At 50.5% G+C, this 129,437-nt stretch overlaps 42 protein-coding genes and 2 non-coding genes across 44 annotated transcripts; 20 read left to right on the forward strand and 24 right to left on the reverse strand.

The window, feature by feature from the left end:
- The first annotated feature begins 2,340 nt into the window (after window positions 1–2,340).
- Window positions 2,341–3,415, forward strand: BDZ83DRAFT_630128 (uncharacterized protein). The gene is made up of 2 exons (XM_060508801.1): window positions 2,341–2,417; window positions 2,480–3,415. Exon 2 carries the CDS (start codon window positions 2,500–2,502, stop codon window positions 3,223–3,225), a length of 726 nt encoding a protein of 241 aa, XP_060362104.1. The 5' UTR covers window positions 2,341–2,417; window positions 2,480–2,499; the 3' UTR covers window positions 3,226–3,415.
- Window positions 3,416–3,564: 149 nt separating this feature from the next.
- Window positions 3,565–4,722, forward strand: BDZ83DRAFT_630130 (uncharacterized protein). The gene is made up of 2 exons (XM_060508802.1): window positions 3,565–4,118; window positions 4,199–4,722. Exons 1-2 carry the CDS (start codon window positions 3,634–3,636, stop codon window positions 4,656–4,658), a joined length of 945 nt encoding a protein of 314 aa, XP_060362105.1. The 5' UTR covers window positions 3,565–3,633; the 3' UTR covers window positions 4,659–4,722.
- Window position 4,723: 1 nt separating this feature from the next.
- Window positions 4,724–5,638, reverse strand: BDZ83DRAFT_732862 (uncharacterized protein). Its single transcript, XM_060512903.1, has 3 exons — window positions 5,289–5,638; window positions 5,059–5,230; window positions 4,724–5,015 (listed from the first exon to the last, which is right to left on the reverse strand). Exons 1-3 carry the CDS (start codon window positions 5,560–5,562, stop codon window positions 4,841–4,843), a joined length of 621 nt encoding a protein of 206 aa, XP_060362106.1. The 5' UTR covers window positions 5,563–5,638; the 3' UTR covers window positions 4,724–4,840.
- On the reverse strand, window positions 4,988–5,075 carry BDZ83DRAFT_t208. Its single transcript has one exon. It is a non-coding gene; the product is annotated as a tRNA-Cys (tRNA).
- BDZ83DRAFT_t206 lies at window positions 5,460–5,547 on the forward strand. The gene has a single exon. It is a non-coding gene; the product is annotated as a tRNA-Lys (tRNA).
- A 308-nt stretch (window positions 5,639–5,946) lies between the features above and the next one.
- Window positions 5,947–8,453, reverse strand: BDZ83DRAFT_732863 (uncharacterized protein). The gene is made up of 3 exons (XM_060512904.1): window positions 7,910–8,453; window positions 7,248–7,852; window positions 5,947–6,962 (listed from the first exon to the last, which is right to left on the reverse strand). Exons 1-3 carry the CDS (start codon window positions 8,268–8,270, stop codon window positions 6,252–6,254), a joined length of 1,677 nt encoding a protein of 558 aa, XP_060362107.1. The 5' UTR covers window positions 8,271–8,453; the 3' UTR covers window positions 5,947–6,251.
- A 273-nt stretch (window positions 8,454–8,726) lies between these two features.
- BDZ83DRAFT_630135 (MATE efflux family protein) lies at window positions 8,727–10,663 on the reverse strand. The gene has a single exon (XM_060508803.1). It carries the CDS (start codon window positions 10,281–10,283, stop codon window positions 8,838–8,840), a length of 1,446 nt encoding a protein of 481 aa, XP_060362108.1. The 5' UTR covers window positions 10,284–10,663; the 3' UTR covers window positions 8,727–8,837.
- Window positions 10,664–11,615: 952 nt separating this feature from the next.
- Window positions 11,616–12,495, reverse strand: BDZ83DRAFT_754656 (uncharacterized protein; the record flags this gene model as incomplete). Its single annotated transcript, XM_060514504.1, has 3 exons — window positions 11,616–11,718; window positions 11,778–12,148; window positions 12,205–12,495. The coding sequence occupies 3 exons, from the start codon at window positions 12,493–12,495 to the stop codon at window positions 11,616–11,618; spliced, it is 765 nt and encodes a 254-aa protein (XP_060362109.1).
- A 1,640-nt stretch (window positions 12,496–14,135) lies between these two features.
- Window positions 14,136–16,028, forward strand: BDZ83DRAFT_676699 (amino acid permease). The gene is made up of 3 exons (XM_060511161.1): window positions 14,136–14,478; window positions 14,537–15,108; window positions 15,167–16,028. The coding sequence occupies exons 1-3, from the start codon at window positions 14,294–14,296 to the stop codon at window positions 15,955–15,957; spliced, it is 1,548 nt and encodes a 515-aa protein (XP_060362110.1). The 5' UTR covers window positions 14,136–14,293; the 3' UTR covers window positions 15,958–16,028.
- Window positions 16,029–16,037: 9 nt separating this feature from the next.
- BDZ83DRAFT_742914 (alcohol dehydrogenase) lies at window positions 16,038–17,689 on the reverse strand (the record flags this gene model as incomplete). Its single annotated transcript, XM_060513124.1, has 4 exons — window positions 16,038–16,991; window positions 17,057–17,215; window positions 17,282–17,481; window positions 17,676–17,689. The coding sequence occupies 4 exons, from the start codon at window positions 17,687–17,689 to the stop codon at window positions 16,228–16,230; spliced, it is 1,137 nt and encodes a 378-aa protein (XP_060362111.1). The 3' UTR covers window positions 16,038–16,227.
- Window positions 17,690–18,989: 1,300 nt separating this feature from the next.
- BDZ83DRAFT_630143 (uncharacterized protein) lies at window positions 18,990–21,051 on the reverse strand. Its single transcript, XM_060508804.1, has 7 exons — window positions 20,859–21,051; window positions 20,720–20,791; window positions 20,566–20,627; window positions 20,328–20,512; window positions 19,670–20,268; window positions 19,399–19,597; window positions 18,990–19,338 (listed from the first exon to the last, which is right to left on the reverse strand). Exons 1-7 carry the CDS (start codon window positions 20,943–20,945, stop codon window positions 19,148–19,150), a joined length of 1,395 nt encoding a protein of 464 aa, XP_060362112.1. The 5' UTR covers window positions 20,946–21,051; the 3' UTR covers window positions 18,990–19,147.
- Window positions 21,052–22,748: 1,697 nt separating this feature from the next.
- BDZ83DRAFT_721650 (Lactonase, 7-bladed beta-propeller-domain-containing protein) lies at window positions 22,749–24,055 on the forward strand (the record flags this gene model as incomplete). Its single annotated transcript, XM_060512402.1, has 4 exons — window positions 22,749–22,943; window positions 23,006–23,114; window positions 23,171–23,614; window positions 23,667–24,055. The coding sequence occupies 4 exons, from the start codon at window positions 22,749–22,751 to the stop codon at window positions 24,053–24,055; spliced, it is 1,137 nt and encodes a 378-aa protein (XP_060362113.1).
- On the reverse strand, window positions 24,002–26,526 carry BDZ83DRAFT_732870 (uncharacterized protein; the record flags this gene model as incomplete). Its single annotated transcript, XM_060512905.1, has 3 exons — window positions 24,002–25,413; window positions 26,100–26,352; window positions 26,453–26,526. 3 exons carry the CDS (start codon window positions 26,524–26,526, stop codon window positions 24,292–24,294), a joined length of 1,449 nt encoding a protein of 482 aa, XP_060362114.1. The 3' UTR covers window positions 24,002–24,291.
- A 1,947-nt stretch (window positions 26,527–28,473) lies between these two features.
- Window positions 28,474–30,337, forward strand: BDZ83DRAFT_742917 (cytochrome P450; the record flags this gene model as incomplete). The annotated part of the gene is made up of 2 exons (XM_060513125.1): window positions 28,474–29,523; window positions 29,585–30,337. 2 exons carry the CDS (start codon window positions 28,474–28,476, stop codon window positions 30,335–30,337), a joined length of 1,803 nt encoding a protein of 600 aa, XP_060362115.1.
- Window positions 30,338–40,345: 10,008 nt separating this feature from the next.
- BDZ83DRAFT_654217 (ankyrin repeat-containing domain protein) lies at window positions 40,346–42,330 on the forward strand (the record flags this gene model as incomplete). Its single annotated transcript, XM_060510701.1, has 4 exons — window positions 40,346–40,396; window positions 40,577–40,698; window positions 40,933–42,251; window positions 42,290–42,330. 4 exons carry the CDS (start codon window positions 40,346–40,348, stop codon window positions 42,328–42,330), a joined length of 1,533 nt encoding a protein of 510 aa, XP_060362116.1.
- A 335-nt stretch (window positions 42,331–42,665) lies between these two features.
- On the reverse strand, window positions 42,666–44,718 carry BDZ83DRAFT_583805 (general substrate transporter; the record flags this gene model as incomplete). Its single annotated transcript, XM_060505699.1, has 8 exons — window positions 42,666–42,814; window positions 42,886–43,270; window positions 43,326–43,494; window positions 43,558–43,827; window positions 43,896–44,036; window positions 44,089–44,212; window positions 44,268–44,447; window positions 44,508–44,718. The coding sequence occupies 8 exons, from the start codon at window positions 44,716–44,718 to the stop codon at window positions 42,666–42,668; spliced, it is 1,629 nt and encodes a 542-aa protein (XP_060362117.1).
- Window positions 44,719–48,705: 3,987 nt separating this feature from the next.
- Window positions 48,706–50,404, reverse strand: BDZ83DRAFT_583872 (aminotransferase class I and II; the record flags this gene model as incomplete). Its single annotated transcript, XM_060505705.1, has 3 exons — window positions 48,706–49,776; window positions 50,036–50,095; window positions 50,174–50,404. 3 exons carry the CDS (start codon window positions 50,402–50,404, stop codon window positions 48,706–48,708), a joined length of 1,362 nt encoding a protein of 453 aa, XP_060362118.1.
- Window positions 50,405–52,905: 2,501 nt separating this feature from the next.
- Window positions 52,906–54,144, reverse strand: BDZ83DRAFT_721655 (snare-complex protein syntaxin-18; the record flags this gene model as incomplete). The annotated part of the gene is made up of 3 exons (XM_060512403.1): window positions 52,906–53,146; window positions 53,233–53,957; window positions 54,028–54,144. The coding sequence occupies 3 exons, from the start codon at window positions 54,142–54,144 to the stop codon at window positions 52,906–52,908; spliced, it is 1,083 nt and encodes a 360-aa protein (XP_060362119.1).
- A 1,311-nt stretch (window positions 54,145–55,455) lies between these two features.
- Window positions 55,456–56,853, forward strand: BDZ83DRAFT_583849 (major facilitator superfamily transporter; the record flags this gene model as incomplete). The annotated part of the gene is made up of 1 exon (XM_060505702.1): window positions 55,456–56,853. One exon carries the CDS (start codon window positions 55,456–55,458, stop codon window positions 56,851–56,853), a length of 1,398 nt encoding a protein of 465 aa, XP_060362120.1.
- A 1,228-nt stretch (window positions 56,854–58,081) lies between these two features.
- Window positions 58,082–58,612, forward strand: BDZ83DRAFT_754668 (uncharacterized protein; the record flags this gene model as incomplete). Its single annotated transcript, XM_060514505.1, has 2 exons — window positions 58,082–58,093; window positions 58,145–58,612. The coding sequence occupies 2 exons, from the start codon at window positions 58,082–58,084 to the stop codon at window positions 58,610–58,612; spliced, it is 480 nt and encodes a 159-aa protein (XP_060362121.1).
- Window positions 58,613–58,679: 67 nt separating this feature from the next.
- Window positions 58,680–59,345, reverse strand: BDZ83DRAFT_583804 (uncharacterized protein; the record flags this gene model as incomplete). The annotated part of the gene is made up of 3 exons (XM_060505698.1): window positions 58,680–58,752; window positions 58,806–59,161; window positions 59,217–59,345. The coding sequence occupies 3 exons, from the start codon at window positions 59,343–59,345 to the stop codon at window positions 58,680–58,682; spliced, it is 558 nt and encodes a 185-aa protein (XP_060362122.1).
- Window positions 59,346–60,554: 1,209 nt separating this feature from the next.
- BDZ83DRAFT_583865 (adaptin N terminal region-domain-containing protein) lies at window positions 60,555–62,862 on the forward strand (the record flags this gene model as incomplete). Its single annotated transcript, XM_060505704.1, has 4 exons — window positions 60,555–60,796; window positions 60,852–60,927; window positions 60,980–61,344; window positions 61,395–62,862. 4 exons carry the CDS (start codon window positions 60,555–60,557, stop codon window positions 62,860–62,862), a joined length of 2,151 nt encoding a protein of 716 aa, XP_060362123.1.
- Window positions 62,863–67,471: 4,609 nt separating this feature from the next.
- BDZ83DRAFT_583784 (ubiquitin-related domain-containing protein) lies at window positions 67,472–68,319 on the forward strand (the record flags this gene model as incomplete). Its single annotated transcript, XM_060505696.1, has 2 exons — window positions 67,472–68,111; window positions 68,165–68,319. The coding sequence occupies 2 exons, from the start codon at window positions 67,472–67,474 to the stop codon at window positions 68,317–68,319; spliced, it is 795 nt and encodes a 264-aa protein (XP_060362124.1).
- A 413-nt stretch (window positions 68,320–68,732) lies between these two features.
- Window positions 68,733–69,742, reverse strand: BDZ83DRAFT_630171 (proteasome maturation factor UMP1). The gene is made up of 2 exons (XM_060508805.1): window positions 69,553–69,742; window positions 68,733–69,466 (listed from the first exon to the last, which is right to left on the reverse strand). The coding sequence occupies exons 1-2, from the start codon at window positions 69,556–69,558 to the stop codon at window positions 69,029–69,031; spliced, it is 444 nt and encodes a 147-aa protein (XP_060362125.1). The 5' UTR covers window positions 69,559–69,742; the 3' UTR covers window positions 68,733–69,028.
- Window positions 69,743–69,853: 111 nt separating this feature from the next.
- Window positions 69,854–72,480, forward strand: BDZ83DRAFT_630173 (ABC transporter). The gene has a single exon (XM_060508806.1). It carries the CDS (start codon window positions 70,143–70,145, stop codon window positions 72,138–72,140), a length of 1,998 nt encoding a protein of 665 aa, XP_060362126.1. The 5' UTR covers window positions 69,854–70,142; the 3' UTR covers window positions 72,141–72,480.
- A 771-nt stretch (window positions 72,481–73,251) lies between these two features.
- On the forward strand, window positions 73,252–77,204 carry BDZ83DRAFT_438145 (chitin synthase). The gene is made up of 3 exons (XM_060503087.1): window positions 73,252–73,540; window positions 74,138–75,876; window positions 75,927–77,204. The coding sequence occupies exons 1-3, from the start codon at window positions 73,392–73,394 to the stop codon at window positions 77,132–77,134; spliced, it is 3,096 nt and encodes a 1,031-aa protein (XP_060362127.1). The 5' UTR covers window positions 73,252–73,391; the 3' UTR covers window positions 77,135–77,204.
- Window positions 77,205–78,897: 1,693 nt separating this feature from the next.
- Window positions 78,898–81,461, forward strand: BDZ83DRAFT_704785 (uncharacterized protein). Its single transcript, XM_060511496.1, has 5 exons — window positions 78,898–79,171; window positions 79,225–79,359; window positions 79,417–79,568; window positions 79,641–79,943; window positions 79,997–81,461. The coding sequence occupies exons 1-5, from the start codon at window positions 79,108–79,110 to the stop codon at window positions 81,284–81,286; spliced, it is 1,944 nt and encodes a 647-aa protein (XP_060362128.1). The 5' UTR covers window positions 78,898–79,107; the 3' UTR covers window positions 81,287–81,461.
- Window positions 81,462–83,460: 1,999 nt separating this feature from the next.
- On the forward strand, window positions 83,461–85,227 carry BDZ83DRAFT_654231 (Tannase/feruloyl esterase; the record flags this gene model as incomplete). The annotated part of the gene is made up of 1 exon (XM_060510702.1): window positions 83,461–85,227. One exon carries the CDS (start codon window positions 83,461–83,463, stop codon window positions 85,225–85,227), a length of 1,767 nt encoding a protein of 588 aa, XP_060362129.1.
- Window positions 85,228–85,463: 236 nt separating this feature from the next.
- Window positions 85,464–87,227, reverse strand: BDZ83DRAFT_754677 (major facilitator superfamily transporter; the record flags this gene model as incomplete). Its single annotated transcript, XM_060514506.1, has 5 exons — window positions 85,464–86,413; window positions 86,483–86,608; window positions 86,662–86,834; window positions 86,885–87,032; window positions 87,092–87,227. 5 exons carry the CDS (start codon window positions 87,225–87,227, stop codon window positions 85,464–85,466), a joined length of 1,533 nt encoding a protein of 510 aa, XP_060362130.1.
- Window positions 87,228–87,529: 302 nt separating this feature from the next.
- Window positions 87,530–89,144, reverse strand: BDZ83DRAFT_794622 (asparaginase). Its single transcript, XM_060515820.1, has one exon. The coding sequence runs from the start codon at window positions 88,979–88,981 to the stop codon at window positions 87,887–87,889; it is 1,095 nt and encodes a 364-aa protein (XP_060362131.1). The 5' UTR covers window positions 88,982–89,144; the 3' UTR covers window positions 87,530–87,886.
- Window positions 89,145–89,170: 26 nt separating this feature from the next.
- Window positions 89,171–91,120, reverse strand: BDZ83DRAFT_630181 (aminotransferase class-III). The gene is made up of 3 exons (XM_060508807.1): window positions 91,030–91,120; window positions 90,445–90,967; window positions 89,171–90,385 (listed from the first exon to the last, which is right to left on the reverse strand). Exons 2-3 carry the CDS (start codon window positions 90,928–90,930, stop codon window positions 89,594–89,596), a joined length of 1,278 nt encoding a protein of 425 aa, XP_060362132.1. The 5' UTR covers window positions 90,931–90,967; window positions 91,030–91,120; the 3' UTR covers window positions 89,171–89,593.
- Window positions 91,121–91,604: 484 nt separating this feature from the next.
- Window positions 91,605–93,428, reverse strand: BDZ83DRAFT_784591 (major facilitator superfamily transporter; the record flags this gene model as incomplete). Its single annotated transcript, XM_060515610.1, has 4 exons — window positions 91,605–92,418; window positions 92,489–92,935; window positions 93,037–93,105; window positions 93,209–93,428. 4 exons carry the CDS (start codon window positions 93,426–93,428, stop codon window positions 91,835–91,837), a joined length of 1,320 nt encoding a protein of 439 aa, XP_060362133.1. The 3' UTR covers window positions 91,605–91,834.
- A 4,529-nt stretch (window positions 93,429–97,957) lies between these two features.
- Window positions 97,958–98,748, reverse strand: BDZ83DRAFT_583842 (uncharacterized protein; the record flags this gene model as incomplete). Its single annotated transcript, XM_060505701.1, has 2 exons — window positions 97,958–98,452; window positions 98,509–98,748. The coding sequence occupies 2 exons, from the start codon at window positions 98,746–98,748 to the stop codon at window positions 97,958–97,960; spliced, it is 735 nt and encodes a 244-aa protein (XP_060362134.1).
- A 1,994-nt stretch (window positions 98,749–100,742) lies between these two features.
- On the forward strand, window positions 100,743–102,112 carry BDZ83DRAFT_784599 (uncharacterized protein; the record flags this gene model as incomplete). Its single annotated transcript, XM_060515611.1, has 3 exons — window positions 100,743–100,762; window positions 101,250–101,706; window positions 101,747–102,112. 3 exons carry the CDS (start codon window positions 100,743–100,745, stop codon window positions 101,828–101,830), a joined length of 561 nt encoding a protein of 186 aa, XP_060362135.1. The 3' UTR covers window positions 101,831–102,112.
- A 4,032-nt stretch (window positions 102,113–106,144) lies between these two features.
- On the forward strand, window positions 106,145–108,304 carry BDZ83DRAFT_630193 (heme peroxidase). The gene has a single exon (XM_060508808.1). It carries the CDS (start codon window positions 106,179–106,181, stop codon window positions 108,165–108,167), a length of 1,989 nt encoding a protein of 662 aa, XP_060362136.1. The 5' UTR covers window positions 106,145–106,178; the 3' UTR covers window positions 108,168–108,304.
- Window positions 108,305–109,220: 916 nt separating this feature from the next.
- Window positions 109,221–109,727, forward strand: BDZ83DRAFT_438268 (uncharacterized protein). The gene has a single exon (XM_060503089.1). It carries the CDS (start codon window positions 109,308–109,310, stop codon window positions 109,626–109,628), a length of 321 nt encoding a protein of 106 aa, XP_060362137.1. The 5' UTR covers window positions 109,221–109,307; the 3' UTR covers window positions 109,629–109,727.
- A 2,905-nt stretch (window positions 109,728–112,632) lies between these two features.
- Window positions 112,633–113,894, reverse strand: BDZ83DRAFT_732893 (uncharacterized protein). Its single transcript, XM_060512906.1, has 3 exons — window positions 113,791–113,894; window positions 113,442–113,502; window positions 112,633–113,135 (listed from the first exon to the last, which is right to left on the reverse strand). Exons 1-3 carry the CDS (start codon window positions 113,843–113,845, stop codon window positions 112,697–112,699), a joined length of 555 nt encoding a protein of 184 aa, XP_060362138.1. The 5' UTR covers window positions 113,846–113,894; the 3' UTR covers window positions 112,633–112,696.
- A 296-nt stretch (window positions 113,895–114,190) lies between these two features.
- BDZ83DRAFT_704808 (tat pathway signal sequence) lies at window positions 114,191–115,943 on the forward strand. The gene is made up of 2 exons (XM_060511497.1): window positions 114,191–115,116; window positions 115,182–115,943. Exons 1-2 carry the CDS (start codon window positions 114,547–114,549, stop codon window positions 115,767–115,769), a joined length of 1,158 nt encoding a protein of 385 aa, XP_060362139.1. The 5' UTR covers window positions 114,191–114,546; the 3' UTR covers window positions 115,770–115,943.
- A 103-nt stretch (window positions 115,944–116,046) lies between these two features.
- Window positions 116,047–117,485, reverse strand: BDZ83DRAFT_438326 (acetyltransferase). Its single transcript, XM_060503090.1, has 3 exons — window positions 116,353–117,485; window positions 116,186–116,304; window positions 116,047–116,112 (listed from the first exon to the last, which is right to left on the reverse strand). Exon 1 carries the CDS (start codon window positions 117,049–117,051, stop codon window positions 116,488–116,490), a length of 564 nt encoding a protein of 187 aa, XP_060362140.1. The 5' UTR covers window positions 117,052–117,485; the 3' UTR covers window positions 116,047–116,112; window positions 116,186–116,304; window positions 116,353–116,487.
- Window positions 117,486–117,920: 435 nt separating this feature from the next.
- Window positions 117,921–118,996, reverse strand: BDZ83DRAFT_583881 (Alpha/Beta hydrolase protein; the record flags this gene model as incomplete). The annotated part of the gene is made up of 2 exons (XM_060505708.1): window positions 117,921–118,468; window positions 118,531–118,996. 2 exons carry the CDS (start codon window positions 118,994–118,996, stop codon window positions 117,921–117,923), a joined length of 1,014 nt encoding a protein of 337 aa, XP_060362141.1.
- A 1,724-nt stretch (window positions 118,997–120,720) lies between these two features.
- BDZ83DRAFT_630202 (aminopeptidase Y) lies at window positions 120,721–122,600 on the forward strand. Its single transcript, XM_060508809.1, has 5 exons — window positions 120,721–120,911; window positions 120,973–121,642; window positions 121,696–121,747; window positions 121,809–122,287; window positions 122,352–122,600. The coding sequence occupies exons 1-5, from the start codon at window positions 120,775–120,777 to the stop codon at window positions 122,502–122,504; spliced, it is 1,491 nt and encodes a 496-aa protein (XP_060362142.1). The 5' UTR covers window positions 120,721–120,774; the 3' UTR covers window positions 122,505–122,600.
- A 322-nt stretch (window positions 122,601–122,922) lies between these two features.
- On the reverse strand, window positions 122,923–124,887 carry BDZ83DRAFT_438364 (uncharacterized protein). Its single transcript, XM_060503091.1, has 3 exons — window positions 124,885–124,887; window positions 124,126–124,736; window positions 122,923–124,065 (listed from the first exon to the last, which is right to left on the reverse strand). The coding sequence occupies exons 2-3, from the start codon at window positions 124,519–124,521 to the stop codon at window positions 123,235–123,237; spliced, it is 1,227 nt and encodes a 408-aa protein (XP_060362143.1). The 5' UTR covers window positions 124,522–124,736; window positions 124,885–124,887; the 3' UTR covers window positions 122,923–123,234.
- A 218-nt stretch (window positions 124,888–125,105) lies between these two features.
- Window positions 125,106–126,351, reverse strand: BDZ83DRAFT_754689 (uncharacterized protein; the record flags this gene model as incomplete). The annotated part of the gene is made up of 3 exons (XM_060514507.1): window positions 125,106–126,012; window positions 126,065–126,110; window positions 126,165–126,351. The coding sequence occupies 3 exons, from the start codon at window positions 126,349–126,351 to the stop codon at window positions 125,106–125,108; spliced, it is 1,140 nt and encodes a 379-aa protein (XP_060362144.1).
- Window positions 126,352–126,805: 454 nt separating this feature from the next.
- BDZ83DRAFT_583898 (DEAD/DEAH box helicase) lies at window positions 126,806–129,094 on the reverse strand (the record flags this gene model as incomplete). The annotated part of the gene is made up of 1 exon (XM_060505711.1): window positions 126,806–129,094. One exon carries the CDS (start codon window positions 129,092–129,094, stop codon window positions 126,806–126,808), a length of 2,289 nt encoding a protein of 762 aa, XP_060362145.1.
- Window positions 129,095–129,437: the final 343 nt, after the last annotated feature.

The following is a 129,437-nucleotide window of genomic DNA, read 5'->3' on the forward strand; positions in this document are numbered from 1 at the left end:
GGATCACAAGTTGCTGTCTTCGATGTTGCCTGTTCCTTCCTCAGACCTGACTACAGAGAGAAGGAAAGAACCTTGAGCCATGGGAAAGACCACAACATCAGAAAGGTACGCCTTCCGGAGAAAGAAGTCTCCTTAATTGATGACTCCTCGCCGTTACATATTGAAAGTCAAATCGTCAATAAAGTGCACCTACCCAAGCCACGCGAGAGTATAAAGTTCACGCCGCTCTCATCCGCCAACGTGTTCTACGAATATTTGAGTCAAGGCACAAATTCGGACTGCAACGAATTCAGAGAGAGGACAGTGAAAAATGAATAGATGAAGACTATACAGGTCACTGCTACATGCCTAATACATAAGTTTTGGTGATTGGTGGTTGGTAGACGCTCCCATTGTCAAAAAGTTAGAATGTCTAGAACCATGAAGCATCTAGTATCATCGAGCTAGTATCTTTTCTAGGGGTTTTGATCAGAATGTGTCACTCACAGATGTAAAGTCTTTATGCGTAAATCTACTAGTTTGAGAGAGGCGGTTCTTCATGGATCATCCCGAATATCCCCAATAGAAATACAATGACTTGGCGTCCTACTAAGGTTGCAGAGTGTGCTTGCCCTTTGAAGGGGTTTATTCTGCTTGACACTCATGAGGCAAATGACTTTGGCTTTCGATTAAGCCCCGCCATTTAGACATTGGACCATTGAAGACTAAGCTTCATCTATTTTATCGTGGCAAGTGAACGACAGAAAAGGATGCCGGCTTACACACGAGTGGCCTCTTCCTGAGAACCACTAGCACTAGAATCTCCGCGTGCTTCTCTTCAAGGCATATGTGGAAGACCAGAAGGGAGACCACTGATAATAGCAGTAGCAGTTGCAGTTGCCACTGCTTTAGTAGTGAAAATCGAAAACTGATAAAAGAAGCACTGAGTCTGACCTGCAAACTAGGCACTGTGTCACCCACTTATTACTTCACTACAGCTTGCATACCATCGACTTACTCAAAGAGAGGCCTACAAGTTATAATCACCTTCTACTAATACCAATACTCCATCGGATCTCGCCGCTGTGGTTACACGAGTCAGCCCTATGGAGCTCGTAATGACTCGCAGCCCACCAACCCTTGCGGGTAGTTGGACGTACCAAGACCGAGTTCCCGAGCGGGCGAGGACTTGGAATCGGAATGCCACGATGGAAACTGGGTCCAGCTCCTTAAAAGACCACTTCAGGAACGGATCTAAGCGGATAAGCGTAAATATTAGGTGAGAAATGGGACGAGGTGGCCATAATTGCATGTGGTGGGCAGCACATTTCTGGAAATGCGGCCGGAGGCCCGTGTGACGATTGAATATTGACATTTCGATAAGGGGCTGCTCCTGGGTATCACGACAACATGCACTCGTTGGGGGACGAGCAACAAATCTGCACTCTCGCCCTACATTTGAACGCCAGTCTTAGCTTACCTTGTCACGATAAACTGTGTAGATAAGAATTGGACATTTAGAAATGGTCGCAGTTTTCAGCGAGCAATTGTGATTATGAACTCTATGTCGTTTGAGTATCCATCGTACTGCAGTAGTGCTGTGCAAAAGAAACAACGAAGAAGCTCTTAGCAAACCTGCTCACCACCTGCTTCTTTTCATGACTCGAGATGCCTGATCTGGAGGGTGCTGATTTGAACAACTGAAACGCGCATGCCCTCGATATTCTTGGCCAACCTGTCAAGGGGAACTTTTGAATTGAGCCTCCTGCCATTTGGATCGTGAATAGTGGTTTAACTGGGGAAGACCTCCCAAATTCGTACGTCAATGCAACTCCAGACTTCCTTTATGGGATGCTCTCAAACTATGCCCCTGGTTCCAACGTGGAGAAGGTCCTTTCATTCCTGGTATCCTAAGCCGATGGGATTTGACATGTCAGAAACGTGGCATGCATGTGCCGTAAAATCCTTATACCTCAAGGTGCGCAATTCCAATGCTGTGACCGGTTGGGCAACCGGGGCACCTTTTTGGGTAGGTTCAAAGTTGGTAACGAGAAATTCAGGAGCACTTTGGTCTGGCATACTTTAATTGCTTCCAATCATCTTACCAGGAGGCGCTTGTGGACGAAAGGTTTATGGGGGTTGTGGACATATGCCTATCAGGCCATCACACTGCATTTCCTTTTTCAAGTAGGATATCTGGAGCATGAGACATTGAGTTCAATAACTTGGCAAGCTTTGTGGAGGCAGGCCGCAGGCTTGGGATCATCGTGAGATGGATGGAGCCACTGGACGAAATGGATGTGAGTCCAAGTATAATATGGGCTTGGAGACCATCTCTTGATATAGATTCGAATGCAGGCTACCCGCAGCCATCTTTGAGAGCCACCGCTAGAGTCGTGTGATAAGAATATCCTCTGATCTCTTTACTGCATTTTCTTGTAGGCCCCAAGTACAATAATCTTGGTTTACTAAATTCTCAATGCTAACACCATGCCCTTAGACCCCGGTGCAAGAACCAAGATGAAGACGATCAGCACATTCCTCCTCGCCGCTCTGGCCAGCCAGGCCTCAGCGGCGGTCCAGATGGAAGTGCGATTCAGCGATAGGATGATCGACGTCGGCAACCTCGACCTCTTCGCCGTAACATGGCAAACAATATACGGAGAGACCGGCAACACCAGGGCCATCATGACAGACCGCTCCGCCGGCGCCCAGACTAACGAGTGCACGCACGCCGACGACTACGACCCGGACGTGACGGTACGGGTCAAGATGAACGGCGCCTGGGGCAAGACGCCTGGCCTCGAGGGCAACGAGATGCGCGACGGCCTCGTCCAGTCCATGTGGGAGGTCTTGAGCAGGGTGTCCGACCCGTACGGGTACGAGGTCTTCAACGGTTGCCGGGGACTGACGTGGATGGAGGGCGTCGGTTACACACCCGACGCGGCGTGTGGCCCCCAGAGCTCGAGGAATTGTCAGTACGCGTGCCGCAGGGAGAACTCGCCCGGATTGGCGCAGTGTATGAACCATACTTGGGGCCACAAGGTGCCGTCGTCGCTACGGGTGACGGCGTACATTGACGGTCAGCTGCAGCCTGATGACTTGATTATTGAGTTTTCTGCTACTGCCAACTCGGAGAGCGGTGGATGCGGATGGGTTGGGAGCATTGCTGGTGCCCTTGCTGGGTTCATTCCCGTTGGAGGCAAGGTGTTTGCCAAGGGTATTGAGATTGGTTGCAGTGATTGAGGTTCACTTGCCAAGTGAGCGAGAGTACTCTGGTCTGAGTCGATGCTGCTGTCTAGGTCTAGATATCTGTCACACTTTTAAGCTTAAACCCGCTTCTTGTTGATCCTTCATGTGAACGTTGCTACGCATCACTGACCAAAGTCCCTTTGACGTGAAATGTATGTATTATTAGCCATATTGCAGTTGCACCGAAAGATTCCAGCAATTAAAGCTGTTAGTTTTCTCAAGGATCTCATAGGCTGGGGTAACGATGCGAGATGATTGGGCTGCGCTATCAACCACCAGGTCAGACTCCTGTTCAGGCAACAGCATGGAAACCACAAGATCCCGCGATTTCCTCAACTTTTACACCATAACAGTCCCAGTTCAAGATTTCGGTCACACATCCAATTCCTACCTACCTTCACCATGCCGACACCTACTCTTTCCGGGACAACGCTCGTCAATCTAGGACCCTTAACAACAATATGGACGGCCCCAGCATCATGCGCAACCTCAGTCCCAACCCCAGCCCTAGCTCGCAGATTTGACCCCGGCGTGGCATACTGGCAAGAAACCTGCCAAGTCGACCGCGACCCCTTCGACGACTGCATGCCCTCCGGCAGTGCGATGAACTTGGAATACCACTCACGCCGAACCTCTACCCAGCGATTCCTCCTCCATTTCTCCCCGGGCAGCCAGTGCCCTTCCGGATGGGTGACCGCAGGCTACGGCGTCCGCAACGAGATGTCGTCGCACTCGTTGAGCGGCGTCTTTGCGGACCCGACGTTGACAATCGACGCCGGGACGACGACGTCTGTTGCGTCGGAGATTAAGCCCACGTTTGAGTTGGCGGCGAATTTGTTCATGTCTGCGATGGAGCCTTCGGAGACTGTGATCGCATGTTGTCCGAGGTAAGTTCGGCATCTTTTCTTGAATTTGGCTCTCTTCTCGAAAGCTAGGACAGATCTGATGACGTATTCTTTCTTCTTAGTGGTTATACTGCGGGATTCTATGGGAACTGCTACTCTTCGACCGCCAGAGAGGCTTACACGGCCATAACAGGTTGTAAGTTGTACAACGTAAACGATGTGGAAGTAGTAGACCGCACGTATACTTTCCACGGGAGAGTCGTTACAGGCAGCTCCATATCGATCAAAGGCTCAGTCGTTTCGTTGCAGCCGAGGACAGTAACGATTGAGGCGAAGGAGAGCACGAGTTACGTTGGCGCGTTGATCACGCCTGGAATTACGCTTGTGAATAAGGGGTCGTCTGGGGATGTAGTTCAGACCTCGGCTGCTGCTTCTGGAGGGGGCTCGTCGCCGGTCCCGACTGAGATGCCCAGCTCTGCAGTTCCCTCCAGGGCCGCTGGCTCGTCTGTGGTTAACGGTGTTGTGATAGCTGTTTGGGGAGTTGCGATGATGGCGGGTGTCGCTCTCATAGTGCCTCTTTAATATTAACAAGTCCTCCAGTTCCATAACTCCGTCTCTCTCTCTCACTCTCATATGATAATGCATATACATAACTATAGCACATTTTATCATTGCTTGTGGTAGTCTGCTTCTACTTCATTCATACCCGCTCTAGTTATGGTCAAGAGGTCTCACCGAGTCATTTACATAATTGGTGGACCCTCCTAGCTCAACTCCAAGTGGACAACAACCCCAAAATGCATGCGAAGCGAGTCCCATTTGCGGAGACGCACACACAAAAACATGGCAAACTCTCCGCTTCCTGTCTTCTGCCCACCGTCAATCTGCAGCAAATAACAAAAGGCAATGTAAGGACCGACCGCGATTCGAACGCGGGGCCTAGAGATAGTTACAGCTGAGAAACTGCAATCTCTCGCTCTACCACTGAGCTATCGATCCAAGTGGTTGTTGCTGATGTCCTGGCTTCGCACCCAAGCTCATGGATGCTAGTGTTCTGCAAGCTCCTGCAAGGGAGGATTTCCAGCCCACCAACAAACGAGCTAACAGCTTGCCACTTTCACCTTGTTCCGAGCAACGAGATTGGTTGACAAAGACTATGCTGACGTCTCATAGAGTCATTGACAATAACAACAATAGCAACGAATTACTCACGCCCAAACTCTGGTGTCACTTGAAGAGATGAGTCAACAGCAGAACGAACAAAGACACCGGCTTCTCGGCCGACGGACTTGACCGGGACGGACCCATTGGAGGGCTCCACCAGTCTACAGCAAACAATACCTAAGCCCCAATGTGAGCGGGAATCGTCATCCAACAGCGGTTGCTTTCGTAGCTCAATTTGGTCAGAGCGTCCGACTTTTACGAGTAAAAGATCATCGGAAGGCTGTGGGTTCGAGTCCCACCGACCGCGTCTCTTCTTTTGCATTTTGAGATGCTTCACCTCTCGCTTGCAGTGTCCTCTTTTTTTGGTGTTGTGAGTGTCCAGCAGTTGGCAGTAGGTACTGTCCACTACGAACATATGTATGAAGAGGGCTTGTTCAGGCGCTTAATGTGTATCGAATTGTGACTCTGCGCTTAGTGTCAAGTGCTCAAAGGCATAACGGAAACGCCAATCATCAATACTTGAGACGAGTTGAAAGAACCCTGACGCCTATTGATGTTTGCATTGTTGCATGCTTTTTATCACTTCAGAGAGCCGGACATGTCAGTTCATGGCCGGCCTGTGCCCCACTTCCGACGACTTTGGACTACCAGCATATCTAGCATCTTAAGAAGTCGTCCTACGTTCCATGAAAGAAACAATCATCGAGTTTATCTTGTCGTCCTTAAGAAGATTGGGATTGATCTATACCAAAATTGGCCTAACAAAATGTCCTCCACCAGCTGAAAAGCCATCCATTCTGCGTCAGACTAGGATCAAGTCACGCGGCACGAGTCTCGCAAACATGCCGCGACTTTCCGGCACTGCAAACGTCCCAATCCGCTCAAATGCACCCTCATTCCGCGGCGATTCTTGCAGGACCAAGCCTACTTGCATGTGGTTTACACTATGTGCACAGGTACACGACTGCTCGTTTGATCCCTCCAGGTCATGTCCGACTGGCGTCATGATGCCTAGCAGCAAAATATAGCATTTGAACCCGTCACTGGCTTGGAACGAACCGCGAAATCTCGCGCAATCCGGCAGAAACCGAAAATCATGTGAGAATTGCGATCCGTAGGATCACCATTGTAACAGCTGAACAGATGTGGGATTAGGGGCCTTCTGCCCATCGGTGGCACGGCAGTGATCGGCCGAATCGCCGCTTTGGCTTTTATGCGGTAGTTGGTGGCTAGCAGACTATCGTCGGATCCGGGCAACTCGTCGTAGAACATTTCCACTGAGCCGAATGACGTACTGCGACAGAACGAGTCGAATGTGTAGCTTGGCGATAGGCGTGAGGCTCCTCCAAATATGGTTCCCTTGCTCAGAACCATGGATGCCCAGGACCATGATGGTATGCGACTGGTGTGATGTCGATATGCGTCTGGAATAGATGGGGAATCTTGGTCAAGCTGGTTTGGTTGCTCACTCCCAGGCGGAAGCGTGGTCCATAGAAGGCCAAGCGCCAGCTCTTCAGGTGTGTCTACTGCGATGCCGGCGAAGTGAGATTTTCCAGTGAGACGAAGAATGTGTCGAAAGAGGCCGGCGACAACTGCCAGCCTCTCTTCGGGGTCGGCCGGCGTTAGGGCCTTGTAAAGTTTGAGCACATAGTCGGGAGGTCCGACGACGCCTCCCGACCCGACGGCCCCGTGCGAGATCCATGTGGGTTTCCTCAGGATGTTCTGTACAAACTTTTGTCCAAAGTACATTGGCTTATCGCACTCGCATCTGGGCCGTTCAAGGCAGTCCCACACTAGCTCTGACTTGTGCAGATAAAGCACCCTGCGAGACAGCAAAAGGCGCTGAAAAGCAGGGGCATGCTGGAAGAGTCCATGGTGTTCTTCAAACGCATTTGATTCTTATTCATCATCCATGGGCCGCAACAGGGCCTTGTTGGCGAATGCCGCGTGATACCAATGCATACTCTGCCGAGCATAAATGTAGTGTGTGCGGCCAAATTTACTGACTTGGATGGCAAAGGATTTACGCGCATTTTCGACGCCGGCTATGCTGTTCTGGCGCTCGGGGCCGAAATTGCTCAGCCTGAGATCCTTAACGCTTGTCAAGGCGATAGTGAGGTATGACCGTCCAAAGACGATATCCTCTCGAGCTAAGTGCCAGTTTACGTCTTCTTCGATGTCTTGAATGACGCAGAAATCTTGGATCCAAGCGTACTGGATACCCAATTCGCTAGCGACCGTGATGGTCTCTTGCAGGGCCACAGGTAGTTGCCACCACTGCAGACACTTTTGGCGCTGGTCGAAGTTTTCCGAGGTTGTCAACGATGAAGGAGCCGGTAACGGACCGGTGTAGCCGTGGACGACGGTGATGTAGGGCCCGGAGACTGAGCAAGAGTTGACCAGTTTGATACCGTTCCGCGGGCTTTTTCCAAGATCCAGGAATCGCCGAGGAGCAAGACCGGGCTCAGACGGGTACATCCCCGTGCTACATGCCTTGTGTGTTGCATTGCACTCATCGACCCATCCGCGGATCGTCTTCTGCCGATGCTTAGAGTGTAGTTTGAGAGGAATCTCATTACAGACTCCGATAGACTTCCACGGCAGCGGCCTGCCTGCGAATGTGTCAATATCCATCCCGAAAGCCCCCTCAAGGTTCATCACTTTCTCACCTGGTTTCGTGAACAAGTCGACTAGGCCCTTCACAACAACAACATTGTTCGCGGAGTCCCGATATTTGACAGATGATTGGATAGAGATAGTCTCAAACAGGTAAATGACGGCGTATGAATCATCAAGCATCAGCCTCTTCTTGGGAACGTTGACATTATTGGCCCAAAAGATGGCAACTTTGATGGCGTAACATATTTGGCATCCCTTCTTACTGGCCTTACTAATGCTCCTGAGATCGCAGGAAAATTCTCTGGAGTCGACCGATTCAGGCATATGCGCCTTGTCGAGATCGCAGCAGACCGTACAAGGCGGCCGCTCCTGGGCAGCATCGGGATGGGCTTGGACCCCGGTGCCGGGCATCGTGTATTCTCAACGTCGACGGACCGCCATTTAGTGGCGATGCAAGATTGGCTAGGCAGCCTTGAACGGCGGCAGTGGCCAAATGACTTTGATACTGGTTAGAAGTCCTGGGTTACTTTGCTGTTGGCATGGAGCAAGCCGGCAGATTGCTGTTTGAGGTTGTGCTTTCAGGATGGAGATGGTTGCAGACGTGAAGGTGCAAATCGTCCATTCGACATGGCGATGGTTGGGTGTGAAGACTGTGCACCGCACTGTTCTAATGGAGTTTTGCTGACATAAGGCAAAGCCCCACTGAAAAGGGGCTGAGGTGGTCCCCGCTAAGTGGTCTCTCCTTCACGCGACTCCGTCTCAACACCACCATATGTCAAATGCTGTCATGCTGCATACGTCACCTAAATAGTGTTCTTTAGCGGCACATTCAAGAGGGAACTAGGGATAACGGTGCGGCCAAGATGAAGTTTCCTTGCCGTTGGAGGGACCGAAGTATCGTGAGAATAATGAAATCTAATTAGCTTGTCTATGGTATTTGTATGCTAGTCCGCTTTTTGTTGGATTGGAATGAATGCATTACATGCCTTCTCTATCTCTCACACTTTCGACACAGTCTTGCCACCGGATCACCTTCATGTAAATGCACTCGATAATGGCGATGACTACCATGCCGCCACCGAGGCCTATCCAGGCACCATCCAGCTCTAGGCCTGGTGATCCCAGCTCGAGCCAGACCGCGAGCGGTACTGCAGCCAGGTAGTTCACGGCAAACACGACAAAAGCCGCAACCGCCTGCCGGCCGAGACCCCGCAGCACACCGTTGCATCCGCTGATGATGGAGTCGATGAGCTGGAATGCCGCGACCGCAAGCATGGAGTCGGACGTGAGCCTTTGGACCTCGGCGTCCTCAGAGAATACAAGGGCGAGCTGGTGGCGGAAAAGGAAGATTAGAATGGCGTCTAGGATACCGACGACGGTAAAGACGATGGCGTATACGGTTGTGGCTCGCCGAGCGGTCGCTACGAGCCCGCCGCCGATCAAGTGACCGATGCGGGTGCTGATGGCAACCGAGATTGAGAAGGGGATGTGCCACATGACGACGGAGATGGTCGTCAAGATAGTTTGTGCGGCAAGATGCTCGGTGCTCAGGTAGGATGTGCTGAGCGTCAAGATCTCAAAGGCAGCCCACTCGCCCAGGTTGACGGCCGATCCGGCAACGGAGAGTCGCACCGGCACGCTCCACTCAGTGAAGGCCTTGCGAGAGAATCCACCCCAGCACTGGTGCGACCACTGGCCCCAAACGACGATGTAGATGAGCAGGAGGACGGGACGCAGGTCGTTGGCCAGAGCCTGGCCCAGGGCGGCGCCTTCCAGACCCATGTTCAACTTGAAAGCGAACAGCCAGCTGAGAAGTGCGTTGATAGGGGCGCAGATAATCAGGACGACCATGGCGCTCTTGAAGTCGCCCTGAGCCTGGAGGAATCTCTTGAGGGCTTCAAAGGCGGCGTAGCCGGGCATGCCGATCAAACTGACACGTAGAAACGTGCCGGCCTTGACGGCCAAGTGGTGCTGCTTGACGAACAGAGAGAGAATCGATGGCGAGAAGACCCAGAAGAGCCCAATTGGGATGGTGGCGAGGGCCATGAGAATGAGCATGCGTTGAACATGGAGGCCGACGGCGGTAAGGCGACCAGAGCCGTGAGCCTGGGCGCAGAGGGTGTCCAGAGCGGTAGCCATGCCCTCGTAGATAGCCAGGCCGATGATGTTCATGGTCGTCAGACCAATGCTAGCGGCGGCGAGGTCATCGGCGCTGAGGTGGCCTGCCACGAACGTCGTGATGACGGTGAATGAGTACTGTAGCAGATAGGTGGCGATGAGCGGTAATGAGTACCGACAGAGGAGCCATGCTTCCGACAGCCAACCACCGCTACCCGCCGGTTCAATGTCCGGCTTGTGATGCGGCTGATCCGACAGCAGCGGCGTGGTCTCGCCGGTGCGGTCGTCTCGGTCGCGGGGGTCCATGGCGGGGGCGACGGCTCTACTTTCGGTCGCAGAACGAGGGTGTGAGATGACACGGGAAGGGTAGGGCGGAGAAAAGGTGAGGTGGCAGGTGTTGGATTTTTAATTAGGTCCTTAAAGGTAGTAGCCAGGGGCCCAGCTGAGGACTTTAGGTTCCCGTAAGGTTTGCTTTGATTAGCCCAAAGCTGAGGTGCATCAGAGGGAGTCTGTGTGTTCTTCTGGGATGGTTGTCTGCCTTTGTCTTCTCCTTTTCCTTTGCTTTCTTCGTCTGGATTGGGTGGTGTCAAACGCGTCTTGGGATCGGGCCGTTCTGCACCGCGAGAGCGAGGGATAATAAGGGATGGAATTGGGAAGGACAAGGTCAGGAACACAGCCCTGCCAGCTTACACAACTGTCCGTGCGACTGCAACAAGAAGAGAAAGTTTTCACGCCGGCAATGCATTCCGACTCCCGTCGACTCCGGATACTGTACGTACTCTGAGCGGATCAATTGGTGGGTCCATCTCCACTACTCCGGATCCCCGAACCCGCAGCACTCTGCAGGATCGCGCCACCTCGGGTTACCAGTGTGAGATCTCATTCGCTCACTCGCTCTCATCAAAGTTCCCATGCTCGTGTACACAAATGAAATAGAATGACTTTTTGCAGAGTCCTTAGCGGCTTGCAGGTCAAGTTTGACTCATCTAATTGGATTCGTACAGGCAGGACCGGAGAGTTGTGAGAAAGTTGTGCTGCCAAGCTCACTCATAGCTGGTTGTATATCAACATCATATAAGATGAGTCACGACTTCCTTTTGTCTCCGAAAACCGTCCGAAAACACAGAGCTGCGTTACGAGACCAAGAACATCCTTCCAGGGCTCAATTGACATATCAGTACGTACGCAAAGAAGTGAAACAATCTAAATTTACAATCGCAAGTCAGCCTCAGCAGACTTTATAGACCCCTCTTGTGAGCTCGATCTCCGTCTCTCATCAGAAGACGCCCCAAACTCTCCATCTTCAGTCAATTTCCTCATACTTTCACTGCGACCGAAATCTACTTTCTCTGTATAACCGTGGATCCTGCAACCGATCGACCAGTCGGGTGCTCTCGCCAAACCAGCCCTCGCGATCCTCGAATCTCCTGCGCCGCTCGCCAGATGAGACCCCGGTCTCGTGGTGGACCCGCTGCCGATCGGCAAACTCGTTGGTCGAAGCATGCTGCCGTCTTTGCCTGATGAAGTCAAATGGTAAGGTGCTTGAATGGCGGCCACGGAGGTAGACCCGAGGAGGCTGTCAATTACTCCCTTCAGACTTGGGATGCATGCTGTGAGGATTGACATGCCTAGTGAGACTTATAACCAGATAAAGTGATGGACCGCATTCCATGTTGCGTTATTGTAGTCCGTCACCAAGTTCTGTGTGTAAATTAATCTCGGAATCGTGATTATGGGAACGCTGTGCAGAAGAAATGTCAGTAAATCCATCGCTGAGCTAGAGAGCTCGAGGCAACTTACATGATGCGAGTGGTGAATAGAGCAATTACCATCATCTTTCTCTTCAACGTAGTCTGCACTTTCCACATCATGGCGACGGGTAGCAGACATAGACAAACATCCGTAAAAATGTCCATCACGCCGTTGTAGAGGAAAATTCCCTCTCGGACTGGGCACTTCTCATCAGCAATGGCAAGCCACGGCTGCGGTAGGGAGCATTGAAAGGCCGTAGTGAATATTCCGGAGATGCCCCAAGCCACGATGGTACCGAAGAGGACCTTGTTTGCAAGATTCAGTCGTCCGTGATTATTGATGGAGTGAATGAGGAGGCATAGCGAAAATTTTGTGCTAGCGGCAATCGCAATCGCAAGTATGGAGGAAGCGTAGAACAGCTATTATATTTGGTCGATATCGTCTCTACTTCTGCTGTTGCTATATGACTGCATACCTTGTGAAATGCCTCGAGATCATAAGGCTCTACTACATCTTGATGATGGCCTAGTCCGTGGTTGCAAGCAATAATGATGCAGACTGTCTGTGAGAGAAGTAATCCGGTCGCGACTAATAGTATTACATCGTGACTCTTCAAAGAAGTGATGTTGAGACGAATGATAAGCTTCAGAGATATTCCGACGATGGCGTAAATGAGGAAGATCAGCGAGGCAACAACGACCAGCGCAGCTTGATCGTCTTCCGTCAACGCATAAAATGGAGGATCTGGTTGAATGTCGACTAACATATTCGACTGGCCCAATGACCGGATCTTTGCTAGAAGAATTCAATTGAGCCTCCTACTCGCGGCTTTACTGTTTTCTTGATGGGTTTGCAGAGTGTTTGAACTTTGTAATCAATGAGCTACGAGGGGAGGACAGGCCCATGGCCATTGTTCGGGCAGTTCTTCATCGATCCAACGACCCGGGGTTCTTACCAGAATCCGGAGTAGCTTGCGAAGATCTACATAACAGCTCTATGCCGTGTGTCGAGCAAACCAACCAACACAGGGGCTAATGTAGGGTTGCTTGGACCGGACATTCTAGTATGCAAACTCTGTCAGGTCTTCAGTGAGTCAAACATATATGTGCACTTGCTAGATACAGGTAATACATGTGCCGGGAGGTCCCACACGACGGGGCCTTCTCTCTTATGTGAAAGAAGGGTGACAAACTTCCTACCATATCTTTGACATGATTCCATAGGTCGAATCAATCCGTCGTCTTCTCAAGGAAGGCTGTCTGTGTGCGCGTGGTGGAACTTCGACTGTGGTTCTGTTACTCGTTGCAAGGATGGAAGCGAAGTTTGCCTGTGGGCCAACATCTGATGTGACGAGAAGTTTCGTGGTACATATGATGTGGAGTCAAAAGAGTAAATGAGATGTCGGGGAATTAGATTGAACTAATCTCGAGTCTGGTTTATAAGACTAACCTGGCAGGTCTTTCTGGAACTGTTGGAGACATCGCACTTCATGTGTTCGTACCAAGACTCTAGTGCGTACTGTTTGAAGTGGTAAGGTGCATAGTAAGCTATCGCTTGTGACCTGGCAAAGTTTGCTCTCTTACTTGGTTTCGCCCAATTAGCGTTCACTGCTTTCATTGGTTCGGACACATGCCACTCAGAAGACAGCAGTCTCTAGACCCGAGCTATATACAAGCATCTAGACCATCGTTGTGAGATCGATCAATACGTCGGGTTACATTCTCTGCAGGCGAGCTCAGACAACCGGACCGAGTTCACTTGGGGTCGGAGTTGGAATACCTGCAGGTACCTTCGATATCGATTCCCTCACTCTGAGTCGTGCTGGGAGATCGCACGGAGAAGTGACGAAGACATGGGAGCAAAGCAGCGTAACCCTGGTACTCCGGTATTCTTCAGCCCACGACTAATGAAGTGATGACCACAACGGAATCTGACCAGCAAAGACCATATGTGATCGATCCACCTGCAAAGTTTGGAGGGTCCGGTGATGCCAAGCAGCTCCGGGAACGATACGGGTAGAGTCCGTGTGGTTGAACCCCTCCCGGCATGCAGGAACCCCGGCACGAACCCACCACGGAAGCCACCTGTTGGTCGGTAATAGTTCCCATCAAGGAAGCGGTGTTTGCTTCAACATGCATATTCAGCGGAGCCTAGTCCTAAATTTTGATTGAATCCTCGTTGGTTTGGACTTCCGACCGCCAGCCGTAACTGCATCGAAGGAGATAACCCGGATACTTCCTTCACCAATCATTCCCTAGGCTCAGAGTCGCCCATCTATCTGCAAGCTTACTGCGGCTACTGGGGTCATTGTCTCACAATTTCCCTTGTCTGTGGTTACACCTGCTGATATTTATGTGCATATGGTGCAGCATTTGGCCAAGGCTGTGGATGTGCTGCCCGGCTCTTCTGATCTTCTCCAACTCGACTCCTTGAAGAGACTCTTACCTGTGCCGAGGATCGAAAGCATATCGTTCATCCTCATTTTTCCATCGAGAAAACTCAGACCGCCTCCTTGTTGTTGACTTCCCTTCTAATCCTTCCTCAATCGGTCTCTCGATCATCTCATGATGGCTCTCGCAGAAGCAATCGAGCTGCAACCCAGCGTCAAAGACGCCAGCCAGATTGACGCAAACGAGTCAAAACATGGATCCGAAGTCTACAACCAAACGCGGACACGGAGAGTGTTCTCCTTCTCCCAGCTCTTCGCCTTTTCGTTGACCTACATGGCCTTGTGGGAAGGCATGTGTACGTAAGTAAACTGCCGATTCACTCAAGAGGTTCTCGGCCTTGGTCTAACCGAATCCAAGAAACATGTACTTTGCACTCTACAACGGCGGACCTCAAACGTTCATCTTTAGCTTCGTCATAGTGTTTTGCGGAGCCATCGCACAAGCCGCTTCGTTAGGCGAGATGGCCTCGATCCAACCTGTCGCCGGTGCCCAGTACCACTGGACTTTCCACCTCGCCCCCGCACGTGTCAAGCGCTTCGCTACCTGGATCCAGGGATGGTCGACGTGGTTTGGTTATGTGTCGCTTCTTGCTGGCATTGCGAACGTCACCATCATTCTCCTGGAGTCTATGATTGAGCTGAATCACCCCAACTACGTGCCGGGAGGCTGGCACACCTCGGTGCTCGTCATCGCCATGTGCCTTATTCAGGGTTTGATGAACACGTACTGCTTCAGAGTTATTCCGTGGGTTGAGCTTGTTGCTGGGGTTCTTCACGTCTGCTTGTTTGTCGTCTTTGTCGTTGTCTTGACGGTAATGGGGACTCGACATTCGAGCAGCTTCTTCTTGGAGACCAACATTGCGTCTGGATGGACGGATACCTTCATTGCGTGGAACCTCGGCATGCTGACTTGTGTTTGGAGTTTCACCGGTATGAGCCAATGCTCCAAAGACTCTTTACCTCGATATTTCAACTAACAGTCTGCCAGGCTTCGATAGTGCCATCCACATGAGCGAAGAAACCCGAAAGGCCAAGTTTGCGGTCCCTCGTGCCATGTTCTGGTCCATCTTCATGAACGGATGCCTCGGCTTCGTCATGGTCTGCGTCATTCTTGTCTCAATGGGCTCAATCGACGACGCCCAAAACTCGGCTAGCCCAATTCTCACCATTCTTCTCAGCATCACTGGATCCAAGAGCGCCACAACGGCCATGATCACCGGTCTCTTCGTCGTATCCTTCAGCGTCAACTTGGCCAACATCGCCTCCGTATCCCGTCTTACTTGGGCATGGTCCAGAGACGGAGGCATGCCTGCTTATCTGGCATACGTCCACCCAAAGCACCGTGTACCGATCCGCGCTATTGTCGTCACGGTGTTCATTGTCTGTGCTCTCTGCCTTCTCAACATTGGAAGTTCGAGTTACGTTGCTTTCGGCGCTATCACCTCACTCTCATCCATGGCTCTCTACCTCAGCTATGCGATCGCAATCAGCAGCATGCTGTACGCTCGTTTCACTTCCAAAGGAGGCGTTGAACTAGGAGAGTGGAACCGTGGTCGCTTCGGTCTTTACATCAACTCATTTGCCTTGGTCTACACCCTTTATGTCATTGTCTTCCTACCTTTCCCTTCAACGATTCCCGTAACTGCGGAGAACATGAATTATTGCGGACCAGTCATGGTCTTCGCCTTGCTAGTTGCAGTAGGTCTATGGTTCATCAACGGGAAGAGGTGGACTGGGCCAAATCTTACGATTTTAGATCTGGTTATGGATAAGTCTTGATATGAACAGGCAGTCAGCCCCAAGTTATTCAAACTACGTAATGTGTACAAGGAATTGAAGTTTAATGAGAGTAATCTCTAGTCAGATACACGATGCTATTGAAATGTGTGCTTCCGCAAAGCCCGTTGCCTCCCAACAAATAAACTCTTTGAGTCTACATGTTGGATAGATGGATATGACCCATGATTCCAAGTACAAGGGGAGTGATGGGAAGTTCTGCAGATGTACTCGGCCCATCTATACAGGCCCGTCGGTCATCGAGTCCATTACTCAAGGGAACTTAATGAACACCTTGAGCTCCTGTTGGTTTCTCAACTGCTCATAGTGCGCAGGGACTTCCTCAATGTCGATAGACGCGCTAGCCACGAAGCCTGGTTTCGCAATACCTCTGGAGATCAAGTTGACGAGCTCCCCAGCAACAGTCTCGGGATCTGCGATACCGCCTTCGTATCTAATACCCTTCGAAAAGAACTGTGTGAGGGGAAATGAGACTTCCGGCGTAATTCTCTCCGCATTCGGAGCTAGACCAGTGTTCGGTTGGGCCAGGTAGATCCCAATCTGGCCAATTCCGCCACCTGCTGCAACAAGTTCGACCATCTGGTTCAGCACGATGTTGTGCTGCATTGTACCGTTGGCAGTAATGGCTTCCATGCCGACAGCGTCGATGGCCCGGATGACACCACCAGGCTCGTATGCGAGAATTTGCTGTACGGGATCGCTGTCCATGAAGTTGATTGGCACGGCTCCGATGGATGCAGCCTTCTCAAGTCTCATGGGGACATGGTCTACGCTGTACACCCGAGATGCACCGCGAAGTATGGCGGAGTACGCAGCAAGCAGGCCTACAGGACCAGCACCAAAGACAGCAACAGTGTCACCGGGCTCAAAGCCAGACTTAGTGACAGCAATCCATCCGGTGGAGAAGACATCGGAGACGGTCAGATAATCTTGTTCGATGCTGGTGTTGGTGGTATCGGCGGTCAGGGGGACGGGGATAAGAGCCATGTCGGCGAACGGTACTCGGGCGTAGGGAGCTGGTCAAGCATCATTAGTAACTTAGAATTAAGGGCTTTTGAGGAGAAGCTGAGAAATTAAATACCTTGGAGACCTCCGTTAAGACCTCCAAAGGGTAGGCCCATTCGAGGTCCAGTCGCAACTCCCATATCAATGTGTCCAGTGGCGCCATTATCTGGAATGATGACGTATTGCCCTACTTCCAAAGAAGATACACCACTACCGATGGACTCAATGTATCCCACTATACAACCGTTAGCTTTCATGTGGTTTAGTAGGACATACTCTTGCCCGAGAAGTCGGTTCATACTAGCTTCGTGGCCTAGCGCCCATGGTGGCTCCCCTCCCACATAGCCATGATAACGGTGCAGGTCTGAACCACAAAGCGCCGAAGTTGTGATACGAACTACTGCATCAGTCGTATTGATGATGCGTGGCATCGGGAACTGATCAATATGAACTTGATACGGCCCCGTCATGACGGCAGCGCGCATGGTGCTGTTGAGAAAGCTAAGCGACATAGTGTTCAAGTTTAGACGTCTTCTCGAGGTGATTCAACTGTCAATGATGTTGGAATGATACTTTAAGCCCTCAAGCCAGGCAGCATTTGGTGTTAAATAGTGAAAGAGCCTCGGTCTGTTCGGCGCTTGTCCTCGGAGGCTCGGGAGTCAACTCAAATCTCATGATCTGCAGAACATAGCGACGTCGGCATTGGCATGACGCAGCAGTATTGGTTGTTCTTTGTGACGAATGACACACGTTCAAACTTGTGATTCTATCCTTTGTCAACTGATAGTGATGGTGCCATTGGGGTTGAGAACGGACCGAGGCCGTACCCACCGCCGGATTTAAGCATATATCAACCCAAGCTTAGTTCAACATGTCAGCGCGGTAGTTCGCTCGGTATCTCATTTGGCAATGGCCCACTTGCCCTAATACAAGGTGAATCGAAGATAGAAGGGCCTCCCATTGGACGACCGTATAGATCCCTGCAGCCGTCTTCCATAGCCGCTGTAGGTAAACAGGAATGATTATTGCCAGAACAACTCCTTCTGCAAGCTTGAAGGTATCGAGACTAAATTCCGCTCACCCCAAATCGGGTCGCCCGAATCTGAAGCAATGAATCAAGATATTGTTTGCCCGAAAGCTGCGCCGATTCCCGAAATCCGTTTCTTGCTCTTCACTGTTCATGCCAACCCTCGGAAGTCGACTCCGACAGGATCGGCAGCCGAGCTGGACTGGGCATTCCTAAGACTTTACCTTCTTGGCATTCATAGATAAGAAGGTTGTAAAGTATGAAATCAAAAGCTGGCAGGTTACACTGCGTAAGTGTCAGATCCCTTACCCAGACGAAAGTGAAGCGGTCGCTGCCATGTGTCAGATGTGGGAATCTCTTGTATCTCGAACAGCATACGCGGTTATGCAATCATCGTGGCTGTGCTGGACTGTTGTCTTCATTGCCAAGATGGAACAAGCCTACAAGCCCACCGACACTGGGCAGATTATTCAATACTCTTAGTTCATTCTCTGTATCCGAACCTCACACATTCCCATTTGTGCTGCATAAAACTCGGCGGCTGGCTCGATTCGATACGATGTATAGATTCTCAGGTAACGGGGAATCCCGATGAGATAAGGTGTTGTCGTTCTGTACTTGCATTGTCGTCGCCACTGCTGCGCGTCCCAATCATGCACCATCCCTCTTCTACTACGCTGATTCTCCATTGTAGTGGCATGTCCCAATGTGAACAAATGTTCAATGCCTACAGCCAAAAGAGGCAGCACGAGCTGACATGTACAGCGCAAGACCCCATCGCTTACTTGGAAACGTTCTGTCATTAGTTGCAGCTGTCATCGGCAAGAGCACAGCGTTTAGTCCAGCCGGTGTTCTCGGCTCTGACTAAAGTTCGGGCCCGAAGCTACCCGCCAGCCCCACTCCCGGCTCCGGGTCTCGATTGACGATGACCTTGGAGTTCACGTTCATAGTTGCAAAGAGAGGCGTAAAGTGAATCGCCTGTGGGCTTGAAGTCCAGAGTAATTGTAATTGAGAAAGAGTACAAATGCGACCGAAAAGATACGCAAATTCCCGAATATTTTTGAACTGAAGTATGTTTTTCGCGGCGTGCAAACAAAATGACGACATTTAGAAGCTAGTGAACACAACTGCCGAGTCTGTCTACTCTCTCTTGGATAGTTCGAATATGATTGCCTTCTCTGTGTCAGAGCCGCTGTTATTGGAAGATGACCTCGTCAAATGTTGCGATCTCCTTCGCTTATGATCCCAGAAGAGCCACCCAAGAAGGACAGCCGTGGTCAACGGGATCATAAACGCGAAATAAATCCAAATCTTGGACGAAATATGAGCTTCTATCATCAAATTGTCAGTGTCGAATACTATGATAGTATTCCAAAGGCGCTGACACGAACGAGTCTGGAAGTCAAAAAATGACATGCTGAAAATAGAGGCGATGAACGTGCCAGGCAGGAAAGCAGCACCGAGAAGAGAAAGAGCCTTCATTGCCTGACTGTCGCTCTTACTAGCATGAGCTATTCTCCTCTGATCTCCTGCTATCTTGAGGTTCAATTTCGCATCCTTCTGTGCGATTTCAGCCGTAATGAAAGAAACCTAGCGTACTTTGGTCAGCAAAAGTTCCGCGCCCCTTACGTGAGGGACTTAGTGAGTGGGTGTGTCTCTGACCATGCTTCTTTGGATATTCAAGCGTTCCACCGATATGGAGACGTATTTCTCCAAACCGACGAGCCGCACTCTGTGGCAATGAAAACGGTCCTTCAAAGTCGCATGAAGCCGTTTCAACGCTTTGGTCTTGTCAGTAGGATCGATATGTGCCCAGAAGCAATCTGTGGCAGCTTCCAAAGCATCAATGACCTTGGAGTAAAGCTTGGGTGGTCTATGAAGAATTCTTCTGTGGTGTTCTGTGAGATCACTCGCGACTGTGCGTAAATCGATGGTGCCGTCCTTTGAGTAGTAAAAGCCGGTTGTATCATCATTGACACTGATTGCTTTTTCTAGCTGCCGAATGCTAGTCCGGGCTTCTCGTTGCTTCACTTCGTCAGATGTCGCTACGAGGTCAGACATGATGATGCTGGGGATAAGAAGTGGATGGTTTATGTCAAGAACACAATCTCGCAAATTTGATAAGCACTCAACGATATCGGCGGTAGGTGTCCATTTCACGAAGCCTGTGGTCTCGCGTCGCTTGAAAGAATATGATAGAATCAATTCCCAGCCGCGGGTTCCGGTCTTCTTGCGGCTATCATGCTTTCCAAACACCATCTCTAAAGATGACGTGAGTCCAAAGCTTCGAGCCTGCGAGTGTAAGGTGGTGAAAGCTTACGAAGGTGGGGATCATCGTCTTCAAGAAGAACATATCTGTACCAGAAGAGAGGTCCAAGAAAGGTGGTCAATTCGACGGCGTGTAGCGGGAGCCGTAGGCATTTGAGCATTTGCTCATAATGTGCTGATGGCAGTGGAATCTTCAACGGCGTGAATGTTTCCAAATCCTTGGCATCCTTTTGAATGCTATATCGCGATGTCAGTCAATGTGGCATACGCCAATGAAAGTCTGTCCTGACATCAAACGAAGCTTGCTCGAAAGTTTGCCTTTTTCTTCTGCGACTGGTGGATAAAATTCGCCCTTGAAAAGTCTTTAGTGCTAAAGAGTTCTTTGCAGCGAAAGGGTCCCTGGTAAGGGGAATCAGAGACTCAGAGAGAGACACAAAGTCTTACCTGCTCGTGTAGAAAGTCGTTCAGGTTATCGAGAGTCAAATCTCCTTCTTTCAGCGTGTTGAAAGACAAATTCTGAGCCAAGCCAAATATATCAGAATATTGACGCAAAAAAAGCGCATCAGTGGGGGCTGGAACTTGCTGTGTAGTTGTAGAGCGCGAGATAAGTCGTTGCTTCAGTGACATGGCGACATTTCGCCAAGTGCTTTTTGAACATGCATTCTTCCATTGCTCCATCAAATCTTCAAGGCCTAGCAAGAAGCTCATCGCCATCAAAACGATTGGAGTGCCCAGATTTTGGACTTTAAGAAGAAGAAGAAAGTCATCGATCATGGCGAGCGGCGAGGCGCATCGGGCTCATTGCATTGCAGGGGTAACCAAAATCAGGCTGCCAAAAGTGCACTTTCACTCCGGATGGACCTTATCGCATACAATATTGCTGCTTGGTCCATGATTATGCAGCATGTTGCTAGCCGAAATATCGCAACGCGCATGCTCGTTTTATTGATTCGACGAATCGCTATGCACAGTTGAGAGTCGGTGTGCCTCCACCAACATAATGAGGCTGTCCGATCCTACAGGAATCATATCAAGCAAGGCTTTTGGTAGCGATCTTTACTATCCTGAGACTTGGGAAAATGCCAAATTTTGAGGGATCATATCGATTGTCACGTTCAATTCGTGGGGGTATTTCCACTTTTTGAGCGTTAATTCGAGGTAGCCTCGAATCAATGGGAACCGAGACCGATAGAGCCTGGTTCGTTCAAGGTGTCTTGAAAGGCATCGGCGTGGATGGTCGAGCTAGCTATAAACCGACATTTGGTCATAATTATCCAAGTCTTTCGGTTGGGAATTGCAGTCAAAGCGAAAAGAAATGTTAAAATCATGGTCGTTCGTTCACTTAAAGATTTCCTAGATTCCTCCTCTAGGCGCCCCAGGAACTAGTCAGTACCTCGCCTGTAGAGGACTGGATGAGCTGAATGAAGTGCGCCGACCTTCAATTCTTCCTGGAATGTTTGGAAAAGCAAACTTGAGTTGACAGGTGCTTGTTATTAACACGGTTTTGACATCTACTCTTACAGAAATGAGAGTCAAGAAACTGGAACAAAGGCTTGGTTGATACCGTGAATGTCTGTACGTTGCACTGAGACCTCATTTAAAAAGAAATGGCCTGTACAAAGAGGGTTTCTTATGGCAGGACGGCGAGGCGGGATAAAGGCCATTCCAATCCTCACATTGATTCGAATACATCTCGAGTGCGTAGTTAGCAGGTTCTCTGAAGAAAATCCAAAGTCGGCACTTCCGGCTTTCTGTAGGGGACAGCTCCGTGGATCCCGCCAGACAATTGTTACCAGAGCCGTGGCACGGGATGTGGGCAGTAAACGGGATGAACTCTAACAAATTAGGGAAAACATTGAGCCCGGACTCGTCCACCAGCGGCACTTAGATTGAAACAAGCATTGCCTAGCTGCGGGACGAATTTCTCCCCCATCAAGGATGGAGATCCCGACCCGACTTTTACTGAATACGGCTTGGCCGGATTTTCGGGATTACGCGTGCGCCTGTCAGAATATAGCCGTAGTTGCTCATAGGACGGTAGACCGGCCCCTTGAATTTCGTCAGCTCTGGTATTGAGCCACACTCTGAAATTATTCTTGGCATTTGCAGAGAACGCGAGGCCTTCTCTACCGCTACCAACGTCAACCCTTTGTCCATGACTCCATGCTTTTCCTCCACCGCCACTGGCCGCTGTTCTCCATACTCCATAGCGGTATTTGCTAACCCCTGGGCATACGTCCCCCTTGCCAAAAAGCTTGGTATACTTTATTGAGCCGCGCAACGGCCCCTTGATATGGGGCTTAGCATCTTCGTGATGTGGACAGTCTCCCGTCGGCGGGATAGAGGCCTTCGGGAGTCGACATCTTAGCTGTAAAGGCGTTCCTACAAATTGACATTTAAATGTGCCAAGTATCGGTCTCATCTGCGGATGCTTTTCCATGCCTGTTCATCCCATCTGCTAAAGCCCGACAACATGCGCTCGTTCCAACTACTTTCGTTGGCAGCAGTCGCTGCTCCGGCCCTGGCCGACAGTCATTACTTCTTCTCGGGCTTCTTTTCCGGCAGCACTATTGTCGGTGTCGAATTCGATGACCAAACACAGTCGCTCACTTTGAAGAACAACATTAGCACAGACGCGAGCTCGGGCTCTAAATGGATTCACATCGATGTAAGCATACCTGATTCCTGAAAGTGTGACTACCAGACCTTACACTGGCAATTTGACGATAGTCCCGCCTGAAGAACTTGTATGTCGGTACGACAGGCTACTTTCAGAGCTATGCCATCACAGACGACCTCAGCTTGACGTACAGCAGCAACGTCAGCTTGTCTTCAGACTGTGAGCACCCTGAAAGTAGAATGTCTCGAGATGAGCCTGTTGCTTACGATAAATAGGTAGCAACGCCAACTACATCACCTCTTCCTCCGCCTCCCCCCACACTGTTTTCGGAACTCCCTATGGAGGTGGCTGCTCAAGCCTGGCCATCACCGTCGATGACTCCGGTGTGCTCCAGGAGGCTACCGCGAACGTCACATACGACAGCGCCGGAGGTGTTCACGGAACATGGATGAGCCCCAACAACGACTTCATCTACTCCGCCGATGACATGGGCAACGCCGTCTGGGCTCACTCCTATGACAACAACACTGGAGAGGTTACAGAAGTCCAGTACCTTGCCGCAGCCGAGGGATCCAACCCCAGACACTTGACTGTGCACCCCAATGGCAACTGGGTCTATGTCGTCTATGAGGAGGCCAACTCCATCGCGTCTTACAAGCGCGACACGACTACCGGCAAGCTGACTTTTACCAACACCACCTACTCTCTCTTGCCCTCAGGTATGAATTCAAGTGAAGTTCTTTCTAGAACTAGCAACTGATTATTCGTCAGGTTACACCAACACATCGTCCTACTGGGCCGACGAAGTCATGTTCTCCATCCCCAGCATCAACGCCAGCGCTACTGCGCCCAAGTACCTCATTGCTGCCACCCGCTCCCGCACCGTCGGCGTCCCTGGTTACGTTTCCGCTTTCTCTCTCGACAGCACCACCGGCGCCATCACTGAGCAGCTGTTCCTCACTCCCACCACAAACAGCGGTGGCTCCGCCAACGCCGTCTCCCCCGCTAAGTTCAGCGAGGATTACTTTGCTATTACGGACAGCGGCTCGAACTTCCTGGAAGTATGGAAGATCGACGCTACTGGCTCATCCACGACTGCGGCAGCTGTTGCGCACCTCGCATTGGCATCAGGACCGGCTAATGTTGTTTGGTACAGCTAAGCTAGATGATGGTGTTGGTGACAAACATGTATTTCATGTTGCAGATTTTACTTCTGCATATGTAGCCGTGTGTATTTGAAATGAAAAACGGCAGGACTTAGAGTCTTGTAACCCGGATCAATCTACGCTATGAAAAGTCTTAAGTCTTCATGGAATTCTTCCAATTTGCTGTATCTATTGTCTGTTCTGAATTCCGCGCGATATGGGTATCGCCCTACCGTCAATTCCACCTTACACTACTTATGCCTCTCATGGCAGGCACTGAGAAGATCTCTGAACGCTCTGGTGTCGCCCTCCTTTGTTTCTTCAGAGCGGTTCACAGAACACTCGTAATCTCCAAACTCCATCTCACCAGTCTCACTATTTGAAGTCAACCATGGACTAGGACAGGTTCCTGCGTCGAAGTTGATGTACCGACTCGGATGCAGCACGGTATCGATCCTTGAAGGACGGAGAAAGTGAAGTCCGTAGAACTGCCCATCAAAGCGAAAGTCCATGAGGCAGGGAAGATTGTTTCGGATCTTGTCGAAAGTAGACTCCCACGTGCCATCGAACCTGTAGAGCTCAGCATTGTCATACGAGATGCCGTACGAGCCTTTTGGCAGGCGTTGCCAGTCTTCCGTGTGAATACGCCACTCCTTGGTTTCCTCAGTGTCAACCTGAATGTGAGAAATAATATGACAGCTGTCCAGACGCAAAGTTTCGAGCGATTTCTGTGAGAGAACCCAGTCAAAATGACGATTGTTGCTGATGACGAAGTTTCCCAGGTTCAGCGTCTTTAGGCGAGGGAACTCTAGGCCTGCCCCATCGAAGTATCCCGGCATGGTGCCCCAACACTCGTGGAAGTTCAAGGTCAGAGCGGTGAGATTAGCCGCGAAGTGAGGAAGAAATTGTCGCTGCAGATGGCTCTCGAACTCCAGGCGCTCTTCCATAAATGTGTCGCGGTCTGGGCCGTGTTCATTGTACTCCTCTGTAATCAACAGGTGGTAATGGTCGATGTCCTTGGCGACGTCTTTGAAAAGACCAGAGTTGACGAATTCTTGATGCGGCATGTTTTGGAGGTTTCGAATCGTCAAGGACCGAATTGTGCTGACTTCGGCATTAGACTGAACTGCACGTTCCCGAATGGCCTCGAAAACCGCCTTAAGTGTGTTTAGTCGGGTCTCGCTGGGCTCGACGTCGTCCCACGCGTCATGAAGATTGGACCACCGGCCTTTACATTTCTCGCTAAAGTGCAGCTCGATAGCTCTGATATTTGGCAACTGCTTGATTCGTTTAATGGCTGAAGTGAAGGCATGATACTCTCCATTCTTCCAGTCCTCCCAGTCCCCAAATTGCCTCGATTTCTTGGAGTAGCTCTGAAGGATGACGCGTTGAGCAGCATTTCAGGCGGCTTCGAGATCGAGAGTCTTGTTCCAGCCTTCAAACCCACTCTCGTCGCCGTTGACACTTCCAGTGTGTGCTAGCTCCAGAGTTTGATACAGGTGTTCAGTCGCAATAGAATTCCATCGTCGGCAAACGAGGCGGGCGGGGAGAAGGTGCTTGCGAAGTTCACGAGTCTTCACGGGATCCCTGTGGCCTTTCAGTCGAGATAGTTGCCCGATAATCATATTGAGGATCTCATTAGGTATGTTTTCGAGTTCCATAGGTGTTGCAAAAGTTGAGATTCGTCGAGGTCGGGAGAGTGTCTAGAGAATTGGTTCTTTGGATGGAACTAGGACTCCGTACGCTGGTTTTACCTCTAATTATCGCCTGGCTTGACAAGGGTGCAAAGAAGTAACGCGCTAGGCAGCGGTCCGGCAGCCTAGAGTTGTGGGCCGTACAGGACATGGAACAGCATAAGCACTGGCCGTCTCTTCCAACCTGAGCGGCGCAAAATCCAAGTCAGGTTCAGTAAGCCAGAGCTATGAAGTTCAGGCCTATGGATGAGTGCAGAGGAAATAAATAATAAACTGACGGGAACTTGGGAGAATCTTTGCCGTAGATAGCTTAATGTATATCAAATACAAGGGTGGAGAAACTGATGTTTGAAGTCATTTATTACGAACAGACCACGTCCCACAGAAGACAGGATCGTGACATCGTTGCCCCAAATACCAGATATCTCCTCTTCATCAGCTTTGAAAAGTACTCGCAAACCATTAGAGACAAAGAATGAACAGGTAGCTGCGACTTTTCGTCTGCAAAAGGTGCGCGAGACTGGATTTTCAGCTAAGAGCAAAATGCAGATCAAAAGTGAAAGCGCGCCATACGCATGTCCACGTTTCCGAAACCGAGAATCATACTCGGGGCCATGCCTATCCACACAAATTACTGACCATAAATGAGATGGCATCATGTTGGCCACTACACCATATCGGACTAAGTAATGCTCATAGCCGAACATACCTGTGCTACCTTAAGAGGATCATGCCCAATTGTGGATTGGAGGAGGGCACGGAGATGTTGGGCACTGAGCTGGTCGGCCTCATTGTATTGGATTCAGTTAAAAAGTTGCGGAGTATTGGAATGCGCTGGTTATTTTCTATCATCTAGGTAACAGTGAGGAGACCTCTAGAGTGTGCCTATGACTCTGAAGCATTTGACAAATGGGCGATGTTTGCGATATCTGCTTACACGATTGGCAATTATGCTCAACAGTTCGAGACTGTGACCTGCTAGATTGGACGCTTGCTCCAGAACTTAGTAGTCGGCGATAATAAGGAAGAAAGTTAACAAGATAAGTAAATTGGGAGCGTTTGAATTGGTAGCGGATCTATTGACTGGTTGACCAGGACTCTACGGTGATTCGGCTCCATGAGCTGCTTGACGGAGAACTCCAGACTCCCAGAATATCTAATCGAGTTGGCGTATTCCTCAAGATGACTGTTTTTTAATTATACGCATCCCGCAACTATGGATGTATGTCCCAAAATGCTTGATAACCCATGGACTTTTAATTTTGGGCGACATAACCGGCCGGATGATGACTTATCGGAGCCGATCTACTGATTCTTGAATGAAGTGACCCCGGAGTCACCTATTGGAGCAAGCTCTTAGAAGAAAGCTTATCAGAGACAAGCGGCCTTTTTGAACATGTTTCCGGCAGTCTCGGTGAATCCCTCGGCTCCTATAGTCACCGCCGCCACCGAAACTCTACTGAACAGAGTTTCTGCGAGTTCTCTAATTGGCAATTACCAATTTTGTCGAGTACACCTCACTCTATTGGTAAAAACATAGATCACTATTTCTGTCCGACTCCTTTCCGGCAAGTGTTGCGAGAGGGAGACATTGAGCTTCGTTTTCGCGGGAGGATGAACTTGCTAGAACTATCAGCGCTGCGATGCCCAATCGGACCCAGATATGCTTCACTTACTTCTGGAGTGCCGTTGCTTTTCAGTCATTCGACCTGATGATGATGCTCATCTGAATTCTTCAGTTCGCCAGTCTGCATCCCCGGAAGGCTCCTCTCAAGTGATTACACAAATTCTGCGTTGCCGATCCAGACTGTCACTATTTTAGAGGTTTCTAAACAAGACATGATGACTTATTCCATCCCGATTGACTCTTGTCACTCCCTCAGTCACTGACGTACATCCGTCAACCTACCTCCCCCTAATGGTACGCAGAACTCTAGAGTGGACGTGCACTTACAACCACATCAACCACTCACCGCATGCTTAGCAGTCTTGACATTTGAACAGCTCAAATCTTTTCAACAAAGATTCTTGGCATCATCTTACATACCCTCTCACAGCCGCCAATATATTCATTACATGACTTATTCTTCAGGCCAAAGTACATGTGGTCATCGGGACCGACCATAGCTACGGTAACCTTGTGCAGACAACCATGCATATAGTCGTCATTAGTCTCTATATGCGTCTTCCTGATGCTGCACACGTGTAACGGGGCCGATCTTGGCTGTAGTCTCGAGGTTCATAAAGCATGGCTGCTACAGGTTCGTCGATTGCCCTCAACTTCCAGTAATTGAGTGGTGGTGGTGGTGGTGGTGGTGGTCTGAGTGTCACCCCCACAGGACTAATTAACGGCTAAGACTGCTCGCAATGAGGTAGTTACCCTTTTAGGCATCCACGTCGTAGCACAATGGTGGTAGGCTTCCATGGCACGTCGGGAACCGCTTCTAGTTACCAACTTTCCATCACCACAGCGAATGCCGTTTGCGGTAGCTCCCAGGCCCGACAAATTGGGTTCCTTCGGGAGTTTGCACAAGGAGTTCGAGTCCTCAAATTGACCCGAATGACTACAGTCTGCCTTTTTGGGCAAAACCATCCGTGACAAACTGACTTTCGCGAAATTACGTATAAACTGTCGGTTTTTCCCACGCCGGTTTGGCAATATGGAGTTCGTGCAACCATTCTTCTGGAAGAACCATAGCCACAATGCCTCTCGTAACTTCGTCTAACACGGCTCATCTCATGAGGGAGACGATCTCTCCACGCAAAGCCTATGGTTTCCTACTGTTCACAGGCATACTTGCCGTTTACCTTTCGTACAGGCTGTATCGGAAAGCCCTGCCGAAGCCTATCCCTGGCATCCCGTATAATCCAAAAGCCCTCGGCCGCGTCCTCGGTGACCTGCCCGACCTGGCCAGCGAGGTTTTGAAGACGGGAGACCTGGCCACTTGGCTGCATCGCCAAGCAGACAGGCACGACTCTCCAGTATGCCAGATCTTCCTTCGTCCCATGTCGCCACCTGTGGTGATACTGAACGACTTTCGCGAGATGCAGGATCTCTGCATGCGGCGGAAGGAATTCGATCGCGGTCGGATCATCAAGAACATTTTCAAAGGTCCTACTCCGAACCACCAAATCACTCTGGAACTCGGGGACGAGTGGAAAGCGCACCGACGACTATTGCAGGACCTTATGTCGCCCCCCTTTTTACAAGACGTTGCGGCACCTGCTATCTACTCGAACGTGACGAATCTGATCGACCTTTGGCAACACAAGACGCGCATAGCTGACGGTAGACCGTTCGACGTGTCTAAAGATATCTTCTACGCAGCCTTGGATGCAGTTACAGCCTTTTCGTTCGGCGGCGACTTCCCACACAACGCTACAAAACCAGTAGCAGATCTTATTCGAGGCCTCAATAGTACCCAATTGAAGGAGCTGAGAACTTCCGGAACCATCGACGATCCGATTGAGTTCCCTTCAATAGAGTGCGATGAGGTCCTATCCACCATCCTTGATGTCACTATCGCCATTGAACGATTACATGGCTCGCCCTGGCCCGTCGTCAAGTGGAAGATTATAGAAAAGTTCCCACCGGTCAGCCGGACAATGAGGCTTAAGAACGAGTTCATTGTTGGAGAACTAAATAAGGCGACGTCCAGGCAACTGGAAAACAGCGACAATGACACATGGATGCGGTCGGCTGTGGACCTGATGGTGCAAAGAGAAAAGAAGATAGCTCAAGATGATAAAAGAGTACCAGACTTCCTCTCGCCTACAATGAAAGACGAGGTAAATATACAATCGTGCAGGGTCTCTAAACACAGCGCTAACCTTTAACCTTTATAACTAGTTATTCGGAATCCTTACTGGAGGCCACGATACAACCAGCACGACCGTGCTGTGGGGCCTCAAGTTGCTAGCAGACCACCAGACGATTCAGTCGAGACTTCGCACGTGTATGGAGTCAGGATACAGAGAAGCGTCAAGAGAAGCAAGGACACCTTCAGTAGAGGAAATTATGCAAGTCAAAGTTCCCTATCTTGACGCCACAATGGAAGAGATTCTTCGTTGTGCCGGTACTGCACCATTGGTAGAGCGAGAAGCTCTTTGCGAGACCGCCCTACTCGGGTACCCCATTCCAAAAGGTACTCAAATATTCTGTCTCACACAGGGAGCCAGTCTCCGGAAACCGGCATACGAAATTGACGAGACGAGGCGGAACGAAACGTGCCGAATTGCGGTGAAGAATAGAGGAAGAGTACCAGAATGGGATCCTGCGGATATTGCTGACTTCAAGCCTGAGCGGTGGCTCATTTCTGCAGGCTCATCAGAGAAGAAGCAGGTCAACGGCGCGTTGAAGGCCGCGGGCAGTAGCTCGGAGTTTGACTCTACAGCCGGGCCTCAGATTGCCTTTGGCCAGGGAAGACGGAGTTGTTTCGGGAGGAGGCTTGCATATGTGGAATTGCGAATACTCGTGAGTTTGATTGTGTGGAGTTTTGAGATACTTACGTGTCCGGAAGGACTTGCCGGGTACGAGGGTAAAGACGTTGTCACGCATAAGCCAGTTAAGAACTACGTGCGGTTACGGAATGTGGAAAGGTGAAGTGCAAAGTTATTGTTAAGAGTCTAGCCTACGTAAGTCCACGTTAAGGGGATTTTAGTATATAAAATCTAAACTAAGGAGTAGAGGTTTTTAAAATAGAGGTTCTATAAAGGTTCTATAAAAGAAAAGCGCTTAAATAGGACTTCTATAAAAATAATATAGTAAGCCGTAATAGTATTTAAGCTAAAGTTTAGATTTATTAATCGGGTTTAGTTTATAATATATACCCCCCTATTTCGCTTTTAAAATAAATCTATTACCGGTCCGTTTTTTAATTATAAATACCCCGGGCGGTTAACTATTTTATTTTAATTTATTAATTAGTTATTTATAATCCTTTTTATTAATTTTTATTAAACCCCCCCCTTTATAAAAAGCTTTTTCTTTTTAACCTTTATATAATAATTTATAAATACTTTAATTTATTTATTTCTATACTTCTATTACTTAAATTTTGTTAATCTATTATAAAAATTTAATTTTTAATAAACCCGCCGTCCCTACCGTTATTTTTTATATATATAATCTTTTCTTTATACTCGTATATTTATATATATTTAAAACCCCTTTTTTAACCTAGGAAATAATTAAATAAATATTCTATACGCCGCCGCTACTATATTTTTTATATATTATTACTCCGCGGCTTTTTAGCTTTTTATTTATTATTAACGTTTTAATAATTTATTTTTATTAATTAGCCCGCTACTACCGCCGCGCCCGCTAAGCCCGTTACCTTATTTAATAATAAAAGTAATATAAATAATAAAGAGTTAAAGTTTAGCTCTAATTCCGAGCTATTATCCGTTTACTTTTTTAAAAATAAATTAGATATTTAAATAATATATTAAACCTATATAGTATATCCGTTTTTTATTTACAAGGTCCGCTAACTTTATATCTAGCCAACGTTTAATAAAAAAAATAAAAAAATAAAAAAAAAGAATAAAAAAAAAGGAATATAAACCTAAAAAGGCTCCTATACTAGGCGCCCTATATAAAGTCCCTTACTTCCTTTATATATAAATATTAATTAAAAGTAGCGATACCCTAGCTAGTATTAGTTACTACGACTACCTCTATATACTAAACTACCGTTATTTATTTATTTATAAATTATTAATTCGTTATAAAGTTAAAAGTATTATTTACTACGCTACTTATATTAATAGTAAAGCTAACTACCGCTACGACTTTATATATTTACTATTATTATTCTTTATTTATTCCGTAATTATTAATTTATTATTCTTAGTTTAACGACGCTATTAAAGCTATTTAAATAGAGTTTTTTTAAATAGTTAAAGAGTATTACTAGCTATTGACCTTTATTATAAGTAATCCTATTTTTAAAGCCGTTATATATTCGTTTAATATCCGTTATTTATATATCGTTAACCGTTCTTTTTTTATTATTAATATAAAGACTTTATAAATACTTTTAGTTATTTATATATCGCCGCCGCTATTTAGATTAAAGCTAAAAATAAAAAGGCCCGCGCCCGCTATAATACTTATACTATAACCGCTTCCCCCGTTATTAAAATACTTACCCCCTATATAACTTTTATTAACGTAACTCCCGCTTATATAACCTTTACCGCCGCCCCTATTATTACCTTTATTATTAAAAGTATAGCCTTTTTTATTATAAAAAAGGCCCGCACTATTAATAAATATTATTAAGCCCTTATTTCCCTTTACCCTACTGTAAATACTTTTTTTATGCTTTTTTTTTTTATAACTAATCCGTTTTTAAGCTACGGTTCGTTATTAACCTCCTTTTACCTAGGCTAAAAAGAGTAGCTAGCCCTCGGTTTTTAAACTTTAAGCGGCCCCTTTTTACGTTTATAATATTATTATTAGCTTTATATTACGCCCTATAGGACTAAATAGTCTTTTAACCTATAGGCCTTAACTTAATTACTTTTTTATTTTTTATTTAATATCTATTTTCCTCCCGCTATTATAATTTATATAATTACTACGGGCTTTTAGTACTTTTTAACTCTATTTTAATAACTCGGGTTATTATTAAATTTTTTAACGGGTCTATAGCGTAGTTCGAACTTTTTTAAAACGTCCGTTAAATAGAATAAAAATGGGGTTTTTATATTAGCTTTTAATAGCCTTTTTATTTAACGAAGACTTCCCTTTACTATCCGTAGCCTATATATTTTTATTATATTATAAACACTTTTTTAATTAACTAATAGTCCCCGTCGTTTTTTTTAATTAAAAGGGGCCTTTTATCTATCCGCTATTAGCCCGGTAAAGGGTCGTTCGCTATACGTTATAATATATTAATATAAAAATAGGGGTAAATATTACTAAATACGTTAAGCTATATAACGGTAGGTTTCGTAACCTCGACTATTTTATATTTATAATATAGTTAGTTTAACTTTTCATTAAATTTAGAGGACCTATAATTATTTATATATAGCTATATTTTATTATTAATTTTAAAGCGCTTTATTAACGCTTTTTATTTATTAATTAAGCGCTCTATCTATTTTTATAAAGCGGCTATAGCGGCCTAAGCGAACTTCGTTATTTCTATAAGTTTTTATATTATAAAATCGGTTTTTATTTCCTGTTTATTTACCGCTTTTAATACGCTTTTTTAAATTTTTAAGGGCTCGACGTTATATTTATATTTTATAAAAAAAAGTAAAAGCTTTATTATTAAAGCTATTTAGTTATTAAAGCTTAGTTAAATAGTTAATAACTAGTCCTTTTAATTATTTTAGGTATATATAATTATATATTATAAAATTATTTTAATCTCTTAGTTAAATCGTTTAGTTAACCCGTCGGTTTATAAATAAAAAGCGGTACTTAGGCACTACTCTATCCTATTTTTATATAAAATCGGTACTAGAACTTATTAATTTAATTATTATTATAATTATTTATAATAACTAAAGTATTCTATAGAATTAAAAGTAGTAGTTAATAAAGCGGTCTATATAGGCCTTATTTTTATAAATACTATTAGTTTAAAAATAACGGACTTTATAAAGCGGTTAACTATTACTTATAAAAACTAGGCGCCGCTTTTTAATAATAGAGAGAAGTTAATAATAAAGTCTATTACTAAGTTATTTTTATTTATTCTAGTACTACGAGAAGCTATAAAAGGCTGCGTTTAGTTTACCGCTATATAGTACTCCCTTTATAAATATTATAGTTTTAAATAAACCTCTTTATTATACTAAACTAGCCTAGTTAATAGAACTATTTAAATAAAATAGCCGCGGTAGCGTTTTTATTAAAGTAGTTCGTTACTAAAGATCTATAATAGCGCTAAATTATTTTTGTTTAGAGTATATTATTATTATAATCCGGGTCTTTATATTTAAAGATTTATAGTCTCTCTCGCTAAATTAGTTTTAAAAGTATATTAATATTATATTCTATAATTTATAATTTAAAGCTTAATTTAAGAGGGAGCGCCTTAGCTCCACTCGATATTACTTTATATATTTTAAAGTATTATTTATTTTTTACTTTTATTTCGTTTTATTATTATTAAAGCTCTGCGTTATTTATAAAAATATCGGTCTCGGGTAACTCGGGTATTTTTATAGTTTCGGTTTAATAAACTATACCGGTTACTAACTAAATAAAATTAAAAATTATTTAAATAATCTTTTCCCTCTCTCTTTTATCGTCCTAGCTAGTTAAAGTATTTTATTTACGCTTAAAAAGCGTATTTAAGATAGTTAATAAACGGCCTAAATAATACTCGATTTTAAAATAGTATTATAAAAGTTATTCTATTTAATAGCTCTAACGCTTAGTTAACTTTTACTTTTATATAAAATACTTTAACCCTTTATAGTCCGTAATAACTTTAAATCCGTAAAAGCTTTATAACTTTATATCTTATACGCTTAAATAGGATATTATAACGAAAAGCTTTTTATTATAAATTAAATAATTATATTAAACGGGCGTAAGCTTTTATAAATAAAAAGCGACTAGTTAATATACGCCCAATAGATCCTTTTATATAAAGGAGCCTCTAAGCGTAAATCTAAAATAATCGGTCTTAACGACTATTATTAAATTAAAATTAAAACTTTAAAATAGGGGTACGAATATAAAACGCTCTTTAAGCGTTTTAAAAGCGGCGTTTTATTTAGCTATTTATTTAAATAGTACCCCTTTTTTAATTAGGGCGTTAAAAAGTTCGATAATAGCGGAGTAGTTATATATAAATACGTAATAATAGTTAATAAAACCGAGGAAGCTTCTAACCCCTTTTACTATTTTAAGCGCAAACTACTCGTAAATAATATATACTTTTTTTAAATTATATATAATCCTTTATCCTGCTTTAAAAATAAATCTAATATACTTTATAATTTAAATAGAGAACTCGTTTTTAACTAAGTTAAAATTAAAGCCCGCTATTATAAAAGTATATAATATCCGCTATACTTTTTTTTTATAATCCGCTTTTAATCCGTTTAAATATATTAATATATCGTCTATATATATAAAAGCGAAGTTATTAAAGAATTCTTTTAAAGTCTAGTTTATATACTTTTAAAATATAGTGGGCGCCCCGGTTAAGCTAAATAAATAAATTATTTATTTAAAAAAGCTATATTATATTTAAAAAGCGGTCTTTTTTTAATACCCTTCGGCTATTTTAATTTTATAAAAAGCCGCTACGACGTCTAGCTTTATAAACTATTTTATTAAACTAACTTTTTAAAAAGTTTTATTAATTAATAATAAAGGGTAGCGGTCTTTTTATATAATTACGTTTAACGCTTTATAATTATAATAAAAGCGTAGGCCGCCCCTTAGTTTTTTAATAAAAAGAACGGGGGCTTTAGTAAAGGAGCTATTAACTTAAATAAAGCCCTTATTAAATAAGTTTTTAAAAATATTATATAGTACTAATAGCTCTTTATAAAATATAAAATAGAGGGGGCCCTAGGGGAAGGGCGCTTTTTATTTATTAAACTATTACTCGAAGTTAATTATAAAGTCGATTTTTAGCCGAGCTAGTAAAAAGGGGTATATTTTAAATAGCTCGAAAAGGTCGCCGTATTCCTTTTTTATTTATTATAATAGCTAAGAAAAGTAGTTAGTTTTACTTTTTAGCTTTAGGGCTTTATTAATATTAGCAAGGCTAATTACCTAGATCCCCGCAACGTACTTATTTAGTTAGCGCTTTTTTTTTATAACGACTTTATAATATAAAGTAATAAAAGAGGGGGCTTTTAGGCTTTATACTTTATAGATCTTTTATATTATAGCGCCTTTTTTTTATTTATTAAAATACGCTTTTACTCCGCCCTTTTTATATTAAATCCGCCGTTTAGCTATATTATATATAATACAGTTCCGTTCTATCTAGGGTTTTTTAAAAAATATATCTATATCTAGGCCTTTAATAATATATATATATACCTTCTCTATATAGTTACTAATCTCGAGGTTAAAAGCGACGACCCCTTTAGTTATAATTTAAATAGATTTATTTATAAATTCGTAAAGTTTATATTTCGTTCTATTTATATATAAAAAGTAAAAACGGCGGGCTAATTAAAAGTTTATTATAGAATATATATTATATTTATAATCTATTAGCGTTAAAGTTTTATATATTTTATTAATCTTCGTAGTAAATAGCGCCGAAGGCCCGCTTATAGTCCGTTATTAATTAAATAACTCCTATTTTATCCGTTCTTTATTTATAAGCTCTAGTACCCGATTTTATACTAGAACTATTCTTTTTTTAAATAATATTCGTTATTATTTAAGTTTATTTTTTTATATAGTACTTTATAAGTACTATTTAAGCTACGTAGGCTTCCCGTTTTTATTTATAGTTCTTTATAATATATTTAACTTTATTATAATTAAAGTAGTACCGAGTTTTTAGTTTCGTTAATAGCTTCGCTTTTTATTTAGGCTTCGTAGCTTTTATAGCTTTAATTATAATTATATCTCCGTCGCTATTAACGCGTTTTTTTATTATATAATATCCTTTTTATATTAAAATTTAGGGGTTATATTAATTAAAGTTATAGCCCTCTATATTACTAGTTATTATTTAGATATTATAAAAGAAACCGGTATACGACGATTTATTTTAAAGCGTAGTAATTATATATTTTTTTAATTATAAAGTTAAAATATAAATAAAGTATTAAATCGTAACGTCCGCAGGCTATTTTTAACCTTTAACGTTAACTAAAGTTTTTTTAAATCAGAATAAAAATACTACGAACTTCTCGCCCTTTTTTATAATTATTATTAATAATTCGTTAAAGGCGTTCCTAGCTTAATAAAAGTCGTTATATATTTATAAAAAGTATATAAAGAGTTTATTAAACCTTCGTTTTTTATTTTTTTTTCTCTCGTAATAGAACTAATTTATTATTTTTTAAATTTAAGGGGCGAGGTATAAAAAAATAAAGTATTTCCGTTCTTTATTAATATAATAAAATAGCGTATCGATAACGAGCTTATTATATATTTAAGCTTTTTAAATATTATATTTATCTTTATTACCTAAGAACTTTACTAGGTTTAATAAGGGCTTTTTATAAAGGGCTCCGTTATTAAAAAGTACTTTTAAATTAATAAAGGTTTTATAAAAGTCGGGTTTTTTAATAAAAAGCGCAGGGGGTCCGCTTATTTATTAAAGCTATTTTTATAATAGCTATAAAATTTTATTAAACTTTTTATACTCGTATTTCTATTCTACTATATCTATTACTTTTTTTATTTTACTTTATTTTTAAGCTTTTATTAACTTTTATAAACCCTAAATAATCTATTTTTAAATCTATATTATAGCTCTTATTAATTAAGCGCTTAGTAATACGTTAATAATTATATTTACCTCTATTACGTAATATAATTAATAATAAAATAAATAAAAAGAGGAGCTTAGATATATTAAGAATTTAGCCTATATAAGTCTACGTTAAAGGGATTTTAATATATAAAATCTAAGTTAAGGAGTAGAGGTTTTTAGAGCGGAGGTTCTATAGAGGTTCTATAAAGGAAAAGCGCTTAAATAGGACCTCTATAGAAGCGGCGTAGTGAGCCGTAGTAATATCCGGGCTGAGGCTCGGATCTACTAATCGGGTCTAGCCCGTAATAGTTATGTCCTCATATAGGACAGATGAATGGTTGTTCAACCGGAAGTAAATGCCATGAAACGACTATCTGGCAGTAAACTAATAGAGAAGACTTTTTCTTACTCAAGGGCTCTATGTCGGGCATCCTCATCCTGGGCTTATCGTCCAGTCAGCTTAGCACGAGCACGACATAAGCCTAAAGTCTATGTATGATAGGAGTCGCAAGAAATCAGCCTCAAGCCTAACCGCCATTGCCACACGTTAGCAGGATAATTCAAGAGAGCAAAGACTTCGATATCCTTGCGGGAAGGTACGCGGGTAACCACAAAGTTCGGCTTCCTTAGACTTCTATCGTGATTTGTAACGGCATGAGCAAGCCAAGGCCACGCCACCTGCTAAACCACGGAGCTCCACTTATCCACAAGCTCGCTCTTGCAAGCGTATATCAATGCGAGCCTCGCCCCTATTTTCTTCTCCTAATAGACAGCAGATTTGTATTAAACATGTCGATACCAGCGTCAGAACCATTCGACAACTTCGATAGAAGTGATCCTTGGATGTCACCCCGCTCTATTCCCCGCAACTTGCTAAGCTATTCTGCCCAGTCACTGCTACCTGGATCCTATATCTCCGTCCTTTGACAAGAGAACCTTTCATACTAACAGTCCCAAACTAGCTACGTATACGCAACGCTGAGTATCGCATGGATGGACCTCCATGAAAGCTTGTGTGCCTCGGTGTGATCGTCTGCCTCTTTGAACCCGACTCTTGCATCATATAAGCATTGGCGTTTAAGTCGACAACATGTAATGTCAATATCCTCAGAAACTCCTCAGAATTATTATGAAAGATGAGTTCCCTTTGACCAGAGGGGTTCAAAATCGACAAGAAATCCGTGGTGTCTTGCCCTAGTATCTTGTGTATATTGCCGAACTCTGTTTCAAATAAGGCAGCTCATCGAGTTCCAATTTCTAGCTTTATACTTCTGCTTGTGACTTTACTTCGCTTGGAGAAGAGGACCTTGAATTTATGACGGTGGCATTTATTTTGTTGTCCTTGATAAGTCTATTGAACAGGATTTGTCATATCAACAACGATTACTCAAAGCACCTTTACTAGTTGAAAAGCCTAAAATATAATGACAAGGACAAAGCTTTGTGTAAATAGCTGGCTACCGCTACATGATCTGACTGTTCGGCTACCCAGAATTATTGGAGGAAGCCTTTGTAGCATCACGACTGCCAGCAGAGCGTTCACGTGAGATCCAAGCGGCTTGGTCACTGCTGGCCTGACCACCTAGCTCTTGGACGAGTCTCTGTATCGGAGCCATGCCTTCTCCAGCGGGGGTGATCTTATGTGCGAAATCGTCACCTAAGTTTACACCAAGTCGACGCAGCTCTCGAAGAATAATCGTATGCTCTTCCTGTGCCCTCTTGAGACTGTTTACGTCCTGCTTCTTTTTCTCGTTGTGGTGGCGAAGGGCATCCTCAGTCAGTTGAGGCTGATTGTTAGACTTCGTTTGATATGTTGAGGATCCGGTGAGATGCTGGTCGTAGCAGCCGAATAGTTTGTCTCGGGAAGTGTCCATGGAAGTACTGAGGGGGAAGAGAGCGTACGTTAGCTTTATTTGAAAAATAAATCATGCCGAAAAACTAGGACAAGTCGACAGAATGGGGCTCAAACTATGTCGGCGAAGATGATGAGACATCTACTAAACGCACCCATTGGCAGTTGGCTTGAGTGGATCTGCAGATGAAAAAGACGAAATTCTTGGATCCTAAACGGCGCAGAAGAAGCCTACGGTCTGAATTGCAAAAGGAAGGGACAAAAAGAGATGATCATGTAGGACATGGGTTGAGAGAGTGCGAAGGGGAGGAAGTAGCCTCCATCTTGGCTGGGAGGACCAAGGCATTTGATACTTGTGTCAAAGCATGGGAGGCAAGATTTGATGTATGGGCAGCGACTGGAAAACAATGAGCGTACGACATCTAAACGGTACGAAGTCTAATTGTGTGATGATATCCTCGATGGGATGGCCTGCAAAATTACCTTCAGCAGTGTGTGAATTGCGGACACATTCGTGCAGGCAATGCAAGTTCAGCATTGACTGCAATGGTTCATTTTGCAGCTCTGCGAAGAACAAAGTGTGTAAAATGCAGATCTGTTACACAAATGGAATTGGACCTCCGCTACTGATTTGAACGTGATAATACGCGGAAGGAAATGCAGTTTGCACGTGGCGTGAAAGCAGATCTGCAAAATGCAGTCATTTATACAGTCTCGGTAGGTGAGTTCCGCTCCGGGTTGCAAGAGAAGAGAAGTGACAAGCGCAGCTTTTTGCAGTCTAAAAAGTTGCAGATCTGTGACACATCTGCAAAATGTAGGTTTGAGTGCATTGGGAAAGCGACTATCGTGTTGAAGCAAACAAGGTCGCAAGGCAGGGAAGTTGCATATTGCATATTACAGCGCGCTAAAAGGAGACTTAATGTACAGGTCCAACCTGGGCATTCTCTGTTGGTTGTCTTATGGCCGGCGCTTGGCATGTCCGCATAACAGTCTCACTGGGTCCTTGTCTCTCCTCTCTCCATTGCGTACCTCATCTTCCACCTACATGTTACTCACCAATGCACGTCAGATCCCACCTGCTTGACACGACACGATCTATCTGGCTTTCGGGCCTGTTCGCTTCATTTTTCTTTCGGGGTCCCTATTCTCGTAGTGGCGCTTTTGGGAGCACTCTATCCCTCTGTCTAGGCCCTACCCTATCATTCATCTCACTGTAGTATATATCCATCACAAGCCCCTGCGTGGCCCGCGACGGAAGCGTTCTTTCCCAATTAAGGAACATCTTTCAACTGATCGGGGGCGCCTATCAACCACGGATTCGCACAGAATGACGAAAGATTGGAGTCCTCTTCGCGACGAAATCCAGCAGCTTTATCAGGTAGAAAATCGAAAGCTCATCGAGGTGATGCGCATTATCCAAGGACGGCATGGCTTCAAAGCTTCGTGAGTCGCTGGCACTTACCGTATTAGAGAATCGCCAATTCTGACCTATCGGTGCAGTGAAAGGTCGTACCGCGCGCAAATGCGGAAATGGGGCTACATGAAGTACAGCACCCAGGACTTTCCAAAACCGAATCGGATTTCGCATCCTTCAAGGAAGCGTCTGGGATCATCTTCAGCTACCAGAGGGGTGAGAACTACTTCTGCTTTGCCTCTCGCTGCCGATTCATTCAACCCAAGGTAGGCTTTTGCTTGCTACACGTCGTCCGTGAGTCTAAAAACTTAACTGTCACTCAGGCATCCCCCTGCTGGGATAGTTCCAGGCCTCTTACCGCACCTAGACGGCGCAAGCTCGTCATATTTAAATGGCGCTCAATCCATGAACACGGGGATTCATGTGTCTCAGTCTTTTCAACACACCGCTGGACCAGACGCGGCGTGGCCTGCCAATGCTGTTTTCCATCAGAGCACTAGTAATCGAAGAACAGATCTTCATCTTGCCGTATTAGGACAGGATGAGCAACAGGTACAGCGATTGCTCTTTGATGGAAATTCTGTCAAGGATGAAGATAACGTCGGCAACCAGCCTCTGCACTACGCGGTAGACGGAACATCAGAGAATATCGTCAGTCTCCTGATTAAGTATGGCGCAGATGTCAACGCAAAGGGCCAGCTAGGACGCTCTCCACTTCATCTCGCTGTCTCTAAAGAGGATTTCACTCGTCATCTTCTAACTGCTGGTGCAGACACTAACCTCCAAGACGAGAACGGAGACACCCCTGTCCATCTTGCTGTACTAGACTTTGTGCAAAAAACAAGAAGCTCCAATTTGGAATGGTTCCCGTCTGCACTCTACGCCATGATAGGCGCGAAATGCGACCTCAACTTGAGCAACTTGGCAGGAATGACTCCATTCCATGGCTTACTCGCTCGGGATCCACATGCCTCTCCGGGCAGTATCTCAGACTGTCAGATTCATTGTCTTCAAAACGGAGCTAGTCCAACTCAACCGTGTTCTGATGCGGATGCGAGAACTCCTCTGCAGATACTTCTTTCATATTTTTCACGGGATAGCCCGATTACACGATGGGATAAAGCAGCATGTAAAGTCATCAGGATTTTGATTGAGAAAGGAGCCGATCCACAAACCAAGCTTCCCTCCGGAATGACCTTAGTGTCAAGGTACTTTGAAGCATTCGGACTTGGATGGAGCCGATGGGGTTCGAAACCTAGTCATGAATTAGGCGAGACACTCTGCAAGTATGCTGATCTCATGCCACTGTCGGGCTCTGGTGGGAGGCTGAAAGCATCGCTATTGCATATACTGGCGCAAACTTGTGTCAGTAACACCGGGTATAGGGCCTTCGACATCATTGCCTTCTTCAAGGTTGTTTTGCAAAGAGGAGCAGATCCAAACCTACCGGACGAGGAAGGAAAGACGCCTTTGCATCAACTATACCAGACTAAGGGCAATGCTCCAGACATTGTCTTAAGAGCCACAGAACTCATGATAAAACATGGAGGAAACCCTTTCATAGCAGACTCTTCTGGCAAGAGCCCTTTGTTCGGAGCCTCGGAATTTCGACCTTCTCGACCAAGTGTCAACTACGTGTATCATCTTCTGAAGTCCACACTTGACTTCGATGAGATCTTATCCACTCCCAGGGAACGGCAATCGTCTAAGAGGGAATGCCCATGGGACGACTGGGATTCGGCAGCAAACGCAAATGACTGGGACCAAGCCATCAAATTCATCAAAGGCTCCCGACCTTCATGCTCCGATGTGGGAATGGGTAACTTGAAGAAAGGGGCATGTATGGCTCTTGCAGAGTGGCATCTGAAGACATTGGACACAGCACTTCTGAGTCCTGAGGAGACTCCGCAGCGGAGGAAGCGCATCGCCCAAATCCTCCATGATTGTCAGTCACTAGACGTCAAGATGGATATGCGGTATTACCACGAACTAGTGCAGCTCTCTCTCTCTAATACAATGCGATTCTGTGAATTTAAGATATCTTTGACCAAACACCGGAACGCTATGGAGACTTGCCCCAACTCCTGTGTAAATGCACTTTTCGATCTCAAGAAAACTCTTCCGAGATCTGATCAATCAGCTTGCGTGGTATGCTTGCTCTCATTGTGAAAAATCCATTCTAACATGCAACTAAACTGCGAATTACTGGAGGACCATAACAAGCATCCACTGATTAAACCTTCGATTTGGCGCCGACGTTCTCGACCACCTCAGTGTTGCCGCCTCCACTCTTAACCTCGCCAATAGTATCCATGTCATCGTGATGGATGACCTTTTCGACAGCACCAACAGCCTGGTCGGCAAGAGCCTTGTCTTCAAACACTGGTGGAGCATAATCATCAGCCATGTCCATAAACAGATGAGACAACAATAGGATTCATCAGAAAACTTACAGAAAGCCAACTCCTCAAGCGTACGTCCCGCAGTCTCAGGGAACATAAAGTACACAAACACAACCTCAAAGGCAAGCCAGACGCAGTAGCTGATGAGATATCTCCACGATGCCTCCTTAATGCCAATAGGGTTGACAAAGGTCGTGAAGAAGCCTGCCAACCTTCCAAAGAGCTGGAACAGCGAGATACCGCGCGAGCGTAGGGCGTAGGGCCACAGCTCGACGAGGTAGGTGTACGTCAGGGCGTTGTATCCGATGTTGTAGCAGGGCGAGTACATGAAGATGAAGAAGATTGTCGCGACGGAGGCGGACTGGTTTTTGTAATCGTTATCGAGGGCGTGAACGGCGCGTTCCATTGAAATTGTCCAGCTGATGTAGCAGAGGAGCTGAGAGGATCGTGAGCGGGTGAGAGCTTGGGATGAGGTGTTGGTAGAGACATACCAGTGAGATTGTGCAAGCTAGGTACATGACGCGACGGCGGAAGGTTCGCACGAGCATGGCTACGGTGAAGCCGCAGACGAGGGACCAGCCGGCGATGCCGAGGTTGATCTTTTGCTTGACGGTGGAGTCGGTCAAGCCGATCATCTGGAGCAGGTCACCCAAGTAGTATCTACATGCACCCATGTTAGCCACTATTTGGACGTTGAATCATAAACAGCATCAAGAGGCTTACGAGATTAGGGTGTTGCCAGACCACTGAGTGAAGAGGCCCAACATGGAAGAGATGAGAGCACGGCGGCGCATACCAGCCGTGTTAAGAAGGTCCATCCACGACTGCTTGGAAGCTTCCATCTCGAGGGTAATGACAGTCTTCATCTGTGCCATTTCGGCCTTAACAAACTCGGAGTCGCGGTCGCCTTCGGCGTGGTACTTGATGAGGATGTCGTGGGCTTCTTCGCTCCGGTCTCTGGTGATGAGCCATCGTGGACTCTCGGGCAGGAAACTGTAGGTATCTTATGTAAGGTTTGCTGAAGAATATGGAGTTTCGCGTCTGATCGGGAAGCCACTTACAAGACGAATGAGATTTGCAACAAAGAAGGGCAAATCTGGAGTAGGGAGGGGATTCTCCATGCCCAGTTGCTTGCTATGTTGTTCGTACCGAAACAGATACCGGCGGCCACGATTTGACCAACGAAGTACGCAACGTTGAAGCTGAAAATCCGTTACTCTACACACTCCGTCCCATAAAGACTCATATACTTACAGCGAGGTCAGAACAGGACGTTCCTTGGGATAACTCAATTCACCAATGAGAGACGAGCCGGAGACGATGCATGTCGGGATACCAAAACCGAGGATCATGCGGGCAACGATGTACATGCCAACTTCTCAAAGTTAGTTTTTATTCGAGACCAATGCGGGCGATGAGACGGCCAAACGTACCATGCTGAGAGAAACCCTGGATGAGAGCTCCGACAACCATGACCAAGCTGCCGCCAAAGATGGACCATCTTCGCCCAAACCTATCGTTCACGATGGGGATAAAGGGAAGTGACAGAATGGCGCCTAGGGAATACGCAGCGGCGATGATACCCTTCAAACTGCCCTGTGGATCTCCAAAGTCTATCGAATCTAGTCAACTTCAAGATCCCAAGCGTATTCACTTCACTGGACCAGACTCACAGTCTTTCCATGATGGCACAATCTGCAGCGCATTGATCATTTGCGAATCGAAACCAGACGTCAACTCGATGCCCATGCACGTCGGGAAGAGCATCAGGTAGAGGTATCGCAGGTTCGGCTTCTGGTACCACGGCACCTTGTCCTCCTCCGAGATGCGGGTCAGGATGGGGTCCGCTGCCCCGGTCTCCTGGGCACGCTTGATCTGGACCATTGTGAGGATTGAACTGCGGCTCGCGGAAGAAGACGATAGATCGGTGAAGAGAGTCTCAACGACGCGTCAAAAGGTCTAAACGGTGACAGTCGATGAGGATGGGATAAGGAATAAGTAGTTCTCTATCCCGTAGACGGAAGTATATGTTACCGAGTCCTTGTTCCTCGGCGTTCAAGGGTGTGTGTCTATTCGAGGAGCGCAACTCCAACGCTTCTCTAGTGTCTCCGTAGACTCTCTCGCCTCCAACTTCCGACGAGGTCCACCCGGGTATTTTATAGACATACGCACTGCCGTGAAGGAATTATCCCATGTTTGAATGCGTCCGAACCTATCAGCATACTGGCCAGATTCCGGCAGAGAGTGAGCCAGAGCCAGAGCAGGCTAAGGCGGGACAGCGGGAGAGGGAAGCGCGCCGGCCAGGATCCCAGGTGGCAGAAGGTCCGAATGAGATGACTGTTGCATCGGGGACACGCTCACAAAGAGCCGGGGGGCGTTGGCCATGGGAGAAGAGTTAGCTTCTCGCCAAGAAGTGCCCAGGAGGTCGGGGTTGGGGTTGAATTGAACTGCTGTTTGCATTTATCCATCCAGTGAGGAAACCACGTTCATCTTAAACAATGGAGCAACAACAATTATATGCGGGGAAAGCTTCCACTTCCCCCACATGGTCTTTGCTTTTCCCCATGGGCGTTGGTCAGATGGCTCGCTGCTTAATCTATGGGCATGGGCTGTTTGGGGGGAGATGGGAAGGATTGTGGGAGGTCAACTCCGCATCTCCGCTAGAACAACTTGGATGGTTTGGGGAAAGGCCAGGAGCCAAGGAGGCGGGTTATTGGTTAGTCTTCCGCCTTTTGCTTACGGAAAATGAACGAACGGGATCAGCATCAGCATCAGCATCAGGTTTGTTTCCTCGAGGTGCTTGGCTTGGCGGTGACTTGATCAGAGGATTGGGGGTGGAGGGGAGGTTGGCACCGTTACTGTATTCGGTCATTCGGGGTGGCCAGAAGCGAGATTTCGTATCCTGTGCCGAGGTCATGACGGAAGTCCGAGGAGTGGAGAGTCGAGGCACTTCAATCTCTTGGAATCTACGACGATAAGTCTACGGATGCTATGAACCATAAACGCCTTCCTAGAAGTAGGTGTCTTTAGAGTGAGAGGCTTCCGTCGAAGCATGGTGTCTCCAGTGCTTTCATTGCGCAGTTCAACCATCCCGATGGATATCAGATTACTCCAACCACGTTGCAGGTGCTCATGTGGACTGACGCCGACAGACTTTCCAGCGCAGTAACGCGGCACAGCTCGTCTATTCAAGGCAAGCTGCGTAGGATGCGGACGAAAAGAGCCTTACTTCATAAGAGGAAAAGACCTGTCGTGTCACCACATATTCTTGGGGTTTGAAGTCATGCTTACTTCTCCCGCCGGCCGGGCAAGCGTCTGTATGTTTATTTACTTGAATGCGATTGGCGAAGTTCTTAATCCCTGCAAACTCGAGATGTGCCCACCACATATTGTCCTCACTTGTCATTGCATCAGGTCCGACCCCATCCTTCATGTCATCCCAACGCTGCGGTTGACAACTAGGGAGACACGTAATACCTCCCACCCTACATATCACAATACTATTCTAATCCGCACCGAGTACCGACTGGCCTACTCGGACTCGTGGACGGTGCCCGTGCCGTGTATCAGCGGCGGATCGGAGCCCATCCCGGTTGAAGCCATTGGAACGCGAGGATGCATGATTCCATGGTCGACCTAGCCGGGTAATATCAAAAACTATCACTAGAGGATGCGCCAGGATGATACACACCCCTTCTCCAATTCTTCTGTCCCCTAGTTGCTACCCATGAGCCACGACGTTGATCTTGACCCGGAGGGAGGGCGAGGCTTTGCGGGGAACCGTCAACGACATCTCATTGGAGTAGGGCCAGATGCTGTCAACCACCCTGAGTGGGCTCGAGATTCCAGAATGTGACTTATGTTAACACATTTGTAGTGTACGCCCGACCACAGGAGAGCATGCTATTTTGTATCAAGTTTTTTTCATCCTTTGCATCCAGCAATGAGCCACTGGTAAGAGGAAGACATCAGGCAGACATCACGCGGACAAGAAGTCCTCCGTCCAACCCAAAAAGAGGATAAACAAAAGTCCTTGACATACTCCATCTTCTCCACAAAACAACACACAATACTCCTGGAATAAGATCTTAGGATCCTGACAGCAAGGCGGGAAAATCAAAGACCACACCCTACCCCTCCCCCCTCGATCCCTCTACCGGCATCGCGGGAGACCGGGGGGCACGAGGGAGGTGGGGTGCGACCGTCAACCGTCAAGTCCCGAGAGAAGGGCCGATTGCCACGAGGAATTGGGACTAGATAATCGGGACGTCGTCCCTGAACTTCTGTCCCTTGGAAGTTTCTATTCTTTTGATCTCTTGAGCTTCGGAAGGATCGCAGAGTGTCTCTTTATCTTTTCGCTGCTTGGCTTGATCTTAGGCTTGGCTATGTGAAAGCTCGAAGAAGGGAAAAGTGGAGGTGGATTCAGGAAAGGTCTAATCCGATTGTTCACGACATCCGAATACTCCCGACTCGAGCCCCCATCCGAACGATTTCGATATACGATGGTACATTGCAGGAGGAAGCATGGGCTGACTACTCAATCGCTTGGTACCGGTGGGTCTGGAATGATCCTGATTGCTGGGGAAAGCAAGCTGTTTGAAAGGTCATTCATACCTGATCGACATGCTATGGAGGGAGTCTTGCTTCCCAAGGGTCTATCATCACGACGATGACAACAATGATGCGAATAACGACAACAACGACCATGATCAAGGACCACAAAGTAATCTCTAGCAAACACCGTTCTTCACAATACGGAATCACAATGCCTCATCCTCAGGAGGGTACCAAAGCAACCTTGCACTTCATTATCATGGCCCTTTGAAGTACCCGTAAAGCAACACTCCGTGGACCTCATCTTCCCGACCCCAATAACTGCGACGAGAGCTTCCATCGAAACGTTCGGCTCCACAGCACCGCGGCGTCAAGTGCCTCTTGTTAACGCTGCCAAGCCCAAGCTACCTTACCGATAATTAATAGCGGTGTCCGGATAGTAAGTGCTGGTGCTGGTCCAGAGAATCTCGAGTACGAACGTCTATAAAGCAATACTCCACGGACCTAGTCTTCACAAACCACGATGGCTGCGACGAGAGCTTCGATTAATTGAGACGTTTGGTTCTACCGTAGCGTGGCGCCAGCTATCCCTTCTTCAATATATCAAATTCAAGACAGTGCTTGTCGATATCGACTTCCGAGTAGTGAGTGCTGGTAGGAGTCTCGGGTACCGGCGCAGGTCAAGACCAGGGTATAGCTAGTGCTGGCTTGCGTTCTCGTATTCGTGAGTGCTTACGACGAGGGGAGGGGAGAGGACAAAAGAGAAACAGAGGATAAAGTGAGATAAAGAGGGTAGAAAGGAGAGACGGAGATGATGGATAACATAGATAACATAGATAACAGAGATGATGGAGCATGAGTGACAGAAATAATAAGGTAGAACATAATTAACAAAAACGATAGAAATAAGAGATGGGGATAGTAGAAAACTAGGTCAAGATGGAGAAACCATGAACGTTCTAAGCAACTCATGGTCGATTGACTGGCACTGGCAATCAGCCCACGCTGGTAGCCCTCATAGTATTAATCAGTTGCCAATTATAGTGGCAGCTTCAAACGGTAGGTTATGTGGACATCAATATCAGTCTCGCAAAGTCACAGGTCACAAAGTTCATTGAGTGACCAGTAGGGTCTAGCAACATGCATCAAGAACAAGAGGTTATGGTCATTACTCCAGAGCTAGGAAATCTAAGGATTTTTTTCTTTCCCTCTTTGCACTTCCTGCCAGCTGTCTGGCCACACCGTTGCGGGGGGACATATCCGGTCCCCGTGTATACCCATTTACATTCATACAAAGCGTCATAAGAAATCCCAATCTCATTTCGTCTCACGAACAACCTTGTCAACCGCCTTGGCAAAGTACTCGACATTCCTCGTGTTGAGACCAGCCATACTGATGCGGCCGTTCTTGGTCATGTACACGTGGGCGTCCTCGCGCAGCTTCAGTACCTGCGTCTCTGAAAGGCCAGTGAAGCTGAACATGCCGATCTGGTCGGTGATGTGGTTCCAGGTGCCGGGGGTACCGAGCTCCTCGAGCTTGGCGCGCAGGACCTTGCGCATCTCGATGATGCGGCCGGACATTGTGCGCAGGTTGTCCTCCCACTCGGCGAAGAGCGCGGGGTCGTTGAGCACGGTGGCTGCGACGCGGGCGCCGTACAATGGGGGGTTTGAGATCTCGGAGCGCTGGAGGATGGCGAGCTGGGAGGCGATACGTTTTGTGGTCTCGGCGGCGTCGGAGGCCGGGGCGGTGACGAAGTGGAAGCATCCGGCGCGCTCGCCGTAAAGGCCAAAGTTCTTTGCGAAACTCTGGGCGATGAGGAGCTCGAAGCCCTGCTCGATGAAGTAGCGCACGGCCCAGGCATCCTGGGCAAGGTTGCCGGAGGCGAAGCCCTGGTATGCGCAGTCGAAGAAGGGGAAGTGGTTCTTCTGGCGCATCAGGGCGGCGATCTCCTTCCACTGCTCCTGAGTCGGGTCAACACCGGTGGGGTTGTGTGCGCAGGCGTGGAGAAGGACGATGGAGCGCTCGGGAGCGGAGGAGAGAGTAGACTTGAGGCCCTCAAAGTCGAGACCCTTTGTCTCCTTGGAGAAGTAGGGGTACTGGGCGATGGGCAGGCCGACATTGCCAAAGATCTGGTTGTGGTTGGCCCATGTCGGGTTGGAGATGTAGACTGTGCGGTTGCCCTTGTAGAACTTTGCGAGGAAGAGTGCGCCAAGATGGACGGCACCGGTGCCGGAAATTGTCTGGACGGAAGAGGTGCGCTTCTCACGGATGGCGGGCGAATCGGCGCCGAGCATCAGCTCGTTGGCCTTGCCGGTGAACTGGGGGATACCGGCGATGGGAGCATATTCGTGGTTGAGTTCGGGATCGTTGCGGAGGATCTCGTCGGCCTGTATAGTTGCATCATGGCGGGGTTAGCGGGGGTGGGTAACTTGTAAGGGGCAGGCCAAAAGTGGAGGAAGTGGGATGCGATGAGGGGAAAGCTCATCAAAATCAGGACGATGCTGCACATCAGCTGTTGTGCCGCCGATGCGTGACGCAGCCGGGCTTTGCGTTGCTGGAGCCGGAGGGGCCGCGAGCAGGGACCGTCTCCGGAGGGCATTCACACAACGAGGTGAAGGGGGAAAAAAGTAGAGAATGATGACGCACCTTCTTGACGACGGGGAGAACCCAAGGCTTCGCGTTGTCATCGCGGTAAGCTCCAATTCCCTGGTCTGGTTAGCAAAAGAGCTCAGAACACCATCAAGACAGCTAGCTGCTGTTTGATGAATCAAGGGTTCACCCCACCAAATCGACCTTGTCCTTGCTCTGGTCTGCCCTGTAGGCGGCCATCAAGCCAAAGAGGGGATCCTCAGGAGCTTGCGGCACCGTGCTGGCGGGGAAGTTTGTCGTGGAAACGGGCGCCATGATGTGTGATGCAATGTTGCGTATTCTCGAAAGAGTAGAGTTGTTCTGGGGAGAAGAGGAAGAAGAGGAAGAGGCCGAAGCTGATGAAGAAGAGGAGGATTCACCGGGCATTTTCAGCGTTGGAGCTTTGGTGAGAAGGGGGAACGAGTCAGAGGCGGGGGGGAAGGAAAGGGTCTGTCTGGGGGTGGTTATTATTATGGCATCAAATAGTGGTACGATTTAGACGGGCGAATGGGAAGCTTTGCGATTACAGGCGCCAACCGTTTGTCCAGGTGTCTGAGCCTCTGAGGCGACCCAAGTACCTGCCCAAAGGTGGGCAGTGGGAATTGGGAGCTTGATCACCGGTGTGCTCGGGGTGTTTTGGGACCTTCCATGAACCATGGGACCTTGGGGTGAGAGCTGCCCCTTCTGCCCGGGCTCCCGGAGGGGTCACCGTGTCACCCGACGCCTCGAGGTTGGACGGGGAAGGGGAAGGGGAAGGGGAAGGGGGAAGCGGACATGCGCCTCCATAGACGGGGGGAACTTCCAGCTAAGGCAAGAAACGTCTAGGACGTCAAGGAACAGGGCCAGCCGCAAGATGACATGTTGCTGAGGTGAGGGACAAACGGGCTGCAACTGCTTACCTGGGGGATGAAAGACGGGGGGCTTGGTTGGTGCGGGAGCTAAGCTATACCAGAAAGACCTGGACGTGTGAGCTAAGGTACTGTACTCCGTACGGCAACGCTTGGGTCTGGCCGAGTGTCTCGTCCTCACAGCGCGGCGCTCCGGGAGTTGCAGAAACGTACAAGAAGGTTGAATGGGGTTGCAGCGGACGGGCGGGCTGCAGAATACAGACACTAGGTAGGTATGTACAGATGCAGGGCGCAGGATACCTTACACTGTACGGCAGAGCAACGGCTTGGATACGGGGGGTTGGGTAGTGGAATCCTGGATGAAAGGCTGAGATAGTGATGTTTTGGCTCGGACGATCGGAGGGCGTGTTTTTGTGGTTCGGAAGTTCTGGCTGTCTGAGGCTTGAACAGGTGGCAGAGGAAACTCGAGAAAGGGCAATCGAGTTTGAATGGAACCTGGTGACGGAGAAAAAGTACCACTGTGACACGTCCAAGGTTGGGTTTTGGGGCAAAGTTGTATCAAATGGGATCCACCAGGTGCGGGCAGGATAGTCAGGTCGAGGTAGGTATTTCGTAACGCCTTGCTCGAATCGGGTGCGGATAGGCGGATTTGTCTGCGAAAATAGATTGATTCTGCGTGTTTGCTGGTCACCCGGGATGCTGAGGACAGGTTGTATCGTAGTAGGTTCAAGTTTACGGAGATGCAGAAAGATACCGAAAGTGAAGAAATCGGCGAAGTGTCGGGCAATGGTCGGGGATTTTCGTTTCGTTGTTTTCTAGGTTTGGCAGCAGCAGCAGTGGCAGTACCTTCCTTTCAGTGTCTTGTGCATCGGCGGGGGAAAAGGAGCGCGCCTTCTCTTTATCCTCTAGCTGTCGGCTCCCCGCTGCTTCCCCATTTGCCCCAACCTTTCCCAATTGCGCTTGTGAGGTCACCCGTGGAGGGCGGGCCGAGGTCTCGGGCTCAACCCCATGACTCTCCAAACCCTCCCATTTGCTGCCAGACTGTCATCACGACTCGACGTTTGCTTAGTCTCGTAGTGTAGAGATTGAAATTCATCCCGGTTTATCCTCTTGAATTCCTTCTGAACCCTGCATATCGGATGGAGTGCATTGCTGGGGCACCTCAGACTAAAGAGTCGAGATCATCCCATCTTGTCTGTATAATGGACTGCATCTTCCAGGTTGACAGACGCACAATCATATTCCTGTACCTGACACTATTTGTAGATTCACGCCTTGACTTGGGATCAATACACTACAAGGGTTCTAGGAACAACACGAATTTAGAGCTCGGCAACTCCAAGTATAACCGCAAAGATGAGACCACTCCTCGGTATTGCAACGCTTCCCCCCTCCAAAACACCGCAGGGACCGAGAACCGTTTCGCATGTTCAATGTCGTTAGCAGCGCCAATCAGAAGCTCGCCTGCCGCAAGCTTGCCCAGACACTCGCCGAAGCTCCCCCGGCATCCCAGCTCCATACAAACTGTCCCGGAGAGCACACCGCAACAACGCTTCTTCACTGTGATAAAGTGAATATGTAGCTTGCTTGCGTAAGGTGCTAGATAAAGTAGGTAAGGCAGATCAAAGTATCAAATGCTCCTCAAGACCAAGGCACCGGTCCTCTCATGTTCTGCTCCGCTGGATTTACATGGCTTGCAACTAAAAGGTCACCTGCACCTGGTCTAGGCGTTTTGACTGCTCAGCATGTGACGCTGCTATCTAGAAACTTTCACATGTCTGTCAGCCCAACCTCTAACCACAGCACAATCAGCCTGTGATTGATCCCAAGGAACTTTCGAAATGCTACCTGAATACGTCAAAAGTGCACAATCCCACAAGACTGAAGATTGAAGTTAGGATTTACTAGGCCACCACGATATGGGGAGGACGGCCTTAGGCACCTTGAGTTAGACAACGGCTCTGATGGATATCGCTACCAGCTATCCGTACTTGGCAAACTTTCAGCCAAGCTCCTATCCAGCCGATGACAGCCTCACAACTAGATAATCAAGTCCCAAAGAATCAAAAACGTGCACAACCCCGCCGACGCGAAAAAGGTATATCTCGCCGCGCTCGGTCGTTGCGTCGCCTTCTTCAGCTGCTTGTTACCACCGCCCACGTCCGCCGTGATGTTTTCCGAGTCCGCCACGAGCTGCTCAATATGCGCAGACTGCGTCGCCAAATTGCCCACCAGCAACGTCTGCAGCTCCGCAATCTCAAGCAGCGACTTCTCCGCCGTCCTATGCACCATAACGTTAGCTGTGCATGCTAAAGGGGGTCATAGACGATTTGTAGCAAGAAAATGCCCATCCATGCAAAAACGTACCTGACTTTGTCCAGCGTGCTGTTGTAATGCTGCAGCATATCCTGATTCCCCTTCTCAAACATCTGAATCTGCTCATCCGTGAGGCCCTCTCGCGGATCATACGAAGAAGAAGCACCCTCCTCCCCGGGCGGCAAACCAGCCTTGCCCGTCGTCCCCTTGCTAGCAGCAGCACTCTTCGCCATGGACTCGTAAAACCCGCCCAACTCAGGCATCGCGCCCCCACCGCCCGCCTTAGCCAAAACACTCCTATTCTTCTCCATCTCCCTCGTAAGCCTCACCTCCATCATATCCTGCTGCGTCCTCCCGCACCGCTGCAACCCCAGCCTCAGACTCTGAATCACCTCGTCGCGGTGCTGCTCAATCGTTCTCGCGCGGGCCTCGGCCGCGGCGTGCTCCGCCGTCTTGCCCTTGCTGCTGCTGCTGTCATTGTCGCTCGCGGCGGCCCAGGCGCCGAGGGCACCGAGCCTGCTGGCATACTTTTTGCGGATGACGGCCGTTTCGGTTTCGCGGCGGAGGAGCTCTGCTTCGTTGAGGGCTGTGATGCTCGCGTTGAGCTCGCGGAGCATTTGCTTTGCGTTTGCGTCGACTTCTTCGCGGTCGCGGTCTGTTAAGTGACGTTGTTGGGCGGCGGCGGCGTGGATGTGTGTTTTGCGCGGTTGCGCTGTTGAGAGGTAGGCTTGTCGGACATCTTTGAGTTCGTTGTGAAGGTTTGTGATGTGGGAGTTCTAGATAGAAAGGGTGTCAGAGGAGTATGGTCTTCAGTTGGGAAGAGTGGAAGGGTTGGGAGAGACTGACTATTCTGTAAGCCTCCTTGAGGAAGCCGTCAATCGCTTCGAGACTGAGCTTCTTCTCAGTGACGATGGGCGCATTGCGCTTTCGCAGGAGGTCGTTGAAAGCCGGTGTAATGTCCATTTTCGGGGGCGTATCGTACTTTGCCGCACGGCTGGGAGAGAGAGACGTTTCGATATGGAAGCAATCACCTGCAGTAGAGTAGCATAGTTCGTGGTATTCCGGGGATTCAATGTCGTTCAACCCTGCGGTCACATCCACGATGCCAGCTAGAGATCTGGAAAGCTGTTCTCCAATGACGTGTCTTCGGTGCTCAGGTCTCACCAGCCACATTTGTCCCCTCGAACTTGAGGCTGATGTGGCTGCTGCTCTTGCGTCTTAGCTAAGCAGGTCGATAGTGAAGGTTCGGGGCTGCATCGGCAGGTCGGCAACGGCGTCGGCGGGGCGCACGAGCCAGCTCCTCCACATCAACGAGGTCGAAGCTTGCACACGACGTCAATTGAGACGTCCATTAACCACTTCTTACATCCCCATTGAAAAAAGGACCACATTCAAGAACGGAATGCTAGAGAAGGGCTCAATACTTCGAGTGAAGCTGTCCGATCTCGGAGTGAACCCATTTCATGCTAGAGTCAAGCGACTCTAGCTAATGCCCACCATCACCCGACTTAAGGCGCAATAATGAATCAGTCTAGTGCCATTCGTCAAGGAACACCAACGGATCACGACTCCAGCTGCCCAAAACGGGCGGGCTTTTGTGGAGGTATGGGCCGGTTCGGGCGAATCATGAAAGCTGCATGTTAATCGCGGTCGGTCAGAGGCCGAGTGGTGGAGGCCGATCTGGTAGCGGAAATAACATCATTGTTGTAAGGCAGGGTATGCGGCAGGGCGGCAAGATGGTCCCGCTTACGGATATAGACTACCTGCAAAATCTACGGAGGCAAGCAAGATCATCCGTTCTTGTTATAATTTGTTGCTCATGTTGTCGGTTTTGTATTACTTCAGAATAGTCTTGGCCATATCTCTGAGGAGCGTTGCGGGACACTATCAAGCAAGGGTCTGAACATAATAACGTCTAGCTTCAATCTCAGTTCTTCTCCCGTCTTATCATCACTTTGTATCTTTGCTTCATAAGGAGATACTCTCTCGATAGATATGGGACACGATGAGTTGAACCACATACGCCAGATGGCCTTGGAAAGGAATCAAGCAGGCCTAGAAACATCACAAACATCTCCAAGTCCGTCCATCATCCAGGCCTCATCAACAAGCAACCCAGAATTCGCCAACGAAAAAGCTCAAAGTGAAGTCTCCTCGACCGAAGAACCCGACGGCTCAGCCCACGACCAAGACGACCCCGAAAATCTCACCCGCCAGCCCAGCGGCCCAGCCTACAGCGTCTTCTCCCCCTCTACAAAGCGATGGGTGGCCTTCATGGCCTCCGTCGCCTGCTTCGTCCCGCCCATGTCCGCAAACATATACTACCCGGTCCTGGCCCCCATCGCAGACGACCTCCACGTCTCCGTCGCCCTTGTCAACCTCACAGTCACCTCCTACATGGTCCTCCAGGCCATCTCCCCGACGCTCTTTGGCGATTTCGGCGACATGGCCGGCCGTCGCCCGGCCTTCCTCGTCGCCTTCAGCATTTACCTCGTCGCCTGCGTCGGACTCGCCCTGCAGCGCGACTACGCCGCCCTCCTCGTCCTCCGCATGTTGCAGAGCGGCGGGAGCAGCGGCGCCATTGCGCTGGGGTTCGCCATGGTGGCTGATATCTCGGTCAGCTCGGAACGGGGCAAGTATATGGGCATCGTCGGCGCGGGTATCAACGTCGGTCCCACCATCGGTCCCGTCTTGGGGGGCGTCTTGACGCAGTACTTTGGTTGGGCGTCCATCTTTTGGTTTTGCGTCGTTCTCATCAGCCTCTGGCTCATCCCGTACGCCCTCTTCGTCCCGGAGACCTGTCGAGGCGTCGTGGGCAACGGCTCTGTTCCGCCTCAGCCGTGGAATCGGCCCCTGATCGACCTCATCCGGCGCCACCGTAACCGCAGACACCAAAATCCCGGTGATCTTTCTCAGACCGAATCCATACCAGCACACCCTCACCGCAAGCTCCGCTTCCCAAACCCAATCCGCTCCGTCAAAATAATCTTTGAAAAAGAAATGGCCCTCGTTCTCGCCTACAACAGCCTCCTCTATGTAGCCTTCATTTGTGTAGCGGCCACCCTCGGCACCCTCTTCCGCGAAATCTACCACTTCAACGACCTCGAGCTCGGCCTCTGCTACCTCCCATACGGCGCGGGCTGCGTCGTCGCCAGCCTCGGCCAGGGCTACGTCCTCGACTGGAATTACCGCCGCATCGCCTCCCAGATCGGCTTCGCAATCGACCGCCGCCGCGGCGACGACCTCCTAAAATTCCCCATCGAAAAGGCCCGCCTGCAGCCCGTCTACCCGGCCGTCGCCGTCGGGCTGGCGGCGCTTACGGTGTACGGGTGGGTGCTGCACTTCGAGGTCGGCGGCGTCGCGGCGCCGTTGGTGCTGCAGGGCGTTATTGGGCTCACCATCACGGGGTCGTTTAGTGTCATGAATACGTTGATTGTGGATCTGTTCCCGGACGCGCCTGCGACGGCGACGGCGGCGAATAACCTTGTGCGGTGCGCCATGGGCGCCGTCGGGACGGCCGTGATTGAGTACATGATTCGTGGGATGGGGAGGGGGTGGTCGTTTACGTTCCTGGCTGCCTTGTGTGCCGTCTTGAGCCCGATGATGTTTTTGATAGCGAAGAAGGGTCCCGTGTGGAGGAATGCAAGGCGGATGAGGGAGGAGGCGTCATGATTCGGTTAAGAGTTGGATACGGCCTTTCGGTTATTGTAAGAGAGACTGGCTTTTTAGGCGTTGGGTAATGATATCAGAACATCCCAGTTCTAGTTCCAGGTACAGGAGCGGGTTGAGGTTCGTCTTTCTTGGAATTGTGGTATTCTATAATTATCACCAATATCCGGTGCCACATGACCCAGCCATGTCACAGAATGATCGACATTGTAGATGTTTCTAAAAAAACGATATCCAGAAAACAACTCAAAGGCTGGATCTGGTGGATCATCTACTATCGATAGAGGCTCACAAGCTTAGCCCGGGGTATTGTTTTCTTTGCGAACCACTCCCACGAGGATCAGGCAAACGCGGTCAAGACATGACAACAGTAAAATAGAGTCGACCTAGCTCAGGTAAGCGTAAGTTTGTTTTGTCTCATTGTCTCGTGCAGGCGCTCGTCCAATAGGATAGGGAAACACGGATAGCCTCTCGCGGGGGCCCCCTATGTCATCCCTGGAAAGCTGTCTCATGCGTTCTAGCCCTGTCTCAGTACCTTTTAGAGCCGCTAAGTGGCTCGCTGTTTTGCTTGACTCTCGACTTCGATGGGCTGCTTGGTCTTGGACGTTGGAATAGCTGCATTGCCGGACCGCATCCGGCATCGCTAACGGTCTGGTATGTCGTGGCTGTTGTGCAAGCAAGGCCATCGGGCCCAGCTTCGGGTTGAGTTAGGAGCAAACTCCGAGCTCAGAGTTCATGCTTATAGCATCCCTTTCGTTCCATAGCTTCGACTTCTTTGTAGGCATGGTCTCGGAAACCCCTCTTTTGAGGTAATTCCTGGCCATAACATCGTACAGAGTATCGTATGGAGTACCGAGTACACGTACTGCCGTGAGATGAGATAATTGCCATGAGTTACGCACCACGTAGATTATACGGAGATCTTGCTGTTCGGACTGGGCGCTTGAATACGATCACGAGCGCCAAGAAAGATGTACACTCTACGAGTGGAACTACCAGCTGATGCTTACTGACAGAGTTGTCTGTGTCTCTGGCCAACTTTGGAAGCTAGATAGGTCAGCGATTTGGCATCGGAATCCGTACTTCCTGGCCGTCCGTGTACGGGCATGAGACGCTTTCCGGTATGGTATAAAAATCATGGCTGCCGCTGATAGTCCCGAGACCAGAGTCAAGACCGCAGATCAAACATCCTAGTCTATACCAAGATCAACAAACGGACCATATCGCAGCAATGTACCAGCAAGTAAGTTAGAGCACTCAGTGGTGCCTCGGCCTGAAACTGACTTTTGCCTAGGCTAAGTCGAATAAGTCTACCTCTAAAGGAGGATCAGCGTCGATGAACCAGCAGACCCAGCTAGCCCGAGAGGTTCTCGACCCAGCCCACCACCAGGTCAAGAGGCATGGTCTCTCTAGGTCGGAGGCGAGCATCGTAGATGATCCACCTCAGTCGAATCATCTTTCCTCCAAAAAGAGCAAGAGCCGGAGAAACATGGTCGATGTGGATCGTCCGTGGCCTAGAGGGAAAGAAGCTCAGGAAGCGAGGCTGGGTACTTTCAGCATGCCTGTCGATGCATCTGTACATGACCCATCGCAGCGTTGGTACTACGACGATATGGCTGATCAGCCTTACAATGCAATAGGCGAAGTAGAAATGCCTGCCCGAAATTCTGATGAGATACCAACGAGCGGCGAAGACGATGGTGTCTGGCCGTATGAAGCCGTGACTAGCAGTGGCATGGTTTGGTATGGCAGTGTACAATGATGCATAAACGAGGGCGGGGACAGAGACTTGGTTTGCGGTATTGTGGTACTGGATATCATTTTGTCGTCTATAAAGCGGGGACCGAGGACTCCAAAGCCTCTCTTCGAGCTTCCCAAGCCAACCAATCTGATCTCGTTGTCCTACTCCCGCGTTAGCATTGCCATTGTGCCCAAACCCGTGAATGAATACATACGGCAGCAGTCCCATCGAGTTGACCTTCCAAACCGCCAGGGCCAAGGCCACGAATTGCATCGCGACGTATGCCAGCTTAACCTGCAACATCTTGCCCTTGTTTGTTTCTGATTCGAACCTCTCGAATGCCTGGTTGACCGCAGTGAGACCCATCAGAGGGTTTTTGAAAGCCATAAACACCATCATGATGCTAAAGATCTGTAGCGAGTTGCCGGACATGTACATCATGATCGCCGTCATTGGCAGGTTCTTAACGGGGGCGAGTGCCACCTCCCAGGCCTTCTTGACTTTCAGAGTGTCCATCTCCTCGGGCGTCTGTTGCTTGCGCGGCTGGATAGCCTTCTGGTCCTTCTGCTTCTACAAAAGCAAGTCAGCGGAAATGAACGCTTGCGCAGTGCGGCAACGAGCTTACCTTGGAGCTGGACGAGGATTGCGACGGGTAGCCTGGGGGATCGGAAATGCTGGGGACCTTGGACTTAGCAGCAGGGGGAGACTGTAGGTCTGTAACCCATCGCGGGACATCGCCATTGACCAAAGCCATGATCGGAGTATGTTTGTCGGGCTTCGTTAGTCGAGCGAGCGGTCGGAAGCTCAAAGGATCCGGATGCAGGTGTTGAAACGAAAGCTGGCAAGCAGTTCGCGCTGGTGGGTGATGACGGGCTGTCGTTGGAAAGCAGTTCTCCACAAAAAGGGTCGGCTAAACCCAGGCAACGCAGTCTGACGTGCACCCCACGCGGTTGACAGCGGCTGCGCTTGGGTATTCTTTATCGGCTGACCGATAAGGCCCAGTTTCGGACCTGTCGCACTCCACTGCGGAACGGCGGGAGCTTTGGGAATCCAACATTGAACTTCCCCTTAAACAACTGGAAATCGAAACCCCGGATTGCCCGCAAGAAACAAACGACGACCGACCGCACCCCGTACCGTCGCACCGAGCCAAGCGAACTCTCCCGAACCCACGCACGATAGACATCGGCCACTCCAGCTGCTGTAGAGACAAAAAGAAGGTTGTCCGGCATTTCAGCTCGTCGACACGTTGATCGAGCAGAAGCCTCTTCGATTGGCCGCAACCCCCCCCTGGCACCAACGACGCATGTGACATCCCTTCTGCCTCTGCACCCCTCCCACCATCCAAGACAAGTCAAGGAAGCACTGCGTCTTCCCGCCAACTTTTGCGACCCCGTTCCGATCGAGTGGCTTGGCCCTAGTACAGGGAAGCCAAAGTCGACATACATCGCGCAGCTGGGCGTGAGGGGTCCTAGGGTGTTATCGCCCACCACGACGCGATCGAGAATCGGCAGAGAGCTTGTCGGGACGCCCGTTCGAAGGGTTTCTGTCTGAGAATCGCACTACGCGCCACCACACCGACCGCTGTGTCTGATACCAGGAGAAAGCCGTCATCATGTCGAGTGCACAGGGTGGAGGAGACTCCAAGTTGTTTGCCAGGGTAAGAATTGGTTCTTGTCTCTTCTGATCTCATTGCACATACATACATGTCGTGCCTTTAGACAGCATCCTTCGCGAATTTTGTACCCAAATCCTCCGATATCTGTCTTAGACAAGCTGAGCTTGTTATCTGGGAGTTGTCCCTACGCACTGTCTGCCCCGCCGTCCCCAATACCACCAGCCTTGCTGTACCTTGCGGCCTCGAGCTCCAGCTTCCCCTCTCATCATAAGTTTTCGACGCAATTATCTTCACCTCACCTCGCATTTCCTACGTTGGATGCTGTCCTCCTATGTTTCGCCCGCCATGTTTATGGCCTACGTGCCCCCGCCGACTTATGTCAATAAACTAATAACCTCCAAGGGTAAAGTTGCAGAACTGCGGCTGGAACTCAACAGCGGCGGCAAGAAGGATAAGAACTATGCAAGCAAGAAGATTGCGCTGAAGAAGATTGTCGCCAACATGACCATGAGCAACAATGATATGGTCGCGCTATTCCCCGACATCATCGGCTGCATGCATATCCAGAGTCTCGAGATCAAGAAGATGTACTGCTTCCCGATAGCTCCCCACAGGACATTCAGGTGTTGACGATTCATCTAGGTGCTTCTTGTTCCTGGTCAACTACGCCAGGATGCGGCCAGAAATTGCCGTCCAGGCTATTCCCGTGCTGGAGCAGGTGAGCATGGCACCTTGATCTCTAAGACGTCAGTTGATTAACGCCGCCCCAGGATATGGAAGATCACAATCCGCTGGTCAGAGCTTTGGCCCTGCGAACGATGTCTTACATACACGTCCGGGAATTCGTCGAGGCGACTGTTCCTTTGGTCAAGCACATGTTGAAGGACGCGGATCCATACGTGAGGAAGACGGCCGCCTTCTGCGTCGCAAAGCTATATGACCACGATAGGCGCATGATCGAGGGGTCAGATCTAATCGACAGGCTCAACACGCTTCTCAGAGATGACAACCCTACCGTAGTGGCCAGTGCGCTAGCATCGTTGATGGACATTTGGGAGCGTAGTGACGCCATCAAGCTCACCATCGACTACAGCAATGCCTCCAAGATGGTGGCTATCCTTCCCGACTGCTCAGAGTGGGTACTAACTATCGCTTCGCAAAGGCCGTTGCTGACAATCATGGCAGATGGGGTCAAACATATATCCTCGAGGCACTCATGTCATATGTGCCCCAAGAGTCAGGGGAAGCCTTGCTTCTTGCAGAGCGCATATCGCCGCGCCTTTCACATTCAAACTCGGCCGTCGTACTAACCTGCATCCGCGTCGTTCTGTATCTCATGAACTACATCTCGGACCAGAGACAGATCGCAATCCTGTGCAAAAAGCTATCGCCTCCCCTGGTGACGCTCCTTGCCAAGGGCCCAGAAGTACAGTACCTCGCTCTGCGAAACGCTCTGTTGATCTTGCAGCGTCGACCTGAAGTCTTGCGCAACGACATTCGGGTCTTCTTCTGCAAGTACAACGACCCCATCTACGTAAAGGTCACGAAGCTGGAGCTCATCTTCATGCTCGCCAACGAAAACAACATCGATGAGGTCCTCACCGAACTTAGAGAGTACGCGACGGAAATCGACGTTCACTTCGTTCGCAAGGCAGTGCGAGCGATAGGCAAGCTGGCTATCAAGATCGAGCCGGCAGCGCGGCAATGTATCAACCTGCTCCTCGAACTGGTTGCGACCAAGATCACGTATATTGTACAGGAGGCCACGGTCGTTATTAGAAACATCTTCCGCAAGTATCCGAACCAGTACGAGTCCATCATCGGCACCCTCTGCGAGCACCTTGACTCTCTCGACGAACCGGAAGCAAAGGCTGCCATGGTCTGGGTCATTGGACAGTACGCGGATAGAATAGAGAACAGCGAGGCTCTCCTGGAAGACTTTTTGTACTCGTTCGCGGAGGAGCCGGTAGAAGTACAGCTGGCACTGCTCACGGCGACCGTCAAGCTCTTTATTCAGAGACCGACCAAGGGTCAAGAGCTGGTGCCTCGCGTCCTCAAGTGGGCGACGGAAGAGACGGACAACCCGGATCTTCGCGACAGAGCCTACATGTACTGGCGACTCCTATCGACAGACATGGTCGCAGCCAAGCAAATCGTCATGGGCGAGAAGCCGCCCATCACGGCCGAATCTGAGCGTCTCGACCCGGCCACCCTCGAAGAGATGTGCCTCAACGTCGGCACGCTCGCCACAGTGTACCTGAAGCCGGTGCAAACCGTCTTCCGCTCGGCGCGGCCCAAGAAGCTGACGGATTCCCCTGCGCTGCAGAAGCACCTCCTTCCGACGTCCATTGAGAACCAAAAGAGCCTGAGCATGCTCGGCATGGGCGGACAGGCGCAGGACTATAACATGCACGGCCAGCACATCGCCAACGACCCGGCGGCGGCCAACGGCGAAATGGCGCAGGCGGTCAACGACGCGGACGCGTACTTTAACAGTATCGGACCGCAGCAGATGGCGGCCATGAGGATCGACCAAGGAGACGTTTTTGGTGAGACTGGGGGTTACGAGACGGGGTATGTGGTGAATCAGCACGCGCCGCAGCAGGTGGTGCAGCCGGCGCAGGGGAGCAATGGTGATTTGTTGGTGCTGTGAGAAGACACATGCGACGACGAGCTCAGTGAGATGTGTGTTGGAGGAGGGGGAGGATTATTGTTTGACTGTAGGCTATGAAACGACAGGATATCCTCGGTATTTTGATAATGGTAGTGTGAGGCAAAAGTTGACAAGTAGCAAATTCGAGGAAATTATTAGCTATACTGATCTCCGTGCCCTCGAGGATGAAGGCCAACTTCCAGCATACCTGACTACCTGACCTACTTACCCAACTGAGGCTGTATTTAGTTGTATTGGATTTTATGCACTACGTGCGTAAAAAAGCTCCCCTTTTATGAGGGTATCTCTATGAAAGATTTTCGTTTAACAGTGTATACTAGCATGTTCGCGTCTTTCTGAGTTAATACAAGTAGGTTGACGTTCCCTCAACCTATAGAATGAGGACACAACATGGATTCCAAAAAAGCTGCGGAGAAAATAGATTCTTCTTTCGTCATCTCTCTTGTCTACTACCTTCTCCGATGCATGCGCGAGTAGATGCCAGAACCGACAGGCTTGAGATGTGATGAGATTTGGTCTTGAAAATCCATTGGAAAGTTCAGACAAAGACAAGACCAAGTCGTGCAATGCGGGCGCACGACAGATGTTTATTTAGCGGCGGGCCTCGACGGGAGGTCTAAGGGGTCCGGCCGGAACCTTGAGTTCTATGAGGAATGGGCAGGCCTAAGGGGCCGATGGGATAGGCTACTGAATCGTACTACAGAAACGTAGGCAAGTCGTAGTTCCTTTCGTAAATGTGAAAGGAGAGCAGTCACCAGGAGCCACGGAGTGTGGCGGAGCACACAAGTCCGGCTCCGGCTTTGGGTTGGTGCCGTGGTCTTGATTTCCGTCAGTATCTTAGGTAAGACAACGTCGGCACGGTCGGTAAATCGGTATCAGCTTCTGCTCTTGTTTGCGACGATATGGTCGACAACTCGGGTAGGTCAACTAAGACTTGGGCGCAATGCCGGTCCATTGGGGTTGTATCTTGGTGTCCAGCTTTTGCGCGGACCGGCGCAAGCAAGTGGGGTCTTCATTGTTTCTTCCGTCACCCCGCGATTTTGGATCCTGGTTCGAAGGTTGTGTCGCCCACCAATGATGGAGTTCAAATACTGCTTTTTCCTCGTTGTCTTGTTCGCATTCTTCTGTTTTCCGAGTCGTTGGGATAAAAGTCAGAATGAGAGACATCCACTTCAATAGTAACTCGTGTACTGAGGCATTGCACCGTTCCCGGTTCCCCCGATGAAGGATCTGGACAAATGGTGTTAAAAAGACGTCAACTGTGACCCAAAGGAGAAGGAGACTCGGACTAGTCTCGGTGGGCCATGGCTGGCCATCGTCGACAGTCCTCTATCCTCAAAGGGATTGGTTGGGAACCCCGGGCATCTTTTCCGCTGGAGCCGTGGATGGATCTGGGCGCCCGACGACAACACATACGATCTGGTCCGAAAAGCTTGGGGAGTCTGGATGCGGCAGTCCTATGAGTTAACGATTACTCTTCTACCCGCGTTGCTGCCATCAGATCTGCCCAGGGCCTGTGTCCCACTTAGTGAACATGTGAACCTGGCATAGGTGGTTCTCCTCGCCCTAGCAGATCTGTAACGAGGATCTCGCACTTCGTCTGGACGTTGCAGAGCACCAGCTTGGAAGACAACAGGCCAAAGCATGGAAAGCTCGTGCTCTGCGTCGCTAGCCTTCATATGCTTCTCCTGTAGACTCTTTGGGTTTTGAGCATGTACGTGCACTGCATTGGCTTCCTCCGTGCCTGCGTGTTGCATTGGTGTCAAATAAGGCCATGGGGCGACGGGCGAAATATGCCTGAGGAGAGTTTCGGGTTCCTGACAGTCTTATCCCATCTTCAGAAACATCAACATAACACCCTCACACACTAATCTGAAGGCCCTGGGAGGTTGAGAGTGCGAAAAACACAAAGCGGTGACGAAGCCAACCGTACATCTTGTAATGCTGCGAGGTCGTATCCAATCCAGCTGCTCTTTTTGTTGCCTGCCGTGCCCCCAGACGAATCTGTTTCCCACACGCGTATGGGGTGCCGCTGAAACATCGCACGTCTATCTTTTCATCTCGCGCTTGAGTTGAGAAAAATGAGGGGATTTCGGATGCCCAGAGATGGGGCGGCATGACGGGGGCCGCAGACTGGCCTGTCCCTGCGAAGAAGGGGAACTGAACCGGTGAGGGCACCATCGGTGGGTACGTATCGGAACCGACACAGCCTCGACCGACTGATGATGCGGCTGACTGCAGGCGAATTGAAAGAGTGTTGTGGGTGGTTGGTCTGAATTAGTGGCAATGACACTGACTGTTGGAAATTCGACAAGCAACGTCTGGGTGCGTTTCCTCGTTACGGCGCGTGTGCCATTTGATCCTTTCCATTCCCTCGCTCCCGCTCCCGTTTCCCCCGCGAGACGCCCAGATCTGGAGACGGAAGGAATGCGAACGGTGCGTGCGGTTGGGAATGTGTCACATTGCGAAATAATAGCGTCCTGTCTTCTGGAGCGGTGACGGCGGGGGAGGGCACCCGTGGACGCCGCGGTCGAGTTAGCGAGTGCGCTAGCCTTGACCGAGTCCAGCAGGCGTGAAAATACTCGAAATGGGATCTGTAGGTATGTATCGATATATTATCAATCGGTGCGCACTCGGATTTTGACTGCGAGGAGCATGCGATCAGATGGCGAATAATGGTGCAAGGGTAATAGATGATGGGGGGAGGAAGAATTAGGGAAACCTTGGAATTGAGGATCTTGAGGGATTCCAGGTTGGGAAAGAAGACGGGAAAGAAAGACCTAAAGAGAGTGGTTCTTTCCCCTGAGAGCTTCATGGGTGCTCCTTCTCTTGCAGTCTGCGGTGCGCCTTCCCGACAATCTCAGGTACTCGCATTGTTTTCCACTAGAAGAACGGTACTTCGCGAGAAGTATCATTGTCAAGGAATGGGAAAGAATTGATCAGTCAAACTTGCAACAAGAGGCAGAGAGCCGCGAGAGTACCTTAAGTGAGGAAGATCGAGGGAAACTACAGCAACCACGCCGTTTGCTCTGCGCTCATCAATCCACAAACTCTCCATTACCGGCGGTTGCAATTCCGGTCAACATCTCGAATGCGCGGTTGTTGTTGTTATTGCTTGCTGGCCAGTCTCGATTTGAAATAGGTATTTCGGACCGTTCCTACTCTCTGTCTTCTAAGCGGCTGACCCACGACCGAGAAGAAACATCAAACATCAAGGATTACGACCTGGACAGCAGCTGGAACTTGATGACCGAGAGGAGGAAAAAAGAGAGCAAGCTTGTGACACCCTCCACAACATCCTCGACCCTTGATCGGCTTCGCCCTTTGCTGCCGATATCCGCCGCCGCCGCGTCTATCGCCATCGCCGCCGCCTCCGCCGTAGCAGCTTTGTCAAGGAGGGCCTGATAGACGAAACAACCTGCACGACTCGACTAATACCGACCGCTCGGAAATTCGACGGGAGACGACGTGATTGCCGGGTACATTGTTACAGCATACCTGCCTACCTCGACTACCTTGCCGTAGGGTAGGTACTCACGTACTGTTCCTAGAGGCACATTCCTGCCCGGAAGAGCGTGAGCGTAACCATCGAGACAGGAGACGACCAAACGCCGCTTCGGCAGCGAAGCACCGCTCTCCCCTACCGACCTACCTTGTTCAGGTAACCATATCTTACGGGTACTCAGGGACGAATGCAATCATCTACAAGCAGCAAACTCACACGATCTTCCCTACCGACGATACAGAAGATTTGTTCGCATACGTACCTGGCAAATTCCGCGACTCTTTCGCCTCCAGCATAACTTGGAAGTTGGAACGGAATCATTGCCGAGCCATCCAGCCCAGCCTGTCCACTCAACCTACCTACCTTGCCTAGACTGGATTACTAGGTAGCGTGGTAGTATAGTCAGTCAGCCAATCCACTCACCCGGCCTCAGCAAAGCAGGTGTCCCCAGCCTGCCCAGCCGAGCCCAGCACTTGGAAACTGGAGACTGGAGACTGGAGTGCAGGTGGAAAAGAGAGACAACGCCCACGGCCCACGGCCCACGAGCCACGCCTTCCAAGTTCCGCCAAGCCATCTCCCCATTCGACATTCCCGTCAAGTCCTCTCTCCCACGTCTCCTTCTCCAACTCTCGGCCCCGGGTCTCCATTTTATCCTTCCTTTTTCCCACATCGCTGGTTGGGCTTGAACTTGGACTGGTCGAACGCCCACGCTTTGAATGCACTGATCACCCGCCTTTACCACCCGCTTCCGCGTTCCCGTCCAACATCCTGAACAACCCCCCCCAAATCCTGGCAACTGCCACAACACCGGCCTCGCTACCCACGCCAACTGGTACCATCCCGACTGGCGTCTCTGCGTCGCTGTGCCTCTGCGTCTGACCGTCTCACCCGAAGACTGCAATTCATCCTCCCCCGATTCTCTTCTGCGAAACACTGAGATCCCACTCGTCGAAATATCCTCAACTTTTTCGCAGACTGCCGCATGCATTGAGCCACTGTATCCGATTCGGTTCCAATCACAATCACCACGAGCCCGCGCTCCTCGAGGCTCGACGCTGCCGTTGCTCTTGCCTGTGATCCGCAATGGCCGATACCAAACCCGCCGACGCCAACACGACCGTCGGCCAACCACCCAAGGATTCCTCGGCGGCGCCAAAGGATACCATCCCAATGAAGACCCTCCCTCAATCCTCGTCGACGGAAGCCGACGCCGCCGCAGCAGACACAACGAGGCCGACGACTACTTCATCAAGCAAGACACCCGCCGCTGCGGCGTCAACACAGCCTGAAGCCAACACTTCGGTCGTGGGCGATGCCGACGATTCAATCGAGTCGTCAACCAAAGGAAAGGAGAAGGACTCGGTTTCGTCGCCAGCGACCAAGACTCAGAATGACTCCATGGCCATCGGTCCCTCTGTCGATGACGTCCAGCCCGTCACCAGCTCTCCAGCAGATGGCCCAGTCTGCAACATCACCCTGTTGCTCACCACTGGTGCAAGACACCCTTACAAATTGGACGAAAAGTACTTGACAAAGAGAAACGTCAATGTTCCTGGATTGACCGAGGCTGGGAAGAAGGACCCCTTCACTATCAGTGTTTATACCTTGAAGGAACTCATCCTCAGGGAGTGGCGTGAAGAGTGGGATGCCAAGCCTGCGAGCCCCAGCAGTATACGTTTGATTCATTTCGGAAAGCTGCTAGACGACAAGGACCAATTGAAACGTAGGTTTTCCCTGACATTTACGTTTTCCTTGATGAATCTAACCTTGTTCCAGAATATCACTTCAGTGCAGAGGCAGCCAACGTTGTACACATGACCGTCCGGCCAGCCGATATCGTTGAGGAAGAAGAACCTAAGGGAGGCAATAAGTCAACCTCTGGCGGCGGCCGCAACCGAGAAGGGGGCGGCGGATGCTGTGTCATCTTATGATCGAGCGGTCCCAAGATCTGGGCCTTTTTCTTCTGTGATCATCACTCCTTTCCTTTATCATCTCTTCCCCGCCGAATAAGAGCCATTCCTTTCTAGTGGGGAGAATGGCATGCATGAAAGAAGAGCAGGCGAGAAAAGACTCCATCGGGTCAATCTGGCTGGAGTGCTCTGCATGGTACGGTACACGACACAAAGAGGCAGGGGCCTAGCCGGGGGTCATGGTTTCGACAATGCATGCAATTCCAGAAGTGCCCAGAATGGATGGGCTAGCGGGTCTGGTGAGGCCTTCGGTCACGGTGTTGCGATGGGTCTTTTATTTTTTCTCGTGTCCTCTATGGAGGCCACCCCGACATCCATCGAGCGTATTACAAAGAGCGAAGACAATAAGGGGACATTCGGAGTACAGCGGCGTATCATAGCTTTGTGTATTTGTTCTGGTTGATTCTTCTCCACGCCCCGTCTATGGGTGTTGTCCATAGGATAGTAGAACGCATTCTATTCCATCTTTCCGTCGAACCTGGACGCTTCGGTGAATCCCTTCTATGGCCTTGACATTTCCTTTGCCGCGCCGTCCTGAGGTCATGACGCATATCGTAGTAATACAAATCCAACCCTGGTCCTTCTGTCGCATGCCTCAAATCCAGGAGCCCAGTTCCGCTCTCGGTCGTTCCAACCCCATCATATCTCTCAAGCTCTCTCTCTTCCTCTCTCAAATCTTGAGCTTCCTCTCCATCTCGTCGTGCATACCAACGATGCCCACGCTCTCCTCGCCAGAGTAGACGTCCTCCCACGTGACGCTAGAGTCCTTGCCGCGGAGGATCTCCTCGTGGACGGAGGCCTTTTGCCCGCCGAGGGCGAGGGGCCGCCACTCGCCGTTTTGCGTAATCTTGAGCTCCATCTGGCGGCGGATGGGCTCCGCGAGGCCAAAGGTGCGGCGGAGCGTCTCCATGCGCATGCCTTCCTGGGTGGCCTCCCAGTTCTTGAGGCGGGACTCGAGCGGGTGGGCGGAGGCGGCGACGTTTTCTTTGGCGTCGTAGGCGGACTGGCCTACGCCGGCGCGGAGGGTGTCGTGGACGCCCGGTGCCGAGGGGGCGTTGGCGCCTGCAGCGAAGGTTGTGGGTTGGTTTGCGGCGGGGACGATTCGCATCTGGAGGGGGAGATGATGTTAGCTTCTGGGAATGTGAGGTGGATTGGGGGAGGGGGAGATGGTTGGCTTGGTGGAAGATGACATACCGACATCTTGACTGCTATTTTGGGGTGGACTGTGGTTGTTGGGAGGAGAGGTTTTGTTTGGGGGATCGTGTTGATTGAGATGGAGCTGAACAGACTGGGTGACGATTATGGGAGCTTGCGCTGCGGTGATGTGCCTGGAGCTCTCCGGCGTGCCTGCTGATTGCTGCTACCCAGTCGTGCCAGTCAGTTCCGCCATTACCTCAGCGAGACTCCTGCACGTGACTTCCAGGCTGAAATGCAGGCGCGGCGGCAGCAGCAACCTTAGCTTACCTGATCCCTGTCGGTCTTTTCTTTCCGCTCCCCGGACATGGATCCACATTGAAGGTGGGGCGATGACGGCCGAGCTTCGACACCGAGATCGCAGCTGGTTTTACGTATTTCGTACCCAAAAGTCCGGGGAAAGCTGCCCCGGATTTTTCTTTTTGGGAGGAGAAGGAAGAGTCACAATGTGAACGTCGTCCCACGACTAATCTCAACGACGCAATATCAACGGGAATGGTGGTCAATTGGTGTTGATTCCACTCGCTCTGACAGTGACTGCTCAATCTCTCCCATTGAAGCGGGCACACATACACACTCTTACAATCACAATGAGGATACCGAATCGTTCTCCCCCGATCCTAAGGATCGCCAACGGCTCCTTTTACCGGCGCCACCCCAACACGCACACCACGCACCCGAACCCGCCCCTCTTCACAGACCTGAACCTCGAGCTGTCCTCCGCCACCGCCGCCGCGAAGAACAAAAATCACTGGTGCATCGTCGGCCCCTCGCTCTCGGGCAAGACGACGCTGCTCCAGGTCCTCCGCGGTCAGCATCTCGCGATCCCGCCGACGGCGCGAACGTACCCGTATCTCTCCACCGAGGCCGTCCCGCCACGCCTAAGAAGCGCAAACCGGGCCATTCAATATGTCGGTTTCGACGGTGACGGCGGCTTAGGCGGCGGGCATACTACCAGTGCGTACCTTGCCGCGCGGTACGAGTCCAGGAGGGAGAATACGGACTTCTCGCTGCGGGATTACTTGCTCGGCAATACGGAGCTCAATCCGCTCGACACCTTACCGGGAGAAGAGGACCTTATGCCAAGGGAACTCGTGGAGAGGGTCGTGAAGGACCTGCGTCTCGAGCCGCTGCTGGATCTCCCCGTCGCGTTCCTGAGTAACGGCCAGGGACGGCGCGCGCGCATCGCGAGAGCGCTGCTGGCGACACCCGAGGTGCTGCTGCTAGACGAGCCGTTTATGGGGCTTGACCCGCCGACGGTGGCAGGGCTGAGTCCCGTATTGGAGGGGATCGCGGAGCGGGCGAGTCCGAGGCTGGTGTTGAGCGCTCGGCCGCAGGATCCGTTGCCCGAGTGGATTACGCACCTAGTGTACCTGCGCGGGGATTGTCAGGTCGGATCGATGGGGCCTAAGGAGGAGGTGTTGGAGGGGTTGAGGACGTATGTGAGGGGCGTGTGGAAGGGTGGGTTGAAGGAGGATGAGAGGTTGCCTGTGCATTCGCTTGTGGAGATGGGGAAGGTTCTAACGGCGAGGGGGGTGGAGGGCGATGGGCTTTTGTCGGCGGGGGAGAAGGATTTGCATGCTGTTGAGTCTGCTTCTTCTTCTGCTGAGGCGTCGGCTTCGACTACTGGGGAGACGGTTGTGGGTGAACCGTTGATCGAGATGGACGGATGTCAAGTGCGGTACGGGAACAAGATCGCGCTGGGCAACTGGTCTCAGGATACGCCGTCCGGGCCCAAGGATGGGCTGATCTGGACCGTCCGGCGAGGGGAGCGATGGGGCGTCTTCGGTCCGAACGGGTCGGGCAAGACGACCGTCGTGTCTCTCTTGTGCTCCGATCACCCGCAGACGTATTCACTCCCCATCAAGCTGTTTGGCCGGAGCAGGCTGCCCGAGCCCGGGTCTGGGCAGCGACCTGTCACGTTTTGGGATATTCAGTCACGGATTGGACACTCGAGTCCCGAGGTGCATCAGCACATGCCCCGCGGTCTGACTGTTCGACAGGTGTTGGAGAATGCGTGGGCGGACACGTTCAAGGGCATTCCTATTTTGGATGAGAAGGCACGGGGAAAGGTTGAGGCGACGTTGGAGTGGTTCGCACCGGAGCTAAACCCGGGATATCAAAAGGCAGCGTCTTCTTCTGTCACGGGTAATGGTGAAGGTGACCTCTCCTGGTCTGATAACTACCTTTTCGGTGGCCTGTCCTTCAGCGCCCAGCGGATCGCGTTGCTCCTGCGCGCGGTGATCAAGAACGCCGACGTGGTGGTGCTCGATGAGGCTTTCAGCGGGATGGACGATGCTGTCAGAGACAAGTGTATGCTCTTCCTCGCCACAGGAGAAGAGAAGACGTATAGTGGGGAGAAGATTGTGGACAGCGAAGTAGCCAAGGCGGGCCGGGTGCGGGTAAAGGGTTTGAGTGAGAGGCAGGCGTTGATCTGTATTAGTCACATCAAAGAGGAGGTGCCGGACTGCGTACGGGAGTGGATTTGTTTGCCCGAGGCCAACGAGGGGTTGCCGGCGCGATTTGGACGGTTTGATGGGCCTTTGAGGACGGATGAGAAGCGGTGGAGGGCTCTTTGGGGTGTGTGATAGATCGGGTTCCACATTGGGAAGGCCAAGTAAGCCCAGGAATATATCAGCATTGAGAGGACGAGGGCAAAACGGAAAATAGAATTTCGGGTGGGTATAGATGATTGTTTACCCCAGAGGTGAGCTGCACATCATCCATGCGGGATAGATATCTCAGACGTTGGGTGCCAAAGTGTATCCGTAGACAGAGCCGCAAGTGGAAAAGATAGACGTTGAATACCAAAAGCAAATCATCCAAGCCCTAATCCACCGTGGGCCTGTCAAAGCTACCTTGCTACATTGCCATTACCGTTTGGCGCAACGATCGTGTTGTGGCCATGGGTGCAAGAGTTGACAGATTTGGCGGAGTGATGAGGTGCATGCATGTGTACTCCGTACAGGTGAGTGACTGACCCACGGTACCTTGCGAAGTACCTTACCCAAGGTGAGGTAATCAGTCCGTTTTGGGCGACGGGCTCAGGAACGGTCAGCGGGCCCCGGGGGCGCTAAGAAACCGCTAACCGCTAAGAGGTCCCACGAACAGGCTCAGCCCCCCTGTGCTGTACCTCACCGGCCCGCTTTTCGCAGCCGGAACACCACAAGAATCCCCTGCAGTCGAGTATCGTTGCCCCGTCAACGCGATCAAAGTCCCCGATCCGCCCTGTTGCCCCTCGACACACTCGCGGATGCGCTGGGAGCAAAAGAGACACTAAGGTACTGCGTACTGGTGAGGTGAGAAAGAGGATGGCGCAGGTCGCAGCCTGGTGCAAAGTGATTGCCCATCCACGTTTTTTCCTGAGTCCCCCCAGCCTCCCCAACACTTGACCCTCCTTCCCGCAGCTTTGCCCAGATGCTTTACCTCCCTTGCTGCTGCTCTCTCGCACATTGCTCCCATATCATCTGTCGAGATCCATCCCACTTTGCCAAAAAGCTAGTCTCTAGCACAACCACTACCACCATCACCAACCTTGCCGTTTGGAATTCCCATTGAGAGTTTCCAACGGCGCTACCCTTTGTCGATTTTCGACACTTACACCCTCACACTACGTCTTGGACCTCATTCCAACCATCGAGACACTCACTAGAACCCGAACCGACGCCACGAGGCCAACCTGAGCTACGTCAATCCCTCGCCCACACAATCTCATCGTGGCGCCGGCCCGTTGCAAACAAAGAACACCCATACGAGACCCGGCCCTTGAACAACAATCCAGTCCAACATTCCTCTAATCGTTTCGTCCCAGTAACCGGCGGCGCAAACAACATCTCATCATGGACCCAAATACCCCCTCGCGACCGCCCGACTACAGCCTCCCACCCTACGACGACCGCGACGACGACACTCCCACGGGACGCTCCAACAATCCCGCCGCCATTCGACTACTGACTTCAGTCGAGGAGCCCATCATGGACAGAGCACCGTACGTAACATCCACCGCGCCCCAGCAGTCGACATCGACCTCCACAGCAGTCAGCGGCGCCAAGGGCGCATCGCGACAGTTTCATTATGCTTCTTCTTCTTCTACTCCTGCTACTACTCCTGTCTCCGCATCTTCCATTCCTCGCCTTCGACAGGTTCACAAGACACCCGACTCGTCGCCCAGCCTCTTCCCGCGCCCTCTATCGCTGCGCAGGAAGAAGTCGGACGCTGCAGACCCTGTGATCTCCACGCCAGACCACCTTGACGCATTGAGGCAGCAGGAGGAGGGACACCCGACATCGCCCTTGTCACCAGCACCTGTCTACACGCCGCGCTCAAGTGGTGTGAGCGTTGTCGACTTTGCAGACGCCCAGCGTACCTCTCGCATACCGGTGCGGTCTTCTACTGTAAAGTTGCAGAAGAGGACCAGGCCCAACTCCATCCGAGAGTCACAAATTCGGGACAGTCTCCCCACCATACCAGAGGGTCCTTCGCTGCGGAAGAGTCAACTACACCAGTCCTCTAGCTGTCCTGTTCCTCCATTGTCAGATGATTCTACCAATAGCACAAGCACAAGCTCACATGACGAGACCAACAGGCCCCGATCCAGCAGACGATCCTATGCGTCGTCCATCTTGTCCGACCGCTCCGCGTCCATTCGAGACCCCCCGAGCATGCCACCGCCCGACTCGACCTACGTCCCCTTCCAAGGCCGCGACTACGCCCGGGAGTACGAGCGCACTTACGAGCAGGAGTATCAGGATGACTACCCGTACGAGTACCAGTCAGGACGTCATTCACCAACGAGGACATACAGCCCTTCCCGCCTCTCGTCGGACTTCACAAGGCCCCCTGCCTCGGGCATTTACGAGCCATCAGACCTCAATGGCAGCCCCAGACCGGGAACTCCATCTTCCAGATACGGCGGTAGCCCCCGACGACCGCTTCCGCCTGCGCCGCTGTTCTCGACTGGTGCGAACCGCAACTCTGCCGCTTTTGCCGACGACGCCACCGTTTCGATCCCTCTCCACGATAACGACGACGTGTTTGGACCCGAGACCGACATCAGTGAGAGCCAGCCGATGAGAGAATCGTACATGTCCCACGACCAAGTCACACTCAGCGAGGAAGATGCAGAGACCGACATCAATGAGAAGGTAGAACATTACGGCCCGGCTCCCGATGGAATGCAAGAGCGCCGAGGTGTCCGCGCACCCCAGATGTCGAGAAAGGAGGTCCAGCTTATCAACGGAGAGCTGGTCTTGGAGTGCAAGATTCCCACGATTCTTTACAGTTTCTTGCCTCGTCGCGACGAGGTCGAGTTCACCCACATGAGATACACGGCCGTTACTTGCGACCCAGATGATTTCGTCGAACGCGGATACAAGCTCCGCCAGTCAATTGGCAAGACTGCTCGCGAGACAGAATTGTTCATCTGTGTCACCATGTACAACGAGGACGAGTTTGGCTTCACCAGAACCATGTACGCCGTCATGAAGAACATCTCCCACTTCTGCGCGCGCTCAAAGTCACGCACATGGGGCGACAATGGTTGGCAAAAGATTGTAGTCTGCATCGTCTCCGACGGAAGAGAAAAGATTCACCCTCGCACGCTCGACGCGTTGGCGGCAATGGGTGTCTACCAGCACGGCATCGCCAAGAACTACGTCAACCAGAAGGCAGTGCAAGCCCACGTTTATGAGTACACAACACAAGTTTCGCTCGACTCTGATCTCAAGTTCAAGGGTGCCGAAAAGGGTATCGTGCCTTGCCAGTTGATCTTCTGTCTCAAGGAGAAGAACCAGAGGAAGCTTAACTCACATCGTTGGTTCTTCAACGCTTTCGGCAAGGCCCTTAACCCCAACGTGTGCATCTTGCTCGATGTTGGTACCAGACCCGGCGGTACATCCCTATACCACCTATGGAAAGCTTTTGATAACGACTCCAACGTTGCTGGTGCTTGCGGAGAGATCAAGGCCATGAAGGGCAAGTTTGGAGTGAACCTCCTGAACCCCCTTGTCGCGTCTCAGAACTTTGAGTACAAGATGTCCAACATTCTCGACAAGCCTCTTGAGTCCATCTTCGGGTACATTACTGTCTTGCCCGGTGCGCTCAGTGCCTACCGATACCACGCTCTGCAGAACGACGAGACGGGCCATGGTCCTCTCAGTCAGTACTTCAAGGGAGAGACACTGCACGGTCAGCATGCAGACGTGTTCACGGCAAACATGTACCTTGCCGAGGATCGTATTCTCTGCTGGGAGCTTGTCGCCAAGCGCGGTGAGAGCTGGGTCTTGAAATACGTGAAGGGATGTCACGGTGAAACTGATGTGCCAGGTAAGAAATCTCTGCCCGCCAAAGCTTGCAATTACTAACAAAGCCCAAAGATACTGTTCCCGAGTTCATCTCGCAGAGACGTCGCTGGCTGAATGGTGCCTTCTTCGCTGCCGTGTACTCGCTCGTTCACTTCAAGCAGATTTGGTACACTGATCATACCATCACTCGCAAGATCCTACTCCACATCGAATTCATCTACCAGTTCCTGCAGCTCATCTTCACTTACTTCTCCCTGGCAAACTTCTACCTGACCTTCTACTTCGTCGCAGGCGGTCTAGGCGATCCTCTGGTAGATCCATTTGGTCACAACATTGGCCAATACATATTCACCGTCCTACGATACACCTGTGTCTTGCTCATTTGCGCGCAATTCATTCTATCGCTAGGTAATCGACCGCAGGGAGCAAAGAAACTGTACCTCTTCAGTATCGTTATGTACTGTATCATTATGATCTACACAACGTTCGCCACATTTTACATCGTCATCCGTCAGCTGAAGGAGAAGGACAACCCCGAGATCCACATGGGCGAAAACGTCTTCACCAACTTCATTGTCTCGATTCTTTCGACTATCGGCTTGTACTTTGTCATGTCCTTCCTATACCTGGACCCCTGGCACTTGTTCACCAGTGCGGCTCAGTATTTCATGCTTCTGCCAGCGTACATTTGCACTCTGCAAGTATATGCCTTCTGCAACACGCACGACGTCACCTGGGGTACCAAGGGAGACAACGTTATGAAGACTGATCTGGGTGGCGCTATCGGAAAGGGCAACAGCGTCGAGCTCGAGATGCCATCTGAGCAGCTTGATATCGACTCTGGCTACGACGAGGCGCTCCGCAACCTCCGCGATCGCGTCGAGGTGCCCCCTTCGGCCATTTCTGAGGCGCAGCTACAGGAGGACTACTATAAGAGCGTACGTACCTACATGGTGCTCTCGTGGCTCATCTGCAACGCCATTCTCGCCATGGCCGTGTCTGAGGCGTATAGCGAACGCGGCATCGGTGAAAACTACTACCTTGCCTTCATTCTCTGGTCCGTGGCGATTTTGGCTCTCTTCCGCGCCATCGGCTCCACGACGTTTGCCGTCCTCAACGTCGTCAGCATGATTGTGGACGGCCAGGTGCGCATGAGTCTCAAGGTGCCCAAGTGGATGGGCGGATTCGGCGAAAAGGTCAGCGAGAAGATGAGCAGCGTGTCGAGTAGTGTGGGAAGTAGCGTCGGCGGAAGCAAGCTCAGCAGTGTGTTCAAGCGTTGATCCACATTCTGCCGCTATTGGTGCCGATTGTTGGCGCTTGCTTCTTGCACTCTTGCTTTGCTACATAGACACAGCGTTGGCTTCCTTCCGCTATTTTTTGACGACCGTCACGAGAAGTTGGGCTTGACTTGCAGCTTTTTCAAGGCGTTTTATGGGTCGTTGTTTCTTCATCTCCTATTGCGAAAAAGTTGCAAGGAGGTAAGTTTGGGAATTCGTTTGTTGTTTGTTGTTGTTCTTCAGAGATATCACATGGGTTTTTTTGTTTTTTGATGCGTCTCATGAGACGAGACGAGATGAGAGAGCCAATGGCATTGGGAAACGTATGTTTTTGCTGTAATGAATGAAGGGTGGAATGTCGTGTACGTATTGGATCCCAACGTTTGGGGATTGAGCAACATGAAGCAATCGCAGGGAATGTCGATGCAGGATATGTCGTAAACGACATGAGCATGAAGAAATGGGAAAGGAAAGATTGAAAGAGTCATGTGTAGATACATGAGAATTAGCACGAACCAAAAAAATGATGGGAATGATGTCTCGTGGGCAAAGTCGGCCTGAGATGGATATTGTTTCTTCTTTTCATGACACTCGTTGGCTCTCCGTCAGTTCCTCGCATCGTCGTCAATGTGTTTAATCGAGTTTGCCCCTGAATAACCAATTGAGATATGGCGGTTCTCACGCGGCTTGCCCCAACAGAACCGTCTGTATGCAATACTCCATGGAGACTTACATGATCTGACTCTACTCCTCGGCCCCGTCTTGAGAGTCGGCCTTGTGTTAAGTTTCAATGTTATCGGCGTTATAATACTTACGAGACGACAATGTCCCCTACGACCTCTTTCTCGCTGCTATGGCTCGGCATGGGTCGTATCGTGAATCATTCGTGAGTTGGAGGTAGCTTGTCACTAAGTATCAAATAGATCTCACTTGTGTCGTCATCAAAGTCCATGATAGTCCCATCTGCTACCTGTCTTAGCAGGTAGTTGCGTCCGAAGGCTTGCAGAGCCGATCAAATCTCACTGCTAAGAGTCAAACTCATTCTCGAGTAGATAGCTACATATGGAGTCTCAACCAGCAACCTACACTGCAGGTGTTCTGCTAATCACCGCTGCGAAGCGATCTTGGTTGGCCAATCTGCACATGAGCGACATGTGTGGTGACATGGGGAGACGCAGTTGTGACTGCTTGAAGCTGATTGTCGATCCATATCGCATGAGACGTGCGGCCGTACTCAAACACGCATTCTAACACGGTCTAGACCAAAGCTCACGAGGTAGTCAAAGTGTGCGAACCTGCTTGGCATATGTATGCCGTGCCTCACAGGGACGTCAATATATCTCGAGGTTTCATGTGGGATGTGAGTTGAGGCTGAGACCAAACGACTAGCTTAGAGCTGAAGCTGTCACCGTAAAATGCTATGATTGATGAGAATATATAGGAAAGCACGATGAAGCAAGCATGTACGAGTCTCAACAAGCCCTCTTCCTCTCCGGAGTTATCACCGCCTCTTCTCTTGGCTGGCTGAACCCTCGAACGCAGTATGATGCATCCTGAACACACCGCTCAGTCTAGACATGCTGATTTGCTCTTACACATGTGAATGTTGAGATCGAGATGTGATTGAGAGTCAGAGCGGGAGTAATGTGGCTGGCTGGAGGCTGACCATGCACGCGACGGGCCTACCCGAGATGGCGAATGTGAGACAGAAACGGCTGAGGCGTGCTGAATGCTGAAAATCAACGGCACCCCACTTCTGCTGCCGTACCTCACGAGGGTACTTGCGCTTGCCACTTGGGAAGGAATATGGAGTCGGCAGTATCAGAGATTCGGCATAAAAAGCTGGCTGAGTTCGCTTGTCATCGTCCTTCCGAGCGTCCTCTTCAGACCATCACGATCATCTTATTCCCTGAACCTTCATACAAAGATCCATCTTATCTACCTACGTTATTGAAGCATCTGCTCCATCCTCAATCATGTCTTCCGACGGAACCAAAGGCCCTGTCATTATCAAAGGCATCCAAGATGGCTTTGAAGGAAGTGCGGCTTCCTCTAAACCAAACTTTGCGATCTAGGATGCTGACAATCTCGAGAGGAACCGCCCGTCCGATTGGAGTTGCGCGACATGATCGAGCATCAGCCGGATCAGTGGACCTTGTTCCTCTTAGGACTGGAGCGGTTCAAAGACGTCGAAGAGGACCAGCCGCTGTCCTATTTCCAGATTTCCGGTATTTCTACCCTTTCCGCTGTTTCAAATCGTTAGGCTTATGCCTATACCTGTGCAGGCATCCATGGAAGGCCGGCGCAAAAGTGGCCAAACGCGGAGTGGAATCATGTCGGCAAGAACTTCGATCCCAAGAGAGGGTATGGAGGATACTGCACGCACAGTTCCATTTTGTTCCTCACGTGGCATCGTGTCTATCTCGCTCTCTTTGAGGTAAGAACGTCTACGGGTGACGATAGAAGATGTGGTTTTTTTCCTTCGCTAAAGCTAATATTGATGATACAGACCGAACTTTACAAGCATGTTGAATACATCGCCAAAGAGTTTGAGAAGGACGGGGTGACGAAGTACACCAAGGCCGCCAAAACCTTCCGGCTGCCATACTGGGATTGGGCGAGACCCGAACTTCCACTATTCCCGAAGGAAGCTCTCTCCAGGAAAGAACACACCGTGGAGAGACCCAATAGTCAGAAGGATGACCAAGAGAAGTTTCCCAGCAGTATCAACCCACTAGGCTCTTACAAGTTCGGGAAGTACTCTCAGGCTCAGTACGCCAACAAAGTACCCGACTATGTCAAAATTGTCCAGGTAAAGTCCAACAATGTTTCCACAGGACTGACTTTAGTTGACTATCCCCCTAGGATAACGAAAAAACCGCGCGAACCTTTGGTAACATCAACGACGAGAAGGCTCGACAGAAAGCCATCGAGTCTTTCACTAGACAGGACTTCGGCGTCAAGGGCATGAACGTGTCTGAGCGAATCCTGTTTCTTCTGCAGTCGTACACGGACTTTGGTGCCGTGTCGAACAACCGCGCATTCGGCTCGAAGTCGAACCCGTTTGACAATTGGGGTAGCATCGAGGACGTTCACAATGCTGTCCATATATACATTGGGGGATACATGGGTGACGCGCAATTTGCTGCTTTCGACCCTATCTTCTGGCTTCACCACAGCAATATCGACCGACTCTTCGCCATTTGGCAGGCTTGCAACCCTAGCAAGTACGTTACGCCTCAGAAGTCGAACTTTGCTACCATCGTCCGAGACGCGAGGATGGACGAGGACGCGAACACTTCTTTGCCTCCATTTGCACACACAATCGATGGAGATGGCAATCAGATCTTTTGGACGTCAGTTGAAGTCAAAGACACCAAAAGCTTTGGCTACATCTATCCAGAGACTCGAAGCGTGTTCGCAACCAGAGAGGCTGTCATCAATGAAGTAGACCGAATCTACTACAAACGGGCCTCATTTGCCAACATCTTGCGAAGCCAGCCGCCGGATATTGAGACTCTAAAGGCTCTCCGCGATCGCGCGAAGGCCCATTTGACTACCCCTGGCATCGTAGCCCCTGAGCTCCCGACAGGTCGTGATCTGCCTAAGTTGGCAGTTGGAGATAAATATCTCGAATGGCTTGTGAATATTCGGGCCGATAAATCCGAGCTGGACGGCAACTACATTGTCAATGTCTTCATTGGTGATCCCTCGGATAGCACACCTCCTCTCCTGTACATGAAGGACCGCGCACACGTCGGATCTTTCGCCACATTCGGTCAGGCTGAAGAAAGCCCGTGCGAAAACTGCAAGAAAGGCCGCGCTGAGAATCACAGAATCACCGGTCAGATCCCTCTTACCATCGCTCTGGTAGAGCGGTACTTGGCTGGACTGGTGGACAGCCTCACTCCGGAGCACGTTATTGCATTCCTGAAGGACAAAATTCGATGGAGGATTACCCTTCCCAGCGGAGAGGAGAAGTCACCTCAAGAATTCGAAAACCTCCTCATCTGCGTCGTATCGAATGAGGTCACCTTCGACGGCAAAGACTCGAAAGCAGTTCCAGTGTATGCAGACGAGGTCACTGCCTACCCTGAGATCACCGGCCATATTCCTGATACCTATAACACTGGGTATGATGGCAGCAACTACTAGGTGTCTTGAGAACGAACGGTAGCAATGTAGAACTGTGCTAGCTCGCATTAGCCGATGGTGGATTTGCTGGACGCTACAGGACACGCTTCGCCGTTGTTCTCCTGAGTGATGGTGTTGCTTCGGCCTCTATGCAAGATTTATGGCCGGAGAGCTTCATATAAAAACAGCTTCTGTCAGATGTCTGGCAATTACATCGGTAGTCTCACTATGGACTTTTTGATTTGCTGCAGTCAATACCTTGTGACGATTCTCGTGGAATTCTGCGGGCGTTGGTGACATGTATCTCTTGATCGGTGCGGCATTTGATGGCAAATTGGCAAAGTTTTCTTCACTTTCAGCACATCTCTCTATTTATAGAGACCTTCTGTCTTTTCTGCTGTGTTGTGCTTTTGGCAAGAGTTGATCATACGATGTAGGCCGAGACGTGCTGGTTTCTCTCTCATCCGGCAACGGAATTTTTCCTTCTCCTTACAGGCAAATGATAGCTTCGATTGGCTGCCTCGGGATGTGGGCTGTAAAGACTCTGGAACAATACGAATTAGTCTTGGACTATTTCTTCTTGTAGATTAAAGGATGAACATTCCGCGCAAAGGTCAAGCGTAAACCAATTCACATGCCCACCCACCTGCTGCTCTCCGTCTTGCCTTCTCTTAGGCCAGTAGCCTTCCCTTTCAGATTCCCCCTTGCCCTATACCTGAACTTGGAGCGATTCTCGCCTGTCTCGTAGGCTGTAAATGACGGCCAGATTAGTATTTCTCAGCCAGATTAAGCAAAGAAGCTTGTCCGTTGAAATCCGTGATTGGCCGAACCTAGCTCGGACTAGCCCCACTAGAAGCATCGGCCCAAATCCCGGCCGTAGATCGGGGGCGCCCCCACAACGGCCTCCGAGAGACAGCGCTAGAACGGTGCTCCCGTTCTCTACTCCCACGGCAACATCCGCCACCAAAAGAAGGAAGCGGCTAGAATTTGAAGAAAGCTGGAGAAAGCAATTACACTCGGCCGGTGGATGGAGAGACAAATTCATCATCACTACCCACAATCCGTTGGCCGAATCGGTCCCGTGATGGGAGTTGGCTGTGTGTTCAGCACACATTGAGCAGATTTTAACTAGCATTCGTGGGTTTTGCCTAGCCCCCTTTCCAAAAAAAAAAACCCCCCAGATGCTCTGTGGGGCTGTACCGAAGGAAAGTTTACTGTTGTGGCTTGTAGTCACTTTTCTCCCGGCGGTTTTTATTGTTTTGTACCAACTTTGGTCAGGGGTCATAAAGCTGTGGAACCTTCATAGACATGTTTATGCTCTTTGCTGGGATGACATTGACCAGAAATGTTCAGGCGGTGTTGTATCTTGGACGAGACTTCACTCATGCCACTGCGAGTGTCTTGCACTGCTCCTATCATCCCTTATGATAGGCCCCTAAATTTCACTATTGGTTCACAGTGTCATATTATCCCCTATTCCGAGAAAACATGCTGAAGAAGAGGATTATAACAAGGAAGTGGCGCGGTACGGAGACGCTATTCTGATTGACACGTTCTCGAAGTCTGGTGCCATACCGGGAGCCCAATGTCTTTCGTGAATCGTCAAGCTGCATTCGATTTAGCCTCAACGCCACAACACGTTTCCCTCCCCGTCTTGTAGAAGACGCGTCACAAATCAGACTACACTCCATTCAAAGATTGTCAAGGACCAGTGTGACGCGGCATACCGTTGGTCAGGGTACCCAGGATCATTGGACGAACCAGCAAACAACTCTCCAAGCGTCGGGAGTTGGAGATCCACCCGAACAAGGTTCGTCTGGACCATCAGCCCTACCATCATCTCTTCCATTCACGCTAGCCGTGACTGACGTAAACTGAACCTGTCGAAGTAGGTCTCCACGGTAGAACTGGGGTCGATGCGAGAACACGGCTCGGACGTCTGTACACTGCGCCCCGGCACTATGAGGCGTACAGACGGACCACGTGTGGAGCCGCGTCTACTATGGCAACGCCGTCGCCGAGGACTCGGGAACCGCAGCATCGGGATAAGTTTTCAAGCTTGTTATAAAGATGTCTGCCCGGGCACGATGTTGCTGATGGTTTTAGAAGGCATCACCACCATCATTCGCTCTCTCTTCTCTCATTCACTCACTTGTCTTTCCTCCACACCGACTTGAACTTCACATCCTTCTAATATGTCCAAGTACTCCAAGGCGGCTCTTCGCGCTTTGGCGGCCAGAGCCAGCACATCCTCCCTGGCAGATGTGTGCACTGTCGAGAACGTGCAGAACGCTCTGCCTTCCAACGGAACTCTTCTTGGCATCGATCTGGTTCCCTCTTCCGTCACTGCCAGCCCCGTCTACAATGCCACCAGCGGCGGTGGCATGATGGGCGGCAGCAGCACCCCCCTCACATACTGCAACGTCACCGTGGCCTATACCCACACCGGCAAGGGCGACATCGTCAACCTCAAGTACGCCTTCCCGAGCCCCGACGTCTTCAAGAACCGCTTCTACGTTGCCGGCGGTGGCGGTTTCTCCCTGTCCTCCGACTCCACTGGTGGTATCTCTTACGGTGCTGCCGGAGGTGCCACCGATGCCGGCTACGACGCCTTCAACAACAGCTACGACGAGGTTGTCCTTTACGGAAACGGCTCCATCAACTGGGATGCTACCCACATGTTCGGGTACCAGGCCCTGGGCGAGATGACCCAGGTCGGCAAGGCCATCACCAAGGGGTTCTACAGCATGGGCGCCGACGACAAGGTCTACACCTACTACGAGGGCTGCTCCGACGGTGGCCGCGAGGGTATGAGTCAGGTCCAGCGCTGGGGTGAGGAGTACGACGGTGTCATCGCCGGTGCCCCTGCCTTCCGCTTCGCCCAGCAGCAGGTCCTGCACGTCTACTCTTCTGCCGTCGAGCACACGCAGGATTACTACCCGCCCCCTTGCGAGCTGGCCAAGATTGTCAACTCTACCATTGCCGCCTGCGATGGCCTCGACGGCCGTGTCGACGGCGTCATCTCTCGCACTGACCTCTGCAAGCTCCAGTTTGATCTGAAGTCTACCATCGGCGAGTCCTACTACTGCGCCGCAAAGACCAGCAGCTCGCTCGGCTTCGGCTTCAACAAGAGACAGGCACAGGGCAGCACCACCAGCTACCAGCCCGAGCAGAACGGCACTGTCACCGAGCAGGCCGTCGCCGTCGCTCAGGCCATCTACGATGGTGTCTTCAACTCTCAGGGTCAGCGCGCCTACCTCTCCTGGCAGATCGGTTCCGAGCTTGGCGACGCCGCTACGGTTTACAATAACGAGACCGACGCGTGGGAGCTCAGCATCCCCTCCACCGGCGGCGAGTACGTCACCAAATTCGTCCAGCTCCTCGACCTCGACAACCTCTCCGACATGAACAACATCACCTACGACACTCTCGTGGAGTGGATGAACACCGGCATGATCCGCTACCTCGACAGCCTCCAGACCACCCTCCCCGACCTGACCCCCTTCCAGTCCTCGGGCGGCAAGCTCCTCCACTACCACGGCGAGTCCGACTCCAGCATCCCCGCCGCCTCCTCCGTCCACTACTGGCAATCCGTCCGCTCCGTCATGTACCCCGACGCCAAGGATGACGAAGCCATCAAGTCCCTCGAGGACTGGTACCAGTTCTACCTGGTCCCCGGCGCCGGCCACTGCGGCACTAACAGCCTCCAACCCGGCCCTTACCCCCAGAACAACATGAACATCATGATTGACTGGGTCGAGAACGGTAACAAGCCCAGCCGCCTCAACGCCACCGTCACCTCGTCCACCAACGTCAACGCTGGCGAGACACAGATGCTTTGCCAGTGGCCTACTCGTCCCGTCTGGCGTGGCAACAGCTCCGACTTCGACTGCGTCAACGACGCTAAGTCTATTGACAGCTGGACTTACACCTTCCCTGCCTTCAAGGTCCCTGTCTACTAAGTGTTCGTGGGATGGTAATCAATTTCCGTCACCCAAAATTAAGATAAGAGAGGATTTGGAAAAGTGCTAGATCAAAGGTTTTCTTCATTCGATATCGCTCTAGGGCATATAACATGTAGTCCCCAGACGAGACTGTACATAGCTTAACTTTCATTTCAGTATATACATCTTTACAAAGAACTCCAACATTGTTCGCCAAGTCCGCATACAGTCAGACAAACGTGGCAAGAGAGCTGTCAAATCGCTGTGATCTTGTCATCGCCTATCTCCTTGTTGACACTTACAGCAGCCGGGTTGTCTTCCTTGGCGTCCGAGTTGCCTTTGGCTTTCAATTCTACTGAAGGCGCTACGCCAACTTCGGACTGGGTGCTCGTCTCCTCGTCAGTGGACCCAGTGTCGTGCTTCTTGTCCCTTTTCAGATAATAGTGCATGATCCAGGTGAACACAATCAACGCGATTGCGCATCCCAGACAGAACGAGAAGCCTTTCCTGTACCTCGGCGATTCTACTGTCGGGAATGTGAGCAAGGGCGTCCATGCCGTCGAGCTTTGCGACAGCAAGTTAATAAGAACCAAAGTGAAGCTCCGTTCCTCGGGGCTATCTCGCAGCAGGTTGTTGACCCATCCATGGAACACAGAAGACAGAGCATTGGACCAGTACATGGTCGCGAACCCGAACCAGAGACCGCCTTCGGGAACAGTCCATATCGTCAGGAAGATGAGACCGATGGCATTGAGGACTGAACAGATCGTAATCGACCAGGCCGGACCGAGGAACATATCCGAAGCGAAGCAAGCGATGAGCGTGTAGGCGATGCCCAGCGCGGGGGAGATGGTGCCCAGCTCGTTGATTCGGGCCGCGCTGTACCGCCCAAGACTCTTGATCCAGAGCAGGTAGGAGCCTGTGTTCTTGTGAATGCCCGCGTTCCAGAAGAGGACGTCGGTCGTGATGACGAGCCAGAAGCGAAAGCCGAGGAGGGTGCGCTTGATGTGCCCAAACTTCATCTTGCCGTGCAGGACGTGGCCGTGTTTCTCGAGGCGGTCTCGGGCTGTCTCGATGTCGTTGTCGTTGACGCACCATCTGTTGGGCTGGTCGATGGTGCCGGGGATCACGAAGAAGCCGAAGATGCCGACGGGGATGGTGATGAGGGCACAGATGATGTACATCCATCGCCAGCCTTCCATACCTGTGGTATTTCTCTCCCGTTAGCGATCGAGGGATTATGAAAGTGAGTCTTGATGGTGATTGTTCATACCGTGAACTCCTTCAAGCGAGCTAGATGCGCCAGCCTGGATGAGACCGGCTGTCAATGTGCCGGCAGCGAGACCGGTATAGAAGATACCGCCGCGACGAGCAATTTCATGGCCTCGATACCAAGATCCTATCTCAGAGTCAGCGATGAGCCCGAATATCGTTCAAGTCTTCAATGCGTACCGAATACGTAATGCATCGCTGGGAAGAACGCAGCCTCGAACCATCCGACCATGAATCTGTAAGCGGCCAGTTCTGCGTAAGAATGAACGCGGTACTGTAGCAGCGTGAAAACTCCCCAAAGAACGTCGCAAATTGGGATGAGATATTGGATTGGGACATAGGTCATGATGAATCTGGTCTCCTATTAGTGTGTAACAGCAGATCCTGGGAGCATTATGCATACAAGAAAGGGATCTGGCCCAAGACCGATCCAAGAGTGAACAGCGTTTGTAGCTGAACAAGCTCGTTTCCGTAGAACCCGAGGTCCTCCTTCATGCCGGCGACGTAGGCATTGTTCAAATTGGATTGATCGACGTATTTGACCCAGTAGCCTTTCGAGCTGAATGTTAGCCCGATAGCTGGGAGACTACGCGAGAAGGGTAGATCGTACCGAGAACCGAGTAAGGTACCAAGAGAAGGTCAATCTTCGTGATGAGGCGCCTCTCCTCCTTCGTATCATCTGGCGAGAACCATTTCCACTCCCACCACTTGTCCCTTGGGACCGACTCTTTCAGAGCAGATGCCATCGTTGCAGAGTCTTTGAGGCAATCGAGTAGAGTCCGCTAAGATGAGAACGATCGAGAATTGAGATAGTTCGAGACATACTCGCTCGACGACGGTTAGCGTGTTGATAAATAACGATTCGTGAGCCCTCGTTCAAGCTGGATCCCGCCCGGAAGTTGCCCGCCATTGCGCAATTCTTACCGAGCTCCTGAGGAGCAGCGTCAAGCTCAGCACTTCAATGGAAGGTCGCAGTGAATCCCGCCGATGCGGCCAAAAGTGGACTTGTGCTATCGTCAAGTTGTGGGAAGGAAGAACATTTGAACTGCCAAGAATGTAGGATTTTGCGATATCGGTAGAGAGTCTTATCGACCAGGTATCCAAATGTTTGGATTGGCTGGCCATCCTGCAAGTTGGCTGGCGAAAGCCAGGCATGGCAATGGTGTGCTGCAACCCCACAATGGTGATAGACAACCTTGCTTTGACGTCTTTTGGAGTTGAACCTCATTCGAATAATCGAGCGTTTGGCATAGCCGGATATGGCCCATGTAGCGCAGAGAGCCTAGATCTTGTGTTGAAGAAACTTGGTCATTCGTTGTGAAGTCGACTCTCAGTCTGTCCGGGGGTAAGATTAAATCAGATCTATTCATCAACAACTCTCATACGGAGCAGACACGACCGTTTTCTACCTCAACTCTGACTCAACACGCAAGGACCGGGTGACAACAACGGGTGGCACAGTCACAACTTCAGTAGCGTTCATCTTACCACCTCTGAAGGCATACGTGAAGGTCCACCCAGACCCAGCACCACCGTGTTCACCCTTGTTGTTGACAACCACAATACCGCTCGACACGGCCGGATACTTCTTTACCATGCGAACTACGGCGTCCCTCGCCGCCTCCTGAGGGCTCATCCCCCGTCGCATGCTCTCCACGGCCTGATAACAAGGCAAGAAACGCATCATGATGTCGCCGTCGCCAGTCGCGCCGCATGCCCCGACATCACCGTCAACATAAGAGCCGGAACCTGTGATCGGGCCGTCGCCGACGCGTCCGGGTACCTTGAAAGAAGCTCCATTGGTAGAGGTACCAGCCGCCATAATCCCGTTCGCGTCCAGAGCCATCATGGAGATGGTATCATGTGACGCCTGCGCTGAATTCGGTGCAATGAGGTCAAAATAACCAGACGAGCTGGAATCGAGCTCCACGGGCGTGTACGGCCCGCACGCCGTCTTGGGATCCGGCGTGACGTTCTGCCTGTAATTCGATTGGCAATTTCCGGCCCGCCACGCGGCACACCGCTCTGCCGAGGCCTCGGTAGTCAAGCTCTCAGCGACGAAGCCGTTCTCAATGGCGAATTCCGTCGCGAGGTCGCCAGCCAGCATGGTGTGCGAGGTATACTCGAGCACGTGGCGGGCGACGCCAATGGCGTTCTTGACGCGGCGCAGGGCGGCGACGGAGCCGGACTTCATGGTAACGCCGTCCATGATCATGGCGTCGAGGGTGGTCTCGCAGTTCTCGCCGGGGGAGCCGCCGAAGCCGACGCTGCCGTCGCACTGGTTCGCTTCGCAGGTCGCGCAGCCGATCTCGACAGCGTCGAGGGCCGAGGTGCCCGGCTTGACGAGTGCCTGGTAGGCTGCGTCCGTGGCTGCTGTGAAAGGGCCGCCCCAGGTGTTGATGACCATGGGGAACCCCGGCGATGCTTGGCCGAGAACGTGGTGCCCGGTGAGAAGGGAGAGGAAGAGTGGGGCGAGTGTGCGGGGGCGGAGGTCCGGCATTGTGGACGGTTTTCGGAGGTGATGCCGGGTTATTGATCGAGAGTGCTGGAGGAAGAGGAGAGAGGCTCAATCGTTTGATTTCATGAGCTTGGCGACTATTCGTCAGAACAAGTGACGATGTCGCAAGTAGGATGAGATGAGACTGGCCAACCGGTTTGCGGAGGGAGGATTTAATAAAGAGCACGGTCGCTCAAACCACCGCGCTGGTGTTGGTGTTGTTTACCCCGCGCGATAGGCTGATCTGCGCCGATAAACAGGGGTCAAGGGGGCATTCGAGTGCTGGGTCTGATGCGGATAAAGGTTGGAATTGCCATTAATACCACGTTACTCTTGGGGCGCCAAGCAAAAGTCAATGTCGCGTTATCAACCTTCCTTTCTGAGCATCATGACGAGGTTGGCGATGCCAAGGAAGGATCTTGGATATGATGGTGACGATCGAGTTAAAGCCTAGGCCATAATCTCGGTGTTGAGAAGAGTGAATGAAGTTAACGACGATGACTTCAGAAATTGGGGCAATTGAATCAAGAAGGGGGGGGGGGTTGAGATCATCTTTTTTGACATTGTCTATGAGCTGACAGCATACGACCAGAGGTCTAAGCTTACAGACATTAATCACAACATGTCCGCGCAGAATTCCTTGACCGCATCCAGAACGCGTTTGATATGCTCCTCCCCATGGGTCAGATTCAAGGCAAGGAACCCACGTCGTCCAACATATATCCTCTTGCTGAGGAGGTAAAAGAAAAAGAGGTCCTGCAACTTGCCTGCTGAAGGACCCTGGAAGTGCAAGCCAATGGCACTCCCGAAACCAGTCAGCTTGACAATGGACGCATCTTTGGATCCGAATACCTCACGCAACTCATCGCGAAGCTTGTTCCCCAGCTTATTGTTCCTCTCAAGCGCCTCCCTCGACAAAAGCTTGGTAGCCGCAACGCCCGCTGTCATGGAAAAGACGTTGTTGTTCCATGTTCCCGAATGGAAGAGACTCCGCGGCCCCTGCGGGTCGTACAGGTCCATGATGTCCTTACGCCCGCCGAACGCGCCAAACGAGAAGCCTCCGCCAAAGTGCTTGCCGATGGTGGTCATGTCCGGCGTGATGCCGTAGATCTCTTGCAGGCCGCCGTAGTTGAGTCGCGAGGTGATGACCTCGTCAAAGATGAGAATGGCGCCGATGCGCGTGGCTTCGTCTCGGAGGAACTGGAGGAACTCTTTTGACCCTTCAAGCATTCCCGCTGCGCCTTGCATAGGCTCCACGATGATGATGCCAATGTCGTCGGTGATTTGCGAACGGGTGTACTCAATGTCGTTGTACCGGCCGTACGCGAAATCGTGGGGAAGAATCAGCGGGTTGTTGGGCGTGAAAGCTAAAGTGCCGCCGTGATAACCGTCTTCAAAGACCAAGACCTAAGCGTGAGGCATGATTTAGTAAAGAGTCTCCGGCTCAAGGGGCAGTACCGACTGACCTTCTTTCTTCCGATGAAATGCAACGCCGTACCGATCGCCATGGTGTTCGCTTCAGTTCCAGAGTTGCAAAATCTGATGGCGTCGACACTCTGGAACCTCTCAACGAGTAGGGCTGCCAATTCGCCCTCCTTGGGACTCGGCCCGCCAAGAGTGAATCCCGACTTGGTAACGCTGTTGATCGCAGCGATGATGTTTGGGTGAGAGTGACCAAACATCCCGGCGCAATACTCGGACACGAAGTCGAGGTACTCGATGCCGTCCACGGATGTCAGGTGGCAGTCGTGGCCTCCGGAGAAAGCTAATGGGAAAGGCAGGTAATGCAGGACGGATCTGGTCGTTCCTCCAGGTAGCGACCCTGAGGCTGTCTTGTTGACTTGCAGCGAGCCCTGGTTTTCTGCGACATACTTTTCGACGTATGCGTTCAATTGCTGCTCGATCTTCGCCGCAGGCTGAGCTGCCTCGCCGTTTTGTTGAAGCTCCACCATGATTACTCGACCGCAGAGTACACAGAGTTTAAAGATGCTACGCGTCTTGCTGATGAGGCTTTCTTTGATGAAAAAGAGGAGACAGAAACATTCGCATACCTTATCAACCAATTAATGGATTAAATACTGGCTAACTTTTCCGCGGAACCTGGTGCGGTCCGACGACTTCTGTCAATGCTGTGTATTCTTCGTGGACTTTAGATAAGATGAACCCCGCTCGGGTATGCGACATCGGGATGCCGAATCATGTTCGGGAAATTTGGGCCAGCCAAAATCTCGGGAAAGATGCACTAGCCAAGGGCCCATACCCGAGAATGGGGAGACTTCTTCCAAGTATAGCTTGAATTTGTTCTCAAACCTCAGTATACGGTCGATACAAATGTCTGAACTGTCAGGTTCCTTTCCCGAAAGCGAAGTAGTCCGTAAGCCGACAGACTGCTTGGCAGCATGAGTTGGGTGTCAGGTTTTGTGGTGTTCATTGTGTTAGACAGGAGGCCCATGAGCCAATGGTTTTACACGATTTCTCCCCGGACCCATGTGTCAAACACTAGTCTTGGCACTCACGTTCCTTGTTGTACATCAGAGAGGGTCGAATTCATCCTTGTGTTCAAGAGAAGAGAAGAGAAGGGGAACAAGAGGGAAAATTTTCTAGTTGTGCAAGTGTGGAACTGGGTGGACTGTTGATGTCGCCTCTAACACTGCTATTGAATGTAAATCTATGCAATTCTATCCTGCTTTTCTTTTGGCCCAAACTATGATGTTAAACTCCCTTTCGCAGAATCACCAGATCATGCACGCTCAACGCTACAGACTTATGATAATGCATCGACCGGTAGGCGTCACAGACGCGGCCTCACCAAGCCACAAAGTGTGACGACTAATGCAACGCAGAGACCTTGCGGCCTCATGCCTTCTCGTTGTTCGACGTCTTCTCCCTCATCCTCGCCGCCCTCCAAGTCTGTCCCCAGTACCAGTGTATCACCGCCAACGGCCCAACAGCAACCGTGATGAGAGCCAGACCCAAGAAAGCGGCGCCGGGCCCCGTGGTAGCAACGAAGTTGTCTACCAGTGCAACGCCGATAGCACCCAAGCCGCACCTGACCAAGTTGTTTATCGCGGTGGCACTGGCTCCCTTTCCGGGACACAGGTCGGTGACGAGGGTCTGGTTGAGGGCAAAGACGGCGTTGCTGGTCGCGGCGATGAAGAACTGGAGGACGAGTGGGACTGCGATCCAGCCTGATCGGGAAGTGATGGAGGGGAAGTTGAGGGAGAGGCCGTAGCCGCCCGTAGAGGCGACGAAGATGAGGACGATCCAGGGGAGACGACGGAGACGAGCGCGCTCTATGGGAAACTCGGCGGGCATGTTCTTCCCTGAGAGCTTTTCTGTTCCTGCTATGTTATGAGATGTCTTGTATTCTTCTTCCATCTCGAGATAGTCTTTTGTCATTAGCTTGCCCACGATTGCGGACCCAACAATGGTTCCAAGTCCTGTCCTGCATGTAAGCGAGTCTCCTTTCTGGAAGAAGCGGAAGGAGGTGAAGGTGGGAAAGTTGCTTACCATTAGGTAGAAACGCGAGACCGGTTTGCAAGTCACTAAGTCCAAACAACTCCTTGAACAGGATGGTGGTACTTGACGTGACCATAGTCCATATGGTATAGACCACGCCACCAAACACCAAGTTGATCAAAATGTCCTTCTGAATCAACAAGCGTAAGGGTTCCACAAAGGTCATCAGTGTCACCTTCTTCCGCGGAATGGGTTCATCCGGGTCTTCGAGGTACTCTGGCTCCTTGCCAAGGTACCATATGATCGGCTTGTAAATGCCCCCCAAACGAAGCGAGCCGTTCCCGGCAATGCTCCGCATGGTTTCAGGCAGCCAAAACACAATCACCAAGGTGACTATAGAAGAAAGAATCAGGAGAAAGACGAAGATGGACCGGAACCCGAGGAAGTTGGCGAGCAGGCCGCCGAGCACAGGCCCGACTGCTATGCTGAAGTTTCGGACTACGAGGTGTTAGCTCCGAGCTCACCAGGAGATAAAACCGAGCCACCGAGCAAAACACCGTAATGCTAGTGAAACAGCGATAGGGCCCATAGTGACTTACTCGCCTGGTAGAAACTAATAAATGCTCCCCGTTCAGCCGGGGGAGAAATATCCTGGATCACGCCGTTTCCTGTTGCACAGGTCAGTTAAAGGAATTACGACGACTTTTTCTTGGCTAAATTTAGAGGTCCAAGGGAGAAGAAAAGGGTTGTATTTTCCCGTATGTAACTTACCAATGCTCACGGTTGAGGCACTTCCGGCGGCTTGCAAGCCCCTGAACAGCAGAAGAACTGTGAAATTGGGAGAGAAGCTGAGTCCGATGTTGGCAATGATGTACACGGCGAACGAGGCAATGTAGATTGGCCTTCTGCCCAGAGCATCCGAGATCGAGCCCCAAATTAGCGGGGAGATGCCTTGGATGATCAAGTACGATGTGATGGTCAGAGAAACCATCTGCGAGCTGACATTGAGATCCTGTGAGATTTTGTGAATTAGAGAGTTTCCGAGGATTCCGGGAGAACGAACAGGACTTACCCGTGCGATCGTATCGAGAGCTGGGTAATGGATGTTGGAAGAAAGACCAGAAAATAATCCGGCGGCTCCGATGATGACGATGACAACCCATTTCTGCTTCTTCGTGAAGACGTGGTAAGGTGGTTCTGGTTCCAGCTCCTGGACGGCTGTTCCCTCATCGCCACTGCTGTTATCGTCGAAAGGGTTCTGAGCTTCACGCGGAGCAGAATGTCCTTCTATTGAGTTTTGGTCCGCAAACGGGTCGCGGAACTCAGTGCCGTGGGGATCATTCTCGCTCTCCGTGATAGAAGGCAATGAGTTCGGCCGGCCGAAGAAGATGGACGAGTTGCTGCTGCGCGAGCTGGCAACGCTGAGACTCCTGCTGAGAGATCTCGAGCGCTCTCTGACGGATGTCCTCGTTGGCGAAATGTACTCGTCGTGGTCTCGGTCTTGAGAGAGTTCAGTGTCGCTTGTGAGAAGATGCAAGCCGCCCATAGCTGTGGCGGAGATCCTTTTGGCTATGCTGGGTCTAGCGGCTCGAGACTCCAAGGTCTCACTGCTAGGGCGTTCCATGACGGTGAGGAGTTTGGCGATGTTGCTTGAACGCCTTCGACTGAGATGTCAAGATGAAGGACTTGTCGTTCTCTTCTTGGTCTGAAGAACGTTACGACGATTTCCAAGAGGAACCACTGTTGGTGATATTTGACAGATACTCTCTCTCTCTCCACGGGAGACCCGATTATCCACAAACGGAGCACAGTTCACTCTCAGAGTAACACTATCTGAGGCCAAGACAATTTGCGGAGTTCATTTTCAGACTAACACCGGCTCTTGCAGCAGAATTCCTCGACTTCAGGAAGATGGGGCCGTGGCCGCCCCGGGGTTCAACGGCAACCAGTTGCCGACGTCACGTCAAGACACATCATCCCTCACAGCCCGCAGATACTGCCAAAAATAAGTTTAGTGAACTGGCACAAGGTTTATTGAGCCTCGAGAGTTATTGATCGACCAAGGGTGATTTGCGGCTAGGCCACGTCCCGGGGCGAAGGGGCCGCAAAAGATTAGAGCTGACTCTGGACCCAATGCCCTCTGAACCAATTGGATTATACGCAAACCCGCGCTCGCTACGGGCTGTTACTGGTCCGCTGTCCAGTAAGCGTGAAACTTGTTCCAGGATGTAGCGCCGAGCCTAAAACGCCTGCCGGGCTGATAGGTTTTGCGGCGGCAGGTTGTGAAGTATACACGTCCGCACCCGCGCAGGGAAGTCTCAGACGAAGATGGAAAGAGGTGGAGAAAATGGAGAGAAAGCAAAGACAATCAATGCCAAGAATAGACAATCCCTGCGACAGCTTGGGCACGATATGTCAATGACAACGACAACAGGCCGATATCTACGACAGGCGACCCCCTCCGGATCCCACTCTCCCACATATGCCTCCAAGATCTGCCACAGTCCCCTCACGACGCTCAAGCCCTCCCTTGACCGGTCCACCACGTGCATTCAGCTAAGCAACTGATAGACCGGCTACTTTACCGTTGCCAAGTCCTTTCAAGAGAAGTCCAGTCGTCTCGTCTCAGAAACATGGCACATCAGCCTCAGAATCTTGGATAGGTATCCCTCGGGGTCCACCGAACCCATCGCTCTGGGATTGACAGTTCATCCGTGTAAGTCAAACGCCTCTCCCGCTCTGTGCTAAAATGACTGAACACCCAAAAGCTGACATCCTCTTCACAGCGAACAACCACACGGACTTACAGCTAATCGGTACAAGATGGCTGGCCTTTCGATGAACCGTAGAAGAGGTCCTCCTCCCAAACTTCGCCTCGATATCCCTCAAGACCAAGACCAAGTCCAAGATCAATACCAAGATCAAAAACAACATCAAGAAAGAGCCGTGAAGTCTCCAGGACCTCTGACTCCGAATAGACCTCTCATAGGCTCTGACATTCCTATACTTCCAGCCCCTGAGAGGACCACCACAGCATCTACTCATGTTCCTTTGCCATCCAACGGCCCAGCAGATACGCTCCCTCAGATTCCAACGACCACCCAGCCTGCGGTATTACCCTCATCAAGCCCACCACCAAGGATTATTACTCCTCCGTCAACACCAATCTCCAGCGCACCTCCAAAGTCACCAACTCTTCGCCCAAGCGTGTCGATATCAAAAACTACAGTGTTCATCACAACAACGAGACCTCAATCCTCAGTCCTCCCAAGCCCTACAAACACAGTATTTGTCACCGCTGCGCCCCAGACAATCACAGTAACTGCACCATCTGTCCCCCTCCCATCGAATGACCTCAACGGTGATAGTGGAAGCAAGCCACAGCCCCAACCTCAACCGTCGGCCATCGGTTCAACGCAAGGCGTTTCTTTCACCAGTGGATCTGGTGTCGCCGTTCTTGGGGTGCTCGGGGGCATCGGTAAGAGAGACGGAACCCCAAAATTCTGCCATAGGCTGATCAATTTCAAAACAGCGGCAGCATCTATTCTAGCAATGGCTGGACTGATATTCTGGCGCAAGCGGAAGAATCGCAACAGCATGGGCTCGGGAGGGGTATGAAGGCTTCCCCTCATTGAGTGGTATCTTTCCTGCTAACCTAATTTCGTGATAGATATTGACTGGAAAGTCGCAATAGAGAAGACGGATCACAACAGGCAAACCAGTGGGGCATAAAATGAAGTATTTTCACACGGCCGGGCTGCCCTCAATTTTGCTTGTGTCACTTTGGGAAGTTTGGGATCATAGACAACGCGGCCTCTAGCAAACTACAGCTTCTGCCTCCCCAAAGACTATCGTTCAGGAACGAGGGGTTAGATTTTGGCAGTAAATTCCTAGTGTTACAGGGTAATCAAAATTTGAAAAGTTTTTTGATAATTACAGTACATCGTCTATTCTCAACCCTTCCTCAGCCGGCAACTGAGTGATTGTCCCCACCACGATTAGTAGACCCTTGTCAAGCTTCGGCCGCCTTAAGATTCCCGCAAACTCGAACAAAAAACATGACGAGTATTTGATTAAGGGTATGAGGATCAATCTTTACGCAATGCTCACAGATGAACGGTTATGAGCGGATCACTACATGCAGCAGCGCCTAATTTCTTTGTCAAGTATACAACATCGCGGCCCACCGGAAGTGCAACAGCTTCTTACGTAGTGGTGTCCTCAACAGGGCATCAAGTCTCTTCTAGGTTGTAGGCTTTAGACAGGGAATACCAAATACGATTGCTCGAGGCGCCACGATTACACGTGTCAGCGGTTTGGTGCTGTTTACTGCGTAGTATCTGTATTCCGTGCATAGATCCATGTCGTCAAGGGATACGGCAGCATTGCAGCAAGAGTTGCATCTACATTGGTTGTGGAGACTGAGTGAAGCTTGTCTCCTGAGCTTTCGTATCCTAGAGTGCTCGAAGAGTCAGAGGCACGTGGGGGCACAATTCGAACATGTTCACTTTGGTTTTGTGGTACCCCTATTCTAGCCGATCTGCAGTTCCGCTTTATTAGACTTAGAGGCACCCTATCAGTGAAACGATTAAACAAAACCTTGTTTCATCTACCCGTATTGGTGATCCACATGTTCAACGTCGCATCTTGCGGCTGTGTTATGTGAACCATCTCTGACACCTACACTAAAAGCCCCGTCTGAGTTGTCAGCAGAGCGGCGGGCCTATCGGGTTCAACTTCAATAAACTCGTTGCACTAGACTCTCGTGGGGCTCAATGCCACATAGCATTGATAGTCGTCGTTACCTTCTAATCATGAGCTCTACAGGGCAGAGCCAGGATGATGTTCTACTTCTCGGAGTTCGGGAAGTAAGGCCGTGAGGCTCGGTCACCGATCGAGGAATGGGGGGCCGCCTTGCATCAAATACCTGGTATAGATGCCGATTGTAATGGAACAGTGAGTGGGGGTATATCGTAACTGTGATGCAGAGTGTGATAGTTCATCAACGCACCGCACCTTTGAAAGTATTTTGCAAGAGGGGTTCAGCGACAGGCTCACTCAAGTTATGCTGTCTTAGCTGGACTACGTCAACCCGATGTGGCTTCGGGAACTATTCCCGGGGAACATGCAGTCCAGGAAGGTGTGATTTGAGATACGGCTAGGAGCCTGCCAGATTAAGTAAGACAACGAATGCAACTCATGCAAGGTGCGGTCATCACCTGCAGCAGTCCAGTAACGACTTTTCAGTCAAACTTTTCAAGCCACATAGATTCGAACGTGAACACTATCTTCTACTTTCTCTACAACTCTCAAGAGGCTTTTCAGAAGACGGCGAGATTGTACTGCTGAGCTCACCAGTAACAGAATCTGTCAAGATGTTTGGTGTTTCCACGTGCCGTATGTTAGAACTGTTCTTTGCTCCATGACTCTCGGACTGGATCTTGCAAGCTAACAGATCGAAACTTCAACGTCTAGGTAAGCCGATGAAATCGATAAAAGCTCCCAGAAGATTCATACTCACTATAGAATGACAGGAAATATACATTCCAAGGTGTAAACAAATCGGTCGATCTGCCTGGGCGTCGTGGTAGGCGTATTCAATAGCGACGGGTGGAAAGTGTAGGTGATGGACCTCGACACCCCGATCAACGCCAGAGAAGACACTCGTATCTCCGTGCTGCGCATCAAGTGACCCCACAAGCTGATGTTCAGCGCAGCCCGCAACGACCTCTTCTTCGTCGACGCGAATTTCCGCAGCAAGTAGAAGGCGCTCAGACATTCCAGAAGCGCCAGGAGCACAAAGTATCCAACGTGTGCAAAGTCGACGACCTTCGAGGCGGTGTTGTTGGTTTCGTCGTAGATGCCCATGACTCGAGCTATCAAAATCGTACCGCGAAGAACGGTGATGCCAGCAAACAGAATCCAGAAGGCCGTCAGGTAGATCGTCCGACTGCGACCCGTCAACATGTGAGTCAACATGGCGTACGAGTAGAATGATATGCCGGCTTCTTGGATCTGAACTAGGTGTCAATCATGGAACTCGCGACCAGGGAATCCAGAGGATGTCGTACCAGCCAGAACGTATCGGCAAACCCAGACGCGAGCGCCCTATCCAATGGTGAACTATTCGTGTAAAATATTTGAAAACATAGCCCATTCGCGATGGCACAGGCCATGCTAGTGATGATCGGGACCAGCGCGATGCTTGAGAATTTCGTGATGCTGATGACGATGAGGCCCAGGAAGACGTTTGAGATGCCGATGGTGCTCAGAATAGCCCAGCATTGCTCAAAGTAGAGTTCAGCCGCCATCTTGATTCATCGCACTTGCCGAATGCTACTATGAACGATGGAACAGCCAGGTGCAAAGGCTGCGTAGTCGTTGGGTACCCGTTCCTAGTGTATGAAGCGTGAAAAGAAGATCAGATCGGGCCGGAGAGTGTGGACCCAGACCCTGATATTGGGTTGACTATATTTCCCGGCTAGAGGCAAGAGTGACATACAAGTAGGCATTGGTTCGGGCTCCTACTTCGCATTCAAGGTCACACAATCGGATCATATCGACGTTAGCTTGAAGGATCACGGCACGTTTCGCTCGACTGACCGGCAAAGACAGGGTTTCTTCCGCGGTAATGGATTTTTAGTCCCCAGCCCATCATACCAGTTGCTGGCCGCGTTGCCCAATCGCTGGCTCGCCCTTGCGTATTGTCTTGCGTGAAGTCGCACAAATCCATTCCGGGGCTCTGGGGGCCGATGTAGGCTAAGACGCGGAGTGTGGCATCTCAAGTCTTTAAGCGGCTGTTGGGGAAAGACGCCACAGAGCGATCGCAGCATTATTCCCCGATCGCCAGTATCGAGTGGCTTGCTCCCTTGCAGGGGCGGCACTGCTAGTTCGCCCAGCCCTACTAGTAGACTGTAGTAGCCCATACAAAGCGAATAGATAAAAGCCACCCGCTGACGCCAGTACCGTAATCAGAGGGCAGTTGATGAGGCGGTTCGTCTTGGGAGATTTGAGCTGAGAAGATCTACAGCTTACAACAAAAAATCAGGCACTTAAGTAATGAAGCCTTCAAAAACAGGCTTTGCAATGTGAGAAGGAGTCATGGGAGTCAAGGTTCTCGCTCTTCAGCGGATTCTGAGCGCCCCGCCCTTTTCGGACCCCGGTCTCTTGCCAGGGGAAGCCTATGCCACCCACTCAGCCCCAGAAGTTAAAATCAAAGCCGTTACATTTTACCAGGCAATCAAAGCCTCGGAATTGATGATTCCATCCTGTCGGTGACTGCGCTAAGTGGTGGTCTAGACCTGTATATTCAGCCCTCGTTTCCAGGTCTACCTACTTGGCCGGAGAGACCGGTTTTTTCGCTGTAACACAAGCTGCAAGCGGCCGTCAATGAATCGAGCATCAGTCTGACAATTACTTCACTTTGGGCCAGCCGCCACAACAAGGAGGTTTCCGGGTCTGCTTGGCTAGGGCTCATATCAAGAGAGGTCAATTCCAGGGGTGTTTTTCATTTTTAGAATCACGTTTTCCTTGGAAGATCTTCAAGCCTACTCTCAAAATTAGAGAGCCCATAAGCCACTGGTGACAATGACTGAGTTACAGGTGCCCAGGCGTGGCTACTTTCCAAGTCTCTGCGCCAAGACTGAAGTTTGCCATCAGGGATAATTTGGGAGTATGAAATTTCAGATTTCAATGGAGTAACAACGATTCAGTATTGTCGGCGGCTACATGAATACCACCGAGCATACAAGTAAGGGTCCAATAAGGGGCGAGCAGTGACATGCGCACCCAAGCGCGGGAAGCCAGTCAGCCATATTACCAGAAATGAAGGGAGGGTTTATTATGTTTGGCTGAACTGGACGTAGTTTGGAGGAAATTGAGGTCTTCATGCGGGTTCTATTACAATACGCATCCGAAGATAAGTTGGGCTCGCAAATGAGACTCAGGGCATCCCATCGACTACGGGATAGCATCACTGCAAAGACATTCGCGCACTTTTATGGTGAGATTAAAGCAATAAGACGCTTGCTACAGGCTGTTCCCATTGTATTATCGAGCTTGAAAAGATTTAACATGGAGGGAAGTCAGGAAGATAAAGAGATCTTTCAGGAATCAGGATGCTGTCACCGTTCCACAGTTGGTGCATGTCGGATATCAGTATGCCCATGCCATCTTGTGGTCCTGGTGTTCATTCAGATTCATTGTTGTTGCTTCAAAATAGTTTACGGCGCCTGAGGTGTTTGAGAGCTGCACTTACATTGAGCAAGTTTCTGACACATCATTACTACAGGACTAGAAGAATATCATGGCTGCTTCTTGCCCTAAGTATGTTCAAATCACGAACGAGGCCTCAGTTTCTCACTTTCTTACTATTATAGACTCACTTTGTGGTCTTAAAATGCCTGTTTTTTAAACCAAAGTACTTAGTCAATTGAGTATTTGGTATATTCTAAAGTGTTCGATATTGTAAGCGATCATCACTTGCAGTTCGAAGAATGTTCCATGGTTTGCCGATATCAATATCTCAGAAGCTGCATGATAAATTAGTCAAAGACTTTGGTAACACAAATTTCGGTTGGTGTAGCCGGAAAGATGGATGATATCTTCACGTCGCAAGCCGGCATATGGTCCACCCCCACTCTTGCCATCAAACTCCCACTTACGACCGAGATAAGCTCCTCCACTTACAATTTGGATACGATGTATAAGTAATATAAGTATCATTTAAAGGGCTTGAGACAAATTAAATCGGCGAGGCATATTAACTATCCAAACATTACGTTAACCACTTGCAATTAGTCGCAATTAGTAGGTGGTCAAAGGAACTATGTTACCACTTCAAGCCGTTGCTAACTCCCCACAAAGTGTCTTCCCCCGAAGCTGAAGCCATCACTTCAGTTCTCCACGCGTACGGAACTGCTCTTAAGAGCCGCAACGACGAGGATGTGGTCAGTCTCTACACGTCCGACGGCGTCATCATGCCGCCTCACTTCACAGCCGCCGTGGGCACCGCCTCACTTCGCGAATCCTACACGCGCATCTTCTCATCGGTTCAGCTCGTCATCACGTTTTCAATAGAAGAGATTATCGTCATGTCCCCGGACTGGGCATTCGCAAGGACAACAGCCGAGGGAACGAAGACGATGTTGGCGACACAGGCTTCGGAGGAGCACGCGAATCAAGAGCTTTTCATCATGAAGAAGGAAGATGGGGAGTGGAAGATTGCGAGATATGCTTTTTCGACGATGAAGCCTCTCGTTCAAGATGGTGTACGGAGAAGCTGAGGGAGACTACGCATACTTGCAACAGACAAATCCCAAGGTCTTTAGTTTGAGTTCCGGAAACAGACATAGCTATGTAAAGCAAAATAGTACTATGGCTGGGATACTGTAGACATTGCCTTGGATCTTTCTTTCTACTACAGCAAGAAATAGGACTGCACTGGCGAAACGCACTTATTGCGGTGTCTTGCATTGTGAGCCTCAATTTTGTTATTCGAATGATGGCTTGTGTGGGCTTACACCAGTTGTAATTCTCCAGCAGAATTCAGTGAGGTTGTCTTTCCAACCCTTCCCTGAGGATGAGGAGGCTCATATGTCGGCAGACGCCAGGTCCGCTTGAGTCGATGAACTGTCTGATGCGATCGCCAATATGATATATCTTGACAGTCTTGGATTTAGAGGCTCGCTAGACTTGAGCTGCCGGTGGTTAGATGATTGGGTTTATCCACTTTTTCGCTGCACAAGCAGGTTGGAGATAGTAGGTTCGTTCTGTGAGTTCGATATACGCAATTCCACGTCGTCGATTCTAGTTTGCCATGCATTTCTCTCGATTATATGCCACGCTAAGATCCTGTAAGAAGTCGGTGATAATCGTTTTCTTCTCTAAATTTCTGAGGCGAGTTTGGCGTGGGATGATCCTGCCACTGGCCACGTTGCGTCCACGCCATCCTCCTATTCAACCCGGTAGCTGCACAATTCATTTCAAGGGTGGCGCACTATTCAAATTTGTTCTTCAGGAAGCCTACGAGATCAATAATCGTACCAATTACTCCGAATATCAGAGTTGAGATGTTGGGCTCAGCCAGATTGTGGTAGGAACAGCGGCCTCAGGCTCTAGAGTAGTATGAGCCTCTAATCAGGGACCGATTCCCATGTCCATGCCTTTCTTAGGCTTCTTCAGGCATATCATTCGCCGACTGATCGGAAACCAAGGAATGAGAATAAGAAGAAAGGCAGCGTTGACGATGACGAAAGGATTAGCAACGGAAATTGAGACATATCAAGCTGCATTTAGTTTCCACGTCGTCCTACTCGCCTGTATCTATCTCTAGGTAAGTAAGCTCTGATGAGAACCGCATAGTTTCCATGTCCGCCGGCGCTGCACTCGACGCAATCAACTCAACTTTGGACCCTCAGTCGAAATGATCAAGAGAGATGTTGAGATAGTTGTTCATTTGAGTTGCCTAGTTAGTTGGCTGATTGATGAGTTAGTCGGTTGAGTTGAGTAGCTCAAGGTAAAGCGCTCAAGTTCACAGTCACTCTGTGTCTAGAGCACATTGCCAGAGCTTACTACAACTCTCTCTCTCTCTCTATCAACATCGAACTTCGAGTTCCTTAGGTTTGAGATCACGGATTGCATTACCGCCCCTGAGCCCTCTGCCACAGGAAGAAAAAGCTTGGTTTGACTGAAGTCCAGGTAGGTTTCGGCTCTAATCTCACCTTCCGATACTAGCTTCATCCGAGCTGGGAGCCATCGGCTCCGAATGATCTAGTTTGTCACCAGGCTTCAAGTCTGCAGGTGGCGTTGACACATGCAAGCCCTCAACGATGAAGAACTTGCCTCTTTGACTCACATGCATGCTGAAGAATTATTAATACAACGGCGCCGACATCGCTCACATCCGCAGGGGTCCATTGTGCCAAGTGCCGTCGTAAATCTGGAAACCTATCGTGAATTGCAATTGAGAACCCTTGGCGATTTTCACTATCAGCTTGGGGAGTTAGTCACATGCTGTGGAGCGAGGGGATTCCAGAACCGCTCTTTTATTTCAAATCAAGTCGATGAGATCAACCATTGACGAAAACCGGGGCCGACACGTGTGAGATGGGGCCCGCTCACCGGCGGTGGGAATGGAGATACTGGAGACAGAAACGGGTCTGGCAGACGGGCCGGGGATGGGTACTTGGGAAGAGAGTGGATGGGCGACGAGAAACTGGGTCGGTGATGTTTCGCTCGAATCCCGGAATTGCCAAGAGTGTGGGGGAAAGGTTGAAGCTCCGGCGCAGTATTGGCTGAAGATGGCCTTAATGGCAATGAGAGTTTGAGGTCACAGGTCACCCGGATTCAATGCAGCGAATACTAGAATGGACGGTTTTTTTCTGATCGGCGAGCATAGGCCTGACCCTAGACCATGGAGGTTGTGGGTGTGTTGCTGGGATATCGTTACCCTGAACACAAAGCCTTGGCCTTGTGCTCCGTCTGCTCTGTACACCATTTGTGATTATAAAGAAGGTCCGAAAACCGGCGATTTTAACCATGATCGTCACTCCAACAACCCGACGCGGTTTCCTTTGAGGTGCTGTCCGGCGGCTTGGTCTACTTCCTCTTCCACTTAGCGTTGATATCCACAGTGCGTGTGAGTGCCCAGCCGATGGTCTCGACTTTTCCGCGACTTTTCGCGGTGGGAGGCAGCAGTCACAAAGTGGGGTGGGTGTGACGTCGTGGACTTTATAAGAAGCTACCCCCTTGGCCGTTTTGCCTGCAGTTGGGTAAATATAGCTGTGCTAGGTAGGTACCGAGGTTCATACTCTGTACGGAGTACCTTATGTAAGGTAAGGTAAAGTGAGGTGATTCAATAAGGTAGGCGCGTACATGCACGTACCGCGTAGCATCCGTGGAGGGGAACGGGAAGGAAGGAGCTTCGGAAGAGCAGCAAAAACAGCTGAGGAAAAGGCGATTTGCGGGGCTGTCTCGGCCAACCAGGAGTCGTTCAATTCAATTCTCCTCACGGAAGGCGTCAAGGACAACTGCGGTCTGCGCGAAAGAGCAGACAACAGACGCAATGGAAGTCCCTTCCTGAACCACACAGCCCCGCTTGGTCGCGTAAATGGGGGATAAATGGAGCAAAACGGGGTAAAGCGATGGAGCACAGCCGGGTCGGAGCGAACGGAACACAACAGCGAACGTTCAATTCCGCTGGGTTCCGATGTCACTGTCTAACGCACCTTACCTCAATGTTCCATGAGGTTGTGGTAAGGTATTGTATGGGGGAGTACCCCGTACCACACACTTCACATGGCGGCATGGCTACCCGCTGCTTATCACCTCTGTTTCAATTGGACGCAAGGGTCCTCACCTCATGCTCCCACGCTCCATACTGCGTAGACCTTGACCTTGACCTGCAGCTACAGACAGTCCAAACTCTGCCACATCCCATCTCTGCTTTCTTACATGCTCTTTTGTAGTACTGAACACCTACTGCCTCTTCCCCGGCTCGGAGAGCAAGCGGCACCTGTCGAATGGGTCGATGGGTCCTCCCCGCACGGCATTTTGAATCGGCCCAAGCTACTGTTCCATGCTGGTCACGCAAGCTCACGGTATTGTTGCATCTTTTACAAACTGTGAAGCTAACGCACCAATGAGGCAATCTCTCCGACCTTTGCTAGGGGCCGCCGACAAACATTTGAATGTCCGCGTCATAGCTACATGAGCCTGCTCTACCCGTTCCCTAACACCGCGATAACTTCCCTCGACCCCTCGCTGCATCCAGCTGGACCGCGCCCCCTCGAGCACATCTCGAATCTCCGAGCCGGTATCGCGATGCAAAGCCTACATCTCTTCGTGACCAAACTGGTGGGGGCAATGAGACAACGAGACAACGACTAGCCGTTCGTCGGGCGTTCTCGAACAATCAAGGACCCAAAGACCCTTGAGAAAACATGGCCGTCGCCTCCCATCATTTGTCATTCCGCCCCGAGCTACCCTGAACGCCTTCCGCCCAAATCTCGAGAACCCCCACCCACACCAACATGACTACGGCATGGTTCCTGCTGTCACACGTTAGTGCAGCAATAATAGGAAAGAGATGAAAGTGCACAGTGGTTGTTACTATGTACTCGGCCCTCGACCACCCACCCCTCAACCGCCAACAAGAACCGGCCCATTGGTCATGCAATGAGTGAGGGGGAGGGGGGCCATGGCATAAAACGCGGGGTCGCCTCCTTCCACTTGCCGAGCATATCTGGGAGTGAACCCTTTTTCTTTTTTGCCTTCTCTCCTTCTTCTACACAATCCGACAATTGATAGTTCAAGAGAAACATCAATCTCCCTTCTACCAGGCAATACATCGAAACACATACCAAAGAAACAATCTGTATAATCAGACACCATGGCCGAGGAAAAGTGTCCCTTCATTCGGACCATGAACACCGGAGGTGGCGGCACCAAGAACCGCGACTGGTGGCCCGACTCCCTCAAGCTCAACATCCTCCGCCAGCACACTCCCGTCACCAACCCGTTAGGTGGTGACTTTGACTACGTCTCTGCCTTCAAGACCCTTGACTACGATGGCGTCAAGAAGGACCTGACGGCTCTGATGACCGACTCTCAGGATTGGTGGCCCGCCGACTTTGGCCATTATGGAGGTCTCTTCATCCGTATGGCATGGCACAGCGCTGGTACCTACCGCGTCCACGACGGTCGCGGCGGTGGTGGTGAGGTAAGTTCCTCGGGAAACTCAATGGATTGGTCTGTTAAACGAGATACTAATGACTGCTCCTCACAGGGTCAGCAACGTTTCGCCCCTCTCAACAGTTGGCCCGACAATGTCAGTCTCGACAAGGCCCGCCGCTTGTTGTGGCCCATCAAGCAAAAGTACGGCAACAAGATCTCCTGGGCTGATCTCATGATCTTGGCCGGCAATGTCGCCCTCGAGTCAATGGGCTTCCAGACCGCTGGCTTCTCTGGCGGACGTCCCGACACCTGGGAGGCTGATGAGTCCGTTTACTGGGGTGGCGAAACTACATGGCTCGGCAACGATGTCCGTTACTCCCACGGTCACGAAGGCAAGTCCGGCCAGGGCGTCCTCGATGGCTCTCAGGACACCAAGAGCAAGTCAGACATTCACACCCGCGACCTGGAGTCACCACTTGGTGCCGCCCACATGGGTCTCATTTACGTGAACCCTGAGGGTCCCGACGGCAACCCCGACCCGGTTGCCGCTGCCAGAGACATTCGCGTGACCTTTGGACGCATGGCCATGAACGACGAGGAGACGGTTGCTCTCATTGCTGGTGGTCACACTTTCGGCAAGACCCACGGTGCTGCTCCTGACAGCAACGTCGGTGCCGAGCCAGAGGCCGCCGGTCTCGAGGCTCAGGGCTTTGGCTGGGCCAACAAGCACGGTTCTGGCAAGGGTGCCGACACCATCACCAGTGGTCTGGAGGTCACCTGGACTGCCACTCCCACCAAATGGAGCAACAAGTACTTCGAGTACCTGTTCAAGTTCGACTGGGAGCTTACCAAGAGTCCCGCTGGTGCCAACCAGTGGGTGGCAAAGAACGCTGAGCCCATCATTCCCCATGCCTTCGACTCCAGCAAGAAGCAGCTTCCCACTATGTTGACAACCGATTTGTCGCTGCGCTTTGATCCCGAGTACGAGAAGATCTCGAGACGCTTCCTCGAGAACCCGGACCAGTTCGCCGATGCATTTGCCAAGGCCTGGTTCAAGCTCACTCACCGCGACATGGGCCCGCGCTCTCGCTACGTCGGACCTGAGGTTCCCTCTGAGGACTTCATCTGGCAGGACCCCATCCCCACTCCCAGCTCGCCCCTCGTCAGTGAGCAGGACGTTGCTGCGCTCAAGAAGGAGGTTCTCGCCACTGGCATTGATGCCTCCAAGCTCATCTCTACTGCCTGGGCTTCAGCCTCTACCTTCCGTGGAAGCGACAAGCGTGGTGGTGCCAATGGCGCCCGTATCCGCTTGGCACCTCAGAAAGACTGGGAGGTCAACAACCCCAAGCAGCTCGCAGAGGTCCTCAAGGCCCTCGAGGGCGTGCAGCAGAAGTTCAACGGCTCGGGCAAGAAGGTCTCGCTGGCTGACCTCATCGTCCTCGCCGGTGCTGCTGGTGTCGAGCAGGCAGCCAAGAATGCGGGCTACGATATCAACGTGCCCTTCACCCCTGGTCGTGGCGATGCTACTCAGGAGCAGACCGACGTTGAGTCTGTTGACCACCTCCAGCCTCACGCCGATGGTTTCCGCAACTACGGCAAGTCAGGTAACCGCGCGAAGACCGAGCATTACCTTGTCGACAAGGCACACCTCCTTACGCTCACCGCGCCTGAGCTCACCGTTCTCATTGGTGGCCTGCGCGTGCTGAACACCAATTTTGATGGTTCATCAACTGGTGTCTTCACCAACCGCCCCGGCGCCTTGACCAACGACTTCTTCGTCAACCTGCTTGACATGGGTAACGAGTGGAAGGCTACCAATAACCAGGATGTCTACGAGGGCTTCGACCGCAAGTCAGGCTCTAAGAAGTACACTGCCAGCCGCGTCGACCTTGTCTTCGGCTCACACGCTGAGCTCCGCGCTGTTGCGGAGATCTACGCCCAGGCTGATGCTGGACAGAAGTTCGTCAAGGACTTCGTGACCGTTTGGGATAAGGTCATGAACCTGGACCGCTTCGATCTTAAGAAGCAGTCCGGTAGTGTGCCGAGCCGCCTTTAGATGGTTAGAATGAAATCACTGAAAAAGCAATGTCGATTACGAGGAAATGAGACCGTCTCTAGCCTTCGTGCTTTGAAATAGCCTAGTGTAGTCTAGTACCTGCAGATAGGAACATGTATTTACGTTTGACGACCACCAACGTCTTTCTTCATGCCCATACTCACAGTGATGACGCAAGTACGCGAGGTTGGAGTCTAGACCCCCGTCCTCCAGGCACAAACTCTCTCTCTCCCTGTGGCAATAGTCTCTCTATTCTCAAAGGGCTCTAAATGTCAGCAGAGGAGCTGAGTTATTAAGGAAGTATCTAGGTATCTTTCAGATACCGTGAAAATAGTTTACGAATTTTATTCCTGACCGTGGTATAGACGCATTTGCTGACTGTCCTTGTTTGTGACCAGCGATATGAGCTGTCCCCTGTGTGCCAGCCTAGTTTTGTACCACTAATAGGTCAACAGTCTGATCACAGCAATAAGCCTCACACCTAATCGCCCCCTCAACTCACTCCACCTTCTTGCATAATATCATTATTTTCTCATGTTCATCTGAAGACACTCATCTGAATTAAAATTTTCATGTTCTAGCAATCTAAACCTTTTTCTTTTTTGAAATTGGGTAAGTATTGATATTGTTAGGGTATGGGAGTTTGGTGGAAAATCCTTAGTCTTGTGACCAGACTCTTGGCCTGTGGTTGACTCTTCCCAAAATTGTGTCCTTTTGTCGCTTTTGTCGCTAATGCAATCAAATACTAGTGGACAGAACTGTCTGCGATGCTCTTGTGGAATCACACGAGGAGGTCCAAGACAAGCGTGTCTCATTGCTTCTGAGTCTGTCGTGGCAAGAGGTTTAGATTTGCAAGCTCAAGCGGCCGTTCATTGCACCTTTATCATTTTGATGGCTCAGTTAAAGTTCTCGAACTGCGCTTTCTCTACTGAACTTTCATGTGGCGCCTCAGCTGACCATCGTAGGCGTTTCTGTGTCCCTCCAGGTACCGCGAGTAGAAGCTATATATATGGATAGTGCCCGTGAATCTCTAATTTACTTTGGGCTTTTGCATAGGTAACCATCTATTCCTTGGAACCTCCCCTCTCAAAGAAGCAAAATAATCTTTACGAAAAGGCTTGGTGGTATAAAGCGTCTTTCATGGAGTTTGCTCTTTACGCTACGGCAAAATGGTGCATTGGCGTTGCTTTCCTCGTTGTCTTCCTCAGGGGCATTGCTACCACCAAGAAGCACTCTTGGTCTTACTCTAGGAAACCAGCCGCGCCACCTTCTGAGTCGGTAAGCTCCGAGTCGATAAGCTCGGATTTTGAATGGGAGTCGACATACTCAGAGTCAGAAGCGACATCCTCGGAGGCAGAGTCGACATGCACTGAGCCGAAACCTCATAATCGACAGCTTCTGAAACGACATCGACGCCACAAGCGTAATATCCCCATGCTCTTACACGAACGTCCTTACTGAGAGATCAACTCTGATAGAAACTATCGTGAAAGCCTAATCATTCGGCTACCTGATGAGCTGCTGGTATGCATATTGGAAGCTCTCAAGCCAGCCGATCTTTACATGGTACGCCAAGCATCATTCACCTTTTGGCGCATTTATCAGGGAAAGGAATTCGAAAAGTTCCAGCGTTCGGAAGACACTCCCTGGTCACGCGGGCTAGATTATTTCGAGAATAACCCCGCCACCGTCGTGCGAGCCAAACAGCACGCTTTTTGCTCCGGATGTGCGGCGAGGAGACCTTCGCCCACCTACCATCGAGAGGTTTACCAGTATACTAAACGGGGATAACTGTATTGCTCTCGCTGCGAGGTGCCCTACAGGCACTTCGTCTTCTCTGCCGAAGAGCGCGAGAAGCGCCGAGATGTTCGTCAGTGTATCGCGCACGACGGGTTCATACGGCTTTGTCCTCATCTGACGGTGCCGTTCTCTTGGGTATGGGATGAGATGCATTCGAAGCATAACGATGCAGATGAAGCTCGGGAAACCAGATCTAAGTACGGTGTTAATCTTGCGTCCAAGAGTTGCCGCGAGTGCGAAGGCATAAACTTCCAAGATACCACCACCCTGCGTCACAAAGGGGCTGCTGCTTCTCGGTGGATCCCTCAGCCTCCGGCAATATCACTTTATGAATGACCAGCAGTCGGTACATTTCATGGGCTATACAGCGTCGTGATCACATGGGAATTGCCGTTATTCAGGATAGTCAAAAACGAAACCATCACCATGGACTTCATTACGCGGAAACTGGAGGAATTTCAAACCAAATACGGCAATGTCTTTTGCTCTCACTTGGGCCGACACGGAATCACTTCTCAACTACTCAGGGCTCTCGACCTCCGTCACTGCGGCTGTTCAGGCGGAGGCAGCCGAATTGGGCGTCTCGTTGCCTGCGACGAGGCCCGATTGGGTACTCGAGACTGTAGAAGGGCGGGAGTTGGAGAGAGTGGTGCGGAGCTTCTGCCACATAGCGAACACAGAGTACGCTGCAGGTTATGCCCGAGTTGGTACAGATGGGAAAGAGTCGATCGTCAGATATTTTTGTCCCGCTATTCTGAAGATCACATCAGGGAGACTAATAAAAGTTTTTTCCGTTAGCTACGTTGCTGGATCCTGAGTCTTACAGTCCTGACTCGGATCATGGAGCGAAGCATCTCTTTTGGTGCAAAGACGCGAACTGTAGAAACGGTAAAGACTGGATTGCATACGCTAAAGCATTCTAATAATACACTGAATGTACCTCATTCTTTGATCCTCTATGAAGTGCTACGGGCTACTGATGTAACTTAGATTGACCCGGCGGCCCGGTACGTCGCTATTGTCCTTGATCTATCATGTTATCAGTCAGTAAGTATCACATAAACTAAGTGGAGGACGTATTCGAGACGGACACCACCACGATGGCTCCCCCCGTGGTGATGGCGAGAAGGGTGGTGAGAGAGTAAGCGGGTCTGATGGTGAACCGTTGTCGGCGAGGATGTATTCGTCTATGTAGTCTACTTCAGAAGTGATTGATAGACAGAAGAGAAACTAGAACCATGAGATGGAATGGTGATCCGATTTTAAAGTCTAGGTTTCTCTGGCTCTTCTCCGGATGCTTTCAAACGGACGATTTTCTGGACAAATTGATTGATAGAAGGAGCCGGAAAGAACCCAGTTCTTTCGGGAAAGTGCATGTACGTCGTAATTACCATTAATTGCCAGTATTGAACGCACGGAAGCTCTGCTATGTTCCTTCCCGGCGAGCACTTTCTCTTGTTTGCAATTATTTTTGTTCTTTCAAGGGCACTCTTTTCCATCTCATCGACAAATAAACCTCTCGCTGAGTATTCTCTGCAACAATCGCCTTGACATAGGTTTTTAGGCTTCGTCAAATCCTTTTGACATCCGGCATCAGTCAATTTTAAAGCTACGCACCTTATGGCATTATATTCAAGTACATTTAGTACGCAGCCCCTTTTCCAAGCCATTTAATTAGTCTTGAAATAAGTATCATAATGAGGTCTTTGAGCGACAGCTTCAAAGTTGCGAAGTCTTATAAAGTTATTTTTCCATATCTGTTTGTAGACATACAAAGCTCAGTCCGGTTCAAGGCAAGCCTTTTATCCTTTTTATATTTAGCGTAATCCATCCTTTGTATCATAAAGTTCGTTGAGACTACAATAAAGAATATTGCCCTCTCATGTTCCACCGATGGTCGTCATGTACCTAGGAACCTTGGGTCAGTGTCATTCGAAGTAGGATTTTGTTGTTCCTAACTAGTTGATACCTTTACAATTAAAGCCTGCTAGAGGATCGGAGGAATAACACAAGTTCCCTCGATGACGACTACTATAGCGTAGGTATAGGTAGATATGAAGTACGTGGGTGACTTGCTGGAGTGAGCTGAACTACAAATCCCCTCCCTTAAAAAAGAAAAGGAGCACAAATCGCCTCTTCCTAACTCCAAAATATGCCAAGAGAACTCAATATAATAATCGTCGATTGAAGACGTTTCATCGGCCAGGAGGCGCCTGTCTAGGTTGACGGGTCGATCAAATTGGGTGGGTGGCAGAATGGTTGATGCTCAAAAATCATCACCTCCACAGCCTCCACGAAGACAGATGCGCAAAGGCCCAAGGTGAAGTAAAGTTTCAGGATCTGGGTCTCTGTACAGCTATAGCTGAAATGATCCCTTCGTAGACGGACAGAATATTTAAACTAATCAGCTACGATGTCAGATATCGCCTTGCTAAGATCGGGCAACATCAGAGCTTAAATGAGCCACCGAGGCGAAGGACCGAAAGGACACAAGTGGATGGGATATAGGTTGAACTTGATACCCTGAGGTTGGTTTGGTCAATAGCCCGTTTCCTTTCAGTCCTTTCCCATTCCATGAGCGTTCGCTATCTAGTGGTTGGTTCCACGAAATCCTCCTCTTCCTGATTGAGGCTACTTTTGTAATACGGAACTAGCAATCCATACTGGCCTCTGTCCGTCATCCGAAAGTATCGGAGACCTATCAGACCAATTGTGCCAATGGTCGGTCATTACTGGTCGGCAAATAACTGATTGTTGTCGGTTAACTTCTCGGCGATGAACTCTTTGAAACCGACCGACAGGTCAATGCCCATGTCCATGAAAAGCTCAAGCACCCAATTAACCAGTATGAATGTTGTCTCTTCGATGGGGACGCCCTCCAGGACTCTGGCGATCTCCAGGCGTGCTGCGGTTCGCTCTGCCTCACTCAGCGGGCCTGGCTTGGAGTTGACCTTTCCCTTTCGGGTGCTCGCCAAGGGCTCCGTTTGGTTTGGCTGCTGCGGATCCTTCTCATCGGCGGTTCCTGCCATGATGGATGGGTTGTAAGGGTTCGGTTGCGCGTTGGAAATATCGTCGAGGTTTGTACTGAGCTCTTCGATGACCTCGCTGTTGCGGTCTTTAACCTGATCGTTAGTTTCGCTGAACAAGGGTAAGGATGGATTGGCAGGACTATACCGTTTGGATCAGGGCTCGTCGTCGGATGAAGATGGGTCTGGAGCGACGGATGAGGATGAGGATACCGTTCCCGATGTTGCTTGGATGTTGTGTGTTGAGGGAAAAGATTAAAAGGCTTCTATCTAAGGGTAATAGGGCCTCAATATATAGTCTCCTGGCTAGAGTCGGTAGGTAGAATACACAACGGCAGACAGAATACAAGACGGAAGGCAGAATACGTTGATGACGCCGTAAGTGGAATACGTGAGTGAATGTCAAGTCTACTGTTGTGTTTTGCTTCAGCCATTCTTTAGCACTGACCGAACATCTTGTTGCTCCATAGTCTTTACAGCTGCGAGAATGGCAATATCACATCCTATACCTAATGTAGATACACGGTTCTTAGTGCGAGTGGATATGACTGATTCTGATGCATGTAGTACATCGGTATCTCGCCCAAACGACATCTTGGTGCGCTATCATCAAATGAGGCTAATGATATATGTTCACTGAACATGATTGACGGGGTTTTTTGGTCTCAAAATCGAGACTACTGCTTGCGGAGCCAACGATCTCGTCGTCAGGTTCTTCTAGGGTTGATTGATCCAGCTAGAATGTGTTTCATTCGTCCCATTAGTTCGTCCATATCAATAAGATCGTCCTAGCTTACTTCCATTGTTAGTTGGAGGCATAGAACTGCCCTTAATGCGCTTTTCCACACCCATTCATATTGCCAGTAATTAGATGTGAGAATACCAGTGCGCTAGTATTCCTTATGAATGCACCTGCTTAAGATGAGGTAGATGCGAATAATTGGAATGACATTGACGTTCATGTAAAAGTGGGGAGCCTTCTTGAGGTAGCCGATGCTATGAGTTCACCTGAATTACACGGTCTCACTAACATAGGGACATATCAAATCAGCCAAACAGGCCCAATTAGAATCCCCTGATTACTCGATCAGCTTACCGGCTTGAGTCATAGACGACGCTGCTATGCCATCTAGACAAGAGTACATGTAAGCCTCGGGCATAATCCGTCCGCGACGATGCCAAGGCTCAATAAGAAACGATTGTACGTGAATGACACTTACCTTGCCGAAGATCCCGGCGACAGTCAGTCGCATATGGAAAAGGGACGATTGCTTTTCGGACATGACATAGCTTGCCCGGAGAAAGTCTCCTTGCCGGGCGGCTGCATACGTGGGAGGAACTTTGGTCCAACCCCATATGAAGATCATCATACAGTCAGCATAGAAGAATGACTTTACTGATCATGTGCACTATCCCAGACGCCAATGTCAGCATTCCATCTGCGGCTCAGATGACCTGGCAGCCAATGCATAGCCAGAATTCAGCGTATATCTAGACAGTCGTAAGCGTATCAAGCATCGTGTACTTGTAAAATATCTACCGGGAACACAGGCATGTTGTTCTTAATCTTTTATACATTCGCATTAATGGCCTCAGCAGTCGTCATCCCAGATCCCCTCGGCCCATATCCCGTCGCCTTGCGGGTGAAAGCCTTCGAAGATGCAACACGATGGGATCCTCACGCCCCTCAAGACCAGTCTGAGAAGCGTAGAGTTATGGTCTCCGTCCATGTTCCCCTGAAGAAGGAAGCCGCCTGTTCCATCGAAACCGTTCCCTACGTGCCGCCTACTACAGCATTCGCCCTTGGTCAAGGGGCCGCGACTCTGTTTGGGCTGCCGGACACCATCTTCTCCGGGATGGAGCTCGAGTTCTGCAACATCGATACGACTTGCGCCGGGCCCGAGAAAGGTGACAAGTACCCTCTCGTCCTCTTCTCACACGGACGAGCTAGCTCAAGGCTTGCGCATGGCGTGCTGGCACGGTCTCTTGCTAGTTACGGATACATCGTCGTCGCTCTGGACCATACATACGATGCCGCGATCGTCGAGTTCCCTGATGGAAGCATCAGATTTGCGGAGAATGCAACGAATAACGACACGACGTACGTTGAGAGCCTTCTTGAGGTGAGTCCACCCCTAGAGATACCAGCTATATTGAATCGAAGATACTAAGTATCGCGATCCCGCAGAGTCGTCAGAAAGATGTCTCTTTCATAATCGACCAGCTTCTGGACCCTTCAGTAGCTACGCCGCTACTCGCTGGGACACAGGCCTCCATCAACCCAGAGAAGATCTTCATTGCCGGTCACTCCTTCGGGGGCGCCACAGTAGCTTCTTCTCTCTACGCTGATGACCGAATCCTTGGCGGCCTCAATTTTGACGGCCAGATGGTCGGACCTGTCCAGACCGAGGGCACCGACAAGCCCCTGGTGCTGGTCGGCACGCCGACGACGTTTGACTACATTTCCGGCTGGAACGAGACCTGGACAAACTTTCGCGGCCCTTCTTTGATGTTGGTCGTCAATGGAACAACCCACATGTCTTTCTTTGACGCTCCGCAACTTCCGGCCGTCAAGGCTTTGCCCGCAAAGTACTCTGATCTCATCAAGCAGGTGTTGGGAACCATCGATGGCGATTTATTGGCCAAGATTGAAATTGAGCTCTTGCGGAGGACACTGGACTTTGTCTTGGAGAATAAGAGAGAGGCATTATGCAACATTGTGAGCGTCAGCCCCGATGTTGGCCAGCTGCGAGTCAAGAATCTGAAGTGCTCTTAAACGAGTGCAAGTACTGCCGGGAGAGAGACTCGCCACTCTGTGCTTTTACAAACCCTACTCAGTAGAACAAAACTTTTTCTCCTCAAATCGGTTATTGACTTTACTCATTCAAGCACACAGCACGTCGGACTTCGTTGTTTCGGTAAGTATGTTAGGTTGCGATCGTAAGTGGCTACATCTGAAGCTACCACTCTCCGTGGGAGTTATAATTTAAATGTAATCAATGGAATTGTTTTGGTCTACAGAAACGACTGACTTGGAACAAAAACCCTATGCCCCTATTTCGCCAAAAGAAGCTTTTTGACCACCCGATTGCTCATGCCGATCGACAAATAAGCAAGCCCTTGTTATCATAAATAGTCTTATTACTATCTTCCTATGTAGGCTTCCGGAGATATTTTGGGCAGAGAAAGTACCAAATGAAGCATCCGGTAAGAGTAGTAGGACTGGGTGTGATGGTCGTAGGAAGAGAGACTGAGAATGTAATGGCGTTTTTACACCTGGAACCCTTTCTCGAGGATTAAAACAGGAAGATCTTGAAAAGGTTAGAAAGAACTTAGAATTATCTCAAAGCTGTGCTTACTTAACATTCTTGAGTCTGTCGTTGCTAGTATTTCAAGATCCCGAAGAGCCTTACGATAGAGGCCTTTCTACTGCAGGTATCCCAAAACAACGTCACCTTGGGTTCATTCCTGTGACTTCCCTAGGAAAGCTTTGATCAAACCACAACAGGTATGGCATCCTTCTCTAGCTCAATGAAGCACAAATCTTTCGGAAGATCTAGACGAGGGAACCGATCAACAGGAAACGGCGAAGTTTCTCCTGTCCTCTGGTACCCACAGCGCTCATACCACGCAAGCAACTTCCTGCGAGACGAGAGGGCATTTAACCCAAATCTCTTGATGTCGTAATGCTGCCAAGCGTACTCCTCGGCAGAGCCAAGAGCCTGGCGCCCGATGCGGCTGCGCTGCAGCTGGGGATTCACGGAAAGCATGGCAATACGGGCCATTTTGGCCACCCGCTTAAAGACAATCTGGACCGAGGCCGCGAGGACGCCGTGAAAGTCAAAACCCATGAGAACTACTGCATCCGGGTTGTTGATGGTGGCGAGAACCTCATCGGCTGAGTAGCGGAACGACCTGCCGAGTTCCATGTCGGCTGTCCAATCTGCTCGGCTGTCTTCGGCGCGGAAGGCGGCCTCTACGAGTTGTGCGACTTGGGGAGCGTCGTCTTTGGTTGCACGGCGGAAAGTTACGTGGATGAGGTCGTTCATCTCAGCCATGTCTGATTGCGTGCGGGGTTGTGAACGGAAAGTTGGAAGTGGTTCGATGTCGAAATGTTGGTGATGAAGACGAGTGAGTATTGCCAGGTGGAACGATTGGGGTTTTTATGGAGAAGCAGGAAAAAGACCCTTCTACACAAAATCCTGCATCTTGAGTAATGTGGTTTTAAGGGCGTTTGCTGTGACAAGTCGAAGACATTGGGCGGACAATTTGTGTAACGGGAAGGGCGTCCGTCTGTCAGCCCAACAGAAAGGGCGCAGTGTTTCTGCCTGAAGTTGCAAGAACCCCCCACAGATAGACGCCAAAGACAGGCAAGTGCATAACAAGGGATATCGGCTTGCCGTTCATTATTTACGAAACTCCAACCATTCTATCCAAGAATACCCTCATTGGCAATTCGAGGCAACGATTCGCTCGTGTGCTTACAGTATACAGGTTTTGAAGTGGACACAAGTCCCGAGATACCATAGAATAGTGTGACTTTATCGGTCATTCGATGTGACTTTTAGGCAGCCACTGGTCTCGCTCGTGGACGAGTAAACAAATAAGAATCTGAATGACGGCCGTTCAAAGGTGGCAACTCGTTGAGGTTACTGCTTCATTCAAAGCCTGGACGCGTCAAAGTTGTATCGCCAGAGAAGGATATTGTCACCAAACAATCGAAACTCTCAGTTTGCGCCAGAGTAGCATGTATGCCTTCTATATATTTACATTATATCTCAACCCAGTTGCTTAAGGTGTTATGTACTGGATGTGTGCTGAATCTAATTTGCGTATGCCTGGGTCATGTATTCATGTACTCGCGTGAATGCTTCCTCTTCTTCAAAATGACTCGCTTGAAAAGACAATGCACCAATCGTCGCGGTGATTAAACAAGGCCGGAAATGGCCAGTAAAGCAAGGACAGTGACGGCGAGCGATGTCATATCCCATGTAAGAGCCCCGGCCGCGTTCTGAGATGTCGCAGTAGGAGATGCCGCAGATGCAGCATCAGCAGATGTCGGAGCGGACGTGGTTGATCCTCCTACAGCCGATGATGCTGCGGTAGGCGTCGCGCTCGCTGATGACACCGCCGATGAGCTCGAGCCCGCTGGTGCTGACGAGGTCGATGTCGCACTGGTCTTTGAGGACGATGACGATGTCGTTGTGTCTGCCTTGCCAACCATCTCCTGCACCCATTTACCCGCGTCGCTGGAGTACACATCAAAGTAATTGAGGTGGTTGGCAGCAGTGTCTCCTCCGGCGCAGATCGGATCGGACTCAACACAGTACGAGCGCATCATGCTGGAAAAAGCTCGCATACCGGCAAGCTGGTTCTCCGGTCGTGGGAAGAGCCCGTTGTCCGGAGCTCCCGAGAGATAGTTGTACGGCTGACTGGCGGTATGTCTCGTATCGCCAAAGATGAGCACAGCAGCGACTGGGAAAGGTCCGGTATTAGCAACTTCCAGTCTTCACAAGCTCCGACCCATGCAAACTTACGTTTATTGCCGGGCGCCTTTGTGGCATCTAACCCAGCATTCGCCTTCTGCTGACAACCCTGGAAGAACGTGCCACCTCCACCACCCAATACATCACCAACAACATGGCCGCCCTGGGAATACCCGCTCACAACGAGCTTCGCGTCCGGACAGCGCTTGTTGTACGCCGTGATCTGCGCGGTGCCATTGGCGGCGCCCTCCTCGATGGACTGGCAGTAAGGCGCCTCGAGCGGGTTGTAGAACTGAATATCCTCGTAGTCGCAGCTGTCGAGCCCGTCGCAGATGGCGGTGACGAGCTTGCCCTGGCGTCCGGGGTAGGGCTCGTTGTTCCCGCGCGCGAGGAAGATGTGCACGCTCTGGCAGTTTGCGTCGCCCGTGGCCTGGCGCGGGGTGACGACCGCGGTACCCGAGGTCAATGGCAGCGCGGCGGAGAGGAGGGCGAGAGCCGCTGAGAGGGACGAAACCATCGTGAGCTTGATCGAGAGGCTTGCAGCGGCCCGTTTCGTTGTTGGTGACAGAATGGCGAAGAGAAGCAAATGTCAATCGACCAGTTGAACGCACGCGACATCGGCTACCGAGCTGGTTTTAACAAGTCCGTCTCTCGCAATGGACTGCCACCCCTTGCGGTTAAGGCTGGAGATAGATGAGATGCCCCAGAGCCGGCGAGCCGGTGGGTGGCATTCCGGAGGCCGTCCGTTACGGGCAAATACGAGTCAACGATAAGCCCTGATCCACCGAGGTCCAGGGATCCCAACTGTCGCAGCCCCGGTCTATCTGCCATAGCAACGTCATGTTCTCCTCTGTGTTGGAACTTAGCGCTGTCAAACAAGGCCTTGCAGGTTCTGACAGATGAGACGAGCAGCTGAGAACTCCTCCTGATCGCCCGGCAAGTGGATATTGTCGGACTCCGACCGCGACGAAGCGACAAAAACGTAAACAATCATGAGGTCGAATCGTTTACCCTTTCAGAAAACACAGAGAGTCATTCATGGAATGGCTCGCTGAAGTGGTTCTCTTTGAGTGATGGTTTACAAGGAACTACCACGACCAAGAGCTGGCATTGGATGACCATTGACATTGGCCCAATGCGCTTCGCGTTGGAGGCTCTTATGTTGACGGCGACCAAAATAGACTGGCGGAAGTGTGTCGGATTGAGTGTGGCTGGTTTGTCTCGCGGTGGACATGGATCAATGAAGCTCGGAGCCCGCATTCAGGGCAACGGGAATCCCGACGCGGCACTTAAGCTCATAGAACCGCCGTTATCCGGTGAACAGAAGTTGCCTCTTTGTTCAACTTTGGGTCAATGTTAAGTCGCTCATGTTCATCTCAATCAATGCCATGTTGACAGTTGAGCTCAGATGAGTTGCAATCCAAGGTCCCGGGCAACTGAGTTGATTTGAAATTCAGCTGCGACTACCTCATTCGTCAAGCCTCAGGGCATTGTCTCACAGTAAAGGGATGCCGAGTGGGATGAGAATGTCGCAAACGAGTCTCTTCAGTTACGAAGGACACTTCTTTTCGGGAACAGTCGACTTTGATCCTTGCAACAGACTTTGGCTTTGAGGTTCTGAGTGCTGCTCTGATGATTTATACTTTAGGTGCAGAATCCCAACTAAATTCACTTCACGATGCACTCTCCAAGTCGCTCCGAGATCCTCAAGTCAGATTCGCATCAGCCAATTGTTGTGCCCACTGCCCAAGGCAGATACGTGAAATCAAGCGTTGCATTGCCTTGCATTGCCGGGACGTTACACTGTCGATCCCGTTCACACAAGGCAGAATGGCACAGACCGAAAGCTTGGCAAAGGTAAGCGGAAATCGCCTCATTGAGAACGATGATACGACTGCATCAATTCATCTATCGTCGAACGTGTGCTCTGAATGAATCATTATTCCCATACTGCATTTACGAGATTCGCTGATTACATGGTCGCAAATAACACCTTGGCATTGAAGAGTTGTGGATGATATCCTCGGGATGCGATAAAGATTGGGTTTAGAGTGCCCGGTTTCCCATTGCGACCTTCCTCATCCTCCATCTCGACCGCTTCAGGGGTACCCGCAGAGGTGCGCCATCATGCCATTCAAGCAGCATCGCACAACACGAGAGCGAGGTGGTGGCGGCGCCACAAGAATGACTTAAGGTGCGGTTCGTCCCGCGACTTGAGTCTGAGTTTTGGTGTCTTGCTTCTCGGACTTTGTCGCCATCTTGACAAGACAGGAGGACAACCCGCCAGCCGTCACGATGAAGTTCTTGGCAACAACAACAACCATCTTCTCAACCTGGGCGGCTCTTGGCGTCAGCGCCGCAGTCCAGAAGAGGCAGACCACGAAGCCTCTCGTCGACTCAGCCAGCTTCCAAGAAGAGATCACCAAGGAGAAGTATGCCCCTATGCTCAACTTTCCCTCTCTCACACGAAACTCGTTTCTAACATGATCACAGCCTCCAAGCTAACCTGGTCCAACTGAGCGACATCGCAACAGCAAACGGCGGCAACCGCGCCTTCGGCCTCCCAGGCTACGCCGCCTCCGTCGACTACGTCTTCAACCGTATCTCCAGCGCCGCCGGCGCCAAGGTCTGGAAACAGGACTTCTCCGCCACCTACAGCACCGAGCTCCGCGCCAACCTCACCATCAACGGCGAGAAGTTGACCATCTATGGCCTCTACGGGTCCCCCGACACGCCCGCCGAGGGCATCACCGCGCAGCTCGTTGCCGGACCAGAGGGCACCGCCGCCTGCGAGGCCGCTTCCTACGCAAACCTCGACGTCAGCGGCAAGATTGTGATTGTGACGGAGTCCGTGTGTCCCGGGTACCGGGATGGGTTCCACGCTGGAGTGATGAAGCCTGCTGCTGCGGCGGGTGCGAGTGCCGTGATTGTTGTTAATGATATTTCGCTCAATCTTACAGCCGGGAACCTTGGTCCGGCTGATGATGGAACGTATGTCCCTACGGGCTTCGTGAATAAGCACATTGGCAATCCGCTTCAGGCTCGATTGGCGACTGGGGAGGTGCTGAACGCTTTCTTTTGGGAGGCTGAGGTTGTCGATAGCCGCGTCACGCAGAACGTGTTTGCTGAGACGGAGGGTGGTGATGAGAACAATGTGGTTGTCGTAAGTCACGTCCGCCCTGGGTCGTATCAGCCAAACTTCTGACGATTTTCCAGCTCGGCGCCCATCTGGATAGCGTTGCATGGGGTCCAGGCATCAACGACAACGGTAAGAGAATTTGTTCCCCACGGAACTCGTTCACAAATTTCCAAATACTCACAAATATCAGGGTCCGGAACCTCACTCCTCCTGGAGCTCTTCCTAGCCCTCACAAAATACACCACCAACAACAAAATCCGCTTCGCATGGTGGGGTGCCGAAGAAAAGGGCCTCGTCGGATCCCGCTACTACGTCAACAACCTCGCCGCGCAAGAGCGCGACAACATCCTGGCCTATCTCAACTTCGACATGGTTTCCAAGGGCTACTACGGCGTCTTTGACGGCGACGGAGCGTCCTACGGCGTCCCTGCCCCGCCCGGCTCCGACGTCATCCAGGAGCTCTTCACCGCCGACTTTGTCGCCAAGGGCATCAATGTGACTGCCGCGAGGTTCACCAACGGCAGTGACTATGCCTCCTTCTGGCAGATTCTGGGCAAGCCTATCGGTGGTCTTCACACGGGAACCGGCTCTGCGCAGGATCCCTGCTATCATCAGCCGTGCGACGACATCAACAACCCAGACCTGGACCAACTGACGGTCAATGCAAAGGCAAGTGATTCGAGTTTCTTTAGGAGATGTGTTGTAAAACTCCGTTACTAACTTTTATGGACAGACCACTGCTCATGTCCTGTCCGCCTTGGCCCTCGACGGAACCAACCTGGTCAAGAAGCTGAGCGTTCGCGTGCTTCCCGCCCGCGTCGCTGTGGCTGAACGAGTCATCGCGACTGTGGAGGAATCCGAGGAGGACGAACACCACCCTTGCTGATCTGGTACGGTAGAGATAGCAAGCCGTAGCAGTTTTATAATACCTTTAATCAATATAGCTAGCCGAAAGCGAGCCGGTGATGTTCTGCTGTGCTTATTCTCTATCATCTCATTGCTGACGACGTGCCCATACGCGCCATGTCTCTTCTCTAGCGAGTGAATCTCCGACCAGACAGCTTATGAGGCCATGTGTATATCCCAGAAGCCACTAGAGGAAGAGATAATGTGTTCTGATGAGACTTCCCGGTGGATGCCGCCCGCCCCTCGAGTACCTCTCACGCAGGCCTTATAAAACGGGCTGCCGCACACAGATCTGGTGGGGAGGATCAGTGTGGCAACATCGTCTAATGTAACAGGACTCGCAGACAGGCTCCCATGGGCTGAATCGATTCCGCATGGTTTCCGGCTTGATCAGTCTGGGACTGCGGACTCATAGCTTGACGACTATCTACGAGTTCGACAAAGAGGGTCATCATTGCTCGTCTTTGGGGTGGTATACGGCGGTAAATAAACCCTGATTGGCGGGAGCTTTTTTGAGACACATCGATGCCCTCTCTTGATCCTAACGATTGATGCCTCTTGATATAGTGATTCAATGATACCACTGGATCCGAACAACTCATTGCGTTGCGAGTTACGAAGTGCCCGTCATCTGCCCGTTGCGGCTATGATTATATTCCATCTGAAGGACCTGGTAACCCATGTGCTCAACGCACTTCGCCAAAGTAAGATCACCGGCCAGAAACCAGATTCCAGAAACCATCGACAAGTCTCCAAGAGCCCGCCCCTTCTTCCTTATCCCCTCCCGCTTGCCCTCTCTTCCTTAGGATCTCTGCCTCCTTGATCTCCGCAACAGCAAGCTTGAAACCATACCCGAGATCACTCTGCATCCTCCGATGCTCCTGTACCATCTCCTCCCTCGTCCGCCTCTCAAGCTCATCCAGCTCCTTCCTCCGCGCCTCAATCTCATCAAATTTAAATTGATACTTGACCGCCAGCCCGTCTTTCTTCCGCTCCGAAATAGCCAGCACCATCTCCGTCTCTTCCCTCAAAGTACCCAGCTTAGCGAGACACTCGTCCTGCCGCAGCAGCTTCGCAAGGCTCTCTGCGTTAGCAAAATACGCCTTTACGTCCGCGACGCAAAGAACCTCGCGATGCACGGCCTTGTGCCGAATCTGCTTGATCGATTTGAAGAAGGCGTGCCAGTCGGTATGCGGGAGGGGCGCCGTCTCGGCCCGGAATGTATGAAACGCCTCATTCTCGAAGATCCACATCCACTTCTGGAGTTCAACGCACTCAGGCGACTCCCATTGTCCTGCTTCCAGGATCTTGGGGTGTGCCTGCCTCGCGTAGTCGAAGCAGGCTGTCTCTAGAAGGTTTTGGATCCTTATGAAGAGAGCGTGTTGGGCTTCGTATGATAGGAAGGCGTTGCGCAGCCCGGAAAAAGTTGCGGTCTCTATAGGTGGCTGTCGCTCTGTCACTGTTGCCGTTGACTCGGCGATGGCGGTGTCGCTGCTTGTCGTGGCGATGCTGCCCGCCGCATCACTCGTGGTGTCGCTTGCCTGACTAACGTTAAACTCCGGTCTTGCCATATTTTCTTTAACTTGAGGTGCTGGACCTGCAGTAGTAGCTTGCAGCCGAGAGAACCTTTCCGCCTTTCTCTCAGCTATGAGCGCCACGATCTTCTCCTTCCAATCCATCTCTTGTCTCCTAGGCTCCGGCGACTCTGGCGCATTCTCTGATGTAGCTACTGCCTGTGGTGAAGGCGGGTGTTGGAATAATTGAGGAAACCGCTGCTCTGCTTTCCATCTGATTCCGAAGACTTCCTTTCCAAGGAGCTCCTGGCACGTACTGACGACGACTGGCCGGGTATATTTCAAGTCCAGGGCTTTGATTTCTGGGCCCAAGCAAGCGTGGATTCTGCGTTTGATGGCTTTTTGGTGACGGATCTCGGCGTACTCTTTGGAGAAGACATCTTGCATGGCAAGATAAATCTCCTCTTCCATCGTTGAAGCCATACTTGGGGGATGGGGCGTTCTCAATAGTATATCAGAAGGATGCTGTGGGTGCACAGCCTAGTTTTGGAGGGTCAGAAGTTTGTTGATAAAGTAGATGTGGATGGTATAAGGGAATTTAAGGGTCCCAGGGTCGCATCATCTTTCAACAAGGATGTATGCGGCAATGGGCACGTCGGAGAAAGGTTTTAAAGAGTTTGTAGGGTAGGCGGGAAAGGCTAGATCCAATGTCAGTTACAACTTCAAGAGAGAGAACCACCTTGATGGAGTGCACCGCAACGCTCAAACAGTAACCTCTCGACCCTACGGATCGAGATGCAAAGCGGATTCCGACTCGTTCTTTGGAAAATTGAATCAAGAACTCACGAAATTCATAGACATACTCTTCAACTCGGTGATCTGCCTAGAAGCTGCCGAGACTAGGACTCTGGTCGAGCATAGTAGATCACCGTGGAAGGTCGAGAAGAAAGCTCGAAAGCATGTGCTCAACAAGGTGTCAAGCCCATGACTTTGGAGAGATAGTTCCTGAAGATTAAATAAAGACCCATTATTCAAAGTAGCTGATTGAGTTCCCGTCCACAAAATACTCATATGAATGAGGGAATGATGTCTTCGGCTTCCTTTGAGTCTGGTCTTTCCTTCTTGACTGGAGCCCGCCGTTGAGGCCTGGTATTCGCTCTCCGGTTCTTGAATCTAGTAAAGAGATCATCGTCGTCATCGTCATCGTCTTCATCATTCGTAGGTGGTGTATTTGTAGTCGCTCTGGCGGATGAGACAGGCTTCGGAGCCACTGTTCCCAAGGCCCCACGCCCGTTTGAAGACGCTTTCGCATCGGGCTGTCGCGCGCTGCTTGAATGAGTCGTTCGTAGCTGATTGCTTGGTCGGCTTTGGACCTTTGCAATAGTTTCTGATGGATAAGCCGGTCTTTTGTGTTCGACGTCCCTCCTGACCGGAGCTTTGACAGGTCCTCCGAGGTCATCACTCTCATCTTCCGTCGTCGCCTCTTCCACCGGCGTCCTCCTCTTCGCCGGCACCGCCGGCCTCCTGCTCTGAGAAGACCTCACCACGCCCCCAAACCCCGAAGCCGATGTCCTCACCCCCGAATCCGTCCTCGTCAGCGCCATCAACGGCACCTCCTTCTTCTTGGGACTGTGCATGAGTCCCTGCAGTGACGTGCCCCGCCACGGCACGCTCGTCTCGTCTCCAATATCCTCGTCGTCGCGGCCGGCGTCCCTCTTTGCGCGGCGCAGCGCCTCGCGCTGCTTCTTCTTACGGAGCAGCTCCTCCTGGCGTTTGCGCGCGAGCTCAGTGAGGGACCCGACGACGGGGCGGGAAATAGTTTTGATGGTTTCTGCGTTTTGGGTGCGTGTTTGGGCTTTGAGGCGCTGGTATTCTGCTGCGTGGAGGTGTGCTGTGAAGTGGCCTGCGATTGTGACGAGCTCGTCCTCGACCATGCGGTACTTGTCGTCATTTTCGAGGCCCTCTACCATGAGTCTGTATGCTTGTCAGTGGTCCGTAGCTTCTGGGGTGAGAAGGGGAGGGGTACGTTTCCGGCAGAGGTTCTGGCGGTGGTGAAGTTGAAGGGCTTCTGCCTATTAGAGTTCCAAATCAGTGAGAGAAACAATGGGAGCAGGCGCGACTCATACCTCCGAGGAAACCATTTGAGCGGGTTGGTTTTTGGTTCGAATGATCCAGCGGCGATGCAGCAGCTGTCGTCGCTCGAGATACTGCCCGATTTGGTGTCGCGGTTTTGCGAGGTGTCGTTGCAGTGTGTTTCTTCGGGGTTGACGTCCGTTCCAGTGCATTACGGTCCCAGGGGAGTTGTCGCGTCATGACTTCGATAGTGTGTGAAAGATCTGATGCGACGAGGCTATAAGCGGGAAACTCTCATGATCTGGAGTTTTCAGGTCGATGTCATTAGAGTAAGTTGAGATTGAATGAGATGGTTGATCACGACTGCCTGTTGTGAGCAGGCCAATAAGGTCGCTGTGGTTGAATGAAGCTCGTCGCGCCTTCCAGGTGAGACTAGAGTATGTGCATGTGCACACAATTATGCAAGGATCTGCATAACTATCTCCGAATGCACGCCCCATATTCTGCATAACTGCCAAAGCACCACTACTCATAGCCATCAACCGAACGAAATGCATCGCAGAAAAGTTATCTTGATAGAAAAGAAAAGTACCCGATCCGGGATATGACTATTTTGAACGCTATGAGTATTCCCCATTTTATCTATCATCCGTAACCCAGCCCAGACAAATTACACACATCACCAACATATCCTTCAACCCAGGTTGAATTCACTGGCCGCATTCATCACAGCCCTCATCTTCATCTTCATCTTCCTCTCCATCTCGCTCGGCTCGGCACCAGTGTCAATATCCTCCATCGCGTTGCCACCTGAGGGCCTGTTGTCTCCTCTTCTCTTGCCGGCGTTCTTTTGCTTCATGACCGCCTTCTTGCTGTCGTGGCCGCCACGTCCGATGCCTGACGGCGCTTCGCGCAGGCCGTAGGCCTTTGCCATGTGACCCAGGTGCAGCTCGTTGATGTCAAAGTAGACGCGCTCGTCCTTGATGTGGGTAGCGTACGCCCTGATGTGCGAGCGGAAGGCCTTGCGAGCCTCGTCTAGGAGTTTTGTTGCCGAGTCGAGGAGAAGACGTTGTTCAAGGTGAAGCTGCAAGTTCTCGGCGCGGTTGCTGAAGCCCCTGTCGGTCGCGGGCTGGGGCTTGGTGTCCGTCTCCACGGGGAATTCCATGCCTGTCGTGAAGCCCTTGTGCAAGATAGTGTCGTAGAGCTCAGGCTTGGGAGGTGAAGCGTTCTTGGACTTGAGGAGGTCGATGTAGCCTTCTTCGCAGCCAGGCATGAGGAAGAGGACCGCCTTACCGGGCTTACCGGCACGTGCTGTACGACCGATACGATGAACGTGGTCGTCTGCGCTGAAGGCGGGGTCGTATTCGACTACGAGCTCGACGGAGGGCACATCGAGACCACGAGACGCGATATCGGTGGTAAGCAGGACTGTCGGGTCTGTACATTTACTGTAAGACGCCAACGTTGCCGTACGGACTGGTTGAGGGAGGGAGCCGTGTAGTTTGTGAAGGACGATGTTTGTGTTCGCTGCTGATGTGATGTACGCCGAAGACGCGACGGTATTTGCGGTTGCGGACGTTGCGTTATCGGCTGAGCTCTCCTCCTTCTTCGGCGGTTGACGAAGGAGATTGAAGTGATAGTCGACTGAGTCGGCACAGGAAAAGAAGACGATGGCTTTCATCACCGACCCCTTTCGTGAAAATGTTGACTTCAGAAGTGCTATGAGCGTCACCAGCCGCAACTTAGCTGGTACAATCAAGTAATTCTGCTTCAGTTGTGCCGGCGCCTCGAACTTGATCTCTTCTCCCTCGACGTGCTCTTCTCCTGATGTGGTAATGTGAACTGCATCCTCCAGACTGATCTCGCCAAGCTTCTGAACGTTCATCTTCATGGTGGCCGAGCAAAGAACTGTCACGCGACGCTGTGGGAGGTTGGCGAGGGACACGCCGTTGGCTGTCTTGTCCGCCAGAGGGTTCTCACGGATCCTGCTGACAATGGTACGCAGTTCCGCCTCGAAACCCATCTCCATCAAACGATCGCCCTCATCGAGAACCAGCCACCTCACAGTGCCGACGTCGAGAGTCTTGGTGTGCTCTAGGTGATCGCTCAAACGACCGGGTGTTGCGATGAGAATGTTTACACCTTTCCGCAGGCGGCTCTTCTCAGAGTGTTTGCTCTCGCCACCAATGACTGTTGTGCTGACCAGGTACGGCGGAAGGACCTTTGCGAGAACGAGCTCAATCTGTTTGCAAAGTTCACGGGTAGGCGCCATGACGATGGCGAACAAGCCCGAATCTCTCTTGATCTGGCCCTCAACCGACAGGATCCGCTGGATGATGGGCAGCAGATACGCCAAAGTCTTTCCGGAACCAGTCTGCGCTTGCACGAAGGCATCACTGTCTTCTTTGATGAGTTGAGGAAGAACCTTGGCTTGAATAGCAGTCGGGGCCTTGAGCTGGATCTTGCCGGAGAGCGTCAACGCCAGTCGTCTTGAGATACCGAGGGCGTGGAAGCTGGCAGCTTCATCGGAAAGCGGCGCGTTTGAAGGCTCGGCCACCTTCTCTTCAATCTTCTCAGCACCGGGCTCATCGAAGACGGTCTTTGGCGTGGGGTTGTAAGAAAAGAGTTTGGATGAGATTTGGCCGTCCCTCAGCTTGTTCGCGATGCTGCCGGGCGGCGTTTTTCCAGTCCGATAAGCCGTCGCATGAGGATGCTCTGGCCGCGCTCGCTTCGCCGGGCGCTCAAAAGAATCGTCGTCGTCGCCAGGGCGGTCTGACCTCTGGGGTTTCTTGGATCCAGGCGTGTATCTTTGCGGTAGCGGGGCATCGTCTTTGACTGTTGATGAAGCATCTTTTTCAGTGCCTTTATTCGCAATCCGGTTGGCCTTATTTCTGTCGCGCCAGCGACCACCCTGGATCTTGACATGAGGCTTGACAGGGCCGCTGCCCATGTCAAAATTGAGAATCATGCCATCGTCCGCCATTTTGTCGATGAGACTTTGCCGTTGGTCGCAAAACTGAGGCGCAGGGTTGCCGAGACTTGGTGGAAATTTTCAGACAAGCAAAGTCTTATCGCTGTCGGGGTTTAGATAAGCCCCACACTCCACCATGCAAGGGCGCACGGTCCACCGCTAAGGAGGCTCCGACTATGTCGTATGCTGCGCAGTAGCTACTTCGCCAGAGTACCTTGCATTGTGAACTTGGAGTTTTGAGGAGGGACATGGAAGTTGACGCCCTCAGCATACCTTTTATCAGCATTCGCCAGCTACTATCTGGAGTCCTTTAATCTTCTGCTCACTCAGAATCTCTTGTACTTCCACCAGTGAC

The sequence above is a fragment of the Colletotrichum acutatum genome (genome assembly GCF_030867785.1).
Source record: "Colletotrichum acutatum strain CBS 112980 chromosome Unknown BDZ83scaffold_85, whole genome shotgun sequence".
Lineage (NCBI taxonomy): Eukaryota > Fungi > Ascomycota > Sordariomycetes > Glomerellales > Glomerellaceae > Colletotrichum > Colletotrichum acutatum.

Bases quoted from the DNA above. Each gene is read 5' to 3' on its own strand.
- BDZ83DRAFT_630173 (XM_060508806.1), top strand. From the start codon at position 70,143: ATGAGGATACCGAATCGTTCTCCCCCGATCCTAAGGATCGCCAACGGC.
- BDZ83DRAFT_794622 (XM_060515820.1), bottom strand. From the start codon at position 88,981: ATGCCGGACCTCCGCCCCCGCACACTCGCCCCACTCTTCCTCTCCCTT.
- BDZ83DRAFT_732862 (XM_060512903.1), bottom strand. From the start codon at position 5,562: ATGCAAAAGAAGAGACGCGGTCGGTGGGACTCGAACCCACAGCCTTCC. The intron at 5,231-5,288 runs GTGAGTAATTCG...ACGTCAGCATAG, and splicing joins AGTGACACCAGAGTTTGGGC to TCTTTGTCAACCAATCTCGT. The intron at 5,016-5,058 runs GTAGAGCGAGAG...AACTATCTCTAG, and splicing joins CTTGGATCGATAGCTCAGTG to GCCCCGCGTTCGAATCGCGG.
- BDZ83DRAFT_630181 (XM_060508807.1), bottom strand. From the start codon at position 90,930: ATGGTGGAGCTTCAACAAAACGGCGAGGCAGCTCAGCCTGCGGCGAAG. The intron at 90,386-90,444 runs GTCAGTCGGTAC...CCTCACGCTTAG, and splicing joins ATTTCATCGGAAGAAAGAAG to GTCTTGGTCTTTGAAGACGG.
- BDZ83DRAFT_438326 (XM_060503090.1), bottom strand. From the start codon at position 117,051: ATGGCTGAGATGAACGACCTCATCCACGTAACTTTCCGCCGTGCAACC.
- BDZ83DRAFT_732863 (XM_060512904.1), bottom strand. From the start codon at position 8,270: ATGCCCGGCACCGGGGTCCAAGCCCATCCCGATGCTGCCCAGGAGCGG. The intron at 7,853-7,909 runs GTGAGAAAGTGA...ACACATTCGCAG, and splicing joins CGACTTGTTCACGAAACCAG to GCAGGCCGCTGCCGTGGAAG. The intron at 6,963-7,247 runs GTCAGTAAATTT...AAGTTTGTACAG, and splicing joins GTAAATCCTTTGCCATCCAA to AACATCCTGAGGAAACCCAC.
- BDZ83DRAFT_630193 (XM_060508808.1), top strand. From the start codon at position 106,179: ATGGATTGGTCTGTTAAACGAGATACTAATGACTGCTCCTCACAGGGT.
- BDZ83DRAFT_676699 (XM_060511161.1), top strand. From the start codon at position 14,294: ATGATGGCTCTCGCAGAAGCAATCGAGCTGCAACCCAGCGTCAAAGAC. The intron at 14,479-14,536 runs GTAAGTAAACTG...ACCGAATCCAAG, and splicing joins TTGTGGGAAGGCATGTGTAC to AAACATGTACTTTGCACTCT. The intron at 15,109-15,166 runs GTATGAGCCAAT...ACAGTCTGCCAG, and splicing joins TTGTGTTTGGAGTTTCACCG to GCTTCGATAGTGCCATCCAC.
- BDZ83DRAFT_438145 (XM_060503087.1), top strand. From the start codon at position 73,392: ATGGACCCAAATACCCCCTCGCGACCGCCCGACTACAGCCTCCCACCC. The intron at 73,541-74,137 runs GTACGTAACATC...CGAGACCAACAG, and splicing joins CCCATCATGGACAGAGCACC to GCCCCGATCCAGCAGACGAT. The intron at 75,877-75,926 runs GTAAGAAATCTC...CAAAGCCCAAAG, and splicing joins CGGTGAAACTGATGTGCCAG to ATACTGTTCCCGAGTTCATC.
- BDZ83DRAFT_630135 (XM_060508803.1), bottom strand. From the start codon at position 10,283: ATGGACCCCCGCGACCGAGACGACCGCACCGGCGAGACCACGCCGCTG.
- BDZ83DRAFT_630130 (XM_060508802.1), top strand. From the start codon at position 3,634: ATGCCGACACCTACTCTTTCCGGGACAACGCTCGTCAATCTAGGACCC. The intron at 4,119-4,198 runs GTAAGTTCGGCA...CTTTCTTCTTAG, and splicing joins GTGATCGCATGTTGTCCGAG to TGGTTATACTGCGGGATTCT.
- BDZ83DRAFT_704785 (XM_060511496.1), top strand. From the start codon at position 79,108: ATGTCTTCCGACGGAACCAAAGGCCCTGTCATTATCAAAGGCATCCAA. The intron at 79,172-79,224 runs GTGCGGCTTCCT...GACAATCTCGAG, and splicing joins CCAAGATGGCTTTGAAGGAA to AGGAACCGCCCGTCCGATTG. The intron at 79,944-79,996 runs GTAAAGTCCAAC...CTATCCCCCTAG, and splicing joins ACTATGTCAAAATTGTCCAG to GATAACGAAAAAACCGCGCG.
- BDZ83DRAFT_704808 (XM_060511497.1), top strand. From the start codon at position 114,547: ATGTTGTTCTTAATCTTTTATACATTCGCATTAATGGCCTCAGCAGTC. The intron at 115,117-115,181 runs GTGAGTCCACCC...GCGATCCCGCAG, and splicing joins ACGTTGAGAGCCTTCTTGAG to AGTCGTCAGAAAGATGTCTC.
- BDZ83DRAFT_438268 (XM_060503089.1), top strand. From the start codon at position 109,308: ATGGAGTTTGCTCTTTACGCTACGGCAAAATGGTGCATTGGCGTTGCT.
- BDZ83DRAFT_732893 (XM_060512906.1), bottom strand. From the start codon at position 113,845: ATGGGTGTGGAAAAGCGCATTAAGGGCAGTTCTATGCCTCCAACTAAC. The intron at 113,503-113,790 runs GTAAGCTAGGAC...TATCTACATTAG, and splicing joins GCCTCCAACTAACAATGGAA to GTATAGGATGTGATATTGCC. The intron at 113,136-113,441 runs GTCAGTGCTAAA...CAAACGGTATAG, and splicing joins ATGGAGCAACAAGATGTTCG to TCCTGCCAATCCATCCTTAC.
- BDZ83DRAFT_630128 (XM_060508801.1), top strand. From the start codon at position 2,500: ATGAAGACGATCAGCACATTCCTCCTCGCCGCTCTGGCCAGCCAGGCC.
- BDZ83DRAFT_630202 (XM_060508809.1), top strand. From the start codon at position 120,775: ATGAAGTTCTTGGCAACAACAACAACCATCTTCTCAACCTGGGCGGCT. The intron at 121,643-121,695 runs GTAAGTCACGTC...ACGATTTTCCAG, and splicing joins ATGAGAACAATGTGGTTGTC to CTCGGCGCCCATCTGGATAG. The intron at 121,748-121,808 runs GTAAGAGAATTT...CACAAATATCAG, and splicing joins TCCAGGCATCAACGACAACG to GGTCCGGAACCTCACTCCTC.
- BDZ83DRAFT_630143 (XM_060508804.1), bottom strand. From the start codon at position 20,945: ATGGAAGAATGCATGTTCAAAAAGCACTTGGCGAAATGTCGCCATGTC. The intron at 20,792-20,858 runs GCAAGTTCCAGC...GGCTTGGCTCAG, and splicing joins TCGCGCTCTACAACTACACA to AATTTGTCTTTCAACACGCT. The intron at 19,598-19,669 runs GTCAGAGACACA...AAAGTACGCTAG, and splicing joins TGAATATCCAAAGAAGCATG to GTTTCTTTCATTACGGCTGA.
- BDZ83DRAFT_438364 (XM_060503091.1), bottom strand. From the start codon at position 124,521: ATGGCTTCAACGATGGAAGAGGAGATTTATCTTGCCATGCAAGATGTC. The intron at 124,066-124,125 runs GCAGGTCCAGCA...AACGTTAGTCAG, and splicing joins CTCGGCTGCAAGCTACTACT to GCAAGCGACACCACGAGTGA.